Genomic DNA, 121896 nt, shown 5'->3' with positions numbered 1-121896 from the left:
TAATTAAGTGGACAAAGCAATGATGCAAAATTGATCATAGAAAGTACTTGCAGGCTGTGTGAGACTGAGTAGTTTGACACTCAGCAGGCATTGTGGTATCCATGGAGAACAGCACGCAGTTCCTTCTAATTCCATCTCTGTGAATTGGCTATGCTGGAAGAGTAGAAGGGCAGTGAGGTGGCTCTCTCTCAAATGCTAATCATATCCCATAGGATATGCTCCAAGCCCTATTGTCTTTCCCACCTTTAAACATCCTTTTCAAACCACAAAAACCTGATCCATAATTAAGTGGACAAAATCAATATTAGTCTAAACCCACGTAACCAAAACACAAAATTAACAATCATTAAAGGGGTCCTTACTGAAAATTGAGGAACAACCACCATTTGAAATGCCTGAATTCGCTGAAGGAGGTAATGAGAATAATTCTGAAGGAGGCGATGAGAATAACTCTGTACTAGATGAAATTGTAGATTCATTCGTTGAAAGCTTAACGAGTCTCAAACATCCGATGACAGAAAGAGTCTTTAGATGCTGCAACTGATGAATGCTACTTGGGAGATGTGTAAGGTTTTCGCAACTTGTTAGAAACAGTTCTGAAAGCCCAGTGAGATATACAATGGATGAAGGCAGTTCTTTCATAGCAGTGTGGCTCAATTGAAGTCGACTCAAGCATTCCATTTTACACTCAATTTCAAGAAAGTTCTCGAGCCTCGAACAATGTTCGAGGTCAAGAGTTTTGAGAGATCTCAACCTGAGGCTTCTTGGCAAGTTGATAAGGTTAGAGCATTTGTAAAATGACAGAACGGTAAGCTTATCAAGGAATCCAACAGAGTCATGAACCTCAACTAAACTTTCGCATCTTGAAACACATAATTCCTCTAAATTTGAGATCCTTGAAATATCAGGGATTTTTGTTATGAATTTACACTCAGAGAATTTTATAATTCTCAGGTTTTCCAAATTCTGCATGCCGAAAAAAATAGAGTATAAATTAGCTCCAAAGAAGTTTACAACATAATTTAACATAACTAAATATAAAATATAATAATTGTACCTCGAATGCTTGCTTCAGATCCTTAAGGGGGCTATTATGTATTCTAAAAACGACAAGTTTCTTTCCGTGAAAATTGGATGGTAAAGATTGTAAAGGACATTCAATCAAATCCAACACTCTTAACTCGTAAGAGAGATGACCAAGCTCTCTAAAGAAGCTTGCATTATGATTTATAAACAATCTCAGGCGTTTCATCTTCTTGAATGTTTTGGAACTCAAGCATTTCAAGTCTCGTTCCGGCAAGTCCACTAATATGCCTTGAATTTTGTTTGTTCCCTAGAAAGATCATGCATGAGTGTGACAATAAAATCAAAGCATAAAGTTCTCCACATTTTACCACTTGATTTTATTCTTTTATAATATATATATCCACATTATTTTGTGAAAATTAAACAAACTTACATTTCATCTGTCTCGCTCTCTATGTTAACGTTGCTTCTTCTTTTTTTGAGATATTTATAATGCGTAATTTGTTTTTATTAGGGTTAAATACTTTTTTAGTACTTGAGTTTTGACAACTTTAAAAATTAATTTTTAAAAAAAATTAAAAATTAAAAACAAAAGAAAAATAGAGGTGGTTGAACCACCCCCTTGGCCGGTCTGAGGTGGCCAGGAAAAAAAAAATTGATGGGTTTTGGCCCTTGGGGATGGCCGAACCACCCCCGTGGGACAAAACCCATTAAATTTTTTTTTTGAGGGTTTGTCTATTGGAGTGGTCGAACCACCCCCAAGGGCCGAAACCCATCATTTTTTTTTTTTTGCCATGGGATGAATGAACCTCCTCTGGGGGATGGTTCGGCCACCCCAGACCGACCAAGGAGCCACCCCCATGGCCAAAACCCCTCCGTTTTTTTTGTTTTAATTTTTTTAAAAGTTTTTAATATTTTTATTTTTTAAAAAAGTTTTATTAATTTTTAAATTTTTTTTATATTTTGCCACGTGTCAACGTGACAAACTGTTAAATATTAGACGAAAAAATAGACGGAGGTATCAAGTTCGTCTTTTCTCAAAGCCTAGCTACCATCTGCAATATGAATTGAAACTCAAGTACTAAAAAATAAAGTTGTCAAAACTCAAGTACTAAAAGGGTATTTAACCCTTTTTATTATTATAATATCAAAATTGTTTATTTTATTTTTTATTTTTTCCTCACATGTACTTAATATTTATGAAAAACTTCAATTACCATCATTTATCTTTCATCACTTTTGCAATCATATCCTTAAATTTTAAAATGTGTCAATATAGTGTATCCATCTTTCAAATTTTTTTTTTTTTCAATTTCACCCATCCATTAGGATTTTCAATTAAATCCTGTCAAAATTTCTAAAATACGCCTACTTTTTTATTTTATAAAAAAAAATTATAAAAAAAATTCAATGATTCAGGCATATGTGTATTTGCAAATTCTATTAAATTCCGACCAATGCCAGTTCCCCCCCCCCCCCCCCCCCCCCCCAAAAAAAAAGGTATTTTAGGAATTTTGACTCCCATCTGTTAGGATTTAACAAAAACTTCTAACCGATGGTTAAAATTGAAAACAATTGACAAATGGATATACTAAATTGAAACATTTTAAAGTTTAAGGGTATAATTACAAATGTGATAAAAGATCAGGGGTACTAAGTAAATTTTTTCCTAATACTTATTTGTAAAATAAAAATAAAAATACTCATAAAAACTAAATCTATCTTTGAAATAGGGTCAAAGGCAGTTTCCTTGATGAATTTATTTATTGTTTTGGATTAAAGGCATTCTACTTGCATCTAAATACTTAAATACTTATTTTTGAGAAGGATGGTGTGTATATGTGTGCGCGCGCACGTGGTTATTTCTCCTTCAATTTTTGCAAAATGTAAAACTAGAAGAGTGTTTTTATGAGTCTTACCATATTTTTTTGTAGTACAGAACGGACGTCTTCATGAAACCACAACGTACTACGTTTGCCAGGTTTTTTGGGTGATTCTTGACGAACAATTTCTCTGCCCATATCTTGCAATAAGTCGTGCATGTCCAATCTGTTAAGCCCATCAATAGTTATGAAAGATTTATCCATAAGCACTTTAATACCAATGTATGGAACGAAATCACAATTGTCTAGTATTTTAGTGACATATTCTACATTCTCCCATTTGAAGAAACAAGCAATGTCAAGGAAAATATTCTTCTCACTTTCCTCCAATCCATTATAACTTATTTTAAGCTTTTCAAGAATATTTTTCTCCTTAATTTTTTTGTACTTTTTCAATTCACTTTTCCAATGATTTTTGTCTCTTCCGAATAGATTCGAACCTAGCACTTTTAGAACTAGTGGGAGGCGCCCAGCATAGCGTAATGCATCTTTTGTGAGTTTCAAAAAATCATCATTAGGTTTGTCACTTTGGAAGGCATGTTGACTAAAGAGCTGGAGAGCTTCATTGTGATCCAATCCATTCATCTTGTATAAGCGAACATTGTGCTTAGTTAGTAAATGTTCATCTCTTGTTGTTATGATGATTCTACTTCCCAAACCGAACCAATCATGTTCTCCGGATAATGTTTTTAATTGGATCAATTGATCCACATCATCAATAACTAAAAGAACCTTTTTATTGCAAAGCCTTTCCTTTATAATAGTGATTCCTCGATCAACAATGTCAATCTTCAAACTTGAGTCGCCTAGGATCTCAAAAAGAAGTGTCTCTTGCAATTGGACTAGACCGCACTCTTGCTTTGAATTTTCTCTAACGTTTGCAAGAAAACAGGTAGCTTCAAATTGACAAGCAATCGAGTTATAGATCGCTTTGGCGATAGTTGTCTTACCTATTCCACCAACTCCAGAAATTCCTACCATGCATATGTCACTCATTTCAATTCTTAAAAGCGCATTGATGGCTTGTACACGAGACTCGATTCCAACTTGATACTTGGCGACATTTAAGTATTTATGACTTACCATTCTTGAGACTTCTTGAACAATTTTCGGGATACATTTAAATCCATTCCTACCAATGCAAAAAATTAAAAATAAATAAATAAATGAGTTGGAGTAGTCACACGAAACGACTTTTTTTTTTTTTTTTTAATTATTATTATTATTATTATTATTATTATTATCTTGCACCATTCAATAATAATATGATAAAATTCAATTCCCACTAAACTTTAGAATCTAGCAAACACTACAAAAATCTTAACAATTGGACGCGTGTCTACAATACCGGTTATTGTAGACACGCGTCCAATTAGACACGTGTCTTATGAGACACGTGTCTAATTGTACCGTAGTCACAATTGGACACGTGTATTATTACACGTGTCCAATTTCGACGCGTGTAATAATACACGCGTCCAATTGGACGCGCGTATTTAATACGCGTGTCCAATTGGACACGTGTAATAATACACGTGTCCATTTGGACACGAGTATGTAATATGCGTGTCCAATTGGACACGTGTATTAAATACGCGTGTCCAATTTGACACGTGTATTATTACACGTGTCAAACTGTGATTTTTTGCCAAATATATATTAAAAAAAAAAAATTGTGTTGTGTTATTTTTTTGAAAAAAAAAAAAAAAAAACTCCTTATCTTATTAACCATACAAATCTGTGAAAATACAGTGCACATAGCTTACACACATAAAATTATGTTTGAAAGCTATATGCTATATGTAAATTCTATAATTAGAATTAAATACTTATAGTTTAGTCTCTTATATAGTACATACATTTAGAGTTTATGGCTATATGTAGTACATACACTTAGGTTAGGGTTTATAGCTATATATAGTATATACACTTAGGGCTAGGGTTTATACCTATATATAGTATGTATACTTAGGATTATGGTTTATCGATATATATAGTATATACACTTAGGGTTAGGGTTTTAGGGTTTATAGGTATATATAATATATACACTTAGGGCTATGGGTTATAATTTAATTGATTTTACATTTCATGAATAATAATGTCAATATATTTTTCACGTGTCATTATTGTACACTTTTAAATATATATATATATATATATTAAATCATGAGCAGTTCAAAATTAGATTGTTCCGATATATATAGTATATACACTTAGGGTTAGGGTTTTAGGGTTTATAGGTATATATAATATATACACTTAAAGCTATGGGTTATAATTTAATTGATTTTACATAATACTATCAATATATTTTTCACGTGTCATTATTGTACACTTTTAAATATATATATTAAATCATGAGCAGTTCAAAATTAGATTGTTCCGATATATATAGTACATATACTTAGGATATATATAGCACATACATTTTGGGTTAGGGTTTATAACTATATTTAGTACATATACTTAAGGTTAGGGTTTATAGTTATATATAGTACATACAGTTAGGCTTAGGGTTTATGTACATATATATTAAATATAGGGATAACTACACTTCACCCCCCTGATTTATCCACGGTGTGGCGATTTACCCCCCAATGTACAAAAATTGGTACATGACCCCCCCGAACTTGCCAGCGTGTAACGAAATGGACCTTCCGTCCAGTCGCCCGTTATTTTGGACGGCAAGTCGGTCACGTGCAAGTCACGTGACCGTTTCAGACAGAAATTCTACCCAAAATACCCCCGCCTCACCTCATCTTTATACACCCCTGTGCTCGCACATATTTCTCATCTCCTTCACCAACGGCTCTTTGCAAGAACTAGGAACTAGGGTTTTCGAAGTGGGCTTCCAATTTTCGACATCTCTGACCAGTTTCGCACCATTTCCCGAAGATGCAACCATCAGGCACTGCTTCTACGGAGTCGGAGTCGACAACGAGTGGGGCAACTTCTGCAGTAATGCCGATTTGTTATTGTGAGCGTCCGGCTTGTATGTTAACCTCCTACACCGAAAAAAATTTCGGTAGAAGGTTTGTGAAATGCCAAAATTACAAGGTAATTTAACCGAAAATCTTCAGCAATTTTTATGAAGAGCAATGCTACTTACCTCTTACTGTACTTATATAAATATTTTTTTTAAAAAAAAAAATGAACTGGGTTGATTTTTATTTAGTAGTTTTTTTTTTGGAGCATGTTATTAGATTACATTTTTACACATGTGATTAATTCTGTATAGACACGTGACTTTTGTTTTGTTAGTTAGTTAGACTGTTAGATTATAACTTGCAAAGCAAGTCATGTAACTCGGTATATATATACTGCGAGTCATGTACAGTTGATTATGCTATTCAATACTAAATCAGAGAATCATTTTTCTCTCAAACCTTTTGTTCAGTTTCATATTCACAGCTCGTTCCTGCTTTACATAATCAGTCAACATCAAATTCAATATATGTATTAAACTCATTAATTTTCTGAAGATTAATGAGTTTTGAAATGATATGGAAAAGTGCATAAATAGCCTACGACGATTAATTTTCAAATAACATAAGCCAGAAATAACCTTTGTTTCTGTCTGTTTTATTTTATTTATTTTTTGATTTATTTTTGTTATCGTTTTTCAGATAAATTGAGCTTGTGGTTTCTGGCAATGGGTTGATCCCAAAATGTGTTCACATGGAGAGAGGGTGGTAGGTCGTTTGCGTGAGTGGCATGGAAGTTTGATTCAAGACGCTGAACAATGCCGTACAATGGTTGAAACTGAAGTTGCAAAGTTGAAGGCGAATATGGGGATAGAGGAAGCCGAACGATGCCGACTTATAGTTGAAGCTGAAGTTGCAAAGTTGAGGGCAAATATGGAGATTGAAAATGCTGCCCTCCGTAAAGAAATCGAGATTCAGGAGATCAATTACCAAACAATGAAGAAGATTTATAAGACAATAATTGTATGTACATGGATATTGATGATTGTGTATCTGCTTATGGCTGGATCAGAATCAAAGGGTGTATTCGATTCCAAACATGATCGTATGTTGTTACCATGAAGATTTAGGGTGATGATGTTTAGGGTTTAGGGTGATGTTTTGGGCAGGGTTTATGGTGATGTGTTTATGGTTACTTTATGTAGACCATTATTGGTACGTAATGGATGATGTTTTGGAAATGAAAAATGTATGTGTGTTGAACTTGAACTTATTTGAGTCCGGTTGTGTTAAAGCATGCATGTCCACTCTAATTTTGTGTTAAAGCATGCATTCACCAATACCATGCACATACCATGCATTCACCAAACCAAACCTGTCCAAACCCATTTAACAAAACCTGTCCAAACATACCAAAACCATGCATTTACCAATTCTGTCCAAACATAATTCTGTCCAAACATACCAAAAGCATACATTCACTACACCATAGGTTTTTTAAAGACACTGAAATCTGTCCAAAAGAAATCAGCATGCAATTCAAACTACTTACATAAACTACATGTCCAACCCTTTCCTATATACAAAATGCCATTATATTCCAGAAAACAAAAACTTCAATGCTTCCATTCTGGTCTTTTCCTTTTCGGCTTTGACTCCATAATCTGTAATCCTTTTTCAATGGTATGGGCGATCCTTTTTCCTTTCGCCGGTGTTGAGGATGTTGTCGCCGCACCGTGTTCTGCAACTTGTGGGGTTCTTGGGGTCAACCCAAATACTCTCCCTCCTCCATCAGTACTAGTCCTAGCTGTGAGGTCAATCAAAAAAGGTGGACCCTTTTGAATTGGAACACTTTGCACCATGGCCCTGATTCGATTAGACACTCTTCTAACTGGTATGCATGGTTTGGGTGCTGGCGGTTGCCTGTTCCAGCTGGGCACTTTAAGTCCAACAGGATTTTGCTGCCATAAATTTCAAATAAACAGTATGATGCATTTTAAAGACTAAACTAAAGTAAGTACCAAATTTTTCTCAGCTGTTGCAATAGGTGGGGCAGTGGCAGTGGGTTGCTGTGTAGCACCAGTAATTGTCCTTTTGAGGGCTGGTTGTGCACCCCCCCTTCGACTGTTGGAGGCTGGTTGTGCACCTCCCCTTGTACTACTGCTACATCCAACGCTTTGGGTCTGAAGGCCAACATTAATAACACATCAAATAATACATTAATAGCACATCAACTACTATACAACTATATTGGTTAGTGAGACTTACACTTGTTGAGGGTGGAGTGGGCAAACTAGCTAGGGGTGGAGTAGGCAAATCAACTTCTGTCGAGGGCTGGTCCTTCTTCATTGGACAGGTCCTGTTGTTGTGTCCAACCAGCTTGCAAATCCCACATCTACCCTTCAATCCAAACTTTCTCATTCTATAAGGATTCTGAGGAACTCTCGACTCATCAGGACCTCTTACCCTGGCCTTTCGAGGTTTGCCTGGCATCTTTTTTGATCTAGGCGGATCCAATACATCATGCGCAGTCTTTACCCACTGTTCCTCACTAGGAATTGGATATATGATGGGAGCATAAGCCTTCTTGTACATCTCAATGCTATAACATGAATCTACATAATCCTCCGGTTTATGCCCATGAAATGTTATGGCAGAATGTGCATGTGCACATGGGATCCCAGTCACCTCCCACTGTCTGCAACCACATGTCCTCCTCCTCAAATCCACAGCATATTGCCTTCTTCCCTGTTCTACTTCAAATATGCCATCACCAGCAAAACGGGATAGGCAGTCCGATGCAGCCTCACCAATGGCCTCAAGCTTCTCAACAATTCTAGGGCACAACTTGCCCTTCAATTTGTTGATGCCATCTCTTTTAAGTTGGTACCTTCTCATGAGCTGCTTCCTAATCATCTCAAGCATCGTCAGAATTGGCTTGTCACGTGCCTTCAGGATGTATGAGTTGAAACACTCGCATATATTGTTGACAAGGAGGTCACATTTAGGATAGTCACTGAACCATGCTCTCGACCATCCGCTGGGGTCAATCTTGTCTAGGTAGTCAAAGGCATCAGGACTGACTTTCTTCATCTCTTCCATCTGAAATCTGAACTCGACCTCAGTATATGCCGATGCTGCCTTCCACAACAATTCCTTCAAGGCCACCCCCCGAAATCCTTTATCTCAAAAGTTGGCATATAAATGCCTTACACAGATTCGGTGATCCGCCATTGGCATAACAACATCAAAACTTGGCACAAGACCCTAAATCAGTCCAATGTGCAAAATGGGTAAGTTTATATGTAGAAAAAAAAAATAGCTAAAAGTAATATGTAAAATTATGCAAGTAATATAACTAACCTTTTGCCGATCAGAAATGAATGTAGGATCAGTGTGCCTCTCGTGATGACCAAGATCTGAAACAAGGCACTCCAGGAACCAGGTCCAACTGTCTTTTGTCTCAGATTCTACAACGGCGATTGCAATTGGGTACATGTTGTTGTTGGCATCTTGACCAATCGCAGCCAGTAGCATTCCCTTGTAAGGTCCTTTTAGAAAGCACCCGTCTAGGCCTATGACAGGCCTACAACCTTCCAAGAACCCATTCTTCATGGCTGCAAGGGACAAGTAGAGTCTCTGAAACTTAGCAGGCAAATTAGGGTTTGGTCTTTCAACCTTCATCACTACACAGCTACCCGGGTTAGTACGCCTTAAAGTCTTACAGTAATCCCACAGCCTGCCATACTGTTCACCCAGACAACCGTATATCTTCTTTTCTGCCTTCTTCCTACCCCTATACATTTGACATTCCATTTCCTCTTGACTTCATCTTGTATCACTCGCAGTGGCATGTCTGGTTGAACCTTAAACTTATCATAAAGTTTATCTGCTATCCACCTCGAATTGACAATTGAGCTCTTGTATACTCGAGTACAAGAATGTGTAGGTCTTAAGGACCTTATTTCAAATGAGGCCTCAGTCGCCATCTGTCTACCATACACTCTATAACCACAACCTGGATCTCTACACACAGCTACACACTTGGCTCTTTCATTTTTCTCAAACCTTATGTCCTTTCCCCTTCTCACATTGTATTGCTTAACAGCTTCTCTAAATAGTTGAATGTTAGCGAACTTCATTCTAAGCTTCAGGTTTGGATTGACAATGTCAACTTCATGGAACTCCACATCAGGGTGAGATGAAGTCCCACCATCTTCTTCATCACTGACAGGTACTGGTGACAATAGGATGTCACTTCTACCAATCTCAGAGTCATTCTCATCCACCTCAACATCTTCAAAAGATGACATTTTTATACTAGATGGCCCACTCTGGCCATCATCATCACCCAAAGTACCCCCACTCTCACCCCCACCATCACCCCCACCCTCAACCTCAGTACCATCACCCCCACCCTCAACCTCAGTACCATCACCACCATCTCCATCCCCATCCCCATCCTCCCCATCACCCTCCACGCCCTCATCAGTTTCTGGCATTTTTGAGGGGCCAGCACTATCCACCAGATAATCTTCAAAAACATCGTCATCATCACTGATTTTATCATCCTACCATGGATCATTTAAATCAACCCTACCTCCATCATCCCCCTCTTCATTATTTTCCAAATCTTCCCCTTCCCCATCCCCACCTCTATCATTTTGGAAAGAAACAATATAAAGGACTACATTAGGAGTATCCACATGTTTGGCAACCATATAAGCTACATCATAATCCGAGGATACTAGTTGTAGACCATCCACTAGATCTTTGGTAGGGTCCCTAAAGTAAATCAAATCACCTGGACTATACCCATATTGTCCCACTATAGACTCTATCAGGACAAATGACACATCATCAGGATCAACGTTATCCGGATGGACATCCACTTGACCCCCCACATAAATACATCCATATTTTCTATCAAACCTACCCCCATAGTTTATCTCAAAGACTAGCTTCATTCTACACATGCAAACAAAAAAAATATATTATGCATGGGACAAGGGGACCACAATAATAAATCTCAAAGACTAGCTTCATTCTACACATGCAAACAAAAAAATATATTATGCATGGGACAAGGGGACCACAATAATAAGGCACTGCAACTAATATGCAAAGCACAACTACAATCGGGACCCCACTGCATATAAAGTAGTAACATGCAAAACAAATAGTGGTCCAAAAAAATAGTGCAAATAATATGCAAAAAAAAATATTTGATAGGTACACATACATATTAACCAATGCAGAGACATATTAAATAAGGATCCAATAATGCTCCAAAATCAATTGCAAAAAAATAGTGCATTGGGACCCCACTGCATATATAAGGTGTAAACAAAACAAACCACATGGTACCCAATGCATATAAACCAAACCCAATGCATATAAACAAAACAAACCAATTAGGTTCTCGGCAGACAACAAACAAATCAAAAAATGATACAAATTGGGACCCCACTGCATATAAATTAGTAAAAAACAACAAAAAGGATACAAATCGGGACCCAATGCACTTTAACAAATCAAACCCAATGCACTTTAACAAACCAATTACGTTTTCGGCAGACAACAAACAAAGCAAAAAATGATACAAATCGGGACCACAAATGATTAAAAAACACATACTGTAAGCGAAACCCCCAAATCCCGACAAACCCTAACATTTTTTTATACACAAATTGCAGTCAATTTCTACATTAAAAATGAGACTAAACAAACAACAAATGAGACTAAACAAACAACATTAACAAAAACCCCAAAGCCGACAACCCTAAATTAACAAAAACCCCCAAATCCAAAACCCTAGATTAACAAAAACCCCCCAAATCGCCTACCAAAAAAAAAAACTTTCTCCATTAAAAAACCACTAACCTTTATTTAACAACGATTATGAACGAGTTGAGCGGTATGGATTTCGGTATGGATTTCGGCGACAGGTTGTGGGTGGGTCAGTTCGTGTAGAACCTTCGAAAGTAGCCGTTCGTGCTAAGTGGAAGTGGGGACCTCACGCACGAAATGTCTAAATCCAAACAATAGGTGAGGCGGGGGTATTTTGGGTAGAATTTCTGTCTGAAACGGTCACGTGACTTGCACGTGACCGACTTGCCATCCAAAATAACGGGCGACTGGACAGAAGGTCCATTTCGTTACACGCTGGCAAGTTCGGGGGGGTCATGTACCAATTTTTGTACATTGGGGGGTAAATCGCCACACCGTGGATAAATCAGGGGGGTGAAGTGTAGTTATCCCTTAAATATATGTAGGGTTAAGGTTTATGTACATATATAGTACATACACTTACGGTTAGAGTTTATAGTTATATATAGTACATACACTTATGGTTAGGGTTTATAGCTATATATAGTACATACACTTAGGTATAAGGTTTATGTACATATATATATATATACTATATATATACTTATATATATATATATATATATATATATATATATATATATATATATATATATATATATATATAGTATATACTTATATATATATAAGTAGTATATACTTTTAGGGTTAGGGTTAGGGTTTATGATTATATATAGTACGTGCCCTTAAGGTTATAGTTTATAGCTATGTATAATATATGCACTTAGGGTTAGAGTTTAATTTTTTGTGTATATATATATATATATATATATATATACTTTTAGGGTTAGGGTTAGGGTTTATGACTATATATAGTACGTACCCTTAAGGTTATAGTTTATAGCTATGTATAGTATATGAACTTAGGGTTAGAGTTTAATTTTTTGGTTATGTTTTAGTTTTTATTTAGGGTTTAATATAGTATATAAACTCAGTATTAGAGTTTAATTTTAGGGTTAGGGTTTAGTTTTAATTTATAATTTACGGTTTAGTTTTAGCGCTTAGGGTTTAGTTATATGTACGGTACATACATTTAGGGCTGCATGGGTTTGTATTTTTTTTTCCGTTGTTAAATTATATATATATATATATATATATATATATATATAATTATTATTATTTTTAATTAAATACAATTTGCTAAAGGGGGACGTGTATTTTAATTACACGTCTCCCGCGAGCCACCATTTTAAAATTCGAAATAATATATAGTACATATACTTAAGATTAGGGTTAGGGTTTTTTGCTTAGTACATACACTTAGAGTTAGGGTTTTTTGTTATATATAGTACATACACTTAGGGTTATGGTTTTTTGCTATATAAAATACATACACTTATGATTAGGGTTTATATGATGAGTTCTATATATATATATATGGTATACTCATAAGTACGTAAACCCTAACTAAATTGACATATTGTACTATATGCATAATTAAACCAAATTTCTGCTATATATATGTAGACCCAAGAAAAAAAAAATTGCAACATGAGTTTAAGTTAGGGTTTATAGCTATATATAGTATATATACGTAGAGTTAGGGTTTATGGCTATCCATAGTATATAATATATACACGTGGGTTTATGGCTATACATAGTACTATGTATATAATATATACACATAGAGTTATGGTTTATGGTTATACATAATATATAATACATACACGTAGAGTTAGGGTTTATATCTATATATAGTATAGGGTATTAGGGTTTATAGATATATATAGTATATACATTTAGGGTTAGGGTTTTTAGCTATAGATATATATATATAACATACACTTAAGATTAGGGTTTATGGCTATATATAGTATATACACATAGGGTTGGGGGTAGTATAGTATATATACTTATACTTAGTGTCATGGTTTAAATTTAGGGTTTATATTTAGTTTTAATTTATAGTTTATGTTTTAGGGCTTAGGGTTTAGCAATGTGTACATGCAGTGCATGCACTTAGGGTTGCATGGGTTTATATAAAATATATATATATATATATATATATTAAATATATATAATACATTTTATATATAATTATAATATTAAAAAAATAACATTTGGAGACGTGTATTTACATACACGTCTCCAATTGGGCACGTGTACTACGTACACGTGTCCAATTGTTTGGCCAGGTGCTGCGCGGGAGTTCTCCCGCGCGCCACCTGGCCAAACGGAGGACGATTTTTTTAAATAAATATAATAATTTTTAAATAAAAGATATTAAATTATATATTGTTTAAATTATATATATATATTTATATAAAAGTCTGGAAGCTACCCATTTCTGTACGCTCTCTCTCTCTCTCTCTCTCTCTCTCTCTCTGTCGAGCTAAGCCGGCCAGCGACAACCCGTTCCAGTGCCTCTCTGCCGTGTCTCCAGCGTGGTGACCTCTCCCTCTCACCGACTGTCTCTCTCTCACCGACCCTCCCTCTCTCTCGCTCTCCCTCTCTCACAGCCCATTCCGGTTCCGGCTCTCTCTCTCTCTCTATCTCTTTCTCTCTCTACAAGGACGTCTCTCCGGCAGCTTGGCACGGCCGACAATGATTTTTGCTCCGGTCAAACTGACTCGGACGATACGTGTTATTAGGGATATAAATATCCCATGCAGGTGGGCCGTAAGATTTTAAATTGATAGTGGGGTTGAACTTTGTAATTAATGTTCCGTTTGTTTCGGCGTAAAATGATTTTTGTTATTATTTTTTAAGAAAATAATTTTCGCCGAAAATATTTTTTGGTGTTTAGCGCGTACGAAAAATCACAAATACTTTTTATATTTTCGTTCAATATATTAACTTAAAAAAAATCACAATATGCACATTATTATTCGGGCATATATGAGGACAAAACTGCGGTGTTGGAGCTGTCAGCTGTCTTAAACAGTTAAACCATGAGATAAGCAAGTCAAGAAAATGGGATTTGATTCCTACACTACACCATCACAACAATCACACAACAACCCCTCACATGAGGGTGGGCCACAGTGTGTGGGGCCCATCCTCATGTGAGGGATTGTTGTGTTGGTGTTATGCTTCACGTTGTTGAAGAATGAAGAGGGTAGGTATTGGTCCAAGTTCAACACTCAACTGAACATGAATTTTCCAGGATGCATAACGTAGCCCTGCATCGATCAAAAGGGGTTTTTTTTTTTTTTTTAAGGATATTAATATATTATGGATTGCCGTTCAGATTTAGTATGGAGGCACATGTTTCTTGTGTTATTAACTTATAATATTATGAAACACGTCTCAATTTTATAACCGGATGACGCAAGCTCCAGCCAGAACGGCCGGATCCAGGCCGTTTTGGCAAGATCCCGTCCAGATGGCCGGAAATCAAAATCCGACCATTCTGGTTGTCGAAATCTAGGCTGACCAGATCCTGGCGAAGGTGGCCAGAATCCGGCGACAATGACCGGACATTTTTGAATTTCGGCACCGGCCAGATTCTGGTGGTGGTTAACTGCTTGAACGTGAAGGTTGATTGCGTCGTTTAAAAGAGGGTAGAATGCGTCTGTCGTTTGTTTTTTGAAATTTACTATGCATATTTTGTCAAACGAAAATAATTTTCTGGTTGACTATTATTTTCACCCTCACCAAACACTGGAAAATGCCGAAATCATTTTACGCTGAAACAAACGGAGTATAAGAGAAATACAAGGCAGAGGGGATCCTCTTCCCTTCCACAAAAACTCTCAATCTCTCTCTCTCCCTCTAGGCCAGTCTCTCCATCTCTTAGCTGCTCCCTCTCTCACTTTTTCTAGCTCCTCTTTGTCTCTTCCCCTCTTTTCACTTTTCTATGTAAGATCACATAATTTAAGAAAGATGTGAGAATAAGAAAGAGAGATAGAGAGAATTAAGGTGGTTTAACTTATAGCCTACATTTACACATCAAAGCATTTTCTTTGGCTACATGCATCTTTCATTTGATTTATTTGATTGTATACAAAACCCTCTTTATAGAGAAATAGTCTAAATGTTATAAGTTTTTTCCACTTCCACATTAACATGCAACAATCAATCTAATTTATCTTGTAACTCTTATCTCTTGAGTGCTTGTAACTCTTGTCTCTTGAGTGCTTGTAATTCTTGTGACTTTGTCTCTTAAGTTCTTGTAACTATTGTCTCAATACGCCCCCGCAAACTCAACAGTAGATCACGAACGTTGAGGTTTGATCTTGAACATCAAAGGGCCAGAAAAAATAAAAAAAATAAAATGGATACTATGGCCTGAATTGGAACATCAATCAGTTTCTAGGACCAAAACATGGAATGTGGCGACTTTGGCCAGCATCGGCTACTATTGCCAGGATTTGGGCATTGGCAACTTTGGCCGAAAGCGACTACTATGGCCAGAATTTGGTCAACTATGGGCACAAAACCTCTTTGAAAGCCTCTTTTCTTTTTTTTTCTTTTTTTAACAAGAGAAAATTGTGTTTGGTATTTGCTGGTAAAGAAAACAATGACAGTGCGGCATATCATCTTGACAAAGACACTCACATAGGTGTGGGAAGAAAAATAGCTCCGGCACAAGAAAAAATGTGGAAGCTCTATTTGTACTTTAGACTAGAAAATCGAAAGAGTGGGGTTGAGAATAGATTTGGAAGTCAAATTTGTTAGGCTTTCTTTGTTTTCCCGAAATAATAGCAATAATTGAAAAAATGATGGTTCAAGGTAATTAACATGCATGTTCACAAACCCATCACGTATGTAATGGAGTCAAGTTCCATCATGGTTTATTTTCTTGATATGCAGCAGTAGTGGTCAATGATCTGTCATCATCTTTTATTATCTTCCTCTTCTCTCTCTAGTCTCTCTCTACATATATATAGTTGGAATATCATATACGTTCCTCAGGTGTGATCTTCTGCATCACTTGCCCAACACCATTCAGTTTGGTATCGATCAATTAAGTAAAATGCTTGCTCAACTAGCTGAAAGGATCATTCCTATATCATTCTCAACTAGCCAGCTGATATATACGTATATTGTGGGGGTGCTATTGCAACTCAGTTTTTATACCTAATAAAAAAGAAAAAATAAGCAAAAAAAAAAAAAAAAAAGCCAAGTAAAAAAGAAAGAAAGAAAAAAAAAATCATAAACATAGAGGAGGAAAAGAGCTCCCCTCTGCGCCACCTAGGGGTGGCTGGACAACCTCCTCACTTAGGGTAGGGACTTGGGAGGTTGGACAACCACTAAAGACATTTATGAGGCCGGTGGCTCAAAATATTCCAGGAGATGGACGGGCCATGTTACTCTAAAATATGATATATATATATATATATAGTGTGTGTGTGTGTGTGTGTGTGTGTTTGGTTTCAGTCCAAATTCAGTCTAAACCTTTGGTTCTCATTCTGTTTCTTCTAATATAGTTATATTCTTTGAGAATATATATATGTGTGTGTAATGGTTTCAGTCCAAATTGATAGGAATTTTGTCCAATTTTTCTATTCCTGTGCCACCTCAATTCTTTTCATCTATCAGTGTTCTTTAAGAGTTGGAAGACATTATGCTAGCAAGAACATGACAATTACAAGACTAAAGGACATGGACCATGGTTGTCCTAGAACAGAAGGTAAGAAGCAAGTAGAAATCTAGTAGTTAAAGAATTTTAGAGAGTTCATTGAAGAAAGTAAAAGTAGTATTTGTTATGTATAATGATCTAATCATATAATTATGCATTGCCCTTTCAGACGAAATGATGGAATCACTGCTAATTATAATATAAAAAGGACCATCACCTGTAAAATATAATTTTATAAATATTAAACGGTTGATTTAAAGATGGTGACCCATTGCAATTAATTCTAATTTTAAATGAATAATGATCGAGCAGTTGATAATTCAATTGAAGGATTACAAATCCGTTGATAGTTTGGGAAGAAAAATATATTTTTTTTCTTCCCAATAATTGAAAACTTCCTGTAAAACTAAGTTTACCCACTTTGGAGCCGATAGGTAATTGGTACTTCCAAAAACTAATTAATGTTGATATGTGCAGCATGACCCACAAATAATTATTTATATATATCTTAGGTTTCCCAAATTTTTTCGCACAAATTTGGTTCCCAAATGCAGGTGGTGTGTGCATATTTCACATTGACAAAACCCACCCTCTACATTTCCAAAAGATAATTCCAAGAAACTCATTAGATCCCCCAAATTTCAACTAGAATATATAACATAATTATGTCATGTGAAAGCAGAAAATTGATGACACATGTACTTACAGGCATGTGGTATAACAACTGAAGGTTGAGGAATGCCTCTTCTGTTGTGGGTACCCATTGGATTCCAAGTTGTGATCTTCATCATCATGACGCCTCTTACAAACTTGAACACCATCTATAAAATCTACTGAATTTTCAATTTCTTCATGATTAGGTATATCCAAATGGCCATTAACATCCTCATGTAGCTCTTCATGCTTGTGTATCATATGGACTCCACAACTTTTAAAGAGCACTGAATCATAACGGCTATAAAACTTAACTCGCAGATTGTCCCCCTCCAGTTCAGAAGATTCTAGAACGGAGTACTGCAGCCATACATGATCTGAGCCCATGAAATTAAGTACTCTTCCTCCAATATTCCTAGTTGGGACACCTCCAGCAATGATGTTAACATCAACATAAGCAATGGGGTCTTCTGGGAAGATCGCAGTGGTTCCCATGACAGCACAAAAAACAATTCCTATGATCTCATCCAAATGCTGGTGCCCATTAAGGTCTATTTCACATGACTTACTATTTGAAGTCTCGTTACGATAGCCGAACCAGTCTGGAATCGTATTTCCCGGAAAAATAATGCCACTAACGTAGTCTTCAACATGTCCCTATAAATCGAATATCATGAATTTGTTATGAAAGTAAAATTCTACAATATATAGAAGATGTTGACATAACTTGTATTAGTTTATCTTAGAACACTCGTAGTTTAATTAAATAAAGATAGTTATAGTTATCTATCTGAGTCAGAGTCTTTTAATTATTTGTAGCACTATGGTGCAAAAGTCATTTAGTAACAAGTTTCTCCAAGTTAGAGTTTATTTTAAGATAGAGGTAAAAGTTCATCTCCTATTCTATAAAGGTCTAGGTTCACTCAAAACTAAGATCTAGGTTCACTCAGAACCTATCAAATTATCTCATTGCGTGTTTAATAAACCATTCACGTAATAGAATTTGCAACAATATATATAACCTATAAAATATAAGAAACATGTACAAGAGAGAGAGAGAGAGAGAGAGAGAGAGAGAGAGAGAGAGATACCTCATACCATGAAGGATTTGCCACTTGATTCCCTATATTCACATGCATTTTGTAGCATCTAGACAAGTCAATCCATTCTAACGCTTGTAACTTGCTTGTATTGAATTGATATTTTTTTGATACTTCCGGAAAACTTTCCAATGAAACACATCCACTAGCATCTATTTTTTCTATATTTGGTGGAAGTTCTAGTATTTCTTGAAGTTGCTTGCAATCCACTAACAGAAGGGACGTCAATCCAACAAATCTTTTGATGCATGCAGGAAGACTGACGATATCACTCCTTGATAGAGTTAAATGTTCTAAAGTGGAAGTGCAGTTAAGTGTCATAAGGAAATTTGATTTTGATATGCAACAGTTTTCAAGATCCAAATTTGTCAGTGCCGGAAGCCCTATTGAGGAGTAACCATCATTTAAAATGCTTGAATCCGTTGAAGGCAATGAGGATATTTCATATTCCTGTGTGAACACATTTGAGGGCATGGATTGTATTTCATCCCTCACCTTTGTTGGAAGCTTAACATTTTCTGTGCAATTTGCAAGAGAGAGAATCTCTAGATGTTGCAATTGAAGAATGCTGCTTGGGAGATGCATAAGGTTTTTGCAACCGTTCAGATATAATTGGCGAAGCCCTGTCAATAACCCAATGGATGAAGGCAGTTCTTTTATAGCAGAGTCGTTTAATGTAATGTCTCTTAAGGACTCCATTTGAATCACAGTTTCAGGAAATTTCTGAAGGCTTGAGCAACCTTCAAGGTAAAGCATTTCTAGAGATCTTAACTTGAGGCTTCTTGGCAAATTGATAAGATTAGAGCATGCACGAATTGACAAATAGGAAAGCTTATCAAGGAATCCAAGAGAGTCATGAACCTCAACTAAACCGTTACATTCAAAAAGAGTAAACTCCTCTAAATTTGAGATCGTTGAAATATCAGGCATTTTTGTCAAGGAATTACACTTGGTGAATGCCATGATCTTCATGTTTTGGAAATTCTGTAAAGAAAAAAAAAAAGGGAGGGGGGATAAATTAGGTTCAAAGATTTTCACTACATAATTTAAAGGAAATAAATATAGAAAACAATAATTGTACCTTGAATTCATGCTTCAGGTCCTTAAAGGGGCTATTATGTATTTTAAAAACGACGAGTTTCTTTCCGCGAAAATTAGATGGCAAAGATTGTAAAGGACATTCAGCCCAATCAAGCAATCTTAACTCATTAGAGAGATAACTAGGCCCTCTAGAAAAGTATGCATTACGATTTATAAACAGTCTGAGCAATTTCATCTTCATGAAAGCTTCGGGACTTAAGCATATCAAGTCTCTTTCAGGCAACTCTATCAATATGCCTTCAATTTTGTTTGTTCCCTAGTAAGACAATGCATAAATGTGTTAGCAAAATCAAAACATAAACTTCTTCATATTTAACCGTGTGCTAGAATTAGAATTTTGTGCTTGCATGTGTGTATGACTTTATGAAAAGGAAATAAACTTACACTTCATTTGTTTGGCTTAGTATGTTGCTTTTTTTTTTTTTTTGGGAAAAACTACTCCTAATCACCCTAAACTGACAACTCGTTTACACTTAGACATCCAAATTTTTAAAATATTTGGTCCTCAAACTACCACTTTGTTGTTACACGTTTTGTTAGCATCTGACATTAAATGGATGGAAAATCTCAGGCGTATTGTGCAAGTGAGAGTTTTTCATTGAACTACCCAAATTATCACCAAAAATTACGAAAATGTAAAGAAAAAGGAAAAAGAACAAAAAAAAAAAAAAAAAAAAAAAAAAAAAGGGAGGAAGGCTGAGAGGGTATTTCAAAAGTAAGTTTAATTTGTGTTTAATAATTATAATGGGGCAATTATGGTATTTCAAAAGTAAAAAATGGGGCTACCATCTATTTTAACGCCTGACGTTGATGGAGTGGCTTTTTTTGATAAGTGATGGTAGCTTTACACATCTAAATGTCACTTTTGGTAGTTCGGTGGTGTAAATGAAAAGGCGATGATACATTAGGGGTCAAATTGTATTTTTCTCTTGTTTTTATATTAGAATGTCCCAAATTAAGTGACCATACTCAAAATGGGTTTTTTTTTTTTTTCTCATATTTACTTGTTACTCTTACCTCTTTATAGAAGAAAATGCATGATACTCATGAAAACTATGTCTATCTCTTAAATAGGGTAAATTGTTATTGCCTATGAAGATTTATTTATTCTTCTTAATTAAAGATATTCTACTTACAACCACAATACTTATTTTGTGACAAATGGTGTGTGTGCGTGCACGCACGTGTGTTGTGTTTGTATTCGCGTGCGTGCGTGTTGTGTGCAAGTGTTGTGCATGTGTTGTGCATGTGTATTAAATTTCTCTATCCATTTTTACAAATGTAAAATTAAAATAATTTTTTGATGTTAGTCTTACCATATTTTTTTCTAGTACATAACGAACATCTTTATGAAACCACAACCGACTGCGTTTGCCTGGTTCTTCGGGTGATTCTTGTCGAACAATTTCTCTACCCATATCTTGCAATAAGTCATGCATGACCAATTTATCCTCATCAATAGTTATGAGAGACTTCTCCACAAGTACTATAATACCAATATCTGGAAAGAAACCACAACTGTCTAGTATCTTAGTGACATATTTTGCATTATACCCTTTGAAGAAACATGCAATGTCTAGGAAAGTATTCTTCTCACTTTCCTCCAATCCATCATAACTTAGTTTAAGTTTTTCTAGAATATTTTCCTCAGGAATTCTTTTGTACCTTTCCAATGCATTTGTCCAAAGGTGTATATCTCTACCATATAGATCTGAACCTAGCACTTTTAAAGCTAGTGGGAGGCCCCCAGCATAACGTAGTGCATGTTCTGTAAGGTCGACAAAATCATCAGGAGGTTTGTCACTTTGGAAAGCATGTAGACTAAAGAGCTGAAGAGCTTCACTGTGATTCATTTCTTTCATTTTGTATTTGAGATCAACTTTATGCTTAATTAACAAGTGTTCATCTCTTGTTGTTATAATAATTCTACTTCCTAAACCAAACCAATTGTGTTCTCCAGATAATGTTTGTAATTGGACCAACTGATCCACATCATCTAGAATTAAAAGAACCCTTTTACAACAAAGCCTTTCCTTTATGACATTGATTCCTCGATCAACATTGCCAACCTTCAAACTTGAGTTGCCTAGGATTTGAGAAAGTAGTGTCTCTTGCAATTGGACTAAACCGCACTCCTTCATTGAAGTTTCTCTAACATCCGCAAGAAAACAACTATCTTTAAATTTGTAAGCAATCGAGTTATAAATAGCTTTGGCAATAGTTGTCTTACCAATTCCACCAACTCCGAAAATTCCTACCATGCGTACGTCATTCATCCCAATATGTAAAAGCCCATTGATATCCTGTACATGAGACTCTATTCCAACTAAATATTTGGGAACGTTTAGGTATGTGCAACTTACTATTCTTGAAACCACTCGAACAATTTCATTGATAAATTTAAATTCACTCTTACCACTGCAAAAGGTTAAAAAAAAACATTTAAATTAGTTACACTATTCACACGAAAAAACATAGGAACATGCATGATCTACTTACAATTTTTTTTTTCTTGCAACAACTGACAATATATGGTAGGAGACAAGAAAGGAAATAATCCTTCCTTCTCTATACCTCAATCCTCCTTGGATTGACCACAAGTCCTCCCTTAATTAGACTTTTCATAGTCTTTATATGTATCATTAAACTTCTTAACTTGTTTTTCATTAGAACGGTTTATTTAGTTCTCAAATGTTTAATCTTTTAGTAAATTGCAATTTTTTTTCATTGTGCAAACATTCAATAATTAATCTCTAATATTCCTACTTCGAATCAAGCAAAATACCCTATAAAAGTTGAATACTAAATGCATGCAAACACTACCATTAAAATTGGTATTGAAAACTTGTGAAGTGTAATTAAGTATGCAAGTACTAAATTATATCGGATTATGTAAATTGACCTTAATTATGTTTTATTAGGGATGGTGCAAGACACCAGAGCCGTCGTATTGTTTGTCTTTTTCACTTTTGTTTTTTTACCCATCACCAATTTTGTTCCTCAAATTTCTTTTATTAGTTTTTGTAAAATGAAGATTATAATAGAAAATTTTCAAATGGTAATTTTAAAGATTATAATTAACTTTTCTAAAATTTTACATACAACTTTTGATAAAATATAAATTTTAACGAAAAAGCTATTTAAAATAGAAGCTATTTACCCCCTGAAATATGAATTTCTATTTAAGAGGTCGCACTATTGCATTATGCAATTTGAATTTGCTAAAAATTTGAAATATTGATGACGTGATCTTTATTCCATGGGAAAATTTTCAATACAATTTTAAAATAAAATAATTTAATTGTACTTAACTTTTGGAATTATATGAGATGATGGTTATCATTAACTCAAACTAACGTATAAATAGTTCGTAAATTAGTAAAAACTATTTCCCAAATTTTCTTGTGGAGACTTTTAAATTATTACTTCCAATGGAACTTACACACAAAAAAAAAAAATTAAAAATTAAAAATTATACCACACACTTCCAAAATTCTAAAATTTAATTGCTTATTTTTTCGCATTCAAGAGAGATTTACCACAACCTTTCTTAAGGTATTAATGACAAAGTAATAAACTTCTGCAAAATATATAAAAATAAACATCTTAAAATGATCAATTTTCGATATATGATCTCAATGTGAAAGTTCCAATGCATTTAGAGTTCTTTGTGATAAGATAAAGAGATGATGAGGAATAAAATCAGAACAATTAAATTTGTGCAAAATAACTTAAGGAATAACGTTATATTGTAGGACCAAAAAAAAAAGCTGGTCGTAAAAAAACTATAGATCAGAGCAAATGAATTCATCTTCAAAAGTTTGGTCATCGATAAATTATTTAAGCAAATTACATTGTCTTAAACAAAATTATTTAATGAATTTATTTTCTTGAAAACAAAAAATAATTATTATTATTAAATAAGTTAGAAGTACTTTTAACTCGCTTTACTAACATTTTCTAATGTAAATACTTCACATTTATTTTATGGTCTAGTTGGCAATTCATCATGAGAAGGCCAAAAAAATAATTACTTAGATTTCTCATTTTCTGCTCAAGTTGGGATTAATTCCTTCCGTTCTCTCATAAAATTTATCATATTTAAATGCTCAATCAAAAGTTTTCTTGTTTCACCATGATTTCTATGAAATTTAGGGTCTGTTTGGGTTTGTGATTTCAAAAAGTGCGATTTAAAATCACGATTTTAAAATGTGCGATTTAAAAAAAGTGATTTTTAAAAACACAGTTAAGTGTTTGGCAAAATCGCAGTTTAGCATTTAAAATCGCAAATTAGCCTTTAAAATTCTGCGTTTTCAAAAAAGCATCATCTTACCTGCGATTTGAAATAACAGATTTTCTGCGTTTTCAAATCATAATTTTTAAAAACGCAGTTCCCAAACGATTTATGTTCTACGATTTGGTTTAAAATCGCACTTATTGTCTACGAAATCGCAATCTCAAACGCACCCTTAATCAAGATCAAATAATTTTATATTATATATATATAATTAGAAGCAAATTGGAAGTCTAGAACGAAGGGAAAATGCGTAGTCGGAAATACCCGTTCTCCAAATGCCACCCGGACAAATTGGCCACTTTATTCAGGGCTGCCTTCCAGCTCCGCACAGTATCTTCCATGAACCTGTCTTCATGTTTAGCCAATGCTTCTCCAAAACTCTTTCTGTGATGCCGTACGTCCGATGGATCTACTTTGTAAAACACCGGAATAACAATTTGTTGCTTTGTTTCCCTACACTCAAGGATCTCCATCAGCTCACCCAAGCACCATGTGGATGATGCATAGTTTTCAGAGAGTAGAACGATTGAAGTCCTTGACTCTTTAATGGCTTTGAGAAATGCCGGTGAAATTTCCTCTCCTCCTCTAAGTTTGTCATCCTCATCCATGAAGGTATAGATTCCCTCTTCACACAAAGCGTTGTATAGACGAGCAGTAAAACTGTCGTGGGTATCTTCGCTTCTAAAGCTCAGAAATACGTCGTAAGTCCATCGACGGCCGAAAGAAGAAAAGGATGCGGAAGAGGCTCCTTGGAACGCCATGGAAGAAGGAATGGTGTATGAAAGCCTGGTAGAAATTTTAGCATGGCGACTCTCCTTAGTCCTTAGCTTAAACAGAGAAGTAGATGCCTACTCATCATCTTTAGTAAAGGAACAGCAAAGCAACCTCTCCTAGCCGTAGGATACGAATATAAAAAAGACAAAAAAAAATATAAAAACGAATAAATGATGGGCGCGTTGGTCAATAAAAGATGAGAAACTAATATAAAAAATGAGAGAAATGATTCCTACCGCATTTTTTATTTTTTTTTTTCTTTTGGATTGAAGGCAGTTGTGTTGAAATTGTATAGTAACAGTACAGAATCATTTCTTTACAAAGGATACCTTGTGAGAAGGGAAAGGGGTGGCTGTCCCACCCTTTTGCGATGGTTTGGTCACCTCTCACAATAGGGTGATCACGCTATTTTTTGAAGTGGTCGAGAGTGACACAGTCATTTTCTGAGGTTCCGTAAGCCACCTCAAAGGAACTTATGAGTGGCACGCGGTCCCCTCAAAGGGGCGGCACCGTGGCAACCATTTTTTTTTAAAAAAAAATAATTTTTTAAGTCTTATTTATTTATATTTTTTAAAATATTTATATTTTTTTATTAAAAGTGATACATGACATTATTTTTTTTTTTACACGTCCACTCAAGAGGAAAATAGAATATTCAAACTAGTGAACTCTGTTTCATGAGATGTAAATTCTCAGCCGATTGAGTTATTCCTTAAGGGCAATACATGTCACAATATTATTTGTGAGGACGTGACGCTTAACGAAATATGTTAAAAAATTTAACAAAATTTAACTTTAGAAAGTAATTTTTAAATTAGGCCAACCCACATAAATTTTTAAATTAATTTTAATACAATAAAAAATAATTTATAATTTAAGCTACTCACATTTATCAATACTACAATATATGTAAAAAAAAAAAAAAATCATTCAAACTTTATTTATGATTTGTCTAATTTATTTAACGACAGCTTTAACTAATTAACTCACTTGTGCGGCAACAATTCACCTCACAGCGAACGTGATTATCTACCAACTAAAATTAAAAGTCAAAACTATCCGTTTATCTTCCGCTAATTACCAGTCCAATTATTAATCAAATACTAAGAAAAAATGTCTCTAGAGAGAGAGACTCTGCCTTCTCTCTAACGAGGGAAAGGTTTCCTCATCCTTTTTACTCTATCTGATTCTTACACCTGTTCTAACACAGTTTCCCATCCCACTTTCACCTGTCAATTTCACAGAATCTGTCCTTCTTTGTTTCTATTCGCTTCACTTCCTTTTTCCTCTCTTTTCTCTTATCTCTACCTTTGGCTTTTTCTACTTCTTGCTATTTTCCTGCAACATGGACCAACCAACGATCAATCTCCAGGCGCTTATTCAGGAAACTCAAGCACTCAACTGTGATGATCCTTGTCCTTTGGAATCGGCGCCTCTCCCTTTTGATAACTTTTTCCGTCTACTGGGCAGGTTGGTTTCTCCAAATCCCCCCTCTCTTGTTTGGGTTCGTGATATTCTTAATGTCTCTTGGCGTTTTGCTTTGACTTTTGAGGTGGATTTACTTCCGGGCGATCGTTTTCTTTTCAAAGTTTTTGAGCATCGTCTGATTAAAGAAATTATGGATAATGGTCCTTATAATGTTAAAGGTGCTCTGCTTGTTGTTAAACCATTGCCCCCTGAGCTTGCCTTTGAAGAGGTTGATCTCTCTTCTTGTTGAACTGACGTCAACGCCAGTCCGAGGAGGCCGGAGGGTGAGTCTCGAGGCAAAAATAATTCGCGGTGGTGGAAGGACCCGCGTTTCTCACTTCACTTACGTCAACGTCAGTTTCAGGAGGGTGGGTCCCTCAGTGGTAAATAATACGCCATGGAATTGTTGTCGTATATGTGATATACATCCGTTTAAGAATTGGAAGAAATTTGAATTTTTTTATGAGTGGAAATTTTTTATATTAATTTTTCATTTTTATTTGATCACCTGCTTCCTTTATTCCTTTTTTTTTTTTTCTTTTTTTTTTAATATTCTTTGTTTTTTAATATTCGTTTCCTGCTAGAGGTTACTTTACTAATTAAAGAAGATAGGTAGGCATCGTCTTCTCAAATATCTCTGAAGTATAATCAGCCTTACAGACAAAATGGCTTCTTCCATGGCCTTCCATGGAGTCTCTTCCTCAACCTCTTCTTCTTTCGCCCGTCGATGGCCTTACGATGTATTCTTGAGCTTTGGAAGCGAATATTCCCGCGACAGTTTTACTGCTTATCTATACAACGCTTTATGTCAAAAGGGAGTCTATACCTACATGGATGACAAACTTAGAGGAGGAGATTCAGAAGTTTCACCGGCAGTACTTGTCAAAGCTATTAAAGAGCCAAGGACTTCAATCGTCGTGCTCTCTGAAAACTATGCATCATCCACATTGTGCTTGGGTGAGCTCATGGAGATCCTCGAGTGTAGGGAAACTAAACAACAAATTGTTCTACCAGTGTTTTACAAAGTAGATCCAGCAGACGTACGGCATCAGAGAAAGAGTTTTGGAGAAGCATTGGCTAAACATGAGAAGAGATTCAATGAGGATACTGTGCAGAAATGGAAGGCAGCCCTGAATAAAGTGGCCAATTTGTCGGGGTGGCATTTACAGAAAAGGTATTTCTGAATCTCTGATCACAAACCGCAGTTCTTTTTGCATCTTCTTTCTTTAATTTCTCCCCTAATTTGTATCTTGGTATGTTTTGTTCTTTCTTGTCTCGTTATTTTCTTTTTTTCTTTTTTCTGATTTTGTCTCATTATTTTGGGTAACTATATAAATAAATTCAGTCGATTAAAAACACCATTTTAATGTAAGAATGTTTTAAGCTGCCTAAATTGGTTTGGTGAGGACATGGTACCACCCAAAATTATTTTATTAAATATTAAATATTAAATTATTGAAATTGCAGAATGCAATACTGCAGATCTCTTAAGATAGAAATACATATTTGAGGGGTAAAGAACTTCTATTTTAAGTGGTTTTTTGGTTCAAATTTTTATTTTACCAAAAGTTTACTGTAAAATTTTAATTTAATTAATACTCTTAACATTTTGAAACTAAGATGTCACTTGTTTATTTCTATATCAAGTTGAATGAGGGCATTGCGAAAAATCAAAGACAACTCTTCTATGCTTTTAATAAGATCGCTTGTGTCACCTTGATTTAATACAACATAAGGTCATTTTTTTGAGTAATGATAGATACCATATTTTTATTCTATAATTGCCCAACAATGCTAACTTGATACTCTTAACTAACCTTTGGATTAATAATGGTTTAATAAAAAAAATTTAATGGTTGATTGCGAGTACCCGTACGGCCATGTCACTATGTCAGCATTGTTGGATAGAATTATAGTATGTATCATTTTTCTTTCTTATTTAGTACTACAGTTATGCGATTCTTTCACATGACAATATAAATTTTCAACACCAATTTTAAATGGTAGTGTTTGCATGCATTTAGGTTATTTTCTGCAATTCTAAATTAGATATTATTGAATGGTGCATGATGAAAAAAAAAATCCATTTAATAAAAGATTAAACATTTAGAACTAAATAAAACATTCTATTGAAGGAAAAAAAGAAAAAAGAAATGCAATTACATTTTAAGAGTAAAATGCAAAAGATACTCCTTGTAAGTATCAACAAAGGCAAAACCAAATTTCAGAATGGAACAAAACAATTTAAGAAGTTTAATAATACATATAAATACTATGAAAATTTTGTATGACTCTAATTAAGGGAAGACTTGTGGTCAATCTATTGGAGGATTGAGATTTAGGGAGTGAAGGAGATTATATCCTATCTCTTTGCCTACCATTGTAATTTGTTACAAGAAAGAAATAAATAATTGTTAGTGGATCATGTTCCTATGTCTTTTCATGTGAATACTTTAACTCAATAAATGTTGTTGTATCTTTTGCAGTGGTAGGAATGAATCTAAATGCATCTATGAAATTGTTCGAGTGATCTTAAGAATAGTAAGCCATACTTACTTAAAGGTCGCCAAGTATCCAGTTGGATTAGAGTCTCATGTACGAGAAATCAATGTGCTTTTAAATATTGGGGTGAGTGATATTCGCATGGTAGGAATCTTTGGAGTTGGTGGAATTGGTAAGACAATTGTTGCCAAAGCAATCTATAACTCGATTGCTTATCAATTTAAAGATAGTTGTTTTCTTGCAAACGTTAGAGAAACTTCAAAGCAAGAGAGAGGCCTGGTTCAATTGCAATAGACACTTCTTTATGAGATCCTAGGCGACTCAAGTTTGAAGGTTGGTAATGTTGATCGAGGAATCAATGTCATAAAGGAAAGACTTCGTTGTAAAAGGGTCCTTTTAGTTCTTGATGATGTGGATCAGTTAGTCCAATTAGAAATATTATCTGGAAAACATGATTGGTTTGGTTTAGGAAGTAGAATTATCATAACAACTAGAGATGAACATTTACTAACTAAGCATAAAGTTGATTTAACATACAAGATGAATGAATTGGATCACAAGGAAGCTCTTCAGCTCTTTAGTCGACACGCCTTCCAAAGTGACATACCTAATGATGAATTTGTGAAATTCACAAAACTTGCACTACGTTATGCTGGGGGCCTCCCACTAGCTTTAGAAGTGATAGGTTCATCTCTATATGGAAGAGATGTACATCATTGGAAAAGTATAAAAGAATTCCCGAAAAAGATATTCAGGAAAAACTTAGAATAAGTTATGATGGGTTGGAGGAAAGTGAGAAGAATATCTTCCTTGACATTGCATGTTTCTTCAAAGGAGAGGATATGGAATATGTCACTAAAATACTAGACAATTGTGGTTTCTTTCCAGATATTGGTATTAAAGTGCTTGTGGAGAAGTCTCTCATAACTATGGATGGGGATAGATTGGTCATGCATGACTTATTGCAAGATATGGGTAGAGAAATTGTTCGTCAAGAATCACCTAAAGAACCTGGCAAACGCAGTAGGTTGTGGATTCAGGAAGACGTTCGTCGTGTACTAGAAGGAAATATGGTAAGACTTACATAAAAAGAAATTGCTTTTGTAAAAATGGATGAAGAAACACACACACACACATATTTCTCTCAAAAAAAGGTATTTCGGTTGTAAGAAGAATAAATGAATCATAATAGGCAATAATTCAATATGTAAAAACCAATATTGACAGTTTTGAGTAAGATCACTTTGGGTCATTCCAATAATAGAAACAAATTACCTAGGGCAAATTACACTCCCCCCTAAATAAACTACCATGTGTGTCACTTACCCCCTAAACTTCAATCAGTGCAACTTAGACCCTATTTTGAAGTTTCAATGTCAGTTTGCCCCTCTCTTGAATTAACCGTTAAATGGATGAAAAAGCAAATAAAATGATTAAATTGTCCTTAACATAAGCAATGTCGATTTTCAGCTATAGAAATATTCTATATTTTCATTTTGAAAATTGACATAATGGGTATTTAAGAATGGTATTGATGTATGTGTGTGTTTTTACATTTGAGATTCTTATTTTTACATAAAGGGTTAATTTAGTCATTTCATATATTTTCTAACCAACTTAATGCGTGATTTGGGCAGAGGGAGAAACTAACATCGAAACTTCAATATGGGCCCAAGCTGCGTAACTTACAACAAAATGGTAGTTAAGGGGGCCAAGTATGACTTTTTGAAATTTGGAGGTGTAAGTGCAAAAGAGCTATAATTTTGGGGGATCAAGGGTAGTTTTTTTTGAAAATACACTTTACCCTCGAACTACAACCACTTTTGCACTTAGACCACCAAACTTTAGTAATTGATACGTCCCTTTCAAGTACCACCTTGTTGCAAATAAGCCCTCCATTAGCAACTGGCGTAAAGGGGGTTCGGCCACCCCCTATATGCAAAATGGGGGAAGCCGGATCACTCACACAGCCCGTGGGGGGTGGTTTGGCAACTGCCAAAAACTAAAAAATTCCTCATTTTTTATTTAGTTTTTTTTAGTCTTATTTTTTAATAATTTTAATCTTCTTTTTTTTTCTGGTTCTAACTTTAAAATAATATTTAGGGTATTTTGGAAAGTTGAATGCAAAAATAGTCACGTTTGGCATACATGACTAATTATTAACAGAGTAGTTCATTTGAAACAGAGTAATTGTTGTAGGGATTTAGGTGTCACTTTTTAAAATTTGGTGATGTAAGTGCAAAAGTGGTGATAATTGGGGTAAAATATATTTTCCCCAAAAATAAAAGCAACATGCGAAGCCAGACTATGAAGTATAAGTTTGTTTCCTTTCACAAATTCATATATATATATATATATATATATATATATACAAAATTATAATTGTAGCAAATGGTAAATTATGGAAAAGTTTATGTTTTGACCAAAATGTTAATTCTTACGCATTGTCTTATTAGGAAACAAACAAAATTGAAGGCATATTGATAGAGTTGCCTGAACGAGACTTGATACGGTTAAGTTCCAAAGCCTTTATGAAGATGAAAATGCTCAGGTTATTTATAAATCGCAATGCATACTTCTCCGGAAGGCCTAATTATCTCTCTAATGAGTTAAGATTGCTTGATTGGGCTGAATGTCCTTTGCAATCTTTGCCATCCAATTTTCATGGAAATAAACTTGTTGTTTTTAGAATGCATAATAGCCTCTACAAGGAACCGAAGGAGGGATTCAAGGTACAATCATTATTTTTGTATTTTTTTTTCCTTTAAATTATGTTGTAAACAGAGTCAGAACTACGTTCATGCATGGTGATAGTAGCACCCCGAAATTTTAAAATTTTCTCTAAATTTTATGATTTTTACCTCCCAATTTTTTTTTAGTTTCTCCTCGCACCTGAAATTCTAGTTCTGTCTCTGGTTGTAAACTTATTTGAAGCTAATTTATCCTCTCTTTTTGTTTACAGAATTTCCAAAACATGAAGATTATGGAATTTTCTGCGTGTCATTTTCTAACAAAAATCCCGGACATGTCAGGGACCCCAAATTTAGAGAAATTAACACTTTTTGAATGTGAAAGTTTAGTTGAAGTTCATGACTCAGTTGGATTCCATGATCAGCTTGCCTCTTTGACAATTATGAATTGCTCAAATCTTTTTAGTTTGCCAAGAAGCCTCAAGCTGAGATCTCTAGAAAATCTTTACCTTGGGAGTTGCTCAAGCCTTGAGAACTTTCCTGAAATTGATATTGAAATGGAATGCTTAAGATACATTAATTTCGGCGACATCCTTATAAAAGAACTGCCTTCATCCATTGGGTATCTCTCTGGGCTTCGCCAATTATATATAACGGATTGCCCAAACCTTATGCATCTTCCAAGTAGCATTCTTCAGTTGCAACATCTTGAGGAACTTTCTATTAAAAATTGTTCAGAACATTTCAATCTTCCAACTAAGGTGAGGGATGAAAGACAATCCTTGCCCTCAATTGTGTCCATAGAAGAATCTGAAATTTCATCAAGTACAGAATTATTGTCGTTGCCACCTCCAACGACTGCTAGCAATTTAATTGATGGTTGTTCCTCAATAGTGTTTCCAGCACTTAGAGATTTGGATCTTAACAACTGTACGTGCCTATCAAATAATCAAAATCAGATTTCCTTGACGTTCTTGATTGCTTTTCTGCTTTGGAACGGTTAAATCTATCTGGGAGTGATATTGTCAGTCTTCCTGCATGCATCAAAAGCTTTGTTAGATTGAGGGCCCTTCTATTGAATGACTGCAAGCAACTTCATGAAGTTCTAGAACTTCCACCAAATATAGAATCTATAAGAGCTAGTGGATGTGTTTCATTGGAAATTTTTCCAGAAGTATCAAAAAAAATTCTGTTTGAGACAAGCGAGTTACGAGCATTAGATTTGATTGACTTGTCCAGATGCTACAAAATGGTTGTGAATTTAGGGAATCCTGAGGCAAATCCTTTGTTTGATGAGGTTTGTGTGTGTGTGTGTGTGTGTGTGTGTCTCTCTCTCTCTCATAAGTGTTTTTGTGTGCCTTGGTTTGTAGATTATATTGCTGAAAATTCATGATATTTTTTTGATAGGGACATCTGAAGGACTACTTTGGTGGCATTATATTTCCGGGAAATAAGATTCCAGACTGGTTCAGCTATTGTAACGAGAATTTAAATAGAAAGTGGTGTGAAATAGATATTACTGGGGAGCTGTATTTGGATGAGATCACAGGAATTGCTTTTTGTGCTGTTATTGGACCCATTCCTGCGATCTCCCCGGAAGACCACATTCTTAATGTTAAGGTTAGCATTACCGGTAAAGGTTGCCCAACTTATATTGCAAGACTTACAGGTAATTCAATGAACTCAGATCATGTTTGGCTGGAGTACTCCACTCTAGAATTTTCTGAGCTAGAGGGGGGCAATCTGGGATTTGAGTTTTTTGTTAATTCACGTTCATTGTTCATTAAAAGCTGTGGAGTCCATTTGATACTCCATGAGGATGTTGATGTCCATATGGATGTACCCGATGAAGAAATTATAAATTCAGGAGATTCAATCGATGGTATTCAACCATCTAAGAGGCGTCGTGATGAAGATGATGATGATGATGATTGCAACTTGGAATCCAATTGGTACACACAACAGCAGAAGAGGCTTTCTTCAACCTTGGGTGAATCACAACTAAGCCAACCAGATAACTCCCAACGCTGAAACCTGCCAACATCTTTCACCTGAGCCAATTCATGGAGATGGATTTGGAAGGAGACGATTGATTGCTAAATAGACTTAATGGTTTAATTAGAAATCAGTTATGTTTTTAACCAGCTCATGTTTATTCACCATCACAACAACGAGGTTTGATAATTGTTGTATATTGATGGTTCTGTCTCCCTTCATATAGTTTACTTGTTATATTAAATTTTTTTAAAAAAAAATAAAAATAAAAATAAATAAATAAATAAATAAATAAATAAAAGAGGGAGAGAGAGAGAGAGAGAGATATCAAATTTGGTATGATTGATAATGGTTTTGTAAAGTGTTTTATTTATTTATTTATTTAATGAAAAAGTGTTCCAATGTAATATATATATTATTTAGGATGGCCCCGCAAACTTTCTAAATTGGGGGCAACTGCACAAGCCACCCCTCCGGCCTCCAAGCTGGTGCTGCCACCCTTTTTGTTGTTGATATAGCACTTCCCAGTGCTTTATATATATATATATATACATTGGGTGAAGAGTTTGAAATATTTTAGTGATTTGGAGATGAGATGCCTTCACACGAAGTGACCCATTCACTATTGCTTGTCTTCTTTAAATGGCCGATTTTCATGTACTTGTAGCTTGTAGTCGACTTGACCCATTTAGAAAAAATGCATGAATCTCATTGATGAGACTTGGTGCGGAAATATTGTATACCAAAGTGTAGTTAACCAAACACTTCTCCTCCATTTATGTCTCGAGAAATTTGCACTTTTTTTAAAAAAAAAAATTAAATTAAATTAAATTAAATATGTTTCTCAAATGATGTTACAATCTTATATAATTAATTATTTTGAAAAATACGTTACCGTCTTATAGGATTGTGACACATCATTTTGAATAGCAGATTTAATAAATTTTTTTTTAGATTGGGATCTTTTCAAATTACTTATCTAAATTTAAGATAATTCTGATCTGTAACTGTGATATAACATTTATAAAATCTAACTAACAAAATAAGCAGTTGCCTGCCCACATTGTAACAGCATTTATGTTGCTAATTGGTCTTGTTCAACGTGACAACTTGATATGATTGGTGCTATACAAAAATGGTGCCTTGGCTGCCAAACATCTGGAAAGTGATTGGATGAAATTGCTGTCGCTTTTTAATGTGGAAGTGGGAACAACTATTCTCATTTATTTATTCATTTTCGTCGGCCATGAGAAGCAGAAGCTTCTATTAGCCAGCGCAATATAAATTTCGGCAAAGGGTTTTCAAACTGGATTGAAGCAATTTTTTCTAATAAAATTTATTAAAGTTATGGCAGTCCTTAAAATTATGTGAATTTTACCTCCTTTTTTTTTTTTTTTAAAGGGGAAATGTATATATTTCTCTAAGAACTCTCAAAAGTAACAAAGTTACAATCAAATTGATACAAGACTGAGACAGACTCATACCAATACAGGGACACAAATCTATGAGTACACATTACAGTTACCTCAGAAAACACAGATCATACCAACAGTTGCTACAAATAGTCCTAGCCAATAGAAATGTGCATTTGCGTTAACATAGAAACCACTACTTGCATTATGGAGTCGGTCACAAACAATATGTGTTAAAAAAGCAATAACTACGATAATCTAATACAGAGCAACCTGTCAAATACAATCTGTCAACAGGAAACACCAAACAGAAACAACCGCTGAAGAAAAATGCCACTGGCGACGGCGCATGAAATACACGCGCCGTCGTCAAAAGAACCCATGTGGCGGATGATCACTAGAAGTCCTTGACTACCACCAAAAACGGCAAAAGATAAAGGCGTGGCCCTCACGCGCGGCCAAACGGGTGGAAACCCCCATCGTGTGAAGACCACGCGCCCGTCAGCGGTGAGTGTCTCGGCCAAAGGAGGCGGCAGATGGATCAGAGGACAACGGCGAATAAGGTTGGAGGGCGCATGTCAACTATAGAACGGCGGATCTGAGTAGATTTGGCCCCAATGAATGTTGAGAAACTAAATTATTACCAAATCTTCCCGTCGGCGACACGAAGGGCATACTCTCCTCCTTTGGAACCTCTGTTTAGTGGTTTCTTACCAAACAATCAAAGAAAACTAAAAAAATACAAAGAAACAAACAAACCTCCATAGTTCAAAAGGGTTAGGAGGACTAAAACCACCACCAAATCTAATCCGGGGGGACAAAACCCCACAGCCCTAGTGGCTGGGAGACTTTAACCTCCATTGGAACAACCCATGGAGGAAACAAAAACCTCTATAGCCCTAGAAGGGCTAAGAGGAGAAGCAAAACCGATATGAGGGAGGCTAAGAACCTTCCTCCCCCAACGAACTACACCTATACAGTTGAATATTAGATTACGAATTTTCAACTGGAGTCCTGTGATTTTTACCTATATTTTAACTAATAGAATTAACAAATAATGTGATATACGTTCTGTTACGATTTTTAAGTGTTTTACATGCCTTAAATACAATTTTAATCATACGTATATAAGCTTTCTTACACATTCTCATTGCAAGTTGATTTTTAAGGAAGTTTTATTTAAGGTTTATATCATTTAGTATCGCTGCGACGTCACAAGTTCAATCGTGAAAAAGTGACTTATGGAATAGAGTAGATCGTCATAGATATCAGAATTTGAAAGCTATGGTATGTTACGATCATAAATGACCCACATGACTTAAGTGCATTATTAACTATGTATACATAAGTTTTTGAAAACTCTTTTTTTAAAAACCGATTTTTAAAAGTACTTAAAATTTTTATATAGTGTAAAAACAAATGTCAAATTATTAGTATGAATTAAAGAAATTTCCTCCCGCACGCAATTAAATTTAGGACAAACGTTTTGTGGTGTGGATCCTATCACTGGGTCCACTTAGTTTAAGCCACCGTCAATTTAGGAAGGATTTTCAGACTATAGATAGGTAGGGCCTATTTTTTTAACTCCAACAATTTATTATCTTTTAAAGAGAAATGTTTGCCACTCATAGACATAATTATTGACTTTTCCTTAAAAAAAACACAAAATCAGACCTCAACTCATTTAAGGTCTCCATGAGATTACGTTTTCAAAAAGTAAAATATAAAATAACAATTTTAAAATTTACGATTTAAAAAAATAATTTTTATTTTTTAAAACGCAGTTACCCGTTTAGAAAAATCGCAGTTTAACCTTTAAAATTTCGCGTTTTCAAAAAAGTATCATCTTGCCTGCAATTTGAAAGAGTAGAAGCTTGTTTGGTAAATGATTGTAATTGTGAAATATTTGTTTGATTAATAATAAAAAGTTATTGACGTGATATAAAGTATAAAAAAATTTGAAATTGTTTTATAGAAATGTTAAAAAGTTTTGTTTTGTAGTCAATTTTTTTATTTAGATAATAATAATAAAACTATTATTGTGATATAAAAAATAAATAAAAAATAGAAAATATTTTTTATTTTGACTTTTTTAGGAGAAGTTAGAAAAATAGAGGAGGAACGAGAGTTGTTTGCCAAACAAGCTCCTACTGTTTTGTGTTTTTTAAATTGCAATTCTTAAAAAACGCAGTTCTCAAACGATTTACAATTTATGTTTTGTGATTTGGTTTAAAATTACGTTTATTGTTTATGAAATCATAATTACAAACGCAACCTTACATAATTTGTGATTTTTTGTTTAATAAAAAGTTAAAAAAAATAAATAAAAAATCAGTAATTATCTCATGGCTGGCATATCATGATTCATATCTCCTTTGTAAACGTCAAGTTTGAAACATCAGCACCAGTGAATTGGATTACGTCAATCAAGTGAGTAAAATATTTATTTATTTGTTTGTTGGATCAGTTTTACGGGAAAAGATAAATTTATATTATCCGTTTATGCTCTCCTCAAATATAAATCTCAAACTCGATTGCCACCCAAATCTTAAAAATTGTTACCCTTAAAATGCAAATTTGAAAAAAGTAAGCCTTATATATATAAAATCGGTTGTATCGAAAGAATTACTTCGAATCCATTTTTTTAAAAAAAAAAATGGAGAAAATACCCAAATCACCTATTAAATGGATGATTTAAAAGAGTGACCTATTGCAATAATTCTTTTAAAATGGATACTAATCAACCAATTGATAATTCAATATAAGAATTAGAAATGGGCTGATAGTTAAAAATGATAAATATCAATTTTTTAAAATAATTGAAAACATCATGTAAATGTAAAGCTAAGTTTTAACCTTTATTTTTTATTTTTTATTTTTATATAGATAAAGTTTTAACTTCTTGATGCTGAGTTACCTGGGAGCCAATAGGTAATGTGTACATCCTAAACGTGATGTGTTCTACGTGTGCCGCACCACCCACAACCACAAACTTCGTTGAATTAAAAAAAAGCAAGTCAAGCAAAATGGTGGGCCGCTCAATGACAATTAAGCATCAATGTGGGTCTCCAATAAGGAATTTGCTTTAAATATCTCCCAGGTACTTTCTTTTTCAAATAGAATCCAAAGAACTTAACAACTAAATTTAAATAAACCACTACTAAAAAATGGCATTTTTTTATTTTATTTTTTGTAATTTTTGACACGTGTCAGCATTTAATTAAAAGATATTAAAATTAATTTTTTTCAATAACTAATGTGTCTCTGACCGCGTATTAACATGTGTCAAAAATTACAAAAGAGTTATAAAATTGTTGTGCATGTAGCAATATTGGCTTAGTTTAATAGAGAATCATACCATGGGTAATACTTTAAAAAATAAATATAAGAATTACATGATTTAAAGACAGATGTTAGTTTAATAGATTAAATTTTTTAAAAAAAAATTAAATTGAAAAAACATTTAGTGTATGCTAAAATAAAAAATTGAGCTTCATTTATCCATACCCCAAATCACATAAAAAGGACATCTTGTCTCCTTCCTCTCAAGTCAACCTCAAGCAACATGTTGTGGAAAAGAAAACAAAAAAAAAATCTAGGCGCACACACATTTTACTTTTGGACAGATTTTTTTGAAATTTAATACAAAATAATTTCTAATAATGAAATGTCATTTGCATATAAAAATAAAAAATGTGTTTTTTTAATTACATTTGCTTGTTATAGGCTTAAGTCTATGTTGTAGTTAATCTAAGGTTTGGAATTCGGATTTGATTTTAAATCCCTGAAATTAAAATTTAAACCCTTAGATTAACTACAGTATAAGTACGACACCTAAGCTTAATTTTTTTTTTTTTCGTAGCTTAAAAGACACGTGTCATTTTTAAACACGTATTTATATAAATTTGATACAAATCAATTTATAAAAAAAAATTGTGTCATTTCTCGTAATTAGCTTGATTTTGCTGAATAAAAGCGAAAGATGGTTAATGGCAAAATTAATGAATGAAAAATATAAATTGCTTTATAAAAGAATTGGAGGTTCTAGAAACGGTCAATTTATCGCATTAATTTGTGTATTTTCTAATTTTTAATCTATAGAAACAGCATCTTTGTTGACTATCAAGGATTCAAGGCTATAATCATCTCTCATCTCGACTGAAAAACCCACCTCACGCTGCTTCACGCATATCCAAAAGAGAAAGTCTGATAAACTCCTCGAGCCGCCTCAAATTTCCTCACTTTGCCTCTCAAATCTCTCTCTCTCTCTCTCTCTCTCTCTCTCTCTCTCTGCGATATATATGCGACGAGGTGTGGTTAGGCTTGGAGTTTTTGGGCCGTGGAGAGATTAACCAATGCCCATGGACCGAGTCCAGCCCATACCGGACCAGAGGACCTCACCAACGGTCCTCTCCATAGAGTGCCTCAAAGGCAGCTCCAAGGCCGACGAGTGGACCGGTGATTTCCTCCAGACTGGAGACATTGTCGAGGAGCTCAGGATCGGGCGTTCCGGTACTCGCAGGACCGGATCGATCCTCCGCTTCACGCAGCCGTTCAAGAACGGCCGGAGCGGCGTCCAGAAGATCCTCAACGACGCGTTCAAGAAGAAGGAGACCTCGATTCTCATCCGCGTTCGGAGAGGCGGGGACAAGTTCGCCGAGCTGCAGGCGTGCATCGTGCCCAACGACGCCGCTGGAAAGAAGCAGTTCGTCCTCCGGTCGATCGCAGATCCGAATTACGCCGTCGGTTTCGTTGATCGCACTGAGTCCGAGTGCTTGGAGCTCCAAGGTCAGCTGAGCTGCCACCTTTGACTTTTCGCGTTTGATTTTTCGATTCCCTTTGTCCTCAAACGTGCCTCGTTTTCAGACGTGCATTATTATTATTATTGTTGTTGTTGTTGTTTGATCTTTTATATACTTCGATTGATTAATTTAATTGACGAATTAATGGGATATAAATACACTTAACCTTTTCTTGTTACTATCTTTTTTTTTCTTTTTTCTTTTACTGATTCATGGCCGAGTTCCGAGGTTTAAGTAAGACTTTGAGATTTAAGGTCCTGACGAGTGATGATAGTTTTGAAGATTGTGAAAGAGGACCACGGCGAAATTAAAGGCTTTCGTCTTCGAAATCCTTTAGCACTATATGGCTGCCTATAATTATTTTCATATTTATGGTATTCTTTATTTTTTTTTTTTACTTTTTCTCGATAGGTGTCTCTTTGTATACTTTCTATGTATTGGGTTGCTCCCTTTGCGTTTTAATTCAATTACTTATTATCTTTTTTTTATTGAATTTTGCACCTTTTAATATAGTCTCAAGTATTGGCGAGTCAGTCACATTACTTGCCCATATATGGGATCATGAGACCTGTAGTCCTGATATTCACGGACAGCCCCACCCATATATTGAATTATTAATTCGAGAGAATCTTGTGGAGTTGGCTTCAGAGGGGGATTTGTTGAAACTTCGTTTTTATGATGTGTAATTCTGGGATGATATTACTATCCCTTGGATTTATTAGTATATTTTTTGGTAATTGTCGGTTGGAGAATTGGCTTTGACGATGTCAAGAAAGCTGAGTTGGTATTTTAGCAAAGACTTCTCCATTGGTCCGCTTGGCATGTTGATGGCTTGACGCTTAGCTCCGGATCCGGCTTCAGCGCTGCAGGGGCGGACCTACATGGAGGGGGCCCTGGCCCCCCAAGCCCCAATTTATATATATATATATAAAAATTTTATCCCTTATTTTTTTTATTTTTTTAGTTTGCCCTCTCAAATTTTTTTTTTTTTTTTAATTTGGCCCCCCCATATTCAGAAGGCTGGGTCCGCCACTGCAGTGCTGTAATTAAAAAGGAAAAAATAAAGAGGCTTAGCCTTCGAAGGAAGAATTTAAAAAAAAAAATCATGTCTAGCGTCGCCTTAGCAGTCTTCCTTTTTCTTGAGAGGTATCATTTTCAAAAACTTGGCGTGTCATGTGAAAGTAACGTATCTTTATCCTCCAAAACGGCATGATACTCGTGACAACCTTTTTTTTTAAAAAAAAATTGACCTTCATGCTGGTTTGGCTGTCTACGGTCTATGAACTTTTTTTTAGTTCACCTATTTTCATACGCATCGTATTTCCACTGTTTCCACTGTTTCCACTGTTCAAGATCCGGCTTTTCTTTTCCCATTGAGTATGATTGTTGGAATCTGGACTTTAGACTATGGGGACCTTGGAACTGGAATAAGATGGAATCTGCCTCTAAACATTTCAGCCTCTTGTAGACGCATGCTTTCCTTTTTGATGCGTAATTCTAGAATTACGTAAATGAACATAATTTTTGCAGTTTATAATTCTATCCTTGATGTGGACTAGTCCTTACTGTTCTATGCACTGATGTGGGGGGTGGACTAGTCCTTACTACTAGTCATTGCCACAACTCACTTGTGATAGAGTGAACCCTTCTTGTGGTTGTGTAATATGTTATTTCAATTTTAGTGACAACTTGATTTTAGAGTTACCTTATGGGTGTTATATAAAACATAATGGAACGAATATTTATCCAACAAAAATAAATTGGGAAAAGAGGTTCATTTGTGTAGTTGAGAAGTATACAAAATGAACCAGCAAAAAAAGAGAAAGAAAAATGGTATAGAAAATGCAAAAGGGTAAACGCACTGGCACTCAAAGTGAGTGAAATTGGCGGAACTAGAATTTTTTTTTCTTTTGGGGGGGGGGGGGGGGGGTGGCAAAACTAAAAAAATAAAATTTTTGGGGGTCCATTTCATAAAAATGCCTAAAATTTAAAAGAAAAATCCAAATTTTTGTGACATTTTTTAAAATTTTGAGGGGCCTGGGGGACAAGACTCCAAGGCTAGGGGTGGTTCCGCCTCAGGTTGAAAAGACATCTCCATGGGATGTCCAAACCCTAACCAACACTCTTGCTAGTTCACATGGGTGTGCCTTGTTTCCTTCCCAAATTTACACCTCAGTACAGATCCCTCACCATGTGAATCACAGCAAACAATTCCTCAAATGGCTTTACATCTGTTGCTCTAATGCGCCCTGCGCCCCTTGGCCAATCTTTTCACATTTTCTGGTGAATAAATAATCTGTCTATTGTATATTGGATTATGGGTGTAAACCCAAAATTATTCATAATGCGGAACTAGAAAATTTTTTACAAACCCTCTTCTGATCCAGGTTAACTCACCCGCAACTTTCCCAAATCCCAACCATATATGGCTCCTCTCTCTCTTACCAAGTTAAATTAAATCTAGACTTAGATAACGGACACTATGTCGAGATCTTACATGTGGATGCCTTGTGCCACAGTGCACTAAAGGGTGGCAACCAGTTTTGGCAATTTGTTTGTTATCAGGATGACTCTTGTTTGCATGAACCCTGACATTGCCAGTGTATTAATTATATCTCCAAACAAGTTAAACTCATTTATTTAGAATCATGATCAAGTCTTGTTTGTGTTGAAGATAGAAACTACCGATTTGTTATTATTTGATTCTCCTTGATTTATTCTTATTATTATTCAGATTGTAATATTTTCTTTATTTCTATAGGCTTCATCTATTTAAACCTATGTAATCGTATGGAAGAATTACCATTGAATAAGAATTTCTTCTTCTTCTCTCTCTCTCGCTCTTTCTTTTCTACTTGGTATCAGAGCTAGAAGTCATGAGTTTGAACCCTGATTCCATCATTCACCCCTAATTTCAATTAAATATTCCATGTGTTGGGTTTCACCTATTAAAATGGAGTTTGAGCCTACACATGAGGGGAGTATTAAAGTATTGATTAAATGGTTAAATTTATTTTTTCTTATTAGCTTAAGCTTTTAGGACGAGTGGTGATTTAACAGTTTGAACAGTCATTCTTCTTCTTATATGTTAAACATAGTAGCAATAATTTTAGCAAGTGTCCAATGAGCAGTTGGTGTTGCCGTGCAGGAGCCAATTTATACCATGTTGCTGTCCAAATGGAAATAATTGTGCTTGAACCATAGAATTGTCTCCAATTTTTGGTTTTACATTGGCTAATATTTTTGCTGTAATATTATAGAAAAAAGAAAAAAAGAATTAGAGGGTGGTAACAGTATCTGCATGAGAACTAACGCATATGATATCAAACTTCACAATTGTTTGTTTTATTTGTTTTCAAACGCTGGGGGTCTCCCATGAGGGAAATGCAAAGGGCTTTTAGGACTTGATGCCTAAAATTGATGGTGAGCAGCGTCAAGAGTTTTCAATCTCCACTCCTAAGTTTAAAGGGAGTAGAGAGGTAAAGAACTTAGAGTGCTCGATTAATTATGATGTTATGGATTTTGGTTCTAGCCAGGGCAAGGCAAGAGGGCCCTTGTTGTGATGTATTGTTCTCTAGGTTTTGTGGGCTGGTTCATGTTAGGATGCTTGGGTTTCCTCATGTTTTTGGGTTTTGCGGGTTCTGTTTTCTTACTTTCTTTCTTTTTATGTTTTGGTGTCATTTTTGTATACTTCCTGTATGCTTAGGGGCACCTTTATGCTTTTTATAAAATTTCTTTGCTTACCTATCAAAAAAAAAAAAATTCTTCATGCAATATGAAATAATGAGCTCTAGCTTGCAGCTTCTAGGAGTGCCAGGATGGTAAATGCACTATCCACGACTCAGCTTCAAGATGGATATGTTGCGTATCCGTGGGAGAGAAGGATGCAGGAGTGTCTATCAGTTCCCTCTTCCAGCTCTTTTCTTTCTATACTTCTCCTTCCAAAAGCTTCAGATCAAGTAGCTTCTCGCTACAATGACTTGGATGACACTCTTGCTAGGGCAAATGCATGGCTTAATGCGTCTCAGGCCTCTGGAGTTCCTATAGTCTTTATGAACATCCAGACTGAGTCACTGCTTACCAAGGTAAACTTCCTAATCTCAACAAAGTAATATGATGGAAACTCAGATTGGTTTTGGTCCTTGTAGTGAGCTCTATGTAGGATAAAATACAGAATGAACTTGCCAAAAATTTTGTAACACTAAGCAGCAATCTAGGGTAATGTCAAGACCAGTGTAAAATAGATTCCTAAAAAGGAGGGATCATTATTTCTCAATTGAAACTAATGAAAGACCATTTTGAGGTGCAAATGTTCTGTCGGAGTCACATCATACTTGAGCATTATTCTTCCTCCACATTCCTGGGCACCTTAATTTGTTCATGTATATGATTGATAGATTATGTTGATGTTTCGTCCAAAAAATATAAAACTTAGAATTTCTCGTAATACTCTAGAATAGTTCTTGAGCAGTTTGCAGATAAGTAATTTTGTGTCAAAAACAGAGGTAAAAATCTGTGTGCCGTTTCATTGACATGATTGTCTAAACATATAATATACAAGAAATCTCATAGATAATGATATATCATGTCTCTAAAATGTGAAAGTGTTACCCTTGAGTACTTTCAGATAAACTATTTAATCTTGATGATCCCCTAATATCATATGATAATTGGAATATATATTTCTCCTGTCACAGATCTCTGGAGAAACAGCATCTTCCACAGTAAATGCTGGGTCCTTATCCGATTTGTCTAGTCTTACAAATACAAGTCTATATGGTTTTGAGGATTACCATGGGGTTGACATTGGTGTTGTTAAAGCAGTTCGTCTCTGGTATGCTCCTCTTGGAGGAGAGTTTTCAATTGAAATCAGGCTAAAAGAAAGTGATACGAAGCTTGGGTTCGCTATTAGCCGCACAGAAGAGGTTCCCAACTTATTCTCCAGGCCCTGATCATGTTCTATAGCTAATAGATTTCATTTATTCTCAAGGCATTTGCTTATCATGTGTTTGGAATTGACAGGGATTTATTTTCATCTCATCGGTTATTGAAGGTGATGCAAATGCGCCTTCGACCCGTGCAGGGTTGGGTAATTTGTACAGAGAGGCTTCAAATGCATCTAGGCTGCTGGTAATCTCAAGAGTTGGTAATCAGAAGGTCCTTCCATGGATGGTTTCCTCAACAGGAGCAATCCGATGCTTTGATACGGTTTCATTCAGCCAGAAGCTCTCATTGCACCGGCATGCCAAGGTTCCCATTTTCATTCATCTGTTTTTGTGGGACCGAGCAGTAGCTCTTCCTGGTGGGGCCAACCGATTTAGGGTGGCTCCCCCACATGCCCAGGCATTACCACCTGAAGTTCAATTGGCACCCCCTCCAAATGAGAATCAAATACAGCCTGTGCCGCATGAAGTTCCTACTGAGAGTATAGTCGTCGGTGATGGAGCAGAGGTAAGGCTTGAGCGGGACACGGCTGGGGAAGTCTCCTTTAGATTCCATGATTTTTCACTCTCAAGCAACTGGGTATGATTTTGGTTCTCATTTAAGGTGCTTCCATCTTTAATTGTTGTAAATAGAGAGGTCTAAAGTAGGCATGTCATTTGATTGGAAGTTGCTCTTTCACCATCGGCTTGATTTAAAAAATCCAGAATAGAAAGTATAGAACTTCTCATACACAATAAAATCTTACATGTTTTGTGAGTGTGTAGATGTAATGACAACTTTGTGATAGCAAGTGGCATCTTTTTTTTTTCTTGACAATTGAATAATTGATTGCACATAGGTGGCAGACCTACTTGGGGATCACAAAGACACAGGAGAGGACTCCTAAAGCAACCTTCTTGTGTTGAAGGAATGGAATCACTTCATTGATTTAGGACGATAGAATTTTTGTGGACAAGTGAAATTTCATTAATAAAATAAAGAAAATCGAAAAGAGGGGGTGAGGTGTCCCAATAAGATCTTAGTACAGAAATCACAGTATAAAATAAAACTGTGACCCGGTACAATAGATTCTTGGTACATAGTCCAAAAAAGAGGCGCCAAGAACAATGGTTTTTTAGGTAGTCCAATAGATTGGTTGTTTGGAGAGACTCTTATTGCGACTGCAAGAGAGTTTGGAAGTTACAACATGGATGATAGCTTTATAATAACTAGACCGAAGTCATTAGAGAGGATCAAAACCACAATGTCGAGGGAGGGAATTGTTAAAAGACAACAGTTTGAATGGCCTCCTATCTTTGAGTCTGCAGAAATTGACTTATTGGCCCTCGCTTGATGAAAAATTGGAACTTTGTTTCTCATTGCCCCCTTAGCGGTGGGTATCGGTTAAATCGGCTCGCTTGATGAAAAATTGGAACTTTGTTTCTCATTGCCCCCTTAGCGGTGGGTATCGGTTAAATCGGTGTCGGTTAGGGGTGTACAACCGATTGTGATTGTGGTTATTTCCTCATAACCGTAACTGCAACTGGGGTATCCGGTTATTCTCATTTAAATTATCGCAACCGCAATCGGTCTAGTTATTACCAACCGCCGATTATCCAGTTATTAACCAGGTAACCGATTTTTTTTTTAATCTTATATCCAACCATTCAAATTTAATTCTAAATAGTAAATACTACTGGATTTGCATGATTTCATTTGTCATTCACCATTCATTAATCTCTATGAGCTTACAATTAAGTCCATAGATTAAATAAAATGATTGCAAAAAAAATCAAACAAATAAATATTATAAAATATAATTACATTTGTATTATAATTAAAATATGATGACAATTTAAAAAAATACCAAACCTTCATTATTAAAAAAACTTAAGATGATTCATTCCATAAATTTGAATGTTAAGTTTGAGACTCATCTACAATATATAAATAAACCGATTACCCTATTTCTTAAAACTCGATTACCGATAACCGCAACTGGTGGTTATTTCCGGTTTTCCGATTATCCAATTAGTAGTTGTTGGCAGTTATTAACGATTATCGGTTATTAGCGGTTAATAACCGCTCCGCTCGTACACATCTAGTGTCAGTATAAGTATTTTTGAATTTTGAACTAAAATAGTCAATTAAATCGGTTAATTCAACGATTTGTTTTCTAATAAGCATCAAGTTCGAAATTTTTTCGGTTAAAACAGTTAATTCGACAAGTTGGTATATAGTTGATCGATTAAGTGGTTAATCGATTATTAGTGGGCTTTTTAAATTGGGGCAAAATGGGTTGTTTTGGGTCAAACCAAAATGGTTTTTTGGGCTAAAGTTTTTAATTTGAAATGTTTAATGGGCCTAATTTGAGTCATTTTATAATTTGTGCGAAAAATCATTTTGGAATTTTCGATTAAAACAATTAATTCAGTAAGTCGGTAAACCGGCGAATTTTTTATTTGTTAATACCGTTTACTGAACCGATTTGACTTCGATATAAATATTTTATTATGAATTTCGATTATTTTGGGAGGTGGTACACAGTCGAAGATAGTTCATTGGCTGTCGGTGAGCAGCAATTGGATATTTTGCCCACCCCTATGGAGAATTTGTTCATGACTCTTCCTGGTGCTAACAAATACACTAAACGGAATTCGTGATTTATTGCTTTTCAAGTTGTTGTTTTGCAACTTGTTATACTTAGAAGGGGATACAAATATTGCTATAGCCTGTTTAAAATGAAACGTCATAGGTGATGTATAAGCTTTGACCTTAAAAAATTTAAGTGTTGTTAAAAATATTAACTTTTATTATAATTATAAACTGACGTGACAATCCATGTATTATTTATCATGTTACCTAATAAAATATAAAATATCACATAATAGTCCGCATGACATTTATCACGTGTACAATATAATGTGATAGATTATGCAGCACTTATAATGTCAGTATCTAAAATATGAACCATCAAGTGAGTTTACAATAAAACGCAGTAAAACTGTAGTAGCTAAACATGTTTTAAAAATTGTTTTGCGGATAATGACACTATTTAGGTGGACTTGGGAATATTCCAATGTGGCAATGACCATGAAGATGAAGCTGTTTCCTTCTCTTTCTTTGTTTTTTTGGGTGATAAAATAAGGAAATCTAAAAGGGTAATAACAAAAAAAAAGAAAAAAAAACGAAAAAGATGCTATTGGTGGGTTTGGAATGACACGGATCACGATCCGTGTCATACTCTTTTAAAGAGCGCCAACCGTCGATTATCCCACTTATCAACGGTCTATATTCCCTATTCAAAAATTCCTACGAAACACAAAATTTCAAAATTTCCCACTTCGTTCACCCCCCAAAACCCCAACTATAAAGTACCCCCAAACCCCTAATTGTCTTCCATTGCTCCTATAGATCTGAATTTCCTTCTCGAGAAACAAACACATTTCACATTTTCAAGCAAGTTCCCTAATGGCTCGTACCAAGCAGACTGCCCGGAAGTCGACGGGAGGGAAGGCGCCTAGGAAGCAACTGGCCACTAAGGCGGCCCGGAAGTCGGCTCCTGCGACCGGAGGAGTGAAGAAGCCACACAGGTTCAGGCCAGGGACGGTGGCTCTGAGAGAGATCAGGAAGTACCAAAAGAGCACGGAGCTGCTGATCAGGAAGCTACCGTTCCAGAGGCTGGTGAGAGAGATCGCTCAGGACTTCAAGACCGACCTCCGCTTCCAGAGCAGCGCTGTCGCCGCTCTTCAGGAGGCTGCTGAGGCCTACCTGGTGGGGCTTTTCGAGGATACCAATCTCTGCGCTATTCATGCCAAGAGAGTCACCATCATGCCCAAGGATATCCAGCTTGCTCGCAGGATTAGAGGCGAGAGGGCTTAGAGAAATCTATGTTGCATTTTGGTTAGACAAATTGTAGTAGATCTAGATCTGGAACTTTCTTCGTTCAGTTTATTTTGTACAATCCTGGAGATCTAATGGCCAATTAGATTGCCCTTTCATGCTCAGTGGCTCCTAATTCTTCTCTCTTTGCAGTTTTTTTTGTTGGTTAAATGATTTTGTTGTTACTGTGTTCGATAATAGTTTGTTGCGCTTGATTTCTCGAATTGAAGTGGCTAAAAATAATTGCTGGGAAACAACTTAAACGACAGAAAATATTGAGTGTTTACTTTGGGTTTTGTTCGTAATAGTGATTAAATATGTAATTATGTTTGTAATAAGAACAGATTATAAAATAAGTAATCGATATAAAACAAGAGTTTGAGTTTTGCTGAAATGAATTTCTTTTGTAATCCATTATCTAAATTTCATAATGTTTCTTGTATGTATTCAATGCCATTGCTGTCTATAAAAGAAACATTAAGAAATTTGGCTCTTTTTAGTGTATTTAATCTAGTCCATAATTTATTTGGAATTATTATTTTTTGATATTTTGGATAAGTGATCATTATTCAATCTTGATGTGAGATATAGCATAGCAACTTATAAATTATTTAGTTTTTTGGGATGGGTTTAGCGGTTTGTTTGGACTTGCAAATATGCTTAGGGAAACATCTTGTGATAACTAGTTCAAGATGTGTGCTTCCCCTAAGCATCACCAGTATAATCAACTGAAGCCAACCATTTCTAATGCATAGTTATCTTTCCATTCAGTTGTAATCTTAGGATAATTTGAATTACTTTCTATTTGGATTGCTTCAGTATTGTAACACAAACATGGTCTTGGCAAACTACTTTCATTGAATTCTTTCATCTTGTTGGGTCCAAGTAAGGGATCAGAATATTTACAATGCTTAAGAATTGTAAGGCTAGCAATTATTAAAATCGTGACTCTTAATTTAAAATGGACGGTTAATATTCTACCACATTATTTATTTTTAAAAAATAAAAATTTATGAAAAATAACTTCTTCAGCCAACCACCTAAACGAGGTGGCTTAGTTATTTTTCAAGATGACCACCTCCTATAAGGCCTGAGGAAGTGGCTGATGGTTTCCTTGAAGCTTTTGAGGATAACTACATTGCTCTTTCAAGGCTTTTATGGGACTGTCTGGCCGCTCATTTGTGTCAAAGTAGATGACGGGACAAAATCTTGACCATTTATTTAAAATGTAAATGAATGGTAATGATCTTATAATTATAGTCTCGTGCAATTTTAAACATTGAAAATGATCTTGGTTCTTAAATGGGCTCCATTGCCATGAATTGAGATATGATGCAATATTTTCAACCAAATGGAATACATTTTGTTTATGTTGATTTAAAATAAATGACCCTGATTGCAACAACAAATTAATATAAAAAAAAAAATGGTTGGGTGGTTGAACTATTCGCTTATCCACCGGTGCTTCGTTCACCCTTCTCGATGGTTGGTTTTGGAGCAATTGAATGACACCATTAGTCAAAAGAGGCGGTTCAATCACCCCTAATAGCTGATTTGGAGGTGATTAAACTACCTATTTTGGCAAAAAGGTGTGACCACTCTAATAGCAACCCAAACCATCATTTTCTTTTACCTATTATAATTTGAACTGTTTATTTAAAATGAACAACCTAAATAAAAATCTATCTCATTGCTTTTTTTATTCCGTACTGTAAGTGATATATGTTACAATATAATTAATACTGATGTAACATTTTGATGATTTTTGTCAAAATTTTAGACAGAAGGTAGGTCCAAGACTTATTATTATTTTTATTGCTACAAGGAGTTTTTAATTCCCAATAAACTATTTGAAAAAAAAAATTGGTTAAATCTGACCCTTATTAATTTTACAGGAAATGTGCTACAATTTTACCAAGCACATAAGCCAATCCTCGGTAAAATTATATGAACTGATCTTACCATTTTTTTTTTCAAGAAATGCTAGGATACTTAAACTTTTATAAATGGAAGCTTACAAACTGACATGGAGCCTCATGAGAGGCTCCACATCAACTTATTATTAAAATAAGTTAAAATAAATTTTAATACATAGACAAAAATACCCTTTCATCACTGTTGAACCCACCTCACCGGAAAGGCGAAAACAATCACACCGCCAGAAACTCAGCACGCCGGCCACCACCACTCCGACCTCGACCACCGAAAACCCATCACCCCGACCCACTGGAAAACCTAGCACCCAAACAATTCGGGCTCGACCACGACCCCAACCACGCTTATGGTCGGGGGAGGGCCAGATCTTGGCCAGCCGGCTGGGATCCGGTCGTTCTAGCTGAGGATAGGTAGGATCCAGGATAGACGGCAGGAATCTGGCCGTTTTGGTCAGGAACGACCAAATGATGCCACTCGAGAGTAGAATCGGCGCTTGAGGGGAGAACGGCCAGTCATCCTTACATGGGTTTGGAAATGGGTTCGAAAATGTGATTCTCTGCAGTTTGGCCATGCTTCTTCAGTGAGGGGAGAACGGCCGGCGACATGGGAAAACGGCTGGCGAGAGGGGAGACTTCATTGAGGAGAGAACGGCCGGCAAGAGGGGTGACTGCCAGAGAGAGATTTTGGGCTGGTGAAGAGAAGGGCATTTTTATCTTTGTATAAATGCCACGTCAGTTTGTAAGCCTTCCTTTATAAAAGTGTAAGGGTGCGTTTAGGATTGTGATTTCGTAGACAATAAGTGCGATTTTAAACCAAATCGCAGAACATAAATCGTTTGAGAACTGCGTTTTTAAAAATTGCAATTTGAAAATGTAAAAAATCTGTTTTTTCAAATCGCAGGTAAGATGCTTTTTTGAAAATGCAGGATTTTAAAGGCGAATTTGCGATTTTAAATGCTAAACTGTGATTTTGCCAAACGCTTAATTGTGTTTTTAAAAATCACTTTTTTCAAATTGCACATTTGAAAATCGTGATTTTAAATTGTACTTTTTGAAATCGCAAATCCAAACAGAGCCACCTCTAGCATTTTCCTTTTTTTGCCTTTTAAATTGAAAACTTCAAATCTCACCGCCAATTGAAAAAGTGGAAAATTTGTGAAAAGTGCCGCCTGTACAAACAAATCCTATTGGTGAGTTCTTGTTGCCACGGATTGCTATCCGTGTCACCCCTCCTCAAAACAATCCTAGCTGTAGATCACTCCGCCAATCGACGCTCCAAATTCACTCTCCCGCTAGCTTTCAAAACACACCAAAATTTCACTCCCGCCCACTACACTACACTACAAATACCCTCACCCCCTTCCACTCCTCACAGTCACTTTATTTTCCCCCAAATTTTTTCGAGAAACAAACACAGACCTACCTTCCCAACCAAATTCCCAAATGGCCCGTACCAAGCAGACTGCCCGGAAGTCGACGGGAGGAAAGGCTCCTAGGAAGCAGCTGGCAACAAAGGCGGCCAGGAAGTCGGCTCCGGCGACCGGTGGAGTAAAGAAGCCGCATAGGTTCAGGCCGGGGACGGTGGCTCTGAGAGAGATCAGGAAGTACCAAAAGAGCACGGAGCTGCTGATCAGGAAGCTTCCGTTCCAGAGGCTGGTGAGAGAGATCGCTCAGGACTTCAAGACCGATCTCCGCTTCCAGAGCAGCGCCGTCTCCGCTCTTCAGGAGGCCGCAGAGGCGTACCTTGTGGGGCTCTTCGAAGACACCAATTTGTGTGCAATTCACGCCAAGAGGGTCACCATCATGCCCAAAGATATCCAGCTCGCTCGTAGAATTAGAGGCGAGAGAGCTTAATTAGGGAACGATAATTGTGGAGCTAATGATTAGATCTAAGCTATCTTCTTTTCAGTGATTTCTTTGTTTCTAGGTTTATGTTTCTAGATCTGTGTTATTCTATGTGGCCTGTGAATGTTTGGAAATCTAATCGCTTATTAGATTTCTGTATTGTATTTTATCTGTTCGATAATTGGTGCTAGCAGTTCAATTTTGTGAAATTTGAAGCTATCGTTGTTCTTATATTCTCTGTTTCTGATGGTTTATCAGCGGGCACATTGATGCGAGTGTTGAGAGTTCTTTATTTTTGCGTGTTCAATAACGAGGAAAAAAAAAATGAAAAACATAAAACATTTGTTCTCAAAGTATTTAATTATCACATGCATTTTTTAAAATATATGGAAAAATTAGGTGTTTTAAGAATATATGTTAGATTAATAAATTAAATTGTAAGGATTTTTTTTCGAATTCAATTTAAAAGAAACCTTTATTTTTACGTATTTGTAATAATATGATTGGAAAAGGTTGGGAAGAATTTGACTGAGCATGTTGAAAGGGATAATTATTAAGGTGAAACTAAGGATAACATATGCATATACGACCTCCTCTATATTTTCAGTTTTTTGAATATAATCATGAAAATAAACTCAGATTATATTAACTAAAAAAATTGAATCAAAAGCAAATATAAGAGTAATGTCACTTTTCTTATTCTTTATTATATTGACTTATACGTCATGTTTTAAATAAATAATTTTTTATTTTAATTATTAAAAAAATGTTACTTAAAATACACTATATTATTTAAGAGAATAATTTCAGGAAAATATTAGATTTACAACATCAATACAACAATTGTACCACAATACTGGGACCCATCCTCTTGTGAGGGGTTGTTGTACAATTGTTGTATTGGTGTTGTACAAGAATCAAATCCCATAATTTCAACCCGGTTGTAAAACACCTCATTTACTGCATCTAATAAAAAATTGACATATCAGCTTCAATCAGGCCCACCATCTCTGCCCGGCGGTACGCACCCGGCGCAAGTTAGATAAAATGGTGGAATTGGCGGGAAAAAAGAAAATGATAACAACAGTCGATTCGCTTGAAACTCACTCCGTTACACCGAAACCCGACATCTCTCTCTCTCTCTCTCTCTCTCTCTCTCTCTCTCTCTGTGTTCAATGGACAAATACTTGGCCCCTCTCAAGCCCTCACCTGAAAACCCTAAACCCATTCAAAGGCACCGATGGAAACGAATCGCAATCGAATTGAACGGCCGGTTCGAGCCTAAGTACCGTCACGAGATCTCCGGTTTGCTCATGCAGTCGTATTCCGAGGTGCGTCCGATTTGTGATATTCTTTGTTTGTTGAATTGTTTTGTGTAAAAAAAGGCTGAGTCTTTGTGCGCTGGTTTTTGGTTGTGGAAAAAGATTGGGGCATTTCCGCATTCATACCATGTCGATGGCGTGCCGTGTCGAACACATGTAAGGGACAGCCACAGCTCGTTGCTTGATTGATTAGTTTTGTTATTTAGAGCTTAAGATTGTTTTGGCTCTGATTTACAGATGAATATGACTGATAACAGTGCAAGAATCGACAGCCAAATGCCCATTAGAAAGTTAGTATCTCTTAAACACTATTTATTGTTGTTGTTTTTGTAAATTCTAGCTTATATGTGGGGTTCTTATATGAGATCATGAATTAATTAAAGATCGAATGTGTTTATTTGCTTGTTTCTGTTGTCAAATCTATTCTTCAAAGCTTGCACTAATTAATGAATCTAATTAAAAGTGAATTGAGTCATAAAGGGAAGCGATAATAGGCTTATACCACGAAATGCTGTTAGTTTGGTAGTTGCAAGCCTGCAAGCTCCTGTCTCATGTTGTGTTGAGATATGTATATCACTAGGGGTGGAATTTTGATGGTTTGTGGCGTTGCACCACACACTGCTAAGCATGTGTTTGTTGACAATGATTGAGTGATCTTGTTATTAGATGTATGAGACTGTCGACTTGCGAACCCAACTCATGGTATCAACTAAGAACCCAAACCAGTTTTTTTAATTGAGCAAAGCTCACACATTACTTTAACGTGTAGTTGGTGAATTCAACTCTGTCTGCTCTTTAGATTTTAATGCCTTTTTAATATCACGTCTATGAGCGAACTCCTACTCCTTTCTACCCTTAAAACAGCTTTCCCAGTTTTATGTCACAGTGGTATATTGATGCTTGGAAAAATCTTTTGCTTCCCACTTTCCCCATCTTCTTTGGTTTCATGTTTGATGTATTTACATATGGTGGTTCTTTTTCAGGCAAGGCATCTCTGCACTGGAGTTCGACAACAAGGTGAACACTGAATCATTGCTTTTCAAGTCATAATTTCTGGATTCTAGATTTTTTTTTTCCCTACTGATTTGGGTTTTCTTTCTTTGTCTCTGCTTCGTCTTGTTTTATACACATACATACACACGCATACACATATATACAGGCTTTGTATGTATGTATGTTATATGTTTATATAATAACCCAACTGAACTGCTGAAAAAATTGACATGGCGAAAACCTACACTATAATTAAACTTCTTCCTGCATGATTCTGATGTAAGGTAATTATTTTGAAATCGAGGATAAAGCCTTCAAAGCATAATTTTACTGTGAAAATAACAGCAAAATTGTGAAATTGAAAATCTATTTCTTTAAGGACATGGTGGTAGTTATGAGGTTGCCTCTGAGAATGAGCCAAACTTTGCTACTCATTGTAGTGTTGAAATGACTTGATGCTTTCAAGGATTTTTGCAAATTGAGAATTTATGAGGATCTTGAACCATTCAAGGCGAATAACCTGTTAAATTGAACAAAACTTTTAACTTCTAGTATACAAACTTAAGATTTTTTTCTAATCTAATTCTCTCTCTCTCTCTCTCTCTCTCTCTCTCTCTCTCTCTCTCTCTCTCTCTCTCTCAGTTCATTTAAGGAACTTATGAATAGTTATGCAAATGACACTGTCTTTGAGGTCAAACTCCTTGGAGCCTTTTAATTTTAATTCTTATAATACTAGATTGAGTCTCTCATTGCTTGTTTTACTTTGGACTTCAAGCTTCAGATTTCACCTTTCTATCTTTTATTAACTTCATTCCAGGGAATATATTTGGCATCAGTGACAAAATCAGGATGTTTAACAGTGCATGACTTTGAAGCTCTTTATTGCCAGAGTAATGGATCATTGCCGAGTAAGTTCCTGCACTGCAACTTGCTATACTGTTTCCCATCTTGGCACATATTGGTTTTGACCAATTGGAGGCTTATTTATGCTTTGGGAAGTTTCTTTGAATTATTTAACTGGAGTGTTGCACTCATGCTCTTAAAGTAGAATCTGATGACAATGGTCTAACGCTAATAGATAGACACTCATGCGGAGATATATAATTTGCATGTACACTAGAAAGTGTTTACACGCATACTTTGGTTTTACATGTGATAGTTGGGATGACAGGCTGGAAATTTCATTTGGTTTGTTTTTAATTTTTTACATGAAAAAAAAAAACATATTTGATCTATAATATTCTTAATGTTTATGGTTAATACATGCAATGCTGGGTAACTAGTTCCAGTGACAAGGCACAATTCTGCTTTTCATTTCTCATGTGCTAAACATGCATGTTTGTGGTGACTTCACTGTGAATGCTTTTGTCCTTCTGCAACACATATGCAATGTACTCATAGTGCTGTATCTGCTGCCTTTAGAAACTAAAAACGGAAGCGCCATTCATTGTGTCTAATATAGCAAGCAACATCACTTTCCAGCGTCTTTAAAACTGCAGAATGATATGCAATACTCATATTCTTTCCTTTCAAATTGACTATGTTTGTCACTTAGTGTCTAAAAACTTCCTCCCCTTGCCATTTTTTTTTAATTCTGAAATGCCAGACGAACTTTAATATAATGCTATTAAATATGGTTGCTTAAATGTCAATGACAGATTGCTTAATATGTACTTCTTTTTAATTTGTATTTTGATGTATCATAAGTTTTGGTTACTATCTCTTGCAGTGTAATTCAAGAACAAATTTTATTTTACCTTTACTATTAATGTCACTCTTTTTAAAAATCCTGGTAGGCTCAAAGGAAGATGAAACTAAACATTTAATGCACCTTTCTCTACGTCAACAACTTGATGTGGTCCGGTGGAATTGCACTAACCAAGATGAGGTATGGATTTGGCGGTGCTTCTACTTGCTGTTATACATTGAGATATTTATACTTCATGGATGATACACTACAGAACCAGATATGTTTCTCTAGAATGTGGCTTGTGCTTGCATTAACAGTGAAAGATTGTGGATTGTGGCACTGAAGCTCAAATTTCTACCATTGTGCTAGTGATATGCTTGTTAAAATGACTTTCTCGTAAGTACATGAATATATGATAGTTTTGTACCAATAGTTGAAGAATGATGGGATAAAGGAATCCATAAGTGATCTCATAATGCTTCCCTGCCACCAGTATGACTTTTCAAATCTTGTTTCATTGAAACATATAATGAAGAAGCTTTTTTTTCAATGAGTCGTTAAAACTATAAATGGATGTTTATTATCCCTTCGGCTTGAATCATCTTCTATTTTGAACTCTTTCTCATGTGGTCTAATTAGCTATCGTATTGAGAAGAGACTTAGCAATGACTTTATAACGTTTCTTGTCCCTTTTCCCCTTGGATGGATTCATGTCTAACCTTCAATTGCACTCGTCTAATTAGCTATCGTATTGAGAAGAGACTTTAGCAATGACTTTATAAATTTTCTTGTCCCTTTTCCCCTTGGATGGATGCATGTCTAACCTTCAATTGCACTTAACAACTCATCTCAACTCAACTTTGTGTTAATCCCTATTTGTTGAAAATCCCCCTCTTTTTATGTATGTTTGTAATCTCTGTGTCTCTCTAGTTGATGCATTACGTTTGACTTCAAAATTTTACTATAAGTACACAGTTTTCTTTGTTGTCTTTTTTAGCAGTTTTCTTAGTCTCCATTAGCTTAGTTAAATTAGAGTTTTGCATGCATTTACCATTAAGAGGATCGGAATTCCAGATGCCAACTTGGAGGCTATAACAAAATTACTGCCATCCTCATTTCCCCAAGATACCACTTTTTTTTTTTTCACTTTTCTATCTTTATATGAATGAGGTTTGTAAGGTCATCATTGAATACTTGGCCACTTGTACTGTGATTAATTTAGGTTTTTACTGGTCAAACTTTCTACATCAGTTTAGTATTCTGTGCCTTTCTCAGTCTTAGTTCCCTTGTCATTCATCAATATTCAAAAGTATTTTCCTTGCATTATTTAGTACATTCAAGGCCTTAAGTGCTCAATATTTTGAGAAATAAAAATAGAATGTGAACTTCTATTTTCTTCCTTAGCGTGCATATATTTCATGCTGTTAGTAGCGAGTTAGATGTCATGTGTGACAGGCTTTGTATCATTTTGTTTGTTCTCTGAGTGATTTGGAATGATAGGAATATATGCATCTGTATCATGCTTCTAGTTCGGAAACCGTCAATAATATTGTTATATGCATCTGCTGTTTGGGTTGATTAACTGTGTTGTAATTATTCCATGTCTTAATTTCCTCCTGGAATTTTAACCTTAATATATATCTAACTTGTTCACTTCGTTAGGTTGCTTGCACATCCACAAAATGTAATGCAGTACTTATTTTTGACATTGGTTATGTCTCTTCTGAACCAGTCGAAGTAAGTTTTCTCTTTTTCCTTTTCATACTGTACGTATTATAACCATAACATTCTCTTTGGAAGCATATATTCTAATTAACATTAATAGGCACTCAAGCTCTCGTGGTCTTTGTTTTCCATTGCATTATAATTGAAACCTTCTCTATTGAAGGATTACTTTTATGCTGATTTATAAGGTATATAAATTATCCAACCCTTATTTTCTTATTATTTACTTATCAATTTTTTTCTTCTTCTTATTATTAGAAGGTAACACACACTCCACACCACATGCATATACGTAAACTTTTTCGAAGACAATGTAGGATAAATGATTCCAGGACTCAGCATCCTACTTGACTTACATCCTTGGTAGTCTGGTTCTTCTCAAGTATCTGACAGCTTCTTCATAGAAAAAATAATTTCTGGCCTCACATTTCTTCATTCTTTACTTGAATTTTTATTATCAAGGCTGTGTTGTGGTTTGGTGCTGCAGTTCGGTTATACTACCTAGTATGACATCCTGTTGTTTTCCATGTATATGACAATTCTTGTTCGTTGTTGATGCAGGTATTAAAAACAAGAAATAATGTCACTGTTCATGGGTCTGACATTCATAAAGGTCTATCTGATATAGCTTTTACTTCAATGGATGATTCAAGGTTGGTAAAAGAGGGTAACTTAAGAGAAAAAATGGTTTTGTTGCCAGACTTGGATGATGGACTTGTGAGAGAACAAATTATTCCAAATTTGTAGAGGAATTTTTCTAATCATTAGGTCTACTCATGTAACTTAATATATTTTTCTCTTTTGACCTCAAAGTTTAAATAGATATGAACTCACCTGTTAGGATTAGAACAGGGAATTTGGTGGTTGGATGGATAAATGGTCTGCATTTTCTAGTAGTGATTCAGTCTTTAAAATTGAAAAATAGATCCTACAATAGTGAGAGAACAAACTTATTCCAAATTTGTAGAGGAATTTTTCTAATCATTAGGTCTACTCATGTAACTTAATATATTTTTCTCTTTTGACCTCAAAGTTTAAATAGATATGAACTCACCTGTTAGGATTACAACAGGGAATTTGGTGGTTGGATGGATAAATGGTCTGCATTTTCTAGTAGTGATTCAGTCTTTAAAATTGAAAAATAGATCCTACAATAGTGAGAGAACAAACTTATTCCAAATTTGTAGAGGAATTTTTCTAATCATTAGGTCTACTCATGTAACTTAATATATTTTTCTCTTTTGACCTCAAAGTTTAAATAGATATGAACTCACCTGTTAGGATTACAACAGGGAATTTGGTGGTTGGATGGATAAATGGTCTGCATTTTCTAGTAGTGATTCAGTCTTTAAAATTGAAAAATAGATCCTACAATACCTGAAGGTTGCTTTGCTGATGAAGTATATGGACCAATTATAAATTTTTTAAATTCATGTATTTTTTTTTTCCCGAATGCATATCAGTTGAGAATCACTTGTTACAGCATGGTAAACCCTATTTGTTCATGCCATAAGAAGGTTTGTGGTTTGGCCGAACTATGCTCTAAGGCATGTGTCTGCCCTTTTCTTCAGTTTGCTTTATTTCCTTTCACTGAAATCATGTACTAAGCTCTTTATACTAAAACTGCATTTTCTAGCTCAAGTAAAATGGAAACAGGAACAGTTCTTTTAATATATTAAATTGGGCACACTAAAGCCAAAAAAGAAAGAAAAGAAGATCATAGTTATGTGATTTTCACTTTGTCCATCCTATGAGACAGGTTGTGGCCTTATATTTTGGGTGTGCATAGGCCTTAATTTTCAACTAAGATCGAACAACTAAGCAATCTCATTACGAGTAACCTATGTTGTTGCAAAAGGGGTATGATCCAACTTAAACCATGATCCAGATTGTACTTTGCTCGGTCGTATATTGTGGTTTGTGTGCTTTTGGATTTTAAGACTTAATGTAATGACGTTATTCTTTGACCTTGTTTATGACTTCTCAGTGGAATCTTGTTCGTGTGAATTTTTGGTCTTCTAATAATATCCATTTCTTTCTTATGCTCATTTTCTATAGGTTACTTGCTTCTGATACATATGGTGTTATCAGTGTATGGGACAGAAGATCGAGTACTCTTCCATGTCTTGAACTCACAACTAATTCCCATAGCACCCTTAATAGCATTGAATTAAATGTGGAAAATCAGGTTGGTGATCACAACCCTCTTTATAGTTTATTGAGTTACAGATGTGCATCTATGGGGAAGATATATTTTTGTATAATGTCTCTGATCTGATGGACATACAACTTTCTACTTTTTTATCTAATCTTGAACTACATTTTCTGCTTTCTACGTGTATATGTGCTTATTATGTTACTCAACATGCTATAGGATAAAACTGAGCAAGCATATTCAAGGATTAGCCTAGGAAGAGTGTGATTATGAGAGTTGGGAAGCTACTTATATTCATGAAATTGCAGTCATCCTGGTTTGCAAGTTAGGGCGCTTTTCATAGTTGTGCAGTGTGTCTTGATCCTATGAATTTACCCTCCTTCCCATTTTTATGGTGAAAGGAGGTATCATTTGACCTATAGCTCATTGACACACTATCGGTTATGTGTCTTTCTAATGAAACAGCATTCTTTATAGTTTTCTTTGTTTTTTGAATTTAAAGCTAATTGAAACTGGCTAGAGGACAACAAAGCAATAATTAGTTGTGATTTCCATCTGGACCAAAACAAGCTAGATCTAGAAAAGGAAGATTATATTTCTATGCCCGACTTGAAATTCATGAATACACCTAGTAGAAGGGGGTGAGAAGTTGTAACTAGTTAAAGGTCTGCGTAATTTTGGTGTTGACTATACTGATTAGTCAATGCTCTTTGTACTAAATGTCAACTCCGCCCCTCCTAAAAGGTAAGGTCACTAGTTCAATCCCATGTGGGTGCATGAGTTGTATCTAACTATCAACAAAAAGCTGTCAAGTTATTCACTATGCTATTTCATATCAACTTGGTATAACTCTCAATGTCCAAATAAAAGTAGAAGATTTTCACCCTCTTCTTTTTTCTTTTTTTGTTTCCCGCTGGAATCAGTTCTTGTCAGCTTATTGATTGAAACTTCAGTCAATACTCAATAGAAAGAAATGTGTGTGTATTTGCACGATTTTATTCCCGCAAGTTGCATCTGGATTTTGTTACTAAATCTTATGGGCCTCAGCAATAACAATTTTATGTATCCCTAGATCATTTTTGGGGCTGGTAAGCATGGGATTATTTATATGTGGGATCTTCGAGGAGGAAGAGGCTCTGCTGCTTTTCAAAGTCATAAAGAGGTAAAATAGTTAAGTTCTCATTTTTCTTTACACATAAAAGTTGGGATCAGCACATGAAACAATTGGCAAGCTGTTAGCGCCGTTTTAACAAGGGTAATCTTGATAGTTATATTCTTTGTGTTGGCCACATCAGCAATTATGTCTCCAACTTTGTTATTCTAATTTGTTTTCCCAGTATGTTATCTTTTGAGGTGGCCATGTAGGACAAACTTGTATGCTAGTTATAACTACACTCTTAAAAGCTTTGTCCATCTAGTATTTAGTCGTTGACTGCACCTTTTACAAGATATTATATTTATCTTGTATTTTATAATATAGACTTTTCTTGCATCTATTACTTTGTGAAATCACATAACTTCTTTATTTTATTTCCACTTGTCTATAATTTTCTGGTTTTTGGCCATTCAGGCATGTCATCCACCTCTAACATCGTTAAAGCTAGCATCAATGCTTGAGAAAATTGAGCCTCTGAAGGTATTGCAACTTTTTTGATGCTATTAGCATGCTCAGTCTCTCTCATTCATCAAGTGCCATCCCTTCATTAATAAAACCTGTCTAAAATGTTTGAAAATTCCAAACCTGTCTCAAGTTTCAAAAGTAATAAATAAAACCAAAACCTGCTTTATTGAAGATACATTCTGAAGGTTGGTTTTTGCGTAAGAGATATTTTATATGGAGGACAATATGATGATATAAAATTAACAAAGGTTAGCCTATTGGTTTTCCTATGAATTTGCAATACCTTATAGACTAATATTTTGATGAATATCTATATTTTATGATATGTTGTTTGTATTCATCTCTAAAATTAAGATTTTGGTTAATCTGTGAATTTGTGCTTCCTAAAGATACTGGTAATTCATAAGTATTAGAAAAATATTAGTTTTCATAAATCATGGAGTCAGTTTATTGAACATCAGTTATATGGGGTCTTACTGTGTTAATTTAATACTGGATAAAGATCACTTTTGCAGACTCAATAGTTTACCCTTCATCACTTTTTATTTTTTAATGTGAACCCTTTATTATATGTTGTCATTATCATGCAGGCACAGTCACATATCATTTCAAAGGAAATACACTCTATTGATCTTGATCCATCTTGTCCATATCAACTGGCATTCCATCTTGATGACGGGTGGTAGGTTTGGAAAGGAATCCTGTTTTGGTTCTTTTTGTTTATTTTATTATTTTCACATGTTTCATAGCACGTTGAGTTTATAATAGTTGACAATAGCTCATTATGACATTACTTATTTTAGGTCAGGTGTTTTGGATATATACAATTTTCAAGTTACACATGTTCATTGCCCTCCCCCAGCTTGGTTGTAAGTAAAGTTGAATAAATTTGAAATTGAATTGTGATTTTAATGTCCAAAGCATTAGTAACTTGCATTTGGTAACTCTAAACTTATTTCCTTTTGATTGGCTTAGAAATGATTCCAACGATTCATCGGATTTGTTAGCTTTGAGGAAACCATCATGGCTACCAACATATTCTGTGAGTATGGTCAACCATTGACCTAATTTCACTCCATATGGTTCTTATGTATGACTTGACATACACAGGTTTTACATATCAATGGTGCTGTAAAAGTTGGATTTAATAAAAACAGCATGTGATTTTGTTGTCAATCCATTCTTTAGGACCATGTATATCCTATTTTTTTTATCCGTAGCCCCTTCATTTGTGATAGTGGCAACAGTGGATTAATTAGCCAAGAAGAGAGTGGCATATTTAGCCCTGATAGACAAATTATTAAATCAAGATATCCCGGCATAAGAGAGCACTAGAACAAGTACAAAATTTTATGTTCTTTATGTACTCATCAGCTTATGGAATTGATTTCTATGATTTGCCACAAAATGAGGTATGAAATTATATATGTGACGTTCCACATAGCCTGGGTATGGGAATGTGAATGTTCTTATATGTATAAACGTACTCGTCTTGACATAACGCGTTTTAAAGCCGTGATGGCTATGAACCTATTAGAACTCTGCAGTTAAGCGTGATTATGCAAGAGTAGTACCGGGATGGGTGACCTCCTGGGAAGTCTGATTCGGGGGAGCAAAAACAGACAATATTGTGTCGTTTGGGGTGAGTCGTTACAATACAGTCTTGTTTAGAGGTTGTAATGGGTTCAAATACATAGTGACACTCCCTAAATTGCATTGCTATTCGCAAAACCTGACAAATTAAAGTTTTGTTTGTTTTATTTTACCTTATGGTGATAAATCTCCAATATGGACTACTTTGTTGTAGAATATCAAAGATTTTCTTTGTTAGACGTATGGATGGATGAGTATTCTTATGCCTTATTTAGCCCCGATTAGCAAAGGGCCAGAGAAGCTTATAAGCACTTTGTTATCTCTAGCACTGCCCCCAGCTTTGGCTCAGGTGATGAAGGTGTGGGGTGGGATTGGAGTTAGTCTTACTACAGTCTTGCTTAGCAAAAATAGTATGTCTATATTGTCTCTAGTACTCTATCTTCGCCATTGATAAAGATTTGTACAAAGCATAATGTTTTTTTTTTTTTTTTTTTTTTTTCATTTATTTATTTATTTATTTTTTTGAGGACTTGGAAAAATTTTCTTCTGTATTAGGTTACAACAACTATGTGATTTTCAGGTTATGTTTGGTACACGAAATAGTTATTTCATTAGAAAAAATGAATAGCTTTTATTAGGAATGGAAGAAAGTGGAATAGAATAACATTAGTGTTAGACTATACAATAAGGATTTGATACTTGGAATTGAGAGGAATAGCTTTTCCTCAATTTAAGGAATAGGCATTCCCTCATGGGTCATGGGAATGGCTATTCCAAGACTATTTCATTTCACATTCTTCTATTTTAAATAAAAAAAAAAAAAAAAATAAAATCAATTTTCCTAAAGGAATAGTCATTCCGTGTACCAAACATATTCTAAATAGTCATGGTCCTGTTTTAGTTAATGCACTGAACCTTGTTTTTGTATTTTTGGTGTTCAACGCTTTAGCTTGGCTCATCTGATTGATAAGCAAGAGTAAGCTGAACCAAGCTAACTGCTAGCAGTTTGCTTGATATGGAATGAGTCCACAAGTTGTCTTGAATAAAAGCATAATACATATTAAGTATGGCAGTGTATACATCGTGGTAGTCATATCTATAGGATTCTATAGAGAAGTAATTTTTCTCCCTCTGACCAAATCTCAAAGTATAATTCTACTTTGATGTCTTCTTGTGCAGACCTATGCGGTTGGATCATCATCTGATAAAGGTATTCATCTTTTGGATTTCTATCCAGACCCAACTTCTCCCAGCTATGTAGATCACAAGTAAGAACCCCTCACCATAGCAATCCTTTGTTAATTGGCTTGTGCTCGAAGGGGCTAAATTGCGATTGATGACTAATAATTTATGCCTGCCTAAGTAACAGATTTTTTATTTATTTATTTATTTTTTTGGGGGGGTGTTTTCCTCCTCAAAGGCATTTTCTATGCGGAAACATGAAGATTATCATGGCCTTTTAAATAACAACCTCCGATGCTCATGTTAATAAAATTTCTCACTTTAATAATCAGTACGACATTTCACATTATCACGATAATTCTGCCAATTAGTTTTGGCGGGAAAATATAGAGCGTCAACACTTGGAAATAGATATTGTTTTCTAAGGATGATTTTCAAGCTCTAAAAAGGATTAGTGTGTGTAGGCATGCATGTATGAACTTTCCTCCGCGTCATTTTCTTTCTATTTTAAAGTATTGCTCACTCATTTTTTGTTTGTCTTCTGAGGATGATTTTCAACGTCTTTAAAAGACTCTGTGCACGCGGGTGTGTGTGAAATTTCCTCCACTTCATTTTCTATCTGTTTTAAAGTTATAGCTTACCCATTTCTTCTTGTTCTAGTGAAAATATAGAGAGCGTTTCTGGGGTAAACCATCAAAATAAGCAAAACAGGTTCATACCCTTGTCTGAAGGTGTTACTGCATGCGCTGCTCATCCCCTCAATGGTACCATTGTGGTGGGGACAAAGGTTTGTAGTCTAGAGGATCTACTTTCATGTTCGTTCTATTATTCATATTGTTCATGTGCTGCCTCTTCTTTAAAAACAAAAAAGAAAAAGATTCCTCCTTCATGAACATATCTTCCTGTCTCTCATGTCATGATCTGCTTTTTCGATTTTGTTTTCCTCAGCTTCTTTTTGAAAAGCACTGCATCTGCATATATCATCATTACTCAAGCATGTACTTGAATGACTAGTGCAAACATGCATGCCAGAGCATTTTGCAACTTTTCATGAGTTTACAAGAATAAGCAAAATCTCAAGCAATTTTCTGCTTTTAAAATTTAAAAACAAACGTAGTATTCCGTAATGGTCACCTATACAGTTTTGGCATATTGCAGTAACTGCCTATTGGATACACCATAAAGCTTTTCATTAATTTAGCTTTTCACTATGGAAGTACATCATCATGGATATCAGTGAGTTGTAAAACCAAGTGAGGAATGTTATAAAGAGAAGTATATGTTTTTCTCTGTTGGAGAGTCTACATGGTTTGGGTGAGCTGGTTCCAGATTTTGGGCTTAGGGAGTTATGCTAATTACTGAGACAAAAAATAAAAAAACTCCAAAATGAAAGGAAAATTGTCCCTTGATGTAGGAAATTGCTTTCCACAAGATTGACCCAAACGAGTGGTGCCTCAATTATGTGTGGATAACTATGACCATCGTATTTTACACCCCATCTATGATGTTGATAAATTTTCTGACTGTCTTCCCCGTTTAACTAATGGAAGAACCTGATTTTTTATGGATGAATGATTTCAGCGCTCGTCTCTGCTCATGATTTCCCAGAGGCTCCAATCTTCCTAAGGTGGAGATTATTGTCTAAACAGTGGACAAATTGGGCTGGAGACATGTTCTATATCCTGTGACTCAAGCCATGTAATTATGTCCGTACATCGACTCTGAAGCCATCAAATTTGGAACTCCTAAATCTACACGGTAACAAAGACATACAGATTGGGAATGGAACCCTACTCGTGGCTCAATCATATAGTCTTTGAAGGCAGTCTGAATCTTTTCTCAAGTAAGCCCTTCAGCTCAAGGTGTAACGATCCATGAATATTTTGTTAATGCAATGTTCTTGCCCCGTGAGTGTTGTATGTTGTACATCTCTTCTCTGACTATGTTATTTTCAGTATTATGAGGTTGAATGGTCTTGTCATCATGTCTATCTATGTAGTGTAGTTCTTTGTATTTGAGAAGAAGAAAAAAGTAGTAATAGAAAGAATGAAATAGTGCATGCCCATTGAAGGCCAAAGTAGTAATAGAAAGAAAGAAAGAAAAAAGTATCATGAGGTTGTATGTTCAAGGATGCTTTTCATTATACTACAGGCCAAAGTAAAAGCAAATTGCCATGAACAAAATGGTTCAAAGCCCACCTATTCTCATTGGAAATCTCAAGCCATTTGAACTATTTTTTGACTACATGAGGCAAGCCAGAGCCCCTCCTTTACTGTGGTTGGCTTCATCATGAGTGTGTGATTGGCTTCATGTTTTTCATAGGCTAAAACTGAAGACTCATTGTCTTCAAAGCTGAGATCAACCATAGCACAAAAGTACTAATCTCAATCAAATAGCCATTAGCTTTTAAGCCTCCAGCACCAGATATGACAACTTGAAGTTGACCAGATTAAAAGTTTTTTTTTTCCCTCACATGGCAACTCACTGGTGGATAGACTTGAATCTCAACCTGAAATTTTTTTTGGAACTTCGAAGACCAAAATAACTGACAAAGAAACTTGTTCGTGTTATTATTGGTTGATCCATTCAAAAGACCATAGAAACTAGGGCATATACATCATTACTCAAGAATGACTTCTAAAGTATCCAACATATAAAAGAATTTAGATCTTATAACATAAAATCTAATCAAACACATCATTAGATGTATACAGAGATTTAGGTACAAAAAGTAGCCAAGATACATCCTTTACAATGATGTGGACAGAAGACTTTTGGGTGGAGTGCAATGATAATAAACATCAACCTTGTCTGGACTCGAGTATTTCTTATATACCGCCTTACATTTGCTTTCTGCAGCAGCTGAGTGGAAGCCAACCAAAAGTTTGGCACAATCCCTGTCAAAAGAGAAAAAAACACCCAACTGAAATTAATACTTGTTTATTCTTTTTCCTTTTCTAGGTAGAACTTAAATTCGTATTTCAATAAAGAGTAATGCTAGTCTTCACTCATTTATCACACCCATTTTGCACCACTTACGTGGCATGTTTTAGCAACGACATGTGAAGCCACTTAAAACACTCTATATCAGCTAGCGTGAAATATGTGAAGAATTGCATTACTCTTCAATGAACACTAAAACAGTATATAGAGGCCACAGATGTACTACAGTATGAAACACTAATTCAAAACGGGGGGAACATAATTAATCCCTATATAGGCATACTTTAATACCATGAGCACATATAGACATATATTGAGCCTACCTGTGAGAATTACGAAGGAAAAACAAATACTTACATTATCTGTTCTTCAGTGTAGCCTGAGTAGTGCTTCAGAGTTTCACTCCAAAAAGGACTCTCACCGAGAGTGCAGCGTGCAGCATAGACAGCTGCGGCGGCAATCAATGATGGGCGGTACAAAATGGTTGTTGGATAATTTACAAGACCCAGTTCAGCTAGAAAAAAGACCATATTCTCGATCTACATCAACAGAAAAACAAACATCAATTAGTTTGTGCTACTTAACCAAACTTACAAGAATTTATAAAAAAACTTAAGAATCAAAAGTAAAATATAGTACTACCTCCTGATTAGGTGGAACAGAAGCTTTGATATAACGAGCCAGAAAGACATATGGTGTAGGAACTGTTAAATACCACTCCAACTTCTCCAAAATTGATTTCTCCATGACAAGTATCTGGTCACTTGAATAAGCATCGTCTGATATGCATTCCAGGTTATAAACCTAAAATTTCCAATAAAGATGGAAAAATATAGTGAACAAGAAAGGTAAGAAAATTTCAAATTATAAGTAATCATAGAAGAATGCTAGCTAGCTACCTGTATAGAGTAACTTTCTTCATACTTGCAGGCTAAGAGTAAGGAGCCTATGCCCACCAATTGAAGTTCTCTCCTTGACACATTCTCCATAGAAAGGTACCGATCAAGTATGTTTATGGTAAGGTAGAGGGTTTCAGGCATGAGTTCAAATCTTCTGTGAACTTCAATCAACCAGTCTACGAGAATACTCCTCATCCTCACATTGATTTCTGGCTGTGATTTCATGTAATCATTTACTTGACTCTCATCCTGCATAAAGGAAAAAACGTCCAATCATTATTAGAGAGAAGGAAGGAAAATAAACTTAGAGTTAGTGATTTGAAGAGAGATTAAAGTACTTCTGTGAGCTTATAGAACTTGTAGATGTCATCGATATATTCAACCAATGCGAAAGCATCATTTACATCTCCTGCATCGATGTTCACAACCTGACCTTCTGGCTTAAATGTGACCCCACAAGCAGCCTGAGGGGAATCAAAGTTCAATACACAAAAGAGGAAGATAAAGGCAAAAATCTCTCAAACTATAAACAAAAATACGTTAAAAGAAGACAACCAATAATCTACCTTACTTCTAGCAGTGAGGATTGCAGTAAGAGTCTTAACTTCCCTTGGCGACGGCCGTTCTCTTGGCTTTCTTTCACTAACAGGTTCAACCTCTTCCTCTTCATCAGAACTAATCACAACTACAGTCTCTTGTTTGGGCTTCTCAATTGCCTTCGCATGAGCTTCAGCCACCTTCTTAGCACCGCATTTTCTCTTAATAGCTACCTCATTTTCCGCAAGTGCTATAACTGGGTTCTGCAATTATACAGAATTCAATGCATAGAGTTGGTATATTTATAATAATAAATTTCATTCACAATAGAGAAAAGTTGCCAAAGGCCATTGCCTTTTTCTTCTCTGCCTCTGCTAACAATTTTGCATGATAACCCCTGCGAGGCCAGAAAGAAAAATCAATGAGAGAGAGAGACTGATGCAGCATCTATATAACTCCACGACACTAAATAACAAAACTCTGCAACTTAACTCATAAGCAATCAAGAACACACACACAAAGTATCAACGATGGCGTCTCAAAGCAGCTATATAACTCCACGACACTAAATAACAAAAACTCTGCAACTTAACTCATAAGCAATCAAGAACACACACAAATTATCAACGATGGCGTCTCACCATCGCTTGAGAAGTCTCATCTCAAAAAAAGGCTGCTGGAAAATCTTATTAATCAATCAATACCTTCTTCTTCTTCTTTTTTGATTAATTAATCAATCAATACCTAGTTTCCTTAAAAAAGCACCCTTAAATAGGGTTCATAAAAAAGACTAACAAACTCTTTAGCCCTACATAAACTCTTGGGTCCAAGCCCATTATTGCAATAACATAAACAACTACCCGTTATCTTGCCTTAGAAAATAGGAAAATTACTTGCAAGCCAAGTAATCCTAAAATACAGCATTTATTCTATTCGTTAACCATGGTCCACCATTAGAGAGAGAGGAGTTAAACCTTGTAATGGGGCGAGTTATTCGCTTCCCGTCCGCCATACGAACGACATCTAGATTACCAATGTCTCCAAGGACTTGCCGATTTCTTTGCCCTTGTCCATTCTTCACCTTACCTCCCCCTATTACAAAATATAATTGAAAATCTTGGGATTTCAATAAGATCCATCAGATATATTCAAACAAGAAATTAGAAAGCCCCAGAAAGTGTGAAGCGTGAACCAACAAACACATTAAAACTGGAAAAAAAATAAGAAAAAGAAAAAGGAGAGATCAAAGCATATCCTGAAATGCATATTCACACACAATACAAAAGAACTGTGAAAATTTTCAACACAGAGGTTCCCCACACAATCAATCTAAGTGGACCAACAAAATCAACAAATAGAACAATTACAAAGAAAAATAGATAGTAAACTCAATCCATCCAGATTTCAATAATATAATCAAAGAAATGTAGAATCACATCCACATGAATCTCCCTGCTCACTAGAAAGGGATGTATTAGAAGGAGCCAGAACCCATAAATGTATCATCAGAAAGTGATGAGAACCACAAAGACAAAGTGGCAGGTAAAATTAAAATGAAAATCATTTGTGCGAAATCTGTGTAAATACCCTAACCCATCAAGTTGAAGAAACAAACATGTAAGAAATGGCAAAACGAAACCCTAATTGCCATTACCCAAACATTTTACTTGCAAAAGAACAATTAGAAGATTTCAACAAGATAACAAAAAGAACATATTTGACTCTCAAAATTCCGCAGTCAATCAAGAAAACCCACTTGAGATTATCTAAGAAATGATTAACAAGAACTAAACCCATTTGCAAATCCACAATTTATAACAATAAAGAAATCAAAGCTATATGTATATATACACCATCAATCAAGAAAATCCACATAGGATCATCCAAGAGAAAATGAATAAAAGTTCCCGAACGAAGATGCAATCAGAATTCAGAAGCTGTGACGAACCTCTGGGTTCTGGTGGAAGGACCGCTCTAGCTTCCATCGCTTCTTTATGATTGTCTCTCAAAATTTAAACTGGGTTTGGGATTAAACCCGTTAATCTATCGCTCTCTCTCGCTCTCTAAGTCTCTCTATTTGTGGTTTGTGAATTGTTGCTTGCTTTCTCAAGAGACTAATAGGGACGCTCAACAGCCGACGCAATTAGCCAACGGTCGTATTCTCTGTAATTTGAATTCTGACCGTTGGATCCTCCCAAGGATCCAACGGCTGAGAAGAGAGTTTGTGAAAAAGGGATGGCTGGTTTTTATTCAAGGGTCTCATGGGAGGAGAAAGCCTAAAAGAAACGAGACAGAGAAGCATTGGAACAATGAACAAGGATATTGTAGGCCAGAGTCTGGTCAAGGATCTTGTTCCTCCGTCTGGGCCTAACCTAGGCCCGTTTGATTGTTTTAGATCCAATTAATCCAACAATTGAAAATACCAACAATAACCTACAAAAAATAAAAATTAACAACAATAATAATAAAAAAAAGTTTTCTTGTAAGTGAGTCTATTAAACTTATATATATATATTAAAAAAAAAAAAAAAAGAATTATAAACTCTAAGAACAAATGTCAATTTAATCAACCAAATTATAGAACTTTTCCTCAAACCCAATTCAGAAGAAAACTTTATCCTTACAAAAATTTTATTGTGACATAAATCTAAGCCAACCATTTCTTTGTTTTTATTGATTCTACAATCATGCTTTGATACCTGATAAGATATTTTGGTTTCGGCCTAACTGTCTATTCCATTTAGAGTAATGTTATACAATACACTTTTATCTTATGCTGATGTAGCATTGTTAAACAACTCTTAGATTTTTTAGGTAAGATGAGATCCACCTATCCAAGTAAATAGGTGGGCAGCTCAAACTTTGTTTGGGCATGTGGACATGTGGACCTTATATTAGCTCTTTCATATTTGCTGTCAAATTATTAATACTTTGGACAGCAAAATTGCGAGAATCTCTATCTAATTGATATGATGGTTCAGAGTATGGTACAATTGAACTGTAATATTAGTGCAGTTGGATTTAAAACCTTGCCATGGTGGTTTAAGCCAATACTTCTTCCCAAAATTGTTATGATTGTTCTGCTGTTTTGTTTTATAATTTGACCAATAACAAGGAATCTGTCAGAGGAATGCTCCTGCATTTGCAGACATCCCTGAGTCAATGTATCAATGGAGAGATCAATCCAAGTTAATCCTGCTCTCATCCACATTTCCTCACCATGGACACACAACATTATTTGTGTCACCCTCTTTGTTTAGACTAGTGCAAGCTTTTGCTCACTCTGGCGTGTTAAAAAAACCTCCTAATCCTTTAAACAACTGCAGATTTCCATACATTTTGCAAAAACCAAAATTCCCATGTTGACTCCTCTGCTTCCTCCAAGAGCCCTTCCACACATCAACCATGCAAGCAGAAAGCTGCATTTGGGGCATGATCCATAAATATTTCTCATGGTTTCGATGAAGATCAAACCTTGATCAACTATCCTTGAATTGCTCCATAAAGAAAACAGAAGGTTACATAATTTGTAAGGTAATGTTTCAATTTTCGCAATGTCCCCACAATCTAATTTTGTGGTTTGCAATGTCTTCCTTTCGAGATTCAAAATAACAAAAATACTCTTCATAAAATAAAAATTCAGAAAAAAAGTCGTTTGTTATCATACACCAATGCACAAAGTAATATACACTAAAAAAAGAAAAAGAAAAAAAAGGCAACGATTGTAATGGTAAGCTATACACGAGAAAACGGTACTCCATGATATGATGTCCTTGCGCATAAGGATGTTAAAAACCTGAATTGCCATACCCACATCCCCGCATTTAACATACATGTTGATCAAGGCGTTTCCCACACTACCATCCTCCGTAAGATCACTTCGTGTATCAATGTAGGAGTGCACCCATTGACCCAAATTCAATGCACCAATGGAAGAACACGCTGACAATACACTGACAATAGTGACCTCATTAGGCTGAGCTTCCCCTCCTTCCACCATTTCCTGGAATACCCTCACTGCCTCTTCACAAAATCCTCTTTGTGCATAACCACCTATGACTTATCATTGTAGTCCAGGAAACCACATCTCTCTTAGGCATATTCACAAACGGGTACTTTGCGCTCTCCAACGACCCACATCTCACATAAAAATCCACCATTACATTACCCAATATAGCGTTATTGCCATCCAAATTCCTCAAGCTATATCCATGAGTGGCTTTACTGAGCTTCAGAGCTCTTAGACTAGCGCAGGCAGACAAAACACTAACAAGAGTATTAGCAATTTAGCATTAGGCTTTACATCCATGGACAAGAACTTAACAATGGCTTCTAGGGGTGGGCATCGGTTCGGTAGGCGGTTAAGTCGGTTAATTCGGTCGGTTAACCGACTTTTGTCGGAATGCAGTTGGTGAATTTATTTCGGTTAAGTCGGTTAAGCGGTTAATAAGCGGTCGGTTTAAGTCGGTTAAGCGGTTAATAGGCGGTCGGTTAAGTCGGTAAAGCGGTTGATAGGCGGTCGGTTAAGTCGGTAAAGCGGTTAATAGGTGGTCGGTTAAGTCGGTTAATATTCGATTAACATGGGTAATGAAACGACGTCGTTTTGATTTTTTTAAAGGAAAAAAATATGATCAAACGTTTCGTTCTTATTAAAACGACGTCGGTTCGGTTAATTGGTCGGAAAAGAAGGCGGTTCGGTTCGGTTACCGCTTAAAAGGCGGTTCCGTTATCGAATCGGCTTTTGGAACAAAATTTTATACCGACTACCGAACCAAAAATTAGTTGGTAGAGTCGGTAGGCGATTGATGGCGGCTCGGTTTGGTTCGGTAAGTGGTCGGTAGGCGGATAATTTGCCCACCCCTAATGGCTTCCTCTTCAAAACCGCACTTAGAAAGCCCCGAAATGATCGAAGTCCACGAAACGACATCCGGGGAAGACATTGAGTTGAAAATCCGGCAAGCGGATACGATGTCATTCCCAACAACGTAGAAATGAAGCAAGGAGTTATGGATGAAGATATCAAAACAGTGACCGGATTTTAGGACGTGGGCATGGATTTCAAGACCCTTTTGGCGCGCATGCAATAAGGTTGATGCCTTGAGGGCAGGGGTGAAGGTGTACTGGTTGTGGAAGGTTGGGCGTTGGAGCATTTGGTTGTAGAGAAGAAAGGCATTTTGTGGGGTGGCAGAGTTTGTGAGAACTCCTAACAATTGGTTTAGGGCGTAGGGTTTTGGGTTTTTAAGGAGTTGAGCATGGATTTGGTTTAGTTGCTTTGGTATGAGAGGTTTTACTGGCATGCTATGTTTTGTGCCTTATTGCTATCAATTTGATATTCATAGGGGGGTCATATAAAGGGGTAGTCTCTTTTTTTTTTTTTTTTTGAACAAAAGGGGTAGTCTCTTATTTATGGGTATATGCTGTATAGCCTATTTATGCTTCTTTGGGTATGCAAATTGGTTTAAGGCCGAGGGTTTTCTTTGGGTATAGCCTATCATGGGTATACCCAAACTTCTTTCTTTCTTTTCTTCTTCTTCTTCTTCTTTTTTTTTTTTTTTTTTTTTTTTTTAATTTTGCCTATGGGTTTCTATATGTTGATGGCAAAAACAAAAAGCAGGGCATATATACCGCAATACATACATACTGCAATATATATATATATATATATATATATATATATATATAGCCTATTAATTATTTGGAATTGCATTATTTAAAAAAAAAATTACAATTTGAAAACGCAAAAAATCTGAATTTTTAAATTGCAGACAAGATGGTGGTTTTTTGAAAATGCTCAATCTTAGTGTTAAGGAGATTGACATTTTAGTAAGTATTTTAATGAGATCATAATATAATATGTTAGGAGAGCGGCACAATAGGTAGGCCACTTAAGCCATTGTTTAAGGCTAGCTCCCAAATGGAAGAATAAAAAAAAGAGGTGGAATATTAGCTGATGAAAATTGTGATAGCATTTTGTCTCTTCCCATTTGGGAGTTTCGACACTTCATAATCTATGTATTTTTATTTTGACAATTTTATATTTTAGTTGTTCATTTCTACACGTGTGAGAGATTTAGTATCGATAATAATAAAATTAAACAAAAACTTAATTAGTAATTTTGCATCTCATAAAATATGAGTATAATGGATTTTAAAGAACACACATTATAATATAAAAAGCTTAAATAAATATTATTTAATCAATGTATAAATCTTACTTAAAATTATCACCTTAGGTCTCAAAATTTATGGAGTACTAGGTCCTCCATATTAAAATACCACTCAACTTAAAATCTTAAGCTTATATGTTTGAACACAACTATGATATATTAATTTTACGTACGCTCCAGTGACATCTTTTTAAGGTGAGGCTCAAACCTTTTTACATTAACACGGGTCTTCCTAATCTTGATTGCAATGGCAAAGACATCTAGCATGGTTGTTTCCAATCACCAAAAGATCACCTAATTTATTGATAGTGTTAAAAAATTGTGATTAAAAACCCATTATTCTGGCTATATATGTGCATGTTGTGACAATAACAAGACATTATATAGGAATCCTCTTTTCCGGGACCAGAACAACAAAAACGGGACAAAATCCAAACGCTATACGAGGACGCCAGCAAGAATAATATTAGTCTTCTGTCTTTCTACTTTAACATTTGTGTACACTTGTTATATATTAAGAATTAGTATCAGAAGGTGATAGAGACTGAGTATTTTTTTTTTTTTTGGGATAATTGTACTGTTGGTCCCTGTGGTATGTTATAATTATATTTCACTTCTTATGGTTTAAAAAGTGCATAGGAGGTCCATGTGATATGTAATAATTACGTTTTACTCCCTGGGTCGATTTTCCGTCCACCATTTTGACGGAATCTGTTAGCCCTACACGTCAGCGCCACGTGTCGCCAATAAGATGGCAACACGTGTCCATTCTTCATAAAAAATATAAATTTATTAATAAATAAATAAATAAAATTATTTTTTTTAAAAAAAATAAAGAAAACTGGCAGGCAATGGGCCTTTGGGGGTGGCCAGGCCACCCCCAGCCAATGGGGGTGGCCATGCGCCACCCCCAGAGGCCACCGGGGGTGGCGAGCGGCCACCCCCAGGCCATTGGGGGTGGCACGAGGCCACCGCAGTGGCCGGGGGTGGCCATCGGGCCACCCCTAGCCACCCCCAGGCCATTGGGGGTGGCACGAGGCCACCGCAATGGCCGGGGGTGGCCATCGGGCCACCCCTAGCCACCCCCTTGTCACCTTTTTTTCTTTTTTCCTTTTTTTTTTGGTTTTAATTTTAATTTTAATTTGTTTTTAAAAAAATAAGTATATTTATTTATTTTTTAATAAATTTATATTATTTTATTGAAAAATGATTTTTCACCACCTAAATATACAACTTTTTACCATCTTGTCTATGTGGCAAGGTGCTCCCTCACTTTATTTTATTTTTTAAAAATAAAAAAACTTTAAAGTTAATAGGGGATCATCTGCCATATAGACAAGGTGGTGAAAAGTTGTATATTTAGGTGGTGAAGAATCATATCTCTATTTTATTAAGATGGACATGTCTTATTGGCAACACGTGGAGTTGACGTGGCATTTGACGGAATCTGTTAAAATTTTTAACTGAATTTGACTATAGGGATCAATTTGTAATTATTGCATATCACATGGACCTCCCATGCACTTTTTAAACCATAGAAAATGAAAAATAATTATAGTATATCACATGGACCAATGGTGTAATTATCTGCTTCTTTTTTTTTTTCTTTTTTTTTTTTTTTTAATTCCTGTTTTATTCCTTCTGGTACAGAGAAAGAGACACCAATTAAAGCCATGCACCTTTCTTAATTTTCGTTAATCCGGCGGGGCTAGCTGTGACCGTGACTGAAAATGAAAGGGCATCATGCATATCTTAACAACCACAAATATACGTACAGTCATGTAACTATTAATTAAAATTTTCTTTTTCGGTGTTTCCAAAGTGAGAATAAGATATTAATTAAACAAAGTAACTAACTAATCATTGCAAATGGAATGATAAACTACAATTTAATATCAGTTGCCATGTATAGAATAAAAAAAAAATTGTTATTAAAGGTACGGTATTACAATTTCTTAACAAACAAATGTACGACACTTACTACGTCAGTCACTAAACAGGTAAATTTGATTATGACTAATATGGTAAGTGCATGTCACATAGACTACCACATCAATTCATAGAATTCGTGTAAAGTGTAAATTTAATTGTGGCTTATGCGCGTGGTGTCACATTTTTATGATGTTTGGAGCCTATGTAAAGTGTATCATTTTTATAACTTAGTGTCCACATTATTATGTCTATTGGGTAAAGGGGGAAAAAAGATTAAGAAAAAAAAAAGGATTAATTAGTTGGTTTTGATGGAAGTATTTGCGTAAAGTACTACTCATGATTGAAGAGATTTTGTTGATTTTGAAGCAAGTCGATCGTTCTTAAAGAAGGATTATAATAAATTAGAGTAGAACTTACATAATGGTACAAGTAATGATCCCCATGTGCCCCCAAATATATCTTATTAGTTAAGCCTATAAAAAATATATATTGGCATTTGAGTCATTTATCTTAGAAGCTAATTAATTATATGGTCATTAATGATATATATATACACCCCATCCGGATCATGAAAGGCAATGGGGGCCGGGCCAAAAGAGATGCATGCCCGCAGCACAATCATGGCAGCGATCGAGAGAGATCGAAAAGCTTTAACATGGGAGATTCTTGGCCATGGGTGAATTATATTGATGAAGAACACCTAGCTAGCTATCACTTTCGGCCATTTGATTTTATAATGATCCTCCAACTGAGCCAACACATGTTTGCTAGCTCTATATATGATGAAGACACCAGGCCCATGCCGCCCTTTAATTTGTTAATTTTTGATAACCCAGTAAAGAATTAGAGCTGGAAAAGCATATACACCCACTACAAGGTAGGGATGACGACTTGTTCGTTTGTTGATATGTGCCAGTCACTGTGCATGCAGTTAACTAATTTTATGGAAATTAAGCTCAGGAGCCTCTTACGATTCTAAGGGTTAATTAAGGATTAAACTAAATCAGTACTATTCAATAGTAGTAGGCCTTCTAGATCAGTACGTACGTCGTACGTAGTTAGACCCTCTACAATTGATATCAGATCAAACATTACGTTAGGTTCGAATCACAAATGAGATGACCCGGTGGATTTATTGGTATATATTATGTATAAGCATAATATTAAATCATTGAATATTTATAAGTGAGTAGAGTCTAAAAAAATAAAAAAACTACTAGAGTCAACAGTGGGCTGCTGTGAATGTCGGATTCAAAAGCGTGCGTGGTGAAATATTTGTTAAAGAGTTAAGGGTTTAAGCAAATTAGTTTCTAACAATCCTAAAGCTTTTAGATCAATGATTAGGCCTTAAGAGAACTTGTGAGCGGCAAATTGATCATATATTAAAACCAAGACACAAATAAAAAGTCTTGGCATAAAACTATGAATTTTGATTTTCGTTCACGAGAATTAAGGCTTCCAATATTATATCGTATAACTACATTTTCCTAACTAACTTTGCTTATTGTCAAAACAAACAAACCTAATTGTTAGGTTCTAAACCTTTCCTTGTAGATCATAGCTAGCTGGCTACCAAGTTGAATTACTTTAAGAATTGAAACTAAAACTCTTGGGCCACGTTTGCCTTAATTGCTTGTTTGATCCTTTTCTTTTTATATATATTAATAAATAATTCAAAATACAAAATATTAATAAAATATTAAAATTACTGATCTAAAAGTATTATCTAAAAAGCATTAACAAAGTAAGCGATTTTTTTTTTTTTTAATTTTTTGATGAAACAAAAACTTTTTGCATGTGGAGGTTGACAAATCTTACTAACTCTCCGGGGGTGGTTGGCTCATAAAGTTAATTTCAATAAGATAATGATTTTTCTAACACAAAGTAGTTATGGAAAACAACGAACTCCATACCAAATCCTACATGGAATTCCATTTTCATATTAAATTATAATAAAATATATTCCTATTTCTTCAAAAGCACCCTCGCTTCCTTGGAATACTCCATTTAGCTCCCAGTACTGTCGTCTTGGAACTAGCAAATGGTACGTTATGGACATTTCTGTAATTTGGGATCACGAGGGCCCGAGGGAGTTTCCATTTCCATTTGGTCCCCGTTTGGCCCACCGTGCCTCCACGCCTTACAAGATTCACTTGTTTGGTGAAAAGAGAAAGAGGTACTTCGGAAAGAAAAAGAGAGAGAAAAGAAAAAGGAAAGAGAAAGACAACTGTGTGAGAGCGTTTGGAAGGTTTTGGATATTTCTGTCACCCACATTGGGCCCTTTCGGCAACAACAGCACCCGGACAGCTACGTATCTTTGCAATTGACCATTTTGTCCTCGACACCCTGAAATGCGTACTTGTTAATGGTAAGAAAAATTGTGACTTTTAGGGGACAGTTTTTCTTTAATACAGTTTATTAAAAAAGATAACAATTTCCTCCGATTTTTTCAATCCAGTTCATAAAATTATTATGTTTTTATTTTATTTTATTTTATTTTATTTTTTTTTATGCACGTGAAAATACATATCTTTTTAGTAGTTCTATTAAAAAAATATGTGATTTTTACATGTTAATTAAAAAATTATGTACTTATTGTTATAATATAAATTAAATGATTAAATTTACATTTTCTTAACAGCTTAAGCTTTTAAGATAAGTAGTAATTTAATATTTTTCACATGTTAAGTGACACATAACGGCTTTATAAATTGAGTTTAAGAAAACTTATCCAAACCAGGTTTGATGAAATTTATGTCATGTTTTTAGACTGATATTGATTTAAAATAAATTTTGTTAGAAAATTTCTTTTAGCTAACTTTGAAGCAAAGCTTCGTTCATTCATTGGGACTCAAATCACTTTTTTTTTTTCTTTTTGGGATTAGCTTTTAAGAGTTGAAGAACTAGAAGTGCGTTGCTTTAATGTGTCCACTTACAGGTCAACTCGATCTCATCAAGAAAGGGAACATGTAAAATACAGAACAGTTAAGACATCACCAATGTTGTTGCATCAATAGGTTAAAGGTTTAACTTACCTCTTGGCAGTAGTTTAAGATTTTTACCCTTTTTTGAAGGGTAAAGGTCACCACCACGTTTGCATGGAGAACAATTGGCTGACCATGGCCACCTACAGGCACAACGTTTGTTAATGTTTTTTTAGGGAGTATTTTTTATTTTTGGTTTAAAAAAAATGTTCTATTGTGATATAAAGGTCAAATAGTTTGAGTACTGTTTTGAATTTTAAGTTGTTTATTAATGTTTTTGTTTTGAAAAAAAATAAAAATAAATAGAAATGGGTATACCGGGTCCATTAAGGTGGTCTTCGATCATATGAAGGTTTTTAATTTGCATCTACCATGCATGTTGCTTTCTTTCTGTTAAGATAAATCCAAATGCTTCTCTTTTTTTTTTTTTCCCTAGTTCACCTAACCTAAATCTAATTATTATTTGTACATACGTCTTACAAAGTATATTTAGTCATAATTTTCATCCTGGTTTATTAATAGTTTTTTAAAAAAATAAAAATAAAAATCCAAAATTTATTAACAAACGATTTAAAAAGTAAAACACTTTTGAAATGTAAACCTTACCAACAAATACTTCTTATTTTATATTACATCAAAACATTTTTTTTAAAAAAACTAAAACCAAAAATCAATTTTAAAAATCATTATCAAATCGTCACCATACATTCCCATGAACAGAGACAAAGGATTTCTTGCATTATTGGATATTTTTTTGTTCCTTTTGCTAAGACCTAACACATATATAAGTTTTTTTTTTTTGGTTCCTTTTTGCTAGGACCACACACATGTGTATATTTATGAATGATATGTTTGGATTTTATCTTCCTTAGTCTAGCCAGACAATCCAATCCGTTTCGAGTGCTGAACAACCCAAACCCAAATTGGCCTAGTAACATAATTTTTGGCGGCCGCAGAGAAATTACACTAGACTGTAAAGTATTCAATCATCTATGCTACCCAAAATGATTCAAAGTTTGATGTGTCATCAAATTTTTTAGAGAACCCACATTCGAGATGGTATGAGAGCACCACTCTCCTCCTGTCACAAGGGCAGTTGACATTTAATGTCACCTAATCCGTGATAAAGGAAGGATTATCAAGAACATTCCTTACCAAAGCCAATGATCTTGATTCATAGACGAACCGCGCGTAATTTAGTCGGAGAATGACACGTGACAACGTAATAACGTCTTTCAATTGTAAGGAACACAGTTCAATATGGGAGAGATAAGCGCTTCATTCACTCATTCGAAAAAACACTAACTTCAAAATTTGGGAAATAATGATTCTTTCCAAATTCTCAGCTGACTTAAACATTGAAGATATTCCGATCGGCTAGTCCTTGCATGCTTCTAAGCCATTATTCCCAATACTTTCAAGTCCTCAAAGACATGAAATTGGCCGTTCCATTTCAGCATCATCAATATACATGCTTGCATATAAGATTCATGTTGCACCAAAAGAAAGAGTACAAAGAATCAAAATTCAGAGCCCGGGAAAACATTGGGGGGAGGAATCAAATTATGAATTGCTAGGAAGTTACATAATGGGATCCAAAATGATGTATGTCTTATCAATGTACGTATAAAGTCACTCTTAGCAGGCAAGCAATTGCTATCATTGCTCGTGATGATAACACAAAGTTTTCTAAAGACTCTCTCAAAGCAATAATTTGGAGGATGCCACTTCAAACTGTTGGCATTGTAGCAGTGGAATATAGTGGAACAACTTATGATAGTATCCAAGTAATCATGTTGACAATCGTACCACCATTTCACGTTGGTGTTATGGTTATTTTTGGAAACTATGGGCATTTTGGTAAATTGCTTTCAAAGAGTCATGCCCACATAGAGTAAAAACTACTCTCTCTCTCTCTCTCTGTGCTTCACATGCTCACATTCTATTAATCCTTTAGAACAAAGACAAAAGCTTATTGGTTTGAGATACCTCCTCTACACATCTCTCTCTTTCTCTCTCTTGGTCTATCTACCTAGTTTCTGCCTTCTGGTTCTCCAAGATTTTGCGCCGGATATGATCTTCCTCTCTTTAAATCAAATCCAACGGTTGGATACCCACATGTTAATCCTCTTTGTTCTTTTCTGACATTGAAAAATTTCTGAACTATTCGAACACTAGATATTCTCTTCTTTGGGTTCATATGCACTGCTCTGTTCTCTCCTCTGTTAATGGCTGCTGCTGCAACTACTGTCTCTCAAATCTTTGAAAACAAGAACAGCAACAGCAGCAATACCAACCATGAAATCAGCAGGCAAGAAATCCAAGCTGCCATTGCCAAAGCTGTGGAGCTGAGAGCTCTCCATGCTGCTTTAATGCAAGGAAACAGTCCTGCCAATCTGAGATTCCCGTCTTCTTCCCCTGCTTCACACACTGCTTCTCAGTTCTCTGCTCAAGATTACCCAGTTTTCACACCGGTGAGTACAAATTTTCTTAATCTTTCTCCGTAAGTTTTGCTTTATAGCCTGTATTCTACGTGTTTATTTATTGGGTTTTTGTTTTTTTAAATTAAAGTTAAACACTTGCTTTACAGTTTGCCAATTGCCACTAATATGAATTGCTAGCTTTGGCCTGAAACATAAGTATTTTAAGTTGATGATTCTTTTAGGTTCATGACTCGAATTATATCAAAAACAACAAAGTCAATTTCACGTGTTGTAATGATGATCTCTGTTGTTCATTTATTCTTTTATTTTTTTCATGCATTAATTAATTGGATAGTGAAAGAACTGTTAGATGGGTCTCGCCCACCATAAGATCAGTTGCATTTAAAATCCAATAAATAGATAACCTCGTTATAATAAAGATTATATTCTCTATGTTCATATATATATATATGCGCGTCTTTTTTAATTTCTCTTTATGCGCTTTTGACCCGAGTTACTGTTAGGATTATTTCTGAATTTTGCCTGTAATCGAATATTAAAGGATTTTACCCATTATCTTTCATTGTTATAATCCTTCTATTGTTAACATCTTTGCAGAATTTTATGAAGACCGTTCTTTTCTACTTTTGCTTTGATTTCCAGTCTGTGTTTAAGTGGGTGTGTGTTTACCACAGATCTTTAGTGATTAAAGCTTTCATACTTGAGCCTGCATTTGACCCACAAAGAAATTCTCTATTTCAATATTTTTGAAACTTTTGTTTGTTCAACTATGGAAAAGTTTCTGAATTTGGGAAATATTGACAGAGCTATGAAGATGAACCGCTGCCAGGATATCATCAAATCCCACTAAAAGACCGAGCAGTATCAGAAAGTTGGGATGAGTATGGACTAGGAGGATATAGCAATGAAACTGTTCTATCAGATTATAAGGAGAATTCATCCTCAAGAAAGGGATTGCCTTCTGGTTTGGCCGGCTTAGAATCCCACATTTGTCCAGCTGAAGATCACAAATCTGTCACCGGTTCTTGCGCAACCCACATCACTGTCCTTCAAACATCGCCCTGGAATGACCACTTTAAGTCAAGCCGAAGAAACAGTTTGGGAGACTTCAAATCAGTATCCTCCTGCAATAGATGCAAGCCTGCAATTATAACTACCGAATCTGAGAATTTGACAAGGAACAGCAGGAATTCTAATATTATTGTTCCATTAACGGATTCTCACTCGTCCATTCAATCACAACCGAAGAATCGGGGAGTGATCTCATGGCTGTTTCCTCGATTAAAGAAGAAGCATAAGAACGAAAACTCCCCGAACCGAGCAGAATCCGAGGAAGTCTCCCAACTCTTTAAGGACTTGGGGATAATGTCAATGGAAACACTGAAGAAAGAACTGATGGAAGCAAATGAGAATAGAGACGCAGCCTTGATGGAAGTTGCTGAGATGAAATCTTCCTTGGGGGAGCTTAGACAGAAGCTGGAGTACTTGGAGACTTACTGTGAAGAGCTGAAGAGAGCTTTGAGGCAAGCCATGCCGGCAAAGGATTCCCAAATTCCTGAAAAGCTTGGAACTTTTCCTAGGAGAGGGAAATCCTTTGATGGAAATGGAGAAAATTTGATGCCTGTCAACGAGGAAGTAATGGTGGAAGGTTTCTTGCAGGTTGTATCAGAAGCAAGATTGTCAGTGAAGCAATTCTGCAAGACCCTTTTTGGCCAGATTGAAGAAACTGATAACACTCTAATGGACAGCTTAAACTTGCTTCTTCAACCATATAAACTGTCTTTGAATTCCAAATACTCAAAGGCAGTGTTATACCATTTGGAAGCTTTCATAAACCAGTCACTCTACCAAGACTTTGAGAACTGCGTCTTTCAGAAGAATGGCTCCCCAAAGCTCTTAGATCCCCAACAAGATCGCCAGGCTCAATTCTCATCTTTTGTTGCACTGAGGAACTTAAGCTGGAACGAAGTATTAAGGAAGGGGACTAAATATTACAGCGAGGAATTCAGCAAGTTCTGCGATCAGAAAATGAGCTGCATTATTACCATGCTGAATTGGACAAGACCGTGGCCTGAGCAGCTTCTCCAAGCATTCTTTGTTGCTGCCAAGTGCATATGGTTGCTGCATTTGCTTGCCTTTTCTTTCAACCCACCATTGGGGATTTTAAGGGTTGATGAGAATAGAAGCTTTGATCCTCATTACATGGAAGACATGTTCATGGAAAGGCAGAGGTCACATGGTCCTAGCCGAGTTAAGGTCATGGTAATGCCAGGGTTTTATGTTCAGGACAGGGTGTTGAGGTGTAAGGTTGTTTGTAGGTATAAATCTGCAGCTTAAGTTGTTTGGAAATTGGTTTTATGATCATTAGTCTCACCTAGAGAATTAAGGTTGTAATTATCAGATTGACATGATAATAAATGTCGAGTAATACTACTCTTCACACTTATTTATCACATTTGTGTCACACCGGTTGATATGATGTATTTTAAGTAGTTTTTTGTATCTACCAACTAAAAAAAAATCCATTTAAAACATGTTACATTGATCAATATTGTGACATGAATGATAAATAAATACGAAGAATAACATTATTCAAAAATGTTCCAATAGGTTTCATAGGTTTTCTTCATGAATGTTACAACATAATCTCACTCCTAATCCACTGCTCTTCTTCTATTGTTGTCCAGCCAACAATGGCTTCATTGTTCTCCTTTGTTGAATATTAGGTCAGTTTTATTTGTTTAAGTCAAGCTGTTAGAAGTTGAAGTGATTGATTGAAGCCTATCTTAATTACCATGACGTTTTCTATTTTGTTTTTGACTTTTCGTGCTGTTCTTGTTACTTTATGCCATAACTTTGGCAGAACATTTCCTTTCTTTGCCACGACAGGGATTCATGCTACTTCCCCATTTTTTGCAAAGAACAAATAATAAATATACGGAATCATCATGCATCCGCATTGAAATCAAACTATCAATCAATTGAAGCACATGCATAGAAAGAAAAACTGGTTAAATACATTTTAACTCCTCAAATTATTATTATTTTTTTAAATGACCTCTTAAATTATTATTGTTTGAATTTTAGGCCTCCAAATTACCACTTTTTGATTTTTTTGGCCACATTCGTCCATTTATGCAGTCAATTCTAACAGAAATTAGGTCATGTGCACGGCACGTAACCCTTTTAGCCCAAAAATCCAAAAACACTCATCTCTTAATCGTGAGAATTTCAAAGTGTAAGAAAGATATTTTCAAATTTTTGGGCTAAAAGGATCACGTGCTATGCACATAACCCAATTTCTGTTAGAAATGATAGCATAAATCGATGGATGAGGCCAACAAATCAGAAAGTGGTAGTTTGGGAGGTCAGAATCTAAGTATTGGCAGTTTAGATGGCCATCTAGAGAAAGGATGGTAGTTTGAGGGACTACAATATATTTAACCCAAAAAAAATAAAGGAAGGACTGCCACAATTTTCCTAAGTTTTTTTTTTAAAAAATAAAAATAAAAATAAAAATTACGTGAAAGTATATTAATAATAATAAAAAAAATTAAACAATAAAATTTGACAGATAAATTTAATTGTTTAATAATTAATTGCTACATGAATTTGTAAGAAATTTTTATACTTTTCAAAGTCATTAACAAGTTGGAATCGAAGGGATAGGAAATTTCCATATTCGTCACATAGACTGAAGAAATGTAGCTAGCACTAGCAGTGATAAGAGATGTTCTTTGTTATTTCATTCTAAGGGTCACAAGTCCTTTTCAATATATCCAAGGACAAGGCTAGTTCTGCTCCATCTTTTGGCAATTTTTTCTGCTCCATACTGTTAGCTTTGACTTTTGTACAGGCAAATTCATCTAAGAAATGTCATTTGTGAGATGTTATTGTGAAAATTCTGGACTAACCCACCATAATTTTCACTTTTTTATTTTTATATATATATTTTTTTCTCTTAAAAAAGAACGGGAGTGTTTTTGGCATTTTTTTTTAAAAAAAATAGTGAACTTTAAAAAAAAAAAAAAAAAAAGATTCTTAGAACAACGACATTGTAAAAATTAAAAGTTCGAAATTATGGTCGCAAAAATGCTAATTCTTCATAAGGGAGTGTAGAAAATATATGCTACGTAAAAAAACAAAAAATAAGAAAAAGATTAATAACCCGGGCTGGGCTGGGCTGGTCTGGGCTGCGATTTTCAACTAGCTCTAGCCCGGGCTACTGCCAGCACTATGTATTTTATTTCCTGATGCTGTCCTGGCCCAAATCCAGTCTGGCCCAGTCACGGAATTCCCTTCTTCTAATCAATTTCATTGAGACCCAAAAGAAAACCCATCCATCACTGCCTTCTTCAGTATTCAGAATCCATTAAGTGTTTCCTTCTAGAACATCCACTCACACAAGGCTCTTGTATCCATAGGAGGTATCTCGCCTTCTTTTTTTTGTTTTTTTTTTTTTTTCTTTTTTTTTTTTTTTTTTTTTATTTCTTCCCTCACATTTTAATGGAATAATGCTAAAAATTATATTTTTATTTATTAATATCTTATTTTGATGACGTGTTAGTATTAATCGGTCTTTTGAGTTTTTTATTTTTTATTTTTCTTATTATTTTAATAAGTGCTGATTGACATTGCAATGTCATCTAGGTGTGATAGTGATGATATAAAAATGTGGTTTTTAGCTTTACTCATTTTCATATTGAGATATGATTGAGACTTAAAAAAAATAAATGGGAAAACTGCTAAATTAATCGATGCGGTTTGAAGTTGTGACAAATAACCTTTTGGGGTTTTAAAAGTGACAAATACCTCGATGTAATATGTATGTGTAACAAGTAACTCTCTCTGTGCAAATTTCAACTATTTTTTCTTTTTTAAGAGGAAGATGTCGAATGATTTTTTTGAGAGGAGGGCGACCAAAAATATGGTTGAAACCAGGTTGGGGGCTACAAAAGATTCAGAATACTTATGATTAGAGTCATTGGACCACCACAAAGCCCAGTTGGCTTGTTTCATTGATTAAGCATAAAAAGATTAGTACTGTCATGGGCTGTTGGGCCTGTGGACCAGTATCCAGTCCATCAATTAACCTACCAACCTTGGAACCTCAAAACAACTCCACATTGAATCCATTGTTAAGCTGCGTCCATAACTGTTCTCATCATTATTAGCAGGAAAAATTTCATTTATAATCCTTAATTTTCATCATTTTTGCAAAAAGGTATACAAGCTTTAAAAAATGTTAATTTATGGTATCCATCTTTCATTTTTTTTTTTCCCTAAAAAAATAAGGGGTTTTTTGAAAATTTTGACAGGATTTAACAGGAAATTCTAACGGATAGTTGAAATTGAAAAAAAAATTGAAAGATGAATATCCTAAATTGACACTTTTTAAAGTTTAAGAACATTTTTGTAAAAATTATAAAAGATCAAGAGTTATAAGTGGAATTCTCACTTTTCAACATAAGGCAACACGCATAATGCACGTGATGCCATGATGGGAATTGTGAGATGTAGGGAATTTATTTGCAGCCGAGAAATCTCCAATAAAAGTATAATACGTAGCACACGGTTATGGAAAAAAAAAAAAAATTCATTATAAAGAGCAGCAAACATTACGTAAAATGGGACTTTCATCTGCTTTCTTCCGAACTTATTTTACTTTTTTTTTGATTCATATGACTTAAACATCAAAGTTATTTCCTATCAACCCGCCATAACAAATTCTTTTGTTAATTTTGTTTCTTCTTGCATGCACTTCCAACTGTCTTAGCGCGCGATCAATTGTATTAAAAAGTACCAACTTTTTTTAAACTACAAGTACTTTCCCATAATAACAAAAGAAATGGAAGACAACTTGGGAAGCATTGTCTTATATATATATATATATTTCCTTTCAAGCGTATTTAAGCTTTTTATGGATTTTTTTTATTATTATTATTTTATTTCCTTTCACAATTTAATGCCAAGATGATCGAGATTGGCTGCAATTTAATGAACCCAATTCGTGAATAAGAAAAGGTCATCGCTCGATGAGATTAACTAGCTTGTCTGAACTAGCGTTTAAAATAATCTAAAATTTATTCAGAGAAGTAAATCTCACGTGAGCTCACTCTCAATTATGCTCCGTTTGTTTCGGAGTAAATTGATTTTTAAAAAATAATTTCGGTATTTTACGATGTTTGATAGGGGCGAAAATAATGGTTAACGAAAATCATTTTCAGTTTGACCGTAAAAGCTTCTTTAATTTTTGAAAAACGTAAAATACGTAAATCGTTTTCCGAAATTAAACTCTTCGTCCTTGCACGCACGTTTAATATTTGATTGTCGGAATCCAGCAATAGTCGGTAGCCAGAATCTAGGCGGTGCTGGAATCCGGCAACATCTGACCACCGTCGCAAGATGCCGGCGGACCAGATTTCAATTGAAACTGGCCTGAATCCGGCCATGGTCAGAAGCCGGCCGAATATGGCCAAAATGGCTCGGATCCAGCCAAACATGCTCGCCGGAATCCGGCAACGGCGACCGGACGTTGCCGGATTCCGACGACAATTGCATTTTCGCCTCCCATAATTTTTTCGTGCGAACCAAATGCTGGAAAATATTTTTGAAAAAATCATTTTTTTTTTAAAATAATTTCGTCGAAAATATTTTACAACGGAAACTATTTTACGTCGAAACAAACGAAACATTAATTAAAATTTAAACAATGAACCATGGCCTTGTTTGGCAATGGCCATAACAGGACATAATATTGCTATACATTATTTCTTACTTATTTTCACATTTTCTTAAAATAATCAATATCAAAACACTTTAATTTTTTTTACTTTTATATCACATCAATAATTTTTTATTATTATTTAAATAAAAAAATTCACTACCATACATATTTTTTTTCAATTTTTTATACAAATCATTTTTACTTTATATTACATGTATCATTTGTATGGAATATGGCTCCATTAAGTGCGACACCTCATATTCCATACTTCGCAAAGGAGAAGACAAAAAGACCTGTGGCCTGACATGACTAGAGTGTCATTGTTTAGGAATTCGTGTGTTAGAATATATTTAGAATATAACTTAATATTATTGGTGTTGTTTGGTAAGTATCGTTGAGTTTTTTTTTTTTTTTTTTTTTTTTTTTTTTTTTTTTTTTTAAGTAAAAGGTGATTAATATGATATAAAGTAAAAAAAAAAAAAATTGAATAAAAAAAATAAAAGAATTTTGTATTTTAGTAGATTAATTTTATTAGAATAGTAATAAAAAATTATTAATGTGATATAAAAAGTGAAAAAGGTTAAAATATTTTAAAGTTAATTTACTTTTAAGAAAAGTGAAAATAAAGTAAAGAAATTATCCATAAAAGTTAGTGAATTTTGTACTTTTTTTTTTTTTTTTTTTTTTAGTATTATTCCAAACTCATGTTGCTTTTCAAACAAAGTCATTGATTTATATTTTTTTAAAAGTTGATTTGTATATTTTTTTTTTTTTATATAAGTCGATTTAGGTTTGTTTGTATAAATCAACTTATTCAATTATAAATAGAGACTTATATATCGTAAATAATTAAGTTATTAAGCACAATATAACCTTTTTAAACTTTACTCTTTTAGCGTAAAACATAACCGAAGCGCATAAATTTTCTATTTCTTTCTCTTTTTGACTGTTGATTTATTTCACTTGTATTTTATTTTAAATTTGTATACGAATCCCAAGAATGTAGATTGCGGGAGACACATGATGTTTCCTTGATAAAGTTGTCCATTATAGAAAATGCGGCTCCGAGGGCCCGACAAGAAGACTAATTAGAAAGTCTCCTGTCACAAATTTTTGTTATTTTAAGGGATTGTGACAATATATTACGGCATTGTTCAGCAAACCACAATTAACATCAAAATATTTTATTTTATTTTTTATATTATATTAATAATTTTTTTTTATTATTATTCAAATAAAAAAATCATTAAAATATAATCATTATTTTTTTTCACTTTCCTCTATAACTTTTTTTTTTTTTTTTATATCACATTTATCACTTTTTACTAACTTTAAAATTAACAACTCACTATCCTGTTTTGCACAGTACTTTACCAAACAAGGCCATTATATTCCATTTAACAATTGAAAGTTAATTGTTAGTTTAATAAGCCGACCACTTGACACTTGAAATGAAAATGATTAAGGGCAGCTTAAATTATATAACGAATTACTTAATTGGTAAATAAAAAAAGAAATTGATATGCTTGGTCAAATTTGAAATGAAACCAAAACTCCTTCTAGTAAGCATATATTACTTCCTATCTTTACATATTTTCTCAGCACATGCACGATTTTGAAGAAATGAGTTACCCTTGAAGTCTTGGTTATGATTAGAAAAAAGAAAAAAATCAGGATTAATTACAGTTTTTCTTCCTGACTTACCACCCCATTTACACTTATACTTGCAAACTACAATTCATTGCAATCTGCTCCCCCAAACTATAACTTTGTTATAAATAAGTTCCTGATTCAAATTTGAACATTAAAATTGAGGAAATCCGTTACATATGAGTAGCATGTGACATTGAAGCATTTTTTAGTGACAAATTTACCATGAATTAAAATGTTTCACCGTATACAATTCCGTAAAAGAAAATAAAAATGCAAAGGTAGACGCGTGGTCACTCGTGGATGTGAGGGGTGACTGCTTGGTCACCCTATATTGCGGATATATGGGGTGTTAAGGATGTAGGGGATGACCGGTCATCTCCTTGTTGTGGAAGCATGTGACAGATGCACAACCACTCTCTAGTTGTCTTATACAGAGAGTAGTCAAACAATCATTCCCTATTGTGGATGCAAGGTCGAAATGATACGTTTAAGATGAGAGCTGGACATTTTTTGAAGTTCTTACCTTGAAAATGGGGGTATTTCAATTTTCATGAACCAACATAATATTACATAAAACTCATGCTAGGTAATTTGGTCTTGTTACACAACCAAAATGGGGGCATTTTTGAAAAAGTAAATGGGCAAGTGTCACGTGTCCGTGACTTATTTTTCATCCATAATTGAGGCTCCTAACAATGTGGTAGTTTGGAGGAGTGAATTGCATGGAGTCATACGTTAGGTTATAAATATGGGGGGTAGTTCCAAGGGAAAAACTGTGAAAACTTAAAGACAAAAGTACTTTCCCTCCATAAACGATCAGGGGGACCATGTGAGCCCTCCGTCCCAATTTATTAGTCATCTCCGACCCTACCATCAAGGGAAAAGGATCCTTATTTAATGGACGAGGCATGGTGGACACATTTTTTTTTTTTTTTTTTTTTTAAAGTTATTATTAAATTTGTGGAGTTTATATGTAAGATAATAGCATCACAAATTTAATGATAATTTTAAAAATATCTTTTTTAAGGTGATTTTCTTTCGGGTTCATATGTGAAATAAAAGCATTTTCAACATCTTTTTTATAGCCTATTTTCCTTTTTTAGATAAAGAATAAATGTTAGTAAAATTACAAAAATTCACCCGCGGGAAATACCCTCTCAGTTCTTATTTGTACAAAATATTTTTTCTCTGTCTTTTCTCTCTTATTTCTCATCTCTGTCTTTTATGGTAATTGTGTTGAAATTTTGTAAAAAATGTGAGAGTAAGTAAGAACATATATTTATAAAAAAAAAAAATATTTTATTAATATAAATAAAGATAAAAAAAAAAAGAAGTTATTATAGATTATATTTAAATTGATAAAAAAAAAATTTATAAAAAAGAGGAAAATGAATACTCGAATACTAGCCTCACAAATTCAAAGGATTTTGAAAAGTGAGTAAGAAGATTAAAGGAATCATTTCCGTCGATGGAAGAGAAACCCTTTCAGCTAGAAAGTAGCCGGTGAAAAGGACAACCTTAGAAAAATGTTGATGGCATCTACTTTGCCTTCTTTTTTTTTTTTTTTTTGAGGAATAAGTCTACGTTGCCTTTTTGACTGTGCAATCAACCACATAAACATCCTGTCTGGTTGGAGCAGCCATTCTGGGTCCAGAAATAAAGCTCAAACTGGTATTCCTACCGCAGAGATTCCTGAGAGCAATATGGCACAGAGAAAGGAAAACATAGTGATTTTCCCATTCATGGCGCAAGGCCATATTATCCCTTTCCTAGCCTTGGCCATCCAAATACAGCAAAGAAAGAAGTACACCATAACGTTTGTCAACACCCCGCTCAACATCAAGAAGCTCAGCTCCTCCCTCCCTCCAAACTCCTCCATTCGCCTCGTCGAGATCCCCTTCTGCAGCTCCGACCACGGCCTCCCACCCGACACCGAGAACACCGACGCCATTCCCTACCACCTCGTCATTCGCCTCCTCGAAGCCTCTACTTCTCTCAGACCATCGTTCAAGAAACTCATCCAAGACATAACCGAAGAGCAAAACGGCCAACGCCCTCTCTGCATTATCGCCGACATATTCTTTGGATGGACCGCTAGCGTGGCTAAAGAGCTTAACGTTTTCCATGCAATCTTCAGCGGGGCAAGTGGGTACGGCTTGGGGTGTTACTATTCTCTCTGGATGAACCTGCCTCACAGGAAGTTCAATTCAAATGAGTTTTCGTTGCCTGATTTCCCAGAAGCTTCGAGCATTCATATTACACAGCTGGCAACAAATATACTTGAGGCTGATGGTGCAGATGCTTGGTCGATCTATCAGAAGGAGAATCTTTCTGGGTGGCTGAAGTCTGATGGGATTTTGTTTAACACTCTGGAGGAGCTTGACGATATTGGATTGTTGTACTTTAGGCGTAAGCTTGGCCGGCCTGCTTGGCCGATAGGGCCGGTTCTTTTACCTATGGAAAGCCGAGCTCGTGTTGGTAAAGGAGGCATTAGTCCGGATCGGCGTTGCATTGAATGGCTGAGTGCAAAACCAGTGAATTCTGTCCTATTCGTGTCTTTTGGGTCAATGAATACGATCTCTGCCTCACAAATGATGAACTTGGCCATGGGCTTGGAGGCCAGTGGCAAGAATTTTATCTGGGTTGTTAGGCCACCAATTGGGTTTGACATAAACTCGGAATTCAGAGCGAAAGAATGGTTGCCAGAAGGATTCGAAGAGAGGATCAAGGATTCAAGAAGAGGGTTTCTAGTGTACAATTGGGCACCCCAGGTGGAAATTTTGAGCCACAAGTCTCTTTCTGCATTTTTAACCCATTGTGGGTGGAATTCAGTGCTCGAAGCTCTCAGTCATGGCGTGCCTATGATTGGATGGCCGATGGCAGCCGAGCAATTCTTCAACGTCAAGTTTCTGGAGGAAAAGGTGGGAGTTTGTGTGGAGATCGCTAGGGGGAAGAGCTGTGAGGTTCGATATGAAGATGTAGTTGCCAAAATAGAGTTGGTGATGAATGAGACACAGGTGGGGAAGGACATGAGAAGGAAAGCTTGTCAAGTGATGGAGATGATTAAGACTGCCATGACAGAGGAGGAAGGTGGCAAAGGGTCTTCTGTCAAAGCCATGGATGACTTTTTTAGTGCTGCAATGTCAACGAGGGAGAAGCGTGAAAGCAGGGGAAAGAAGATTGGTGCTTGATTCAAGCAGAAAGAATTTGGAAGAATAACTTGGCGAATAAAACTTGAGCAAAGCGACTTCATTGTTGCAAATCAAGTTCCATCTTTCTCCCCGGAGAAAAAGGAAGAGGATTGAAAACAGGGGTGGAAGAAGCAACGCCATCTGTGTATGTGTCGGCAATGTAGCTAATTGCAGTGTGAGGTTCAATTTTTACCCCGATATTTCAAGTTATTCACACTCATTTAACTGCATATTGCCATAATTAGTAAATTCTGCTGCATTTTATTTATCCAAACTCCAAGGACCAAAGCTCAATGCAAAGTCATTGAAGTTAGTGTCCAAGAATTGACCCAATTTAACAGAACTTTTTGGATTTCCCTTCATCATAAATTCATAATCCATATGGAGGCCGCCGGATTCGGTGGTCACCCATGATAAAAACCATACTTCTTCCCGAGGCCGCAAGAATCAAGATTCGGTGGTCGTGACCATTTTTAAAATTTCTGTACACCCCACATCTCACTCATTTAAGTGTTTTAATTTTTTTGAACAAATAAAATAATAAATAAAAAAAATAAAGACATGCATATATGGGTGGGGCACTTACTCGTGGAGACGAAAAAGCGCTCCGTTTCAAACTTTTAGCATGATTAATGCTTATACGGAAAAAAGTTTAAAAAGTTTAGAACTTTTTTTCCTGAGCTGCCCCTGCCTTTTGACTTTTTAACTCTTCTTTTTTGTCTTCTGCGTTTTTTTTTGGTCTTAAGTTTAGGCTTGAATAATTGTTTGAATAAAAAAAAATAAAGAGAAAAAAAAGGGCTTGAATAATAGTTACCAGGCCAACTATTTATCTGTTGGGTAAATTTAACAAATTTTTGAAAAGGTGATAATTATGGTAATATATTGAAAAAAAACGCATGATTTGAGAACAATTTTTTTTTTTTTTTTTTTGTTATGCTTATGGCTAATGCAAAATATAAATTACATTTAGATGATAGTTAATTAAATTATTTATGAATTTTGTTAGTTATTTTTTTTTAATATTTGTAATCAATTTTTTTTTTTTTTTTAGAAACTATTTTAATCTTGCGATTCTTGCCCCCCTTGAGTCGATGTTCTGGCTCCGCCACTGATGTAGAATGTACACCCCCGGCATTTCCCTTTTAAAAATTTGGTTGGGGTGGTCGGTCAGCTAGAAGAGATTAGACAATTTCCTTTTTTAGCTTACAATACAGCACTACCACGTCGTATTGCCTAACGCTAAGCTAGCCATACATGTATTACTGCCGAGGAGTGATTTTCAAAACTCTCACATTGTGCGGGGCTCATCATGTAAATCCGCTGAAATAGAAATCACTTTGTTCAATTCAAGTTTTATTAACCTAAGTTATTCTTCCAAAATTCTCTCCTTGAATCAAGATGGCAGTGTCTTATCTACCTTTATTAATCAAAAATAAAAATTCAATGAGGAATTAGCACTACCACATCAATTCAATAAAATAAAGACAAAATAGAAATGTAATATTTAGCATCACTCTTTTTAAATATGTGATGTTGCAAGTATTCTCTTGAGTTGCTAAGGAAAAATAAAAAAAAAATGTATTCTCGAGTAATTTTTTTTTACTTTTATTTTTAAAAAATAAGAGATAAAAAAAATAAGCATTTCTATGTTGATCATTACAACACTTTGGAACAAATATGAGGGCAATGTTACATCCTTAAGAGGAATATTATGACACTTTTTCTTAACCAAAAATAGGATAAAAAATAAAGGTGTCATGTCACTTTGAGTTGTAAAGTAAGTTTTTAATGATTCGAGCTGCTCACAAAGAGGTTCGCATTCGGCTTCGATTAGCTCAACTCAAGATCAATTCATCTATTAAACAAGTAAAAATTGAATAAATTATTAGGTTTATTTATTAAATGAGCCGAACTTGTATAAACTCGGCTCAATTCATATAAGCTCGTATAACTTTATTTTTATTAATTTTAAATATTATTTTTAACTTTATAATGAAAAAATCTTAGGTATTTAAAAATATTAATAAAAAAAAATTGAATTCTCTTAGTAATGTAGTATATATACCTATTGTAATTATAAGTCTTGATATAGATATATGTGTCTATAAATGAGTGGGTTTGTGTGTATATGTGTGTAATAATGATTCCCTTATAACCCTCACACAACTCCCTATCATATTTTGTGTGGGACTCACGTACAGGGGCCAAGAGGGGTCAAATGCCCCCTTCAACCCCCAAAAATTTTCCCTACCTTGGTAGAAAAGCTTATAGATACCCTGATTGCCCACCCTCAAACACTCATCAAGGGCAATCGACATTAATTAGCCACTCGGCATCCCACTTATAGGCAAATGAATTAGGCGGCGCCCCCTTTTTCTTTTTTCTTTTTTCTCTGCAAATTTTCAGCTTTCAGGCATTTAGGTTAAACGAGGGGAAGATGATGACCCTTAATTATTTCTTTAAACGCATCGTTTCATTTAGTTTTGTTGTTATACTAGTTATGGATCTGGCTTTAGTTTTAAACTACAACACATTTGATGTAGAAAAATAGAAGGCCAATATTAATTTTCCCAAAACACTGTCTGATGCTGACGTGGAAGAAAACATCCGTTTGGACGCCTGTTTTGCTTCAAGCAGGTGGAACAACAATAAAAAGGACCCTACACGAACATCTCTTTTCTGCAAATGTGAAAGAGATGTGATAAGTGAAAGTGATAAATAATATATTTTATTCAGCAAACGTAAATGAAATGTGATATAAGTGAAAGTAATAGGTAGCATATTTTATTCAGCATTTAAGTAGAAAAAGCCAAGAACCGCCATGGATGCTATGGAACCAAGAACTGCTTAAACTTTAAGACGCAGAGATTAGATCCACCATGGAGGAAAGTTGCTCGTAACAGAAAATGGAGTGACTGGGAAGTGCCGGTGGAGAGGGATTTTTGGTTAATGGTGGGGCTGAAAACCCACCGAGAGTTCCCGGTGATTCAAGCTTATCTTTGTATTTAACGGTTTCTTGTTCCGCTTGAGAGGACTCTTCAAGCAATCTTCAGATCCGAACATGCCGAAAACAAGATCCGCTTGGGAGGACTCCATTCTCCGGCCAATTTGAAGAGTCCGCTGCCACCGAGAACTCTTTAGATTTGAACATGCCGGAAACCTTCGACTTGGCTGGAGATTGCTTTGAATCGCACGGCATGTTTGGGACGGTGGCGCGTTCTCCTTCGCTGATTTCGGCTTCTTGGATGGCCTCAGCTTGAAACGGGAAATAGGAAGATGTTTCAAACGGCGTCAAGTTTGATTGTTTTATTTTGAAAAAAGTACATATAACCCCCTCAAACTACCATTCAATTGTCAATGTACCCCCTAAACTACCAATTGTGTTTATGTACCCCCTTAAACTACCAAAAAATGTCAATGTCCCCCCTAAGACCAATAAAAAGACAAAAATGACCCTAATTTTTTTTGAATAAGACAAAAATGTCCTCATAAATTCAAAAAATTAAAACTAAAACTAAAAAACTTAAAAAAAAATAATAAAAAACTAAAAAAAAATTATTTAAAAAAAATAAAAATAAAAAACGAAAAAAATAAAAATAAAAAAAAGAACAAATTTTTTATTCTTTAAAAAAAAAAAAAAAAGCAAACAAAAAATAACGGAAATTTATTTTTTTTAAAAAAATAAATAAATAAAACAAATGAAAAAAAGAAAAACCAGTTTTTATTAAATTAAAAAACAAAAAAGAACAATTTTTTTAAAGAAAAAAAAACAAAAAAACAAAAAATAACTGATTTTTTTTTAAAAAATAAAAATAAAACAAATGAAAAAAAAACCAGTTTTTATTAAATTAAAAAAACGAAAAAGAACAATTTTTTTTTAAAAAAAAAAAAAGAAAAAAACGAAAAAAAAACTGAAATTATTTTTAAAAAATTAAAAACAGTTTTAATTTTTTATTATTTTTTTGGAATAAAATTTTGTTATTTTCTATTTTTTTAATAATTTTTTTTAGTTTTTATTTTATTTTAATAATTTTATGAAGGACATTTTTGTCATTAGGGGGACATTGACATTTTTTGGTAGTTTAAGGGGGGACATTGATACAATTGGTAGTTTGGAGGGTACATTGATAATGAGGTGGTAGTTTGAGGGGGTTATGTGTACTTTTCCCTTTTATTTTTGAGTTTTGTTTATAAGTGAAACGGCAGTGTTTTGAGAAAATAAATTTTGACCCTCTATTTTTCTACGGCAGATGTGGTGTAATTTTTAAACTACAGCACCACCGAAGCCGGATCCGTTATACCAAATGCACGTTTAAATTCAAATGCATCGTTTAAATAAATTGCTTTGGCAGTGTGAGACTCCAAACACCTCGTTTAAATAAGAGTGGCGTTAGACTTTTTTTTTTTTTTTTTTTTTTTTTTTGAACAGAGTTAACCTTCATTAAAAAAAATCCCAAAGGGCCAAATTACAGTGAATAGAAAGACTTCCTAAAACATTAAGCTAGAAACTGACTTGGATGCAGTTACCAAACAAATACAAAGGATTACAGGACAACAATAAAGAACCTCTTTACAATAAAGCTCACTAAAAAAAACTAAGAAAGGGGAGATCTAAGCTAAAAAACCATAAAAAACCAGCAATCTTTGAATATGCAACAAGTAATTTGCGAGATATAACCTAAAAAGGCAAAAAACAAGACAATAATAAAACCCAACAATCAGAGGTCCGGTCAGGGGAGGGGAGGGGAGCTACCTTCAAGAAAACGCCGGATCCACCAAAAGATGCCACCGGCCGAGGTGGGGGGAAGACGGGGAGGTGGCGCGTGGCCTCCATGCGCCAGAACAGATTTTGGAGCGTGCGTGCCATGCGCCGATGTGCCGGGGTCGGTTGGGGGCACGCCGGCCAGCGGAAGACTCGGAGGAGTCTGGCGAACCCAATGGTGAGGTCCGTGTTGTGAGATAATGGGGAGAAAAGTGTAGATCTAGATTCAAAGATTTCGACTTAACAACCCTATCAAAAATCACACAAAATACGATCAAAAAATGGGACCACCGGTGAGCTCAGTATTGGGAAGGGAGGAGGAGTGGCGTTAGACTTGATTTTGGTTTGAAAGTCACCAAACCGACTTTGGCCAAAGCAAAAGGTTGGCCATTTCCAGATATGGCATCTGTTAAGTTTGGTTGGCGCTTTTTATATTAATATATGTACCATGTCCATGTTTATCTATTTAAGGTATTGATGAAAAAAGAAAACCTAAAATATATAATTTCTCTGTTTTGAAAATTTTAAGAGCAAAAAAATCATTCATATTTTTTTTTGACAATCTCTCTGTTTTGAAAAATTTTAGGTACCTAATCAAACTTATATATTGATTAATATTTTATATTTATATTACTCTTTTAAATTAATTATTTATGAGTATATATAGTTTTTGTTAGTTGTTACCTATTTTAATTATATGAAATATATAATTATAGTTATCTGATATTATAGAGAACAACAATTATTTTATTGAGCTTCAATAAAATTCTAAACAAGCTCATGAGTTATGACGAGATAGATTTAGCAAATCTGTTGGTGGATCTTTGTTTAAATTTTAAAGATAATTAAATTTTGTTGAATTGCTTATTTATTTCGTTAGACGTAAATAATCTTTAACATTTTTAATTAATTTTTATTTTTTAATGTTGATCCCCTTGAACCAAAATCCAGGCTCATGCATGAGAGACACAATGTGTGAGGGTTATATGGAAGGGGTTGTGTGAGAATCACTTCCCTTTGTAATAATATAGTCTGGATGTGTTTTTTTTTTTTTTTTTTTTTACTCATTTAGCTGCATCTAAGTGACTTTTACTACATTTTTCTGTGTCCTGTCCAAAGTTCCACCCAAAGTCATGGCTGAAAAACCCCATCCTTCTCCCCAGGGCTCTGGCTTTCTACCTGCCCACACAATATCTTGTGCTTTTTTTACTAGATCTAGGGCTTACCTTGCTCTCTCACCAGATTAAGATTGGACCAGACATAAACCTAATTAGATGATGACATGATCCCATTAGTTTTTTTTTTATCCATTTTTTATTAGGATAAAATATACCATATCAAATATGATGTATTTGTTTATTTATCTTTGATTGGTAAATTGTACCATTATCTATCTAATCCGTGAGAATTGAGAAGGCAGCACTAGACACCCTGTTGTTTTGAGTTTGGCCCTCTGATTCCTCCTTCCCTCCCACTAACTCAAAAGAACCGACCACCAAGAGACCCTTCCAAAAGAACCAGAAGCATCAAGTGTTTCTTCAAGACTCGAGACTCTTTGCAAGCTAGGGCAAGACTCTTCCAAAAGAACCAGCAAGAGTCTCTTCAACACTAGATTCTATGCAAGTTTTAGGGCCAAGGTTTTTGTTGTATGACAAAATTCCGATACCTCCAATACAATCTTTTAAGACTCGACTATCATAGAACTAATCTGAGGGTTTGGATCCAAATTAGATATGTATTTTTCTTTTTGGAAGCTATACAACTAGAGGTAGCTCTCTCCTATATCCCTCAAAACTCTCTCTGTTTGATTTTAGATGGAATATATAATTGATTATTGGGAAAATTGCTAAATTCGTCCTTGTGGTTTGAAGTTGCGACGAATAGCTCTTGAAATATATTAATAATATAAAATATAATAAAAAAAGAAAAGATTAGATTATATAAAAAGAAAAAAAATTAGAAATTTATCTAAAAGAATTTCTTTATACATACTTGTTCACGAAATACTACCTCAAAAAATTAATGACTTGAATCCTAGATTTTAAAAAGGGATCGAACAATCCTGGGCTTAGATTAAAAAGAAAAAGAAAAGAAAAAGTCAATGTCTTTAGATAAGTTGATAGAATCTATTAATATATTACATCAACACCAATCATATCGTAACATATATCACTTATAATAAAAATAAAAAATAAATAAATAATTTTGAAAAAAAAAAAAAAAAAAAAACAATCTATTTGGCTAACAGGAATGGCTTGATCACCCTCTACTTTCTTTTTCAATGTTTTTTTAAATATTTAAATATTTATTTTTTTATTATAAGTAACACGTGTCACAATATAATTGGTGATGATATAACACATTAACAAATTTCGTCTACTTTTCTAATGGCGGTAATCTAGTATTTATTATTATTATTTTTACATCAGAGAGTAACCACAAGGACCAATTCAGCAATTTTCCCTTGATTATAATTGGATTAAATCTAAAATTTTATTTACGTTATATTTTATATAAGTAACTAACCATCTAGTAAAAAGTACAAAATAATTACATTTGTAATATAAATTATAAAATATAATCGGATTCAAACACAATCCTTTCAATCTCGCATCCAAGAAGTTGACAGCCTCTCCTGCTAATAAAGACATTTTTAAACAACAACCCTAATCAGTAATCAGGACACGTTTTGATTTTCGCAGTCGCTCCACCAAAAGCTAACTGAAAAACTTCTAGTTAAAGATCGCACGTAGTGCCACCACTTGGGCGGTATATAAAGCATCTCACCTTCCTCTAAAATGCAGTCTTGAAATTCCAAGTCATGCACCTTTGGAAACCTTCTCTCGTCTATGTTGTCTAGATCAACCTTCAACCAAAATTATCACCAATTAAACCCAAAAGGATAAGTTTAAATATCCATATAATGCATATCTATGCTACAGGACATGAAGATATGAGCATGAATATGCAACACTTCCTACGTATGTGCTTGCTTGCAGTTTAATGGAAGCCTTGCACAGAATAACTTAACTGCTAGCATGTGCAAGTGTACTCATGCTATTATAATTAAAAAAAAAAAAAAAAAAAGAAGAAGCAGTAATTCATCCCACAAGTATGTGCCCGCCGCGCAAGCGCATGTGAGAGAGAAGGCAAGATTGAATCAAAAGAAATTAAATTCATGACACATGCAGAGTTTGATTGCTTTTTAAGAGTGTTTGGCACCGCCATTTCACGGACTAAAAGTACGATTTTTGATCAAATTGCAGAAAATGTATCGTTTGTGTGTTTTTAAAAAATTACAATTTAAAAACATAGAAAAATATGCGTTTTCAAATTGCAAGCAAGTAGGTGCGTTTTCAAAAATGCAAGATTTTAAAGGTTAAATTGTGATTCTAAAGGTCAAACTACGATTTTACTAAATTGTATTGAAATGCAACTATAGAACATGTATTTGCACTTAAATGATAAAGCAAAGTCGAGCAGAAAGTTCATTCAGTCCAGATAGAGTTCAAGCATGGAGCTACCTGGCTTGAATTTTTAAGCATGGTTTCAGTGTATGGGTAAAGTTCCTCTGACAACGAAGAAGGATAAAGCCTTATATACTTTTTGCCAGCTACCTGAGAATAAAGAGGCGAAGCTAATATAAGTATATGCTCAATAGTTTTATTAACAATAACAAAAAACAAAGACACATGCACGAACATCTAATGAACTATGTGTGATTGTGTGTCCCAGTTGGTTTTTCACCTTATAAAGGGTAAAAGGCAAAATGTCTGGCATCAAATACATGAAAGTTTGGGCACTGTCCATTTTAAGAAATTCAAGTCGATCACAAAGTCATACTAAGATGCATGAAATTCTCGCTTAAGATCAAACTACAGAAACTGGAATTGCTGATGTCAGAAGAACGTAGTTATGATGTACTAAAAGCATTTACAAATCTACATATTTCAACTATATAGCAAATAGCAAGAAGTGAGTGATTTTTAAGTAATATGTCACTTCTAGGAGAAGGATGAAACGTCAGGACGGTGATCAGGCTAGAAGAAGAGAAGATAGAAGCTAATTTCAAGGGCAAAAATAATTGGAGAGAAATGAAACAGCCGCTTGATGGTATGTATCGATGAACAAACTCCAAATGGCAGCTTCATTTTGCATTTTACTCGATGCATCATACATCTGAAATACCTGCGCTAGTATGTTATGATGTGGATCATGGTGCAATGGTGTTACAGTCCCAGCTGGACCGAACCAGGCATTAAGAGACCTCAGCTCCCCACCTCCAGCAAAACAATAGTCAGGAATACAAATGTCCTTCCGTAGCTCACTTATCTGCCATTAAAATAGTAATACCATTGTTTAAAAGGTAGCAACTTTTACTTTTACTATCATGTATCATACAACCATGACATAGCACCCATAAAGACAGACATAAATACCTGATCAAACAATGGATGCTGAGCAAGATATGTACGGTCAGCAGAAGAACAGTCATTGGCCTCAATCCTCGCAAGAAACTGGGAAAATGTGATAAGCTCTTGCTTCCACTCTGGGCATAAATAGTTTTTGCCAACCTGAAAAAAAAATTTAAACTTTACCGTTTTTCGGTTCTTAAATAAAATAAAGAAAACCAATCAAGCATTAAATAGTTTCTGTAAGCTGGTTAACTGCATCATCTTATTTCTACAAAAATACTCAAATCCATGAGTGATGTGATATTCAACAGTAAGGATAATTAAGAGCACCTACTTCCACCATCTAATGGTAATTGGAGGGAAAGCTGACTATAGGTAGCTGGGATTTTGCTATAACTAGTATTTAAGATGATATTTAGTAAGAACTACTCAAAATGATGCTACAAAAGGTTTTCAACGTAGACCACTCCATTCTGCCACCTACCCAAAAAAGAGAATAAAGAGAAAAGAAAGAGGGGAAAAAAAATATTAAGTAGAGAGTGCATGTGCCTTGCCCAAAGAATTGAGACCCATAACAAGATCCTCCTCAATGAAGTCCATTCTATGATGATTCTAGTTACCCCCACCCAAAACCCTTCCATTTCCTCCTTTTTCTTCTTGGTAGTGGTGGGATGGCAGAAAACTTGGCAGGTAACTTTTGGCAATGATAAAGACAATGAATTGATCACCATATGTTCAGATACTTATTTGTGACAATAAGAGGCCATGTGTTGATGTGTCAGAAAACTCCCCAATCAACGAATCACTAATAAAGTTGACCAAAATCAAACTAAATAATCACAATGGATTGGGAGGAACTTATTTGTGATTGGTACAATAAGAGGCATATACATCATCAATAATAATGCATTAGTGTAAAAAAAATAATCTGGAGCAGATTAGGGCGTTTGCAGTAGACAATATATTAGTCTACTGTTGCTATTTTGGGGAAAAGGATATGGACCAACATAAGGCAGTCATGGTGATCTAATAGACTGTATTCAATACGTATCAAAATTAATCACCTCAACTGGGACTGTGCGGTCTCCAGCAACCCTTCTTAGGTAATCCATGTCATTCCACTTTGTCCTGGCTGGCCAATGAGCCATAGAGTCACTAATAATAACTGGAGAACCTGATATGAAATATTCACGAAGGAATCCCTCCAAAGATATAGCAGGGATCTTTAACACAATTTTTAAAGACAGCGACTTGACAGGTAAAGAACGAAGCACCTGCAAAGTTCAAAAGCTGTACATTGAATATTAAATGAGCTTAAAAATCTCTCTTCACTTGTGCTATGTGATATGCTAATAACCAACTGATAACCAGATACAAGTAGATAATATAAGGAGGGCTGTTCAACATAGTAAAGTGATGAAAGGAAAAGAAAAGAAAACATTCGCTACATCTCATCTCCTATCTCATCAGTCTGAACCACTTTCAATACAAATCGCTCTCGGCAAAAGGTTGTTCTACATTTTCAAGAAATGCTCTCTCTCTCTCTCTACACTTGTGTTTACGGGTTTTCAAAAGTAAACCCAACTAAAAATTATCTCACTAATAGAAAAGAAAAATTGAAATAATAATAGAAGTCCTAAAATATCTAAAACTATTAAAAATTGAAGTTTCACCACAAGTCACTAGTGAGATTTACCCCATGTATGTCATATACAATTAATATATCTAAATATGAATCTAATGAAGTCAATCGAACTCAGATCCTGATCTCAATGCAGATCCATGCCTTTTATTTTATTAGTTGTCGAATCCATGTTTGAGTTAAAGAACTTGAAAGAAAATAATAAAGACTTGATGTGTGGTTTTAGGCCCATTACTTGGTAAAGCTAGTAGTAAAGTAGTAATTTGCTATCAAGAGTAAAAGAGATGAAGGTAAATTTTGTCCCATAAAAATGGTAGTTCGTTTAAATACATGCAAGTCTCATCTTCAAGGTCTTAGATTTTGGTTCGTACCCACCCCGTGTGGAGAATTGTAGATTTCTTAGATTCCATTTGCTTCAATGTAAAAAACAGTGATAACCCGTTTACTTTTCCGCTAACTAATCCTACTTGATGTGAAACACCTCATTTTGTATAAATACACAATGCCAAAAATTCAAGTGAAAAATATGATGGTTCTTTCCTTTCCACATCTGTGCATAATATCTACACATAGAAAAATCAGAAATTTCAACAATTTACAATCATTTTGTCCCCAAGAAAATAGTTAAAACAAACTGGCTTCTGTATGGAAAAAAACTACAATTAGTGACACCAAGCCTGTCCATTTTATTAATTAGAACAACGTACCATCTAAGGGCTTACACATTATGTTCATATTATAATTTGATAAAACCCAAAGCTTAATACGAAAATGATCATGTAGCACACTGATTCTACATAGTAAATGCAACCAATTCCACCAGTCACCATTCCCCCCCTAACTAAACAAATTTAATACCCCATATATAACAAAATCAGCTCTAAAGAAATTCAATACCCCAAAAGTTCCTTTTTGGTGAATCTTTCAACATTGTTTTACACATGGACATAGCATAAATGAACCAGATTGGAAACTTCTAGATTCCCTACTTCACATAAAATTCTAACAATAAGCTTTAGATTAAAAGATTGAGATTTTGTCAACTAAACGTTTACCTCCTTTAAAATGATAGCTTTTATCTTCATTCAAAATATCTTAAAACAAAACGCTGTTCAAAAGCAATGTTTAGAATTTTGAGAACAGTTAATACTGAGACAGCAAAATCTGAACCATTTAATTTAAAACTACTGACTAAAATTTGAAGTGCTAAGTAAGTACAATAAAATTGGCATAAATTTTCCAACTGAAAAATAAAAAAGAAATCCTAAAAATCCAAACTTTCACCATTGTTGCTCCAATCAATAACAGAGAATTACAAAATCACAAACATAACCTAAAACAAAATAAAAATTAAAAAAAGACGAACCTCACCTCCGCCTCATCAAGCTCCACTTGGCGAAGAACATCACCCTCGGCGCGTGGCTCGGAAACTCTAGAGGTGTCCCCGGCCAGAGCCGAGACCTTCTGGACTGCGGAGTCGAGGTCCTTCCGGAGGAGCGTGCCGCCCATGATCAAGCCCATATCCAAGACCCTAAGGGCCTCGCTAAGCTCACCCTTGAAGAAATGGAGCCTGGCCACGTGGAGGCACGCCATGGAGTAGGCGTCGCGCCAGACCGGATCCACCGAGTGCCACGGCCCGGAGTGAAGCTGCTCCCACGCAATCTCAAGCGCCGCCTCCGCCGCTCGTGGGTCTCCCGCGGCCGCCAGCGTGGCCATGCTGACATAGGCGTACCCGCCGTGCTCCGTAATCGCGTGGAGGAGCGTGGGGCACTCCGAATCCAGCGCTGGCGTCTCGAAGTGCTCCGACGAAGACGACGACATTGAGGTCACGGCGAGTACGGTTTATGTGATTAGATATAAAGTGGGAGCGAGTGATAAGAAAGCGTGCAAGGGAGGCTCGGAGCCGGAGGGACAGATTTTTAATGAGATATTTTCGCTTTTTGAGATGCACTTTTACGAGAGATATTTCCCACGGGGATGCACTTTTTCTAGATCTTTCTTCTTTCTTCTTTCTTCTTTTGTTAATGTTTACAAGGTACTACTAGAGATATTTCATAATTCTTTATTTATAAAAAACCAAAGCCATACACATTCAAATCAATCTCATATATTCCCTACACATTAAGTATATTCTTCTCTTTTTTTTCTTTTTTTTTTTTTCTTTTTTCAATGAGAAATCTCAAAGGGGCACTTAGGAGGATTGATGAATTGTTTGTAGTGTATTTTGACTAGATATTCTTTATCTTTGGTTTGATGATCTGTTTTGATGTGTCATATACTCTCTTTTTTTTTTAAATAAAAAATAAAAATTGAGGGCAAATGTGTAGTTTCTTAAGGAAAAATGGTTGAAATTTATAAATTATTTGTCATGTATCCGTACCAGTTTACCACATTGAGTGATTTGCTACTTTTTAAAGGGTCAACCTCAATAACCAATTTAGCAATTATTTTCCTTAATTAAAATTGGTTGACAAATGTAATATCAAGCATTGCTTCCCCCCCTCTGACGCTATTAAGGGTCAATTTTGATGCGGTTGTTAAGCCATATTTTTACTGCAGTACTTTTGGTGCGTTGGGGAATTGAATTTTTTGCCAAACACACCATTAGTGTTGAAGAAATAAACATTCTCTCTGCTTTTACTAAATGTCTTCCTCCTGGAAGCATTCCCACAAACTTTACGCCCATCTCTTCTATCCATATTAGTGATGAGAGAAACAACAATACTCAAACTTCTTCTTTGTGTGAATCTATAAGAAAATTACAAAATAGAGCAATATATATGCAAAAATATATATCCAAACATTACAAGCACAAGACACTATTTTTAAGTGGAAAACCTTCTCGGTGTGAGAAGAAAAAACCACTGGATCACTCAAACAATTCCATTATCAACAATTACGGGAATACATGAGTCTTCTCTAGTCTCAACTAGAGGCTTATAATTGCAACTATCTTCAAGAAATACAATTTCTTGGCTCAAATCAACTTCTACAAGAATAAAAGAAATATCTCACCAAGAAGAAGGCTACTGTTTACGGGCTGAAAAACGACCACCGGATGCTTAGAATCCAATCTTCACTGTTCACAATGAAGATTCACGTGTCATGAACATCCACACAAAATTTCAGCTCAATCGGACCACAAGCGCACGTTGATCGGGGCAGTTGATCAAATTTGGACAGAAATTTCAGAAACTGGCGACAACTTCTTTTCTTTTATTTCTTGTATTTTCCTGTTGCTTTCTTACCTCTTTGCTACAGTAAAGGGTAGGGTTATTAACCCTCTTTGGGCCTCTCTACCCAGGGGCTAAAATAAAACAACTTTTGGGCCATCCTCACTTAGAATGGAAACCCAACCCAACAAATCTCCCCCTTCCCGACTAGGTGGAGGGATTCGTCATCCCGGTGATCGAGCAACAAATCTCAAGTTTCTCCCTTGCTAAAGCCTTAGTTAACATATCGGAGCCATTATCATCGATGTGAATTATCTCAAGTGCTAGCAACTTGTCATTAAGAGTATCTCTTATCCAATAGTACCTCACATCGATGTGTTTCGATCTTGAATGAAATGAAGAATGCTTAGCAAGGTGAATAGTACTCTGGTTATCACAAAACAACACATATTGTTGTTGCTTGAAACCAAGCTCTTGCAAAAGCTTTTTCGTCCATAGCAACTCTTTACAAGCTTTCGTTGCTGCAATCAACTCTGCTTCAGTTGTAGAAAGTGCAATACATTTTTGTAACCTCGACTGCTAAGAAACAGCCCCTCTTGAGAAAGTGATCAAATAACCCAAAGTAGACTTACGGGTATCCACATCTCCAGCCATATCAGAATCTGTGTAGCCAACCAACATTGGTTTGCCACTCCCAAAGCTAAGACTCAACTTGGAAATGCCTCACAGATATCTCATAATCCACTTTACAGCATTCCAATGTTCTCTTCTCGGATTTGGAAGAAACTGGCTAACAACACTAACTGCATGGGCTATGTCTGGCCTCATACAAATGATTGCATACATCAAGCTTCCCACTGCTGAGGCATATGGAATTCTTTCCATATCTTCATTCTCTTCATTTGTTGAAAGGTTTTGCTTTGTACTCAATTTAAGGTGTGTAGTAAGAGGAGAGTTAACCACTTTAGCCTTATTCATGTTGAACATCTTAAACACTTTCTCAATGTATTGCTCATGTGATATAAACAACTTCTTGTCTTTTCTGCATCTATAAATGTGAACCCCAAGAATCTGCTTTGCTGGCCCCAAGTCTTTCATTGCAAATGACTTACTTAACTGCTTCTTCAACCTGTCAATTCTGGAAGAATTCAAGCCAACAATTAACATGTTATCAACATAAAGCAATAGAATAATAAAATCACCATTAGAGAATTTCTGCACAAAAACACAATGGTCAGAAGTAGTCTTCCTATAGCCTTGCTCTTCCATAACAGACTCAAACTTTTTATATCACTGCCTGGGTGCCTGCTTCAAACCATAAAGGCTTTTCTTAAGCCGACACACATAGTCTTATTTCCCTTTCACCCTGAAACCCTCTAGTTGTTCCATATATATCTCCTCCTCCAAATCACCATGAAGGAAGTCAGTTTTCACATCCATTTGTTCAATCTTCAAGTCTACGCTAGCGGCTAAACCAAGAACCACACGAACGGATGACATCTTCACAACAAGAGAGAAAATCTCATCAAAGTCAATACCTTTTCTCTGTCTGAATCCCTTGACAACCAGTCTAGCTTTGTACCGTGGCTGTAAAGTGTGTTCTTGTTGCTTCACCCTGTAAATCCACCTGTTCGTCAAAGCTCTCTTGCCCTTAGGCAACTTCACCAACTCAAAAGTGTGATTGTCATGTAATGACTGCATCTCATCTTGCATAGCATCAACCCACTCTGACTTATGTTCATCTTCCATGGCTTCTGCATAATACTCAGGCTCTCCCCCGTCAGTTAGTAACACGAACTCATCTACAAAATACTGAGTGGAAGGATGTCGGTCTCTGGTAGAGGAACATCTGACGGTATCTCTAGTACTAGAAACTGATCATGAGTCTCATCCTGTGAGGGAACATCAATATCAACTGGACTCTGCTGGTCATTTTGAAAATCATGTTCATCTTACTGGTCATTTTGAACATCATGTTCAACCTGTGCTAGCAATTCTGTCGAATGAGCTGGATCCAAGTCAATCAAACCATCACTGCATTGAGGCACTACTTTTTTTGTCTTCTCAATATCATGTATGATTTAGTCTTCCATAAACACTACATCTCGGCTTCTCACAAGTTTCTTCTCAACTGGATCATACAACCTGTAGCCAAACTCATCTAGGCCATAGCCTAGGAAGATACATTGTTGAGTCTTTACATATAGCTTAGACCTCTCATCTTTGGGAATATGCACAAATGCCTTACATTCAAAGACACGCAAATGATCATAAGAAACATCTTTGCCGGTCCAAACCTTGTCTGATACATCAAACTGAGGAGGAACACATGGTGTGAGATTAAGAACATGTACTGATGTACTCAAAGCCTCCCCCCAAAAGGAGTTTGACAATTGTGATTGTGAAAGCAAGCACCTCACTCTCTCAACCAGTGTTATGTTCATGCTCTCAGCTATACCATTTAAATGAGAAGTCTTCGGAGGAGTCCTTTGATGCCGAATACCCTGTTGCTTGCAATATTGATAAAAAAAGACCCAAATACTCTCCCCCATTATCTGTTCTGATGCATTTCAACTTCTTCACAGTTTGTCTCTCAGTTGAAGGCTGAAACTACTTAAACACATCCAATACTTGATCTTTTGTTTTCAATGTATATACTCATACCTTCCTTGAATGATCATCTATGAAGGTGACAAAGTAAAGGCAGCCACCAAGTGTTTTAGTCTTCATAGGGCCACAAACATCTGAATTTACAAGATCAAGTATACTTGGCTTTCTTGTAGAAGGGGAACTCTTGAAAGCGACTCTGTTTTGCTTCCCTGCCAAACAATGTGTGTACTTTTTCAAATTTGCACTCCTCATCCCAGATAGAAGATTCTTCTTGGCCAATATTGCCAAGTCTTTCTCACTTATGTGAGCAAGTCTCTTGTGCCACAGCTCTACAGAAGACCCATCATCCATTGCATTAATATTTTCTTTGGAGAGGTTTGCCTGCAGCATGTACAAGGTAGAAAACTTCTGGGCTCGAGCAACAATCATAGCACCTCTAGTGAGCTTCCACTGACCATTACGAAAGATGTTGCAATACCCATCATCATCAAGTTTACCTACAGAAATCGAGTTCAAACGAATGTCAGGAATATGCTTCACATCTCTAAGAATTAACTTCATGCCATTACTCATCTCCAAGCACACATCTCCAATGCCAACAACTTTGGCCACGTCATTATTGCCCATCTTCACTGTCTCAAAGTCACCTGCTGTATAGAACGTGAAGAGATCACGTTGAGATGTAACATGAGTTGAGGCACTACTATCAATCACCCAGCTGGTCTTATAGCATGCAAGATTAATGACTTCATCATCATAAATAGTGAAGACGTCTCCGGCAGTAGTGGTGGCAACTCGGTCATCATTCTTTGTCTCCTTTCCTTTCTCTTTGTTCTCTCTCTCTTCAACTGTTTGCAATGTTTCTTTACGTGGCCTTTCATGCCACAATGTTTCTTTAGCAAACCTGTTGGACTTGTTTATGCGTTTATCTCTATTCTTTGGACCTTTGCTCTTACTCCTCCCAATTTTCTCTGTAACCAAAACTTCTGACTGTGAAGAGGTTCCTTGTGATTTTCTTCTCATATCTTCATTCAATACACTATTTTTAACCATATCCATATTGATTACACCATTTGGAGCTGAGTTAATAATGACATTCTAAATGTCTCCCAAGAGTCCGACAAAGTACCAAGTAAACACAAACCTTGAACCCCATCATCAAACTTGATACCCATCTCAGCCAATTGATTAATAATTCTCTGGAATGTGTTCAAGTGATCTGTTGAGGGAGTTTCATCTTGGTATCTCAAATACATCAGCTGCTTCATCAGAAATATTTTATTATTTCCGGTCTTGCGAGCATACAACTCCTCAAGTTTTTGCCAAAGCATGCGTGCATATGTCTCACCATCAACATGATTCAAAACATTATCATCTACCCATTGCCTAATATATCCACAAACTTGTCTATGCATCAAAGTCCATTCTTCATCAGATTTATTTTTTGGCTTCTCAGAAGCAAACACAGGTAAATGATTTTTTTTCACATAGAGTAGGTCTTCCATCTTGCCTTTCCATATGTGATAATTTGACCCATTCAAAGACACCATTCTACTTAGATTAGCCTCCATTATTCAACACAAGATATTCAACAAAATAATAACTTGGCTTTGATACCACTTTGATGGGAGAAACAACAATACTCAAACTCCCTCTTTGTGTGAATCTACAAGGTCAGAAACTACAAAATAAAGCAATATATATGCAAAAATATATATCCAAACACCACAAGCACAAGACACACAATTTTTAAGTGGAAAACCTTCTCGGTGTGAGAAGGAAAAACCATTGGGTCACTCAAACAATTCCACTATCAATAATTACGGGAATACATGAGTCTTCTCTAGTCTCAACTAGAGGCATACAATAGCAATTATCTTCAAGAAATACAATTTCTTGGCTCAAATCAACTTCTACAAGAATAAAAGAAAGATCTCACAAAAAAGAAGGCTACTATTCATGGGCTGAAAAATGACCACCGGATACTCATAATCCAATCTCCACCATTCACAATGAAGATTCACATGTCATGAACATCCACACAAAATTTCAGCTCAATCGGACCACAAACGCTCGTTGATAGGAGTGGTTGATCAAATCTGGACAGAAATTCCAGAAATTGGCGGCAGCTTCTTTTCTTTCTTGTATTTTCCTGTTGCTCTCTTACCTCTTTGCTACAGTAAAGGGTAGGGTTATTAACCCTCTTTGGGCCTCTCTACCCATGGACTAAAATAAAACAACTTTTGGGCCATCCTCACTTAGAAGGGAAACCCAACCCAACAATTAGGAGTGAAAAAGATCTCCTCTATATATAGCTCCCCTCATTTCTTGTATTGTTTAGAAAAAAATAAAAAATAAATAAGAAAGTGATTAGTAGACTGTTTAGGTTCATTGGTGGTTGTTACAATTGGATTGAGATCCGCGCTAGGTGTAATATATTTTATCAAAACTGTTTCTTTAAAATGGACAGTCCAGATTGTGACAACAAATTAAAAAAGAAAAAAAAAATGGTGTGGCTAAGCTTTAATGAAGGTGTTGTTTGTAGTTGGATGAGCTTTCTACCAAGTTTTAGTTAAGGCGTTTGTTTGTTTTTGTTTTTTGTTTTTTTTTTTTTTTCATATTTTTCCTTAGATTGAAAAATGTTTGGGGATAATATAGATAAGATGAGAAACTCCATATTTCACTCTCTCCGTATGCTTGTGATGGCTCTGTTCTATTGTGTGTTGTCTTTACAGCTTAGGTTGATTCCCACCGGCCCCCCTAGTCCTCTTCTAGGGTTTCCTTTATTCGGAAACTATTAGGAGTGAGAGTTTTGAGTCTCTTTCCATTTCAATACGACTGTGAGTTTTAGTCCCCGAGTCTTTAATGGTTTATGGGCCTTGTTTTTGTTTGCAATCTTAGGTTTTCACTGATACGTCGGGATGGAGGAATTAGTGGAATGTATGGGCGATAGGATGAAGCTAACGGAGGGTGAAAGGAAAGGGATAACAATCACAGAAGTTGATATTGCAGATTTACGGGAAAGGAGTGAACGCTGTCTGTTGGGTAGATTGATGTCAGATTGGCGTGTTTAGAAAGAATCTTTCAGGGCACTAATGAACAGGCTTTGGAAGACTCTAGAAGTGGTGGCTTTTAAGGAATTACATGATAATCTGTGGTTGCTAGAGTTTTCCAACATGGCTAATAAACAACGTGTCAATGAGGGTCGTCCATGGCTTTTTGACCGAAGCGTGTTGGTCCTAAGGGAGCTTAATGAAAATATACCACCGTTTCAAATGGATTTTTCCAAAGCCCTCTTTTGGATAAAGGTACATGAAATGCCTTTAACGTGCATGAATCGGGAAGTAGGGCTTTGGATAGGCCAATCCATAGGCATTGTGGACGATGTAAATGTTACTGGTGATGAAGTTGGGTGGGGTAGGTGCTTAAGGATAAGAGTTTATATTAATCTGACCAAGCCGCTTGAAAGGGGTCGTGCCCTTATTATAAATGGCAAATTGCTCTGGGTGTCATTCATATATGAAAAACTTCCACAGTTTTGTTATTATTGTGGGAGAATATATCATGCAAACAAGCCATGCACGAGCAAAACTAGTTATAGAATCAATGATGATGATTCATCGGCTAAATCTTGGGAGGCTTGGTTAAGAGCATATGATCTACGGTACATGAGGGAAGTTTTACCAAAAGCTTGTCTAGCAGAGTATAGAACAAGAAAGCAGTTTAATGGCACTCAGGAAACTGTGGTCATTGGCAGTGAGATGGAAGGACATTTTTCGGCTACATTCACAACCTGTTTGATTACGCAAAGTAAGGCAGAAATGGGGTAGAGGAAATTGGATGATTCATCTGACAAAAATTTAGAAGGAGGAGCAGGAAAGTCGAGTGCACAGTACATGGATGATTACATGGAAAGTGAAGATGATCAGGGTGGGACAATTAGCATTAATGTGGAAGATTCTGTAGGAGATTTGAAAGAGACAAATGGGGCTGATCATAGGAAAAAGGACAAGGATTAGAGCGCGAGGCAACAGACCCTGGTGGAAACTGAGAATTTTGGTCAAACCCAGTCGAAGACCTAGGTGTGATGAAAAAGACTAATTGCATAGAGCCAAGTGTTGAAGATTCTATAATAAATGTGGGGGATTACTTGGTCGCGAAGCTGCATGAAACAAAGCAAGAAGTTGAAAACGTGGCATGCAAGGAGACATGTAATATTAACGTGGCTATTGTAAATAATGGGTCCCAGGAGGAGGTGGCTTTTATCCCACTAAGCAATACAGGAAATGGAGTATTTTCTACTGTTTTTGACCTATCCATTCCTAAGTACGGGCATTCTATTACCCATGAGGCTTTACAGGTTTCTAATGAGGAGGCTACGAAGGTTCCGAGAAAAGTTTGTACGTGGATGAGGAAAGCCAATGAGAACACGGCTGGTAGTATCCATGGAATTGAAAGGAAAAGGAAATTTGAAGATGTGGGATGGATGCTTTCTGATAACCAGGAGGCTCAGACCAAGAAAAGCAAAGATAGGGGGGAGTTTCTACTCAATTGGCAATGGCGGTGGCTGATCTTCAGCCCCGCCCGCCACAATGAGTCTCTTATGTTGGAACTGTCGAGGGCTTGGGAACCATTGAATAGTTCGGGATCTTCACCAAATGGTGCAAGAAAAGAAACCCAATCTTGTTTTCCTCATATAAACTATGTGTAAGCAAAAACAAATGGAGAAGATTAGAAGCCAGTTGGGCTTTGAGGGACTTTTTGTGGTAGAACCGGTTGGAAGGAGCGGGGGTCTTGCTCTACTTTGGAAAGAAAAAAAATTTCTGGAAATTTTTAATTACTCTCGCCATCATATCAATGCTATTATTCGTGATGAAGATGGTAGTTCAGGATGGAAATTTACGGAATTCTATAGAAATCCTGATATTGCTAGGAGAAGTGAATCCTGGGATTTATTAAGGCATTTAAAATCGTTCCAACCCTCAGCATGGCTCTGTGTGGGTGATTTTAATGAAACTATAGAGCAATCGAAGAAAGGATCAACTCTAAGACATAATTCCCAGATGAACAATTTCAGGATGGCTTTAGAAGACTGTGATCTAAGTGATTTGGGGTTCACTGGGCCTTGGTATACATGGTACAATAACAAAAGTGATGGGAATTTTACACAGGAGGGACTTGATCGAGAGGTAGCAAATAGAGATTGGTGTTCATGATTCCAACATTTGGATGCTTTTGTCTTGGCAGTCCGCGCTTCTGACCATAACCCGATTCTCATTTCATACAGTGAACTACCTTATGAACCCCTCACTTATCGTCGTGGCTTTAAGTTTGAAGCTTATTCGTAGTTGGACCCTGAGAGTTATGACATCATTAAAGCAGCATGGGGACAAGAAATGATCAAAGAAAGCCGAATGAAGGATGTTCAATCCCGTTTATTAGCTTGCCAAAAGGCTCTTACTCGTTGGAGTAAACAAAAGTTTGGGAAAGATGCAGAGTTGTTAAAGCAGAAAAGTAAGAGTTTACTTGATTTATAAAGAAGCAACCGATCAGACAAGGTAGACTCTATTAAGCACCTGCAGAAAGATATTGATGAAATTTTGGAAAGAGAAGATGTAAGGTGGAAATAAAGAGCAAAACAGAACTGGTATCGCCAAGGAGACCGTAATACTTAATTTTCCCATACATGGACCAACTATTGTAGGAAAATTAACGGCATTTGTTCTATCACAAATGCTCAAGGAAGGACATGGAGACGTAATAAAGAGGTATGTCGGGATTTCATTGATTATTATAAAGATATGTTTAGCTCTAACACATCAACAGATTTTTCCCAATGTTTGGAACATGTGGAGCTTTGTGTTTCGGCGGAAATGAACTCTAATTTACTGTGGCCATTCAAGGAAGAGGAGGGTTGTCTGGCTCTTTCCCAAATGCATCCTTTAAAATCTACAGGTCTAGACGGGTTTTTTCCGAAAGGCATGGAGTACTCTGGGACGAGAAGTTACATAAGCAATTCTATCTTTCCTCAATGGAGTGCCGTTTGATGCAACTGTTAATACTACCAATATTTGCTTTATCCCTAAGGTTACCTCTCCGGAGACAGTCAAGGATTATCGACTCATTAGTCTTTGTAATGTGGTATACAAGCTGATCTTTAAGGTGCTGGCTAATAGGTTGAAAATTGTTTTGCCTCATATCATCTCCTCCCGAACAAAGTGCGTTTATTCTGGGTCGGTTGATAACAGATAATATCATTGTGGCCTTTGAAACTCTCCATACTATGGAAACTCGGCTTAAAGGTAGAGATGGTTGTATGGCTATTAAAATCGACATGAGTAAGGCGTATGACCGTTTGGAGTGGGATTTTTTGGAGGCTATGATGCAGAAACTTGGTTTTGCTGATAGTTAGATTCGACTTCTAATGAGTTGTGTCCGCTTGGTTACTTATGCTCTACTCATCAATGGCCAACCCCATGGCCATATCATTCCCACTAGAGGTATCCACCAAGGAGATCCCTATTCCCCTTATTTTTTCATTATTTGTACTAAGGCATTGACTAATATGTTAAATCATTCTGCTAGGATGAGGAAGATTTCTGGTGTTCCTATTTCTCGAGGTGGAACAAAGATTAATCATCTTCTCTTCGCTGATGATAGCCTTTTATTTGGGCATGCTAATATCCAAGAATGAAGGTAAATTAAAAATATTTTGGATATCTATGAAAGGGCATTTGGTCAGAAAGTTAACCTTAAGAAGACCTCTCTTTTCTTCAATAGAAACACAAGGGAGGAGGATCGGGTTTCTATTTTGCAAGAAACAGGGCTTAATCTTACTCATCAGTATGAGGCATATTTGGGGTTACCGGCTCTTGTTGGTCGTTCCAGAATTTCTACTTTCAACCATATTAAGAGCTAGATTTGGAGCCTAATGAATGGATGGAAAGAAAAATTCTTATCTCATGCAGGTAAGGAGATCCTTATAAAAGCAGTTTTACAGGCTATTCCAACTTATACCATGAGTGTTTAAACTTCCATTAACTCTTTGCCGTGAAATCAACTTATTGATGAGCAAATTCTGGTGGGGGCATATGGAAAATACTGATCGAATGGCGTGGATGCCTTGGAAGACCTTGGCAGAAGCAAGAATTCAGGGGGCTTGGGATATCGAGATTTGGAGAGTTTTAATAACGCTATTCTTGCTAAGGCAAGGATGGTGTTTACTACAAAATCTCGACTTGCTAGCAACTCGGGTCCTAAAGGAAAAATATTTTCTGGTGAAGCCCTTTTTGGAGGCTTCGATTAATTGGTTCCAGACCGTCTTATATTTGGTGTAGCATATGGAAGGCAAAACCCCTGCTCCAAGAAGGCTTGATTTGGAAGGTGGGAGATGGAACAAAAATTAAAATTTGGGGAGTCGTTGGATTTTTTCTCCCTATTCCAATACTATTCAGTCACCAGTGAATATTTTAAACAAAGATGCCAAAGTGACTGAAATTATTGATCAACATAGTAGATGGTGGAACATACCTCTTATTGAGCAAATCTTTCCAGTTGATGTTGTGGAGAAAATCTGTAGCTTAGCAATAAGCCCTCGTGTAGCACAGGACAAGCAGGTCTGGGCATATACTGCCAACGGGCTCTTCATTGTGCGAAGTGCTTACTATTTGGAGCTTGACCGAAAGGCTAGATTGAATAGCAGTAGTTCTATTAGTCTCCACCAAAGTCCTATCTGGAAGACAATTTGGAAGTTGCACGTTCCTCGAGTGGTTCATCTTTTCCTTTGGAGGGCTTGCAATGATATCCTTCCTACAAAGGAAAGATTGATGAAGAGGAAAATAGTGTCTGATCCGAACTGCACTTTATGTGGCCGAGAAGTGGAAACGACTGGGCATGTTTAGTGGGGTTGTGATGCTGCTCGTGTAGTGTAGGCTGAAAGTTCCCGAGCTATTCAAAAATGTGCAATTGAAGCAAATGAGTTCCTTACCATTTTTAGCTTTTTAAGTGAACGACTGAATCAGGAGGAGTTAGAACTTGCAGCCATGACCGCCTAGAAATTATGGCTTCGAAGGAATCAATGAATCTTTGAGGGAACTCTTGTGAATCTAAAGTGTTTGATTTCTGGTGTAAGAGAGTCTATTGAGATGTTCCGGAAGGCGCATGCCACACCATTGTCTATTGGCCCTAGGGAACACATCACCCAAGTCGTTTGGAAACCTCCCACTGCTGACAGCTTCAAGGTGAATTGGGATGCTTCTATTGGTAGGTGGAAGAACCTTATGGGTGTGGGAGTTATAGTTCGTGACCATGTGGGATCAGTCCTAGCAGCACAATGTTCTGTGCAGAAGTATATTTTGGATCCAACTACAACAGAAGCGATTGGTGCTAGATTGGGTGCATAACTTGGTCAAAATTTGGGCCTCCATTCCATCTTTCTGGAAGGTGATGCTAGTGCGGTGATCATGGCTCTGAGGCTGGAGGATGATGATTTTAGCAAATTTGGGAATGTCATTCTAGAGACTAGAGAGATTTTAAAAGGTCTTTCTTTGTGGAATGTTAACTTTGTTCAGAGAGAAGGTAACAATGCAGCCCACCAACTTGCTAAGCTTGCTGTTAATCAGGAACTTAATCAAGTTTGGGTGGACTTGTATCCATTATGTATTTCAGGGACTATAAGTGCTGAGCTTCATCCGTCTTCAGTTTAATGAAATTACAAGCTCCCTTAAAAACAAAAGGTTGATCCCCCCCTTATGTAAGAGAGTGAAGCCTCAAGATGAGGCAATGTGGTGATGTGTGACACCACTCTTTTGTCTTGGGTAGTGCACAATCAGGTGGTTAGGTAATTTGTTTGAATTTCCCACGTTTGGTCTTAGTTTCCCAAATGTGCAAGTTGTCGAAAGGAAGAAGATAACTTGATTTTCTTTGGGCTGGATTGGGCTGCATTCTTGCCTTTGGAAATTTGTACTTCATCAGTTGGGCCCATTTGGGTTAGGTTCCACTTAGCCCAGATGGAATAGAAAGCTTTAAAATGAGCTTATATATGTGGACTCATGGGATGTCAGAATGGAATAGAAAACCATGAACTCAAATAAAATATGATATGGGCCAGCAAAATATGATATATGACTGTTCATGGATATTTTGTGGGCTCTTTTTAGTTGACATTTTCTGCCCAAAGTTGTGGCTCCATTTTTTGACTTGTCCTCTTCAATCAAATGAGATCGTGCCACATGGACTGAGGGCAAAAAGTCAGTCCTCAACAAATTCTAAGGAAAAAAAAAAAAAAAATCCAAAACTAGGGTTCTGAAAAACTTGCTGCAACTAATTCATCTTGGGCAGTTCGAAAATTAACCCTAGCTAGCTGCTGCTAATTTAATGATCGATTTAACCAGATTTGGGCGTGGCAAACATGCTCATTGATCGATGCCAAGAATGGAGGAAAACTTACTTGTTTTTAGAAAAAACATGGATTCGCCATATGCCTTTTTAATTAAGAGCCAAATTAATTAGCTTGCTCCATGATAATAATATTGTTGTCTTCGACTCCAAAAGATGAGGAAGTGAGACAACAATTAATGTTGTCAATGTATATATATCAACTATGAATCAAGCAAAGGGAAAGTCCGTTGTTGTTTATTCCAGATCATGCATTCAACTTTGCATTTCGGGCAGTACGTGCATGTATATATGATCATTAGGCGGAATATATATGATCTTGTAAGATTGAAAAGGAAGATGTCTAAAGTATGAATTATTCTATAAAATTCTGACATTTATGATTTTGTAGCATTTCTTTTGTACGTCCCAAAATGATCTCTAGCAATTAATGGGGCTCTACGTAAGTACGTACCTGAGTGTTCTGACGTTGCATGTAGACGGTAGACGACCAGCATAACCCCATTTTGGCAGGGAGCACCAGACCGCCAGCCAGAAAGGAATCACAAACTTTAGGACTGGTCTTTCACGCTTTCTCTCTCTTTTATTTTTCATTTTTTAATTTGATGAATTTCTTTATCTTGCCCAATTCAAAAAATAAACTACCATGGACGAAAATGGCTTAAACGTTTCAAGCAAATATCACCATGTATTAATTTCCTGCGACCTCAAGAAAGAGAAATAGATCTTTTGACAGAAGCATTTCGTCTTTTCTTTATTTTCAAAGCCTTTTCTGGTTTTTTTGCTTGTTGAACTAAATATAAAGCCAAATAAGAGATTCAGATGAATTTTAGTAGAATTTTGCTAAATACAACTAAGATGAAATAATCCATACAGAAAGCCTTTCTGGTTTTAACAACAAAAGTGAGAATTAAAGAAGAACACTATCTTAAATTAATTACTAAATGCGCCTTCTATGAACAGCTCTGTTAAGAAAACTCAATGACCCATAAACTCCGTGGCTAAATAAAGGGGCAAAAAAACTAGTTAGAAATCCACCAATAATCTCCCCAATCTTTTGCTGAATAGAGGTTCATAGAGAGATAGCTTAGGGTCCAGTTGGGTTGTTGTTGTGGTGAAGAGGGTCAGGTCCGGTTGGAACTTTCCTTGCTGAGTCTTCTACAGTGAGAACTGAAGCTCCATTCCCATATATCTCAGCCTGGGTTTGAAATCCCTTTTCAAAACAAACAAGAAAAAAGCAAAACTTTCTTTAGAGAAACACCTTTTTGTGTAGAGAAAAGAAAACAAATCAAAACATGAGAAGGGAGAAAAGGGTGCAAGTTTGAAGACTCAGACAGTCAAAGAAAGAAAGGAAAAAAAAAATGGTATCTTTCCCTTTTCTTTGACATGCTTTTGATGGTCAACAATACCTGTGCTACTGTGGCTGTGCTCTCTGCCATTGTTGTCCGGCCTTGGAGACCTGCACGTTGAATAATGGTAGAATACACATAAAGAAAACTACAAGTTAATGGGT

General features: G+C 35.6%; 9 protein-coding genes and 3 pseudogenes across 12 annotated transcripts; 6 read left to right on the top strand and 6 right to left on the bottom strand.

Moving 5' to 3' along the window:
• Nucleotides 1–336: 336 nt before the first annotated feature.
• On the bottom strand, nt 337–3995 carry LOC133877670 (disease resistance protein RPV1-like). Its single transcript, XM_062316057.1, has 3 exons — nt 2964–3995; nt 1058–1333; nt 337–966 (listed from the first exon to the last, which is right to left on the bottom strand). The coding sequence occupies exons 1-3, from the start codon at nt 3993–3995 to the stop codon at nt 337–339; spliced, it is 1938 nt and encodes a 645-aa protein (XP_062172041.1).
• Nucleotides 3996–7330: 3335 nt separating this feature from the next.
• On the bottom strand, nt 7331–9099 carry LOC133877069 (uncharacterized). Its single transcript, XM_062315305.1, has 3 exons — nt 8105–9099; nt 7858–8019; nt 7331–7797 (listed from the first exon to the last, which is right to left on the bottom strand). The coding sequence occupies exons 1-3, from the start codon at nt 8936–8938 to the stop codon at nt 7453–7455; spliced, it is 1341 nt and encodes a 446-aa protein (XP_062171289.1). The 5' UTR covers nt 8939–9099; the 3' UTR covers nt 7331–7452.
• Nucleotides 9100–17909: 8810 nt separating this feature from the next.
• On the bottom strand, nt 17910–25207 carry LOC133878110 (disease resistance protein RPV1-like). Its single transcript, XM_062316610.1, has 5 exons — nt 24666–25207; nt 21421–22522; nt 20085–20360; nt 18995–19987; nt 17910–18560 (listed from the first exon to the last, which is right to left on the bottom strand). Exons 1-5 carry the CDS (start codon nt 25160–25162, stop codon nt 17952–17954), a joined length of 3477 nt encoding a protein of 1158 aa, XP_062172594.1. The 5' UTR covers nt 25163–25207; the 3' UTR covers nt 17910–17951.
• A 1081-nt stretch (nt 25208–26288) lies between these two features.
• On the top strand, nt 26289–34050 carry LOC133878183 (disease resistance protein RPV1-like; annotated as a pseudogene).
• A 5321-nt stretch (nt 34051–39371) lies between these two features.
• On the top strand, nt 39372–46172 carry LOC133878264 (uncharacterized). The gene is made up of 5 exons (XM_062316797.1): nt 39372–40029; nt 43845–44128; nt 44741–44968; nt 45066–45566; nt 45826–46172. Exons 1-5 carry the CDS (start codon nt 39597–39599, stop codon nt 45871–45873), a joined length of 1494 nt encoding a protein of 497 aa, XP_062172781.1. The 5' UTR covers nt 39372–39596; the 3' UTR covers nt 45874–46172.
• A 2184-nt stretch (nt 46173–48356) lies between these two features.
• LOC133877668 (uncharacterized) lies at nt 48357–52858 on the top strand (annotated as a pseudogene).
• An 845-nt stretch (nt 52859–53703) lies between these two features.
• On the top strand, nt 53704–66878 carry LOC133877999 (uncharacterized). 2 transcript variants are annotated; one of them, XM_062316478.1, is made up of 17 exons: nt 53704–53958; nt 54052–54105; nt 54187–54239; nt 54933–54966; nt 55760–55850; nt 56739–56830; nt 58295–58369; nt 58919–59010; nt 60449–60545; nt 61585–61674; nt 62083–62148; nt 62724–62815; nt 62937–63002; nt 63109–63175; nt 64906–64994; nt 65569–65695; nt 66490–66878. In XM_062316478.1, the coding sequence occupies exons 1-17, from the start codon at nt 53803–53805 to the stop codon at nt 66532–66534; spliced, it is 1386 nt and encodes a 461-aa protein (XP_062172462.1). In that variant the 5' UTR covers nt 53704–53802; the 3' UTR covers nt 66535–66878. The 2 variants fall into 2 exon arrangements, with proteins under 2 accessions (XP_062172462.1, XP_062172461.1); XM_062316477.1 differs by having other exon boundaries at nt 60416–60545.
• A 576-nt stretch (nt 66879–67454) lies between these two features.
• On the bottom strand, nt 67455–71576 carry LOC133878000 (G2/mitotic-specific cyclin S13-7-like). Its single transcript, XM_062316479.1, has 9 exons — nt 71236–71576; nt 70262–70379; nt 69642–69684; nt 69317–69550; nt 69089–69214; nt 68751–68999; nt 68494–68655; nt 68209–68390; nt 67455–67805 (listed from the first exon to the last, which is right to left on the bottom strand). The coding sequence occupies exons 1-9, from the start codon at nt 71270–71272 to the stop codon at nt 67658–67660; spliced, it is 1299 nt and encodes a 432-aa protein (XP_062172463.1). The 5' UTR covers nt 71273–71576; the 3' UTR covers nt 67455–67657.
• Nucleotides 71577–72948: 1372 nt separating this feature from the next.
• On the bottom strand, nt 72949–73942 carry LOC133877667 (pentatricopeptide repeat-containing protein At1g08070, chloroplastic-like; annotated as a pseudogene).
• An 8367-nt stretch (nt 73943–82309) lies between these two features.
• On the top strand, nt 82310–85267 carry LOC133878165 (IRK-interacting protein). The gene is made up of 2 exons (XM_062316674.1): nt 82310–82844; nt 83619–85267. The coding sequence occupies exons 1-2, from the start codon at nt 82599–82601 to the stop codon at nt 85149–85151; spliced, it is 1779 nt and encodes a 592-aa protein (XP_062172658.1). The 5' UTR covers nt 82310–82598; the 3' UTR covers nt 85152–85267.
• Nucleotides 85268–92780: 7513 nt separating this feature from the next.
• LOC133877066 (UDP-glycosyltransferase 92A1) lies at nt 92781–94615 on the top strand. Its single transcript, XM_062315302.1, has one exon. The coding sequence runs from the start codon at nt 92898–92900 to the stop codon at nt 94383–94385; it is 1488 nt and encodes a 495-aa protein (XP_062171286.1). The 5' UTR covers nt 92781–92897; the 3' UTR covers nt 94386–94615.
• Nucleotides 94616–101600: 6985 nt separating this feature from the next.
• On the bottom strand, nt 101601–107203 carry LOC133877862 (lysine-specific demethylase JMJ30). Of its 3 annotated transcripts, none has more exons than XM_062316302.1 (7): nt 106576–107203; nt 104627–104836; nt 103587–103721; nt 103336–103479; nt 102672–102764; nt 101935–102013; nt 101601–101785 (listed from the first exon to the last, which is right to left on the bottom strand). In XM_062316302.1, exons 1-7 carry the CDS (start codon nt 107023–107025, stop codon nt 101616–101618), a joined length of 1281 nt encoding a protein of 426 aa, XP_062172286.1. In that variant the 5' UTR covers nt 107026–107203; the 3' UTR covers nt 101601–101615. The 3 variants fall into 3 exon arrangements, with proteins under 3 accessions (XP_062172286.1, XP_062172288.1, XP_062172289.1); XM_062316304.1 differs by having other exon boundaries at nt 101601–101782; XM_062316305.1 differs by having other exon boundaries at nt 101678–102013; nt 106576–107199.
• Between the last annotated feature and the right edge of the window lie 14693 nt (nt 107204–121896).

The sequence above is a fragment of the Alnus glutinosa genome, chromosome 9 (genome assembly GCF_958979055.1).
Source record: "Alnus glutinosa chromosome 9, dhAlnGlut1.1, whole genome shotgun sequence".
Lineage (NCBI taxonomy): Eukaryota > Viridiplantae > Streptophyta > Magnoliopsida > Fagales > Betulaceae > Alnus > Alnus glutinosa.
Note: the sequence above shows the minus strand (reverse complement) of the source record. Positions and strands in the feature narration are given on the sequence as shown.

What these genes read in the sequence shown, in the direction of transcription:
- LOC133877670 (XM_062316057.1), bottom strand. Translation starts at nt 3,995, where the DNA reads ATGGTAAGTCATAAATACTTAAATGTCGCCAAGTATCAAGTTGGAATC. An exon ending in TTCATGAAGACGTCCGTTCT is followed by an intron (nt 1,334 to 2,963) that starts GTACTACAAAAA and finishes TGATCTTTCTAG; the next exon opens with GGAACAAACAAAATTCAAGG. An exon ending in ATCTGAAGCAAGCATTCGAG is followed by an intron (nt 967 to 1,057) that starts GTACAATTATTA and finishes TTCGGCATGCAG; the next exon opens with AATTTGGAAAACCTGAGAAT.
- LOC133877069 (XM_062315305.1), bottom strand. Translation starts at nt 8,938, where the DNA reads ATGGAAGAGATGAAGAAAGTCAGTCCTGATGCCTTTGACTACCTAGAC. An exon ending in CCACTCCACCCTCAACAAGT is followed by an intron (nt 8,020 to 8,104) that starts GTAAGTCTCACT and finishes GTTGGCCTTCAG; the next exon opens with ACCCAAAGCGTTGGATGTAG. An exon ending in CAACAGCTGAGAAAAATTTG is followed by an intron (nt 7,798 to 7,857) that starts GTACTTACTTTA and finishes AATTTATGGCAG; the next exon opens with CAAAATCCTGTTGGACTTAA.
- LOC133878110 (XM_062316610.1), bottom strand. Translation starts at nt 25,162, where the DNA reads ATGGCGTTCCAAGGAGCCTCTTCCGCATCCTTTTCTTCTTTCGGCCGT. An exon ending in ATGTACTAGAAAAAAATATG is followed by an intron (nt 20,361 to 21,420) that starts GTAAGACTAACA and finishes TTGTCTTACTAG; the next exon opens with GGAACAAACAAAATTGAAGG. An exon ending in ACCTGAAGCATGAATTCAAG is followed by an intron (nt 19,988 to 20,084) that starts GTACAATTATTG and finishes TTTTCTTTACAG; the next exon opens with AATTTCCAAAACATGAAGAT.
- LOC133878264 (XM_062316797.1), top strand. Translation starts at nt 39,597, where the DNA reads ATGCCCATGGACCGAGTCCAGCCCATACCGGACCAGAGGACCTCACCA. An exon ending in CTGAGTCACTGCTTACCAAG is followed by an intron (nt 44,129 to 44,740) that starts GTAAACTTCCTA and finishes CTCCTGTCACAG; the next exon opens with ATCTCTGGAGAAACAGCATC. An exon ending in TTTCACTCTCAAGCAACTGG is followed by an intron (nt 45,567 to 45,825) that starts GTATGATTTTGG and finishes GATTGCACATAG; the next exon opens with GTGGCAGACCTACTTGGGGA.
- LOC133877999 (XM_062316477.1), top strand. Translation starts at nt 53,803, where the DNA reads ATGGACAAATACTTGGCCCCTCTCAAGCCCTCACCTGAAAACCCTAAA. An exon ending in GCGTGCCGTGTCGAACACAT is followed by an intron (nt 54,106 to 54,186) that starts GTAAGGGACAGC and finishes TCTGATTTACAG; the next exon opens with ATGAATATGACTGATAACAG. An exon ending in TCTCTTCTGAACCAGTCGAA is followed by an intron (nt 58,370 to 58,918) that starts GTAAGTTTTCTC and finishes TTGTTGATGCAG; the next exon opens with GTATTAAAAACAAGAAATAA.
- LOC133878000 (XM_062316479.1), bottom strand. Translation starts at nt 71,272, where the DNA reads ATGGAAGCTAGAGCGGTCCTTCCACCAGAACCCAGAG. An exon ending in CCTTCCACCAGAACCCAGAG is followed by an intron (nt 70,380 to 71,235) that starts GTTCGTCACAGC and finishes ATTTTGTAATAG; the next exon opens with GGGGAGGTAAGGTGAAGAAT. An exon ending in CTGTTCCACCTAATCAGGAG is followed by an intron (nt 68,391 to 68,493) that starts GTAGTACTATAT and finishes CTGTTGATGTAG; the next exon opens with ATCGAGAATATGGTCTTTTT.
- LOC133878165 (XM_062316674.1), top strand. Translation starts at nt 82,599, where the DNA reads ATGGCTGCTGCTGCAACTACTGTCTCTCAAATCTTTGAAAACAAGAAC. An exon ending in ATTACCCAGTTTTCACACCG is followed by an intron (nt 82,845 to 83,618) that starts GTGAGTACAAAT and finishes AAATATTGACAG; the next exon opens with AGCTATGAAGATGAACCGCT.
- LOC133877066 (XM_062315302.1), top strand. Translation starts at nt 92,898, where the DNA reads ATGGCACAGAGAAAGGAAAACATAGTGATTTTCCCATTCATGGCGCAA.
- LOC133877862 (XM_062316302.1), bottom strand. Translation starts at nt 107,025, where the DNA reads ATGTCGTCGTCTTCGTCGGAGCACTTCGAGACGCCAGCGCTGGATTCG. An exon ending in TGGAGCTTGATGAGGCGGAG is followed by an intron (nt 104,837 to 106,575) that starts GTGAGGTTCGTC and finishes TGAACTTTGCAG; the next exon opens with GTGCTTCGTTCTTTACCTGT. An exon ending in TGCTTAAAAATTCAAGCCAG is followed by an intron (nt 102,014 to 102,671) that starts GTAGCTCCATGC and finishes TTTTGGTTGAAG; the next exon opens with GTTGATCTAGACAACATAGA.